This window comes from Pelobates fuscus, chromosome 11 (assembly GCF_036172605.1).
Source record: "Pelobates fuscus isolate aPelFus1 chromosome 11, aPelFus1.pri, whole genome shotgun sequence".
NCBI lineage: Eukaryota > Metazoa > Chordata > Amphibia > Anura > Pelobatidae > Pelobates > Pelobates fuscus.
The window spans coordinates 47963838-48108016 of record NC_086327.1 but is presented as its reverse complement, the minus strand read 5'-3'; positions in this window follow the sequence as shown (position 1 = coordinate 48108016).

The window sequence follows — 144179 nt, the reverse complement described above, 5'->3', positions numbered from 1 at the left end:
AGACAATCCAAAGGGAGACAGAGATTAGATGGAAGAAAGTTACCCTCTTGCTATGCTTTCCATCTTATCTCAGTCTCTTACACTTTTTATATCTTTTCCGTACCTTACTCATAAGTATTGTATATGTGTTTGTATGTGTTTCTAACATCATATAGAAATCTGGCATGTTTTGATAATGCAGGAACAATCCATCTTCCAAGAGTAGTATAATTTTTCTTTTTTTTTTTTGTGAAATCTTTTTTTCCACGAGTAGTATTATTAGTACTACTGTAATTTATATAGCGCCAACATATTCATTAGTACTTTACAATGATAGAATGGGGACAGAAGGTGAGGAAGGCCCTGCCCAAAGAGGAGGAGAAGAAGAAGAGATGCAGAAGCTTCCTCCAGCATGCCATTTGTTTGAAATAAATGGATAAACAACAAATTCAAACATTAGCATGTAAACGCTTACTCTAATGGTGGGTATGGAATAAAAGAGAGGAGTGTCTAATTCATGTGAAATGAGGACAGCAAAACTGGACAAAACTCCAGAACCGTATGTAACACATCCCTTTCCTCAGATCATATGAGAATCATAACCTTTCGATGAAAACCTCCTACTACAGACCTCCTAACCCCAATCTACCTTTATATTTAACCTTTCATAGACTTTAGCTTAGTCTAATCTGCCCCACAATTCTAAAGTCACTCTAATGAAACCATTATAAATGCCACAATTGTTAATAAAGCTTTAATTGTGCTGTATTTTTTATGTAGCCCCATGGAGCAAAAGCACAGCTTAGCGGAAAAGGGCCTTGACAGGGGTTAGGAGGCGGGCTTAGGAGGAAGGAAGATAGGAATGGAGTTATGGGTAAGTGGGCTGTCTATTTAAATAGGCAGCCATTTTATAACAGTCACTTTTAATTCCTACCTGGCTAAGTTTGTGTGCACTCCTGTGCTCATAGATTTGGCCTGGTGGGGTTTTCTCTTTTTTCTCCTTCTGCAGGGCCATGGACGAGGTGGAGAGACTGCTAGCGGGGATCCGGTCGGCGGCCCAGAACCAGGGAGCGGATTGGTTGCGGGCCCAACTTGGACCGGCCCTGGCGTTGGTGGCGGATCCGGAGAGAGGACGTCCTGTGCGGGCCAGGAGGCCACCGAGGAGGCTGAGCCCGGGCGCTGGGCCCGGTGAAGACACCCCTGGGACCAGCGGAGTGGCTGTATCGGGCCGAGGTGGGACCGGCGGCCGCATGGTTGAGGCGCTGCCTCCCGGCGCGCCGCGGGGGCCCGGGAGGATCGTCGCCCCTGACCGGGGCTCCAAGGCAAGCTGCAGCAGGTCCGGCAGCCGCATGGTCGAGGCTCGGCCTCCCTGCGCACTGCCGGAACCTCGGATTGCCACCACGCGGCGGGCGGCCGCCAGGACTGGTGCCGGCGCGGCTCCCTTGTTAGGTGAGGCCGCGCCTGGAGCGGGGACTGCGGCTGAGGTCGGGCGGTCCCCCGGAGTACATGGAGGCGTGGGCTCGCGGCCCAGGAGGGCGCCCCCTCCGACGGGAGCCGTGGATGTCGGTAGCGGAGCGGGCCGTCACACACTGGACCCCTGGACATGCAGGCGAGTACAGGGGGCTCCGGCAGGGGCCCTCTCGGAGGGCACGATAAAGGAGGTGCCCAGCAGGGGAGCCATAGGCGGGGGGAGGGGAGAGGGGGCCTACTGGGGTTGTAGAAAGGGGGGGTGGTGGGAGTAATAAGGCACTAGGGAATTTAAGGGGACAGGTGGCTGGGCAGACCACTCAGGAGCACGTACAGGGGATGAGTGAGGGGTTGCAGGGTAGGGGGGGTCCTCTTTGGGGGTGGGGGATGGGCCAGTAAGTCATAGTCTGTCGGGTTCGCATGGGGTGGGTAGGTCAACTTATAGGGCAGGGGCATCGGGTCGGGGTGGGTCCGTTGGCCACGGGAGGAGTTCATCTTGTAGCAGTGGGCAGTTAGGGGGGCATGGTCTGAGGGGTGATCCGGAGTCTAGCGGGGGTAGTATTTCTCCCGTTAGGGCTAGGGGGTCCGCGGGGGCGGGGGGTAGGCCACGGGTCAGCCGGTCCACTTCAGATAGCTCAAGCGGGGGCAGGGGAGGAGCTCCCAGGCGAGGCAAATGGGGGCAGTCGTCAGGTATGGATCGTAGGAGTCGTAGTCCCCGCGGCGGGGCTGCCCGGGCCCGTAAGGCGCGCGGCAGGAGAACTAGGCAGCGGGAGGCTTTGGTGTCCAGCAGGCGCTCCCTGGGGCGGGACGGGAGGGTGGCGCAAGGACAGTTCACCCTTCCCAGGACTTCTTCTCCTCGTTGCAGGTCTCGGAGTCGCTCCTCCTCAGTGTTGGCTAGGCACCGGGTTGGCTCCCCGGTCGGCGGGACATCGGCGGATGTCGCTCATCCTGGTCCAATGGCGGTGGACACTGCAGCCCCGGGGGATCCCGGTACGAGGGGCTTGGCCGGTGAGTCCTGTGAATCATTACACTCCTGCACGTTAGTTAACACACTACAAACACTTCTCCACTCACTGGGAGCGGGGGGTGGTACGGGTGGGAACGTAGGTCAGGTGTGGGCGCAAGGGGCTGTGGTCGCGGGTTCGGGGGCCGGGGTGGCTGCCGGGACCGGTTCGGGTGCGGACGTGGGGGAGGTGGCTGGATCGTCGGTCGCGGTCGACCTGGTAAGGAGAGCCGGGCGCGGGGCACTGATGGCTAAGGTGGACATTGAAGCCGCATTTCGGCTTCTTCCGGTCCACCCGGTTTGTCATCACCTGTTGGGGTGTTTCTTTGAAGGGGGTTATTACGTGGACCTATGTCTTCCGATGGGGTGTTCCATCTCCTGTGCTTACTTCGAGAAATTCAGTTCCTTTCTCGAATGGGTAGTGCGGATTGAGTCGGGTAACGGTGCATTGGTGCACTACCTGGATGACTTTCTCTGCGTGGGGCCGGCGGACTCCCCGGCGTGCCTGCACATGCTCAGAACGGTCGAATGGGTGGCGGGTCATTTTGGTGTACCGCTGGCAAGGGAGAAGACGGAGGGCCCCGCAGCTTGCCTTAGTTTCCTGGGTCTTGAGATAGATTCGAGGCTCGGGGAATGTCGGCTGCCGGCTGCGAAGTTTGAAGGTTTACGGGGCGTGGTGGCTACGGTGGCGCGGGCTCGCAAGGTGACCCTGCGGCAGCTGCAATCTCTGGTGGGAATGCTCAACTTTGCATGCCGGGTGATCCCGATGGGTCGGGTGTTTAGCCGCAGCCTATCGGCTGCGACGGCCGGGGTGCGCTCCCCACATCATTTCATCCGGGTGTCAATGGCCATGCGGGCCGACCTGGCGGTGTGGGACACCTTCCTGCGGGACTTTAATGGGACAGTGTTTTTTCGGCAGGAGGGTGTATCGGCGTCAGAGCTGGAATTGTTTACCGACGCGTCGGGTAGCGTTGGCTTTCGCACGCGCCATGTGCCGGGGTATTTGAATGAGGTGGCTGACGCTCTGTCTCGTTTTCAGTGGTCCCGATTCCGGATGGCGGCCCCGGAAGCGCTGGAAGTGGGCCAGACGTGCCCAGACGAGATGTGGAATCTAGGAGCGTCTTGCTTGGGGGATTAGTGAAAGCTTCGCTGGCGCCGGCCACTTGGGCCGCCTACGATAAGGTTTGGAAATCCTGGGAACAGTCGCTACGAGGGCTGGATCAGGCGCGGGTGAGAGAGTCGCGATTGGACGCCCTTTTGTGGTTTGCCTTTCGGCTACTAGCGAAGGAAGCGTCTCCCGCGGTGGTGGATAGGGCCATGGCGGCAATGGCGTTCTGGTTCAAACTCCGGGGGGAGGAGGATCTGACCAAGTCCTTCGTAATTAGGCAAGCACTCAAAGGGTACCGGAAGGGCCGGAGATCTCCTGATACCAGGCGCCCGGTGTCGGTGCGGGTGCTTGGGGACCTAATACGGGTCCTGCCGGAGATTTGTTTCGACGGGTTTGAGGTTTCCCTGTTTCGGGCCGCTTTCCTCCTGGCCTTTTTCGGGGCCTTCCAGGTTGGGGAGCTGGTGAGCTCCAACCGAGTGGTTTCCGGGGGGTTGCAGTTTTCGGGCATCCGGGTACTGGAGAACAAGTTGGTGGTGCACCTGGCCAGGTCCAAGACGGACGTCTTGGGAAAAGGCCGGGACGTGACGCTGGGTGCCCTGCCGGGCTCCGCGCTATGCCCGCTAGCCGCAGTGGCGGGGTACTTGGCTAGGAGGCCCGCGGGGGGGGGCTCGTTGTTGGTACACGCGGACGGGTCTTCACTGTCCCGGTTCCAATTTACCAAAGTCTTTCGGTCGGGCCTGGGTAAGCTGGGCCTGCAGGCGGACAGGTTTGGGACACATTCCTTCCGTATCGGGGCGGCCACGGAGGCCACACGCTTGGGGTTTGGCGACGATTTAGTGAAGCGGATTGGGAGGTGGGAGTCGGTGAGGTTCCGATCTTATGTTCGCTTGGGTTTATTGGATTGAGATTTGTGGTCCCGGATGGGGACGGGGTTGTCTGACAGTCTGTTTATTTCTTCCCCAGGCCGGGTCGCATGGATCGTGGGACACTCTTTTGTCGTTGGGGCTGAAAGGAGGGCCGCAGCTCGAGCTCAAGGCCAGCAGCTGGGCTTTCCGAGGGAACACCTGTTAGTGCGATGGTTTGGGTACCGGGGAGGTTGCTGGGGGGATGTCTGCGGGGCCGTGTTCAGGATGGTGGCTGGTGGGCGGAGGCCCGATCTGCTGGTCATACATGCCGGGGGCAACAACTTTTGTCTGACGCCGCAGCGTCGACTGGTAAAATGGATGAAACAGGACCTCAACAAGTTGAGGGACCTGCTTCCGGAGGTGATGCTGGTCTGGTCGGAGATGGTCCCGAGGCGGCGGTGGCGCCACGCTCGGGACCCAGGGGCCATAGATAGGTGCAGGAAGAAAGTGAACAGCTTGATGGCGAGCTTTATTCGGAAGTTGGGGGGGGTAGTAGTGCGGCACAGTGAGTTGGAGGAGGGGCTGCTAGGCTACTACCACCCAGACGGTGTTCATCTCTCGGCTGTGGGCTGGGATCTGCTGAACCTGGGTTGGCAGGAGGGGATGCAGAAAGTACTTTTTCTTCGGGGTGGCGGAGCTCAGACGGCTTAAGGGGTCAAGGTCTGAGCTAGTGGCGGGATGGGGAGCTGAAGGAGAAGAAATAGGCTCCCCAGGAGGAACCGGATGGAATTGGAAAATGGTGGACATTGGTAGTTGGTAGGTTTCGAGTCCTGCATTATTGGTGCATTATTGGGTAAGGTATGTGGGTTGGTTGTCCTGGATTCCGACTGCCCATATGGCGACTATACACCGGTCATGTAGCCCCATGGAGCAAAAGCACAGCTTAGCGGAAAAGGGCCTTGACAGGGGTTAGGAGGCGGGCTTAGGAGGAAGGAAGATAGGAATGGAGTTATGGGTAAGTGGGCTGTCTATTTAAATAGGCAGCCATTTTATAACAGTCACTTTTAATTCCTACCTGGCTAAGTTTGTCCCGCCCACCCTCCCTGTGGTTTGGTTTTAAGGGTATCCCGTTTTGTCACAGCGGCGGGATGGGGAGCTGAAGGAGAAGAAATAGGCTCCCCAGGAAGAACCGGATGGAATTGGAAAATGGTGGACATTGGTGGTTGGTAGGTTTCGAGTCCTGTCGGTGGCTCAGAACCTGGTGGGGTAGGGGTATCCGGGTATACCCCTGCCGTGGTTAATTAATGGTTTGGCACTTTAAATTGGTTCATGTTGGAATAATTTGATATGTTATGTATTTGTATATACGTGTTATTTATATTGGGGTCATTGCCTTTTATATTGACAGAAGGATACGGGTGCAAGGGCAGAGTATGGGGGGCAATGACCCATGTTTACATGTTAAATTATTTGGTTATGTTATATTATGATATTATTATAATGGTTATTAGTTGAAATTGTTAATAAAGCTGTGGACAATTTTTCCCATATATCTCTAGTGTCAGTGCATTATTGGGTAAGGTATGTGGGTTGGTTGTCCTGGATTCCGACTGCCCATATGGCGACTATACACCGGTCATGAATGCAGCATCATTTGGGCTTTGCTATTGATGATTCCCCATTTCAGCAATGACATTTCAAATATGTACAGTAGCCAGCAGCCAATATGAGAAAACAGAAGATGAGTAGTTATGGTATTCTAAAATAAATTTTTTAGAAAATCTAATCTAGTCGCGTTATTGGGCACAAAATAAAAAAAAATTAAAATATACACTTAAGTTATGCTTGCATTTAAAATGTTATCGCAATAACAAATATATTCCTACACACATATCTAAATGCACATATGAACTAGCAAACACCTTACATTTGGCAAGTAATTTTAGACATTCGTTTTTCATATATATATTTTCAGAAATTACATAACCGAAGTCACATATTTGGATGTGTTGAGAATGGTATCCTCCATTCATGTGTAAGGAGAAACACCTGGTTTGCCTGGAGAATGTTAGGTTATACCTTCAGAGGTATACCTAAATAAAAAAGTAGAAGATTTATGACTTAAAATTGATTTAAAGGGCAATACAGGATTTCTCATTTTGCACACTTATAGAGTTTTTTATATATATATATATATATATATATATATATATATATATATATTTGTTTTTTTTTATTTTTTGCACACTTATAGAGCAAGGGATTATGTAAAAAATGTTTATTCTGAAAGAGGAGTTCACATTATTATTATTATAAGATCTGTACCCATAGACCAGAATTCTGCTTCTGATTAGAGCTGCAGGCACACACATTAAAAGTGTTTTGCCTGGGATTTTCTAAGATTATCAAAACTTTTTTAATGCGTTTTCTATATAATGCTTTAAAATATTGGGTCAAATGAGTTAGATAACCTCTCTAACAGATGCTATAATTAAATAAAACTTGTATGAGCCATATAATGAATAGTAAGGGATTTTTTCTAGCATGTTTGTTCTGTATAATAAATAGTGAGTAAAAGCTTTGTGCCTCTAGCTGTCCTCCAGTTGTAATTCTGTATAAAACTCCCATGTGCGAGAAATCAATAGTGAATAAAATCTATCTTGAAAATACATATAACAGAGTATAGCTAGAAGCCAGCTAGAGGCTTCCAGCAAACTGGAGAGTTAAACCATGATTCGACATATTAACCCCTTAAGGACTGGACTTTTTTTGCGATGTTGTACATTTGCGACCAGGCATCTTTTTGACACTTTTGTGGTGTTTGTGTTTAGCTGTAATTTTCCGCTCTCTCATTTACTGTTCCCATACAAATTATATATTGTTTTTTTCAGGACAAAAGGGGCTTTCTTTACATACCATTATTTATATAATCTCATCTAATTTAATTTAAAAAAAATGAAAAAATATGATGAAAAATTTAAAAAAATACACGTTTTTTGAATTTTATGTGAAAAATCTTTTACTCATCTACAAAAGCGAATGAAAAAAACTGCTAAATAGATTCAAAATGTTGTCCTGAGTTCAAAAATACCCAGTGTTTACATGCTTTTTGCATGTTATAGGGCTATAAGTACAAGTAGGATATTGCGGTTTCAAAACATACATTTTTAAAATGTATCAATAGTGACATTGTAACACTGTTATCTGTCATAAATTGCTAAATAACACCCCACATGTACATATTTTTTTAAAAGTAGACAACCCAGGGTATTCAATATGGGGTATGTCCAGACTTTTTTAGTAGCCACTTAGTCGCAAACACTGGCCAAAGTTAGCGTTCATATTTGTTTGTGTGTGAAAAAAGTAAAAAACGAAATTGAACGCTAATTTTGGCCAGTGTTTGTGACTAAGTGGTTACTAAAAACGACTGGACTTACCCCATTTGCAATACCTTGGGTTGTCTTCTTTTGCAAATGGTATGCCATCATGGGGGTAATTCTCATTCCTGGGCTACCATATGCTCTCAAAGGCAACGTAACCAACCTGGCCATTTTCAATGTAAAAATATTTGACCTATATATTTGACCCTGTAACTTTCAAAAACGCTATAAAACCTGTACATGGGGGGTCCTGTTCTACTCAGGAGACTTTGCTGAACACAAATATTAGTGTTTCAAAACTGGAAAATGTATCACAACAATTATATCATCAGTAAAAGTGCTGTTTGTGTGTGAAAAATGCAAAAAAAGTCACTTTCACTGACAATATCATCGCTGTGATATGTTTTACTGTTTTGAATCACTAATATTTGTGTTCAGCGAAGTCTCCCGAGTAAAACAGTACCCCCCATGTACATGTTTTAGGGTGTCGTAGAACGTTACAGGGTAAAATACAGTGATATCAAATTAAATTCTCTGGTCTTTCGGCCTGGGTTGGCAGGCAGGTCCCTTAAATTGCAATCAATAAAATAACTTAATTATGTAAAAATATTACCTAAATACGCACGTAGAATTTAAATATATATGCATATTTATATATTTGAAGTCTACGTGTATATTTATATAATTATTTATGTAATTTTGTATATCGACATATGAATAGTTCGCATTCTTTTTATTTATTTAAATATACATAGATATATATACAATTTCATTCTAAGTGTATTTTGATATAAATATATATATATTAATATCAAAATACAGTTAGAATAAAATTTCGTATAGATATATAATTTTTTTTCAATTTTTTATTATTATTTTTAATTTTTTTAATTTAATTTAAATTATTTATTATTCGTATTTTATAATAATATATATATATACAATATATATAGTTATTATATATATTATATATATACGTGTGCAAATTAATTATAAGTGTATTTTTATATTAATATATGTACATATTAATATAAAAATACACTTAGCATGACATTATATATATGATATATAGACATATATTATATAGGTATAATATATGTCTATATATCATATATATACACATATATAATAATATTTTTTTTTTATTAACTATAACTTTAAATTTTTTTTTTGATTTTACAGTTGCAGGGAGACTGCCTGTCAGCACAGACAGTCCCCCTGCAGGCAGAGTCTAGGACACCTATTGTGACCATGTGGTCGCCCTGTTGGGCGATCACATGGCCCCAGGGGTCCTAAACCGCCATGGGGAGACTGTCTGGGCTGCAGGCAGTCTCCCCACAACGGGAGCACCGCCGATCGCCGCCGGGGGAACGACGGCGATCGGGTAAGTACATTTTAAATTTAGGACGGTTCAGGACCGTCGTCGGTCGGCAATGCAAAAATGCCGATGACGGTCCTGAACCGTCCTGCGTCGTTAAGGGGTTAAGGAAACCTGCTCAGATCTATATTGTGCTGTAATCTTTATGTAAGAGCAATACGGCAATTTATTTCCACAGTGGTTTTGTATAACACTTTACTATAATTAGAAATTTACCACTTTTTCCATTTTATTACCTTTCACTTAGTTTTTTGACAATCTTTATTTTGATTTTACTTGCATTTTCCAGGTGTATAACAATAGGAAGTGTAAAAAGTTTACTTTCAGACACTCACAGGTGGTTTAATTGGTGAACAAGAGTGATGCATAATAACAATAATGGTCACATTTCAAAGTGGTAACAAGTATCATTGCTCAGTTGAAGTAAGTATGTGTCATCTGCATGCGAAACATAGATTATAAATTTGGAACCTGCGACCTTCTACTGCTTACGTATTAACAAGTGTCGGTGACACCTGTTGAGGTATCAGGTCTGGCCCAGTATATGTTAATTACAGCTAAGGTGTGTTTTCATGGGAAGTGAAGCGCTGGTTTATAGGAATGGGTTTGCAAGTTTCGTTATATGGAGGGAGGAGGGGCACAGGGAAAGTTGAGGTAAAAGGGGAAGGGCAGAAAAAGGGAGGAGAGACAAGGATAATAACAAAAAACCTAACTTGCCCCTCTGTATGGTTAGTGTCTAATATGTGCTTGCTTTTTGTGTTACCCCCTGGAGCGTTTGCCCCAGAGATGAAATCGCACCACAGGAACCAAGTCTGTGCACATTTAGCGACATTGACAGTAATTTCTGCTGTCATCATTTCCATGTTATATATTTCCTCTACCCTGTCCACCCACTGTCTGAAGGATGGCACATCCCTCTGCTTCCAGAGAGTTGGGATCAGGGATTTCAAGCCATCATTAAGTGTTTAGTCAGTGATTTTTTGTAGGATTTCAATGGTCTGATCATGTGGTGTAGGAGCATGGGTAAAGGTAGCAAGGGTAGGTCAGGGTCAGCTATTTCTTTGATGTGTACCATTGTCCAAAATGGGGCAATCACTGGACAAATCCATCAGATGTGTAGAGTTGTACATACTTCGGATTTTTTTTTAGAATTGATGTACGTAAAGAATGCTTTGGGGTTGGTTTTGCTCTCTTGTGCTATTATTTTTTTCATTTTGAAGTTTAATGTCTAATCGCCTTTTTGCACGACATGCTGAACATGGAACTAGAAACAAATAGAATAATAGGAATACCATCACCTCTGTTGATCATGGTATAGATAAATAAAGCAAAATATTCTACTATAACTATCTGCTTCTATTGGACTTATGTAATCACCCTTTATTTAAAAGAAAATATTTTAGTAAGACGAGTCTCTGCTTATTTTAAACATTTTTAAGTGAAAAAGTGTTCCGTTGATCGTTTGCACTATTGAGTAGATTCTCTGTTTGTTTTTTAAAATGTATAGTAAAAACATGGAAGATTACATCATAATCCAGTTCATAGAATGCAAAGTCAGTGCAAATTGCAATACATTGTTTAATTTCTCCTCTTCTCTGTATGTTTTCCCCATGCTGACAGTAAGGTGCATGGGACAGAGGTTAAAACTAGACTTATGCGAACAAAGAGAGCTCGATTCAGCACAACCATTTTTCAATAAATTTAAATTTTGTTCATGGCATTAGACAGTCGTCCATGTGACGGTTTGGTTCATCTGAATTTTATTCATGAAAATATATTTGGAGAAACATTCGGACATGCCAAAAAAGCATCACTGTGCTGCAATGCAGTAATGACTACAATATTACTTAGCCTAATAAGGCAATATCAGCCAGTTTTGATATACAAATTCTAAGTTCTAAGCAACTTGTCATAATTACATGATTGTGTCTCTATTAAAAAAAAGATATATAATGGAGAGAACTCGATGATGATGATGGTTGACTGATTGTTTTACTTTTTGCAATTTTGTATTAATGAATTATGAGGAGCAGATGCAGCAAGAGTCATTTTACGTTGCAAAAGTCAATGGGCAGTTGATCACCCACTTACTCCTTCCACCCTGAAAAAAAAATAAGCTTTTGCACATGTCCAGTCTGCAGTGTGAGTGTGGAAAATAAAATCAGTGCTCTATTAGCAGTAGGAGTCAGCATGTCAATGAGTGGGACACTATTTAGAAGTTATATTCCCCAAAACAAACATATTTAATAATTTGTTGTATTTGGTGGGGGTGTGAAAAAGTTAACTTAGATTAACTGCAAAAATAGTTTCGGCAGATATTGCAAATATCTGCTTTCAAGAGCTTTCAAATAGAACAGCCTTGTGGACAAATCATGCATGCATCCAACTGGTCAATGAGCAATGAGCAGTATTACAGCTCAGTGAGAAGTGTATAAGAATCAAGCACCACAGCTGGAGTAAACATTTAGGTTAAAATTAGTGTTAGTATTGGAGGTAGGATTAATGCTATGGATATAGCTTATTGATTAGAATAAAGTTTTTAATTCAGAATAAATATTAAGAATAGAGTTTAGGGTTAGGCACTATGTTTATGTTTATTTTTTGGGGTTAGAGATTAAAGTCACAGTTTGGAATTAGGGTCTAATTTGAGTTCTAAATCATATCTTAATCTCTAATTTAACTAATTACAATAGTCAAGGGAGGGGTAGAGTGAATGGACCATTTAGTAGTCCAGAGATTGATAAAGATTTCTATAAGTTTTAAGTTACTTTATTTTAGAAATATATGATTTAACTGTAGTTACTGTATGTTGCATGTTGCTTAAATGCAGACATTTTTACATTGTGCTGTCAGTTTTAGTAAACTGCACTGCCAGTAATGCCTCTGGGGTCCTCACAAATATCTTTAAGCAAGGTATTTGATCATTTTTATTTATCTGATTTTGTCACATCTACTATATGTGAGAAAAATTGCATTTTTGCTCTTATACTAACATTTCAGACCCTGTGTGAATTATGGCAAAATAAAGGACATTGTATACTGTTAGCTTTTCATTTCCCAAATATTTTTTATAAAGGCTGAATGAATAAGTGAAAAATAAATATGGCGTAAATTTCAATAATTAAAATTTTTTTATATTTGCTGCAAAGCAATCTATACACAAAATACCCTTGTTTCAAATGGTATGCTAAAATTTTTTGCTAATATTTTTTTTAATAAAAAAGTGCTCAATAATGTAGGAGTTGATTCCCCCCTTTACCTCAATCATTATGCTCCATGAGTGAGCTTTGTTTGTCCCTTGATTACATCCACATCTCCATCTCAAACTTAAAGGACTCAGTGAGGACATTATCACGCCTATGGAATGCTTACTTCATCCAAACAGAATTTCTCTAGTCTCCAGTCTATATAAAAATCCAAAAACCTATTTTAGAAAACATATCAACACACTGAGTCAATTCTCTTTACAACAGTGGTTCTTTACAAATACAAGTGTTTTACCATGAATAGTTTTCAAAACCATTTTGTGCTCTAAACTCTCCACTCTACAGATATCCCACACACTTTATATTTTTGAATAGATATTTACTAAACATAACTAGCAATAACTTTTGTCTTTAGTATATATTGCATTTTTTTTTAATTCTTCATTTTTGTTGTGCATGGCTTGACAGATTCATACAAATGTGGCATTGAGGTGAAAGCACATTTTTTAAACATTTTTAAACGTGGTAAGACTATCTAGTGATATATGATATGCGAGTATCAGCGTTAGTAGGTATACGAATAGAAAAATTATATATTTTTTTAAATGTCAGAACAAAAGATATAATAACATGCTAGATAGGTCTCGATCTTGTAGTCTACATGTGTGTACATGCTAGATGCAGTCGCAAGTTGTATAGTAACAGACATAACAGGCATATCAGGCATGGCATTGCATAAGAATAAACGGCCCATTTTTTAAGTTAGTTAAGAGGACGTTATAACTGTGGGTTTGACATAGCATAGGGAACATTGGCATTATTCTAGAGTTTAGTAGCAGATTATATGAGATTAGCAGCACTAAAACCTGCATGCAGTAATGGTTAAAATCAACAAAGTATGCATGCTTCATGTCATGAGAAACCAAATGAAAAACAACATCAGCTCCTGGCTGTTGAGCATGTAGGCTTGTCGGCAGAATGTGTGTAGTGCCAGGGATGTGAAGGGTTAACTCAGCCTATACCCTGCTGGGGCAGCAAGCCTAGTCTCGATTGTCCCGATATCAGGCTTTGTAGACCGCCTGTTGGGAAGGAGTAGGTGAGTCTCTGCGAGGGAGCCATCTTCTTCACCTGATCCCTGGTAGGCGTGAGTGTTGCCGGTAAGAGGTAGCTGGCTTGGGGGCTGTGCCATCGAGGTTGGTGCTCAGATTGCGCCGTCCGTCTATGTCTACACCTCGGCGGTATCGCCCGAGGGACACACATCCGGGGTAGCTCCCTGCATCATTCTCCGGTAGGTTGGCACTGATGGACAGGAGCTTGTCCGCCCTTGTGCAGCTTTGTCCAGAGTTGTGTGCACAAATTTACAGGATCTTGAAAAAGCGGGACCGCCACGTGGGTAAGCTGTCAGCAGGCCTTCAGAGGAGCGGGCCCAGGTCTGGTGGCCATCTTGTTTTGGGCCTTGGGCTCACGTGGGGGCGTGGTATTGCCTCCAAGTGCCGTTATGGGGCGAGGACCGGGATAACCCCCCCGGTCCAAAGGGGGGGGGATCGGGACCGGCACCGCAATGATTCAGCTTTTCCGTTGGGCCCCGTAGGGCAGGATAGTGGAGCGGTGGCCGTCCACTCCACTCACCGCCGGGCAAGTCCCGCTTGGTATGGCAGAGATCTCTCCCTCGAGGGACTAAAACTCCAGGAGTAAGCCTCTCCTCGGCTCTGGTGGCCCTTAAACATTGAGGATCGCAGTTATGGGTCATTTAAGTTGCCAAAAGTCTCGGTTTTCAGGCTTAATAGTATAAGATTTGCAGGAGCTGGTCTTTCCTGCAACCGTTCAGCTCGGCGGCCCGGCCCGGCCCCGCCCCCATTATATATTGCATTTTAACTAATGTGTTCTTATACTCCACTTTAAGATTCAAGTAAGATTCAGGTAAACTGAACCTGGCTCTTTTTTTCTGTTCACTTAACCTTGCTTGTCATTAAACTTGGACATTTGTCTTATGAAAAATTGGGCAATCGTCGATTCATCCGAAAATCGGAATTCTGAATTGATGACTCAGTCACAATGCAAAAGAAATGCCAATGGATGAGTAATCTCATTTGTTTCATGATTCCGTCTTTAGTATTTGCCCACTGGTATCACATGCACCATAAGCAAATAGTAGAAAACTGCCTATGTGGGTCACTATGAACCCCACATTAGTACATGCAAGGTTTTATACTGATCCCATCATAGCAATTATTAAGAAAGACCCATTTATCTCCTCTGCTTTGATTTTTACCTCCTTATTCACTGGTAATGAGTGAGAGGTTAAACATGATATTGGCTTGCCCTCATTTTGTTTGAAATGCTATTATGTAAACAGAAGTTGGTCAAAACGAATGAGAATGAAGATGATTAGGAATAAAACAATACATGAGTAAGGAAAAATAGAAAGGTATCAGATTATGAATGGATTATACATGAGAACATGGAATTTTAAAATAAAAAGATTCAAGTAAAATATTTTCAGTAAGGAGTTGACAGCACTATTATTTAGCATTTGAGATTTACTGTAAAGCCAACCAAACTGGAGAGCATTTTAAAAAAACTATTATTTTTTTAATCTACCAAGCCTTTGGGTCATGGATCAATATGTTTTTTTTTTTTAACGTTGTGCTTTTCATGTAACAAGATATTGATTCAAATGTTTTTTTCACAGTAATAAAAATTGTATAGATGAAATATTTATTTCACTCATCTAAGGTATTAGAAGGGCTATGGATCCCATTTTTATTTTGTTCTGAGCAGTAACCAACAATCATCTCATATACCCATTCCTTAATGTTTGTATTGGTACTGTAGCATTCTAAAGTTTGTATTAGCGTTTGGAGATCGATGTCTTGCATAGTGCACAGCAAATTAAACAAAAAAAAAAATACTAATCTGTAATTCTAGTAATAATAAATTATGTTGACCATTTGTCCAACATTCAAGAAGTAGTGACCAAAATATGGAATTATTTGTAATCAATTTTAAAAAAAAATACATGGGGATCTCTAAAACTTTCCTGAAAAGGAATATTTCTATAGGATAAAGGCATCTTTGCATCTCATAACAGAAACTCTTCTCTGAGGAAAAGGATAAACGGGTAAGTAAAGAAATAGAATAGAAGAAAAGGATATTTAAGGCAGTTATTGCAGGTGGGTCAGTCATCATATATAAAATATAGGGATGGCAATAATGCTTGCAAATTGGTGTTTAGATGGGCTAAACAAGAAAATGAACTCATAGCCAAAGAGAGCAAAATCGACATAGTACACCAATTAAAAAAATAAATAAAAGAAATACCTCAATAATAAGTGGATTAAATCAGATATGGATGTAATAGTAGATGCAAATCTGTAAGAGGCATATTTAAAGACCACTCATATTGATTTTTTTTGTTTTATACAATTTAGTAGATATATAAATTAAAAAACAGGTAGCTGTGTGTAGACTATTTCCACAGATGTGAAAAATAGGCACACAGAGGTAAGGGTGGTGGTACCAGATCCACCAAATGGGCTTGAACCCAATATATTACGTAGAAAAAAATAAATACATAAATAGAATCTCAGAGAGATTCAGAACTGGTTTTAAATATACAACGTCGAGTAAAAATAGTAATAGTAGTGGTGTAGATTGTGACTGTTCGAAAAATAAGCACGGAGCTGAGGTTGTGGGGGTTGCCAGAATTAGTAATTCACATGCAGTTCCCAAAAGTGCAAAAAATTGTAATAAATACTTTATTGATGAATAAGAAAAAAAATCACTGTATATGGAACAAGTGCTGTGAGGCAAGGAGTACATGAATCATTAGAGGGTCCTCTATTTCTTTAGGATAAAGTACAGACCCCAAAGCAATATCTTAGGCCCAAGTAGGATACAAATATGACTGCTATGGGAAATTCACTAAATAGTGGTTAGACTGGTACAAAATTCAAACCAGGAGGTCAGTAAGTATATACAGAAAAAGCTGCCAGCAAATACTGGGACAATAGTAGTGGCTAGGGGGCATCATGATCTTCAATGCTAGCAGGGCAAATGTATAGGCATGGACATAAGAGGTGATAGAGAGCAATTGAGTAGGAGTACTCCAAAGCCTCCGTGGTTAACCAGGTATGCTGGGTATAACATAAAGCCCCCAAATAGAAATTCACTGAGCTAGTAGACCCTGCTGCTCCTAAGTCAACACCTTCAAGGGTGTTCTGTGCTGTCCCTAATTTAGGATAAGCTGCAACCTCCCAAAATACCCCTTCGACCAAAAATCTCTTAAAGAGATTAAAAATAAAATAAAGGTGTTAGACACCTAGTGCCACCATAAGTGAAATAAAAAAATAAGAAACCCAACGCGCATTTCCGTGCGTGCAGTTGCACCTTTGTCAGGGGCTAAGAGTACCTAAATTTCTGGGGTGAATTTAAAGCTCTAAGGACCAATCCGCGTCGTCCTCCGATCACCCAGGTGTCCATTAGCAGGTGTGCGGATAGGCATGATGGTGGTGGTGAACCAGGGTCTATGCCGTGGAGCGATAGCTCCTCCCCTTTCGTGTCGTCATCGGGTCATCTCTAGTAAACCATTCATAGATGTCAGAGAGGGGCGAGATGTGGGCAGATCAGGTCGCCGCGTCATGAGGCTCTAGCTCCTCCCATTTTGGGCCGGGCATAATTCATTGCCGTAATGTCATGTAGAGTAGAAGGAGAAGGAGCAGGGTAAAGGGGCAGGATAAACCTCCATACCGGTACAGGAATAGCTCCTCCCATATCGAGCGTATACCTACACAATGTAAACAATGATAATAAGTTAAGTGCCCATAAAAGCTTAATACTCCATGTATGATATTACACTATACTATATATCGCTTGAGTACAAGGAATATATAATATATTTAGGGGGGCGAGAAAGGAGGGCAGTGGGCTAGATGGTAATTTTAGCACTATAAGGTCAGGAATACATGTTTGTGTTCCTGATCCTATAGTGTTCATTTAAATGGTAAATGACGTTAGCATGCTTACATTTTTCTACCTGATATGACAAAGTTACATTAGTTGATAAATTGCTTTATTTTCATAACTTTTCCACAATCCAATAAGGCACTATTATACCAGCTTGCATGTGTCTGTCATCATAAAGTGAAGCACTATTTTACTATTCCTATTGTACTAAGCAAAATCTTTTAGCATTGTTTAAAGTCTAAATGGTGTATCTCTTCTTTATTTGATAGAAATGTAAAAAAATGTACCACATAAAGAGTAAAGAGTGCTGTGAATATCATTACAAGGTGAGAAATGTATTAAACTGAAGATTGTTTCTTGTAAAAAGTCAGGGTTTGGTTGTCGAGAAATACCCTGCTGCTTTGCAGTACTTCACTAGTTGTACTGCTGAGTAACCTTTTGCTATGCCAGTTTTCAATAAAAAGGCATTTAAGCTGTGCTGCTGGTGGTATTCTAGCCCTTCGTGATGAGCACAGAAGCAGATGAGGTATGCTGGATGTAACATTAATTTTGGAAGTAAAACAGTTTCTTGATTTTGCCTTCATCCTGAAAATGAAATTAATCTGTGTACATACTTACGTTTTTACTAACACCACATTAAAGCCAATTGAAATGTTAATGGAAACATTTAGGTTAAGGCTATAATAATATTATTGTAATTTTAGCCTCAATTTTGCCATTCATTTAATTTTGCTACAATTCAAAGTTTAGTGGTTAAGCCTCACTGTGACAAGATCAGAAGAATGAATTCCACCTCCATTGAATGCATAAAGTTGTATGTAGGTAACCTGCATGCTGATGTGAAGATGGACATTATTATTTTATTCATTCGCTGATATCAAACTTTTAAATAAACTTACCTTTAAAATTGAACTAAATTGTAGTGCCATGTACTTAAAGTTTCTATTGTCACAATGGACAATAAACATACATACGCATAATGTGGCATTAGAAACCAAATTGTTAATTGTACTTATAACTGATTGCAATTATATATGATGTCAGTTTATAACAAGCACATTTTGTCTAGGAAAGCCGTGAAAAGGCAATATAACAAGAGCATTTGCATCTCAAATTCAGTAATTTACTGAGCTATGAAAACAGAAGGGCCTTTGTGACTAAATCCCATAGATGGGAGAATAGAAAAGGGCATTGCTGTATAACTAATGCAAGAGTCCAGGCACATCAGTGTGTTCTCTTATGCATTCTAGCACTGTACAATACTGAAAAGGCAATATGGGAGAGAGGAACCAGATCTATCACTTGCTGAATACTTATTTGACAGCAGATTATTAATCCCCAAGTATTATCATGTCACAGTACAACATGTCTTGATCATCAGCTGAGTCTGGTATCTGTGACCACTCATAAAAAATAAAGACACACTTTTTTGAAGGGATACATAACACATATGTTTTTAAAACAAAGTGGAATTAATGTATTATTTATATTTTACTAGGTTACATTTAACTATTTCAGCCATTTTCCCCAGCCTATATAAACATAATTTGCAGGGTTATTTTCTCAAAAAATTCTCCAAGTCAGCTATGTTATCAGTTCTGTTTTATGGTATAAATATTAAAATTCTGTTTTAATTCCTGACAATTCACATGTGCTGGCATCACAGAGATCAAATAGAGTAGTGTAACGTCTTACATTTATAAAAACAACGTGTTATCACTTTGGGGAAACAATATACTGGTACCCTGATCCCATAGCATGTCACGCCATGTCACAGGAATTCTTGGACAGCAAAGGAGTTGATTTTTTTTTTTGCCAAACATGAGAATTACTGAGGGTAACTAGTACAGCTTTAGAGCTTTAGAGTCTGGAAAAAGCCAAATACAATCATTACTGCTTTCCCAACATGATGGAAACTGCTTGGATGCTGAGAAGAATGTAAAGAAGGTGATTTTAATACTGTTATTAATATTTTATATCAGTGGTTTCCAATCATCAGTGCACATAAGCAGCCAGTTACCAATTCTATTCCAAAGAGAATCCTAGCAAAACCTTGACCATTGTTGTGCAACCAAAAACTGCGTCTGCACTCTTGGATTGCCTGAAATAGAGAAAACTCCTGGCTAGGGTAAAATTAAAGTTATATTTATTAAATACAAAGTAAATTACCTGAAAACCACATTTTCTTAAGGAAAAGCTGGCGCACACCACCAGCATGGTATTTTGGTAGCAGGTACAATTTGTTTTAATCTCATTTCAATTGTGCTACTTGACTTTGTTACTTTATTAACCAAAGTTTTATCTTGCTTGACTGTTTTTGTGCCTTGAGGACTGGGTTTGGAACCAGTGCCTTAAATTGTAATTGAAATAACAGTCACTGAGTCATTTTCCAGTTAAAAAATGGGTCATATATCATTTACTTTAATTTGGGTGCCTGCCAAAAAAAGGTCAAGATCCACTCCACTAAAAATAGTGAATTGTGGTGAATTGGCAAAACAAATTGCAAGTTTAAGTAAAGTGAGAAAAACTATTCAAAACAGCTATTCCTAATCAACTACCATGACATTAACTAATGAGTTAGCTCCACCCACTAAGAGCAGAAAGTTAACATAAATAGGACAGCCTCTTACCAAGCAGATATTGTTTTTTTTCTAGTCTAGAGCAAGCTAAGAATATTTTACACTTTATGCAGTCACTTGTTAGAAATATACAGCCCAGGAAGCTTACCCTCTCTTACTGGTGATTTTTTTTTAAACAAAAAGTATCTCCATGGGTGTTCCAATGGGCTCCAATTAGTTGCATAGATATCTAGATTGAAGGAAAAAAAAAGATTAAAGTCCATCAAGTTCAACCAAGAACCCCATTCTTTTATACTGTTCATCCAAAAGAGGACAAAAAAAAACCAAAAAAAAAAACATTGGAGTTATTTCTAATTTTGCCATAAAAAGGGTAAATCCTTATTGACTCTGTAATAACATTCAGATTTCTCCTTGGATTAACATCCTGTTTATATACATATCTTAAATATTCTGTCTATGCAAAAAAAAGCATCCAATCCTTTAAAATTTATCTTTAGAATCCGATAACACAACCTCTTTAGGCAGAGAATTCCACATCTTTATTGTTCTAACTGTAAAGAACACTTGCCTTTGCGGTAAGCGAAAACACTTTTCTTCCAGTCTCAAAGGGTGACCTCTTGTCTGCTGCATATTCACAATAGATTAGCACATAGCTGTTTACAGTGATCCTGTCCACATTTTATAGTGCTATCATATCCCCTCCAGGTCACCTTTTTTCTAAAGAAAACAAATCCAGTTTTTTAGCATTTCCTCATAACTAATGTTTTCTGTACTAATTTGTAGCTCACCTCTGTACTTTTTCTAGTTTTAGAAATGTTAAATTCTTCCTTAATACTGGTCACACAATGGCACCGCATATTGATTTGTAAAAATGCAAAATTATATTTGGATCATATGAATCAAAACTACTTTTTATACATAAAAGCACCTTACTAGCTTTTGCAACGGCAGACAGTTGCAGATTGTTGCCTAGTGTGTGATCTATAATTGTCTCCAAGTCCTTTTCATTGAATGCTATCCCAAATTTTACTCCAGTTTTTATATAAGTAAAGAACCCACACCTTATTCCAAAATGCATGACTTTGCATTTATCTGTGTTGAATCTCAACTGCCACTTGCCTGCCATGTCCCCAAATGTATCAAATCTCACTGTAGAGAAGTTATATCATGTTCAGACTGTATTTTATTACCTAGTTTTGTGACATCTGCAAACAAAATTACTTTCAATGACTACGTCATGATCATTTATTAAATAGATTAAGGAGAAATGGACCCAGGACAGAACCATGAGGCTCTCCAATTATTACTTTTATCCAATTTGATACTCTCTGCACTCTATCTTTAAGCCAGTGTTCTATTCAAGAGCACAATTTTTTTCTAAACTAACTTATTTAAGTTTTACTTGTAACCTTTTGTGTGTAACTGTATTAAACACCTTATCAAACTCCAAGCAGATCACATGTAATAGATCACCCTGATCCTATTTCTACTAACTTCTTCATAAAATGCAATCAACTTAATTTGGCATGACCTGTGTTTCAGAAAACCATGTTGATTCCTGCTAATGATATTTTTGTTCAAATTAAATTCTTGAATATTATCCCTTAACAGTATTTCAAATAATTTCCCAACCACAGATGTAAAAATCACGGGTCTGTAGTTTCCGAGTTGAGCTTTTGAATCCTTTTTAAAAATAGGCACGACAATTCCTGAAAGAAAAGAATCCTGAAAAATTTAAATTTGATTTAATTTTAATTTCTGAAACACCATATCCTGTGTTAATCAGTCAACTGTTTTGCTATAAGGCTGTAGCGGTACTTACCCTCTCCAGGGGCCGTCCTCTGTTCGCGCCGCGCACGGTCCTGCTGTTGCACGAGCTGCGCGCGGCTCCTCCGACGGCAATACTAGAAAGGCGGGCAGTGACCGCGAGAAGCGGTCATGTGTCCTGCCTGACTCTAAGAGCGCGCCGCGTGTCTCAGGCGTGCTTTTAAAGGGACAGTGGGAGCCGAAATCTGAAACGGTCTCCCATTGTCCCCTGTCATGCCACATTCCCCATACACTCACGTTTAGGTGGCGTGGATATGACAGGGGCCAATCAAATTAAATGTTAAGGTATTTATACTCACCTTTTTCCCTTAGTTCCTTGCCCTATCGTGGTTTCTATTTCAGTTCCCTTTAGCGCTTGTTCTGTTCAGTTGTGTTCCTTCGTACTTGACCTTGGCTTTGTTTCAGACTCTGTTTATCTCTTGATCCCTTTCTGTTCTGTTTGCCAGCTTACTGACTACTGTGTACCAGACCTTGGCTAGTCCTGTTTACGCTGTCTCTTTGTGCCCTTGACCTCGGATCGTTCCTGACTCTGTATTTCTCTCATTTACGTCGAGTCCGGCCATTCTAAGGTCCGGTAGACGTATCTCTGCTCTGTGTTGTCATTGTAGAGCTGAATCCTGCGAGTTGGGGTATATTGCCATTACAAAGGCTTAGGATTTCTGCCTTGTCCTGATCCCCTTTATTAACTCACTCATCTCACTTTCCAATGGACCAACACTTTCACTCTTAACCTTTTTAAACTTAAAATAACTCTTTGGGGTTGGTCTTTCTATCTTTGGCGTTCATTTTCAAGTTTAGCCCATCTAATTGCTCTTTTTCAAGCTCTACTGCCATGCTTATATTTGTTATAGGATGCAATGTTTTGAATGCCCTTTTCTTATATTTTATAATCTGACTGACCCTTGTGCTAAGCCAAATTTTTTTTTGCTTATTTCATATTTTGTTCTTTATGGTATGTATTAAAAAGTGTACTTTTGTAGAATTTGTTTAAAGGCTTTCCATTTATCTTCTGTGCTTTTGCCAGTGAATATTTCCTATCAGTCAATTAGTGGGAAAGATGACCTTTTGGATTTAGCCTTTTTTAACATATTTTTGTACAGCCCGTATAAATATATAATTTTTGAGTTAATATCAAATGATACCATATTATGGTCACTATTTCCTAAGTGTTCCTTACTTTAATGTTTGAAAATAAGTCAACATTATTACTTATGACTAGATCTAGACAAGCATCTCTTCTAGTTGGTTTTTCTGCTAACTGAGGCATGAAATTAATGTTTTTCAGGTTCTAAAACCATTTTCCTTAACTGTACTACTAGGCCTGATCAGTGTCTGGATAATTAAAATCTCACATTATTAACAAATTACCCAGTTGTGGAGCCTTATTAATTTGAGACAGCAGTTGCTCTTGCCTGTCGGTATTAATGTTTGGGGGCTTGTAACATATTCCTACTATTAATGAATACCCCGTGTTTCCTTCAATGCATATTTCTAACTATAAGGTTTCCACATCCTCACCTGCATCATCACATACAATTTATTTAACACATGGCTTCTCATCCAGTTTAACATAAAGACATACCACATCCCCTTCTTGTATTCTTTATAAATGATACGTATTGATTTAAATTATTATGCCAAATTAAGTGTCTCGTCCCACCAGGTCTCAGTAATCCCAATTATGTCATTGTCTCGTGCTCCCCTATTTCCCTACACAAGCTTCTGGCTTTAGCAATCAGACATTTAAATGAAAGATGTATTCATAACACTGGTGCCCCTCTGCCCCCTACAGCCCCTCTACCATCCATGAAAGGGTTAAAAATGTTATTTTACTTACCTCGGTGATGGGTCTAACACAATTGTATACATTGACACAAAACAGCATTGACATCCATAATTTCATTAGAGAACAGAAGTAGATATACTTGCATCATTCAGTCTAAGTAGCCAACAGGTTTTACATCTCATGAAAGTAATAACATGGCATTTATGTGTAAACAGCATTGTACAAACTTTTTGCATATTGAAAGGAGAGAAAGAGTAAATAACGTAAAGTATTCAGGGTAAGGGTGTGGGTGCAAGACAAGAAGTTAGGGGGTGAGGGGTAAGAGTATTTGCCTGCTTGGATTCATCCAGGTTCCACGCAGCTTATTGACCAATTTAACCTTGTATTAGTGTGTGTTGTTTGTCAGGATATTTATATCGGCAGACATTTTGTGCTAAAATAGAAATTAAAAGTGTATATTGCCTGAGTCACTTAGAACAGAGCAGACTCCATTTTGGATCTTTAGGCTAACAAAGACACATAATTGCCTTCTGTAACACTAACCACTGAGCCTGAGCTTGTTTATATGCATTATATATAAACAAGCCAAGTGATAAGCAATGAAGCAGGGGGATGGAAGGCTCTATCTAAATGTTAATGTAATAGAAATAATTCTAAACACAGACATTAGTGACAGAGAAGACTAAATAATTAATTTTACTTTCTAAATTTTACAAGGTCCCATTGTAAGTAAAGGTGACATTTAGTTTAAACTGTCAATTTTAGAAATTACGATCAAAATCGTTGCCACAAATACTGAGGCAAACGCTTTGAACTGACAAGTAAAATTAATTTATGGTAGTCCTTTTAGATAAGCCAAATTACGTCAAAATCGTCATCAGGAAAAGTTAACTCTTTCCTGGATAGGAAGGTTTAGTGAGGTGAAACTGCCCTCTATGGACCAAATACCTAAAATGCAATCTGCAGGTTGACCACACCTTCAGTTTCCTATTGGCCTTATCAACTGATGATGTACAGAGAATCTGGCCCTTTAAACGTTAGGCCAAAGGGAAGAGAGAAGTGAGTTGGAGTTAGAATTTTGAGCTTTCAGATTCGGACATGCAGAGAGATCCATGACAGATATTCACTCTGGGACTAACTCAAACTCTCTTGGAGCATATTTATGGTTTCCACACCTATTCTTTGTTATATAATAGAGTGAGTAACGGTCCAGATTTAGTTTTTTGGTTGGCAGCCAGTCTGGCCATTTTTTCAGACAGTCTGTTTTTCTCAACAAGTTGTATGCAGTCTTTCAATGTAGGGGCTACATTCCTCCAATTTCTGCTTAAGACTGTAAGTGCAACTATGTTTATGTGGTAAAGGAGATAAATGGTGTACCTGGACAGCTTTAAGGGGTAGTTGTGGAGCAGAAGTTTTTCCAGGGTATGCGGGATGCGCATTCCCATTGTATTATGCATCAGGTCTGCTACGTTCTTCCAATAGGTCGTTAGTTTGGGGAATGCGCAACAAATGGGGAGCATGTCCCCACGTCCATCTTGACAGCTCCAACATTTATCAAAGATGCTGGCATTTATGCAATGCAAATACATTGGCACCAAGTACCGTGTGTATTAAATGTTCATAGATAGTTCTATGTGATTGTAGCTGAAGGTGTGCAAACTCCATAACCTTGTCTTCCTGAATTAATTGGTTAACGTAATGCATGCTATGTCTTTCCCAGAGTTGAATGTTAAGATTGGTTATTGCGGACTGGAGGGTGGTGATTGTCATCGAAGGGGAATATAGTTTATGTGAGCAATATCTATCTGTGTGCGTCCCATATCCGCATTGTCAAGGCTGTAGTGGGAAGCGGGTGTAGCCCTTTAGGTAAGAGGTTGTTGGGAAGTCACATCAAGGAGGAAAAATGATGACCTTGTGCCACGGTTGACTCAAGACCCACCCAATGCAGGGGAAGGGTTTTTTTCTGTGTCTGCGCTGTTACTAATGGGCTTATGTTAGCTGCAAGGTAATAGTATTTATTTAGTCTTTGAGGGTGAAATAGGCACTCCTAGTTGTGTGAACAACCGAGTCGTAGAAAGGAGGCTACTGGGTGTTAACAGGTTACTCTCTATGGACAGAAAATCATCCAGGTAATGGATAACGGTGGGGCACCTACAGATGTTAAGCAGCATCCAACACAACGGCAAACATATCAAAAATTCTTGGGCTGCTCTTAGAACGTGAGACGCGTGAAAAAATAGTATGACCCTTGCCACTTAACACCATGTAAATGCCACAGGGACGGATGGATAGGGAGTAGCTTGAATGCATTCACTATGTCCGTTTTGCTAAGCCATGCCCCTACCCCCGCTGAGAGGATGGCAGTGATGGCATTATCTATGGTTGTGTATGTATTGGAGAGAAAATTCTTCTGATGAAATAAGTGAGTTAAGACTTGGGGTAAGTGATGCATGGGGAGCAGAGAGGTAAATAATCAACCTATGCTTATTGGAGGATTTACCCATGACAAGTCCTATGGGGTTAGTTCACCATACCGCGAACGGCAGAGAGTTGACCGGGCCAATTAAAAACCCTTGGTCAATCTCTGTCTGAAGCAGTAGGTTAATCGTATCAGGATCAGCCAGGGCCATCTGCAAGTTCTTACATTCTATGACTCTTGTAGGCATATGAATTATACCCGTGTGAAACCCCAAGGTGAAACCTGTCACCAAAAATTCTACGAGATGTTGAGATGGGTGATCACACAATAATTCTTTCAGTAGGGAGACATTAAGAGACGAAAGGTACTGCTTAGGGTATAATTTATTTGGACACATTATCTTAGAGTGAGCACGGAAACATTGGGAGCAAGTGCCAGTGTTAAAGTTATTACAAACTTGAGATTTTCCCAAGAACACTATATCGCGTCCTAGCTTATTCTTGAGAACCTTGCCTGGTCTCCCATGTTGGTAGGGGGGTAGAAGGTATTCACAGCCGGGGTGTTAGGGCACATATTCACAGTGTGTGAGTTGGAAGAACAAATGGCACAAGCTGGTGTCTTTAGGCCCGCAAAGTGTCAACAAAAAAGCTCCATATCAAGCACACTCCAATCAGCTTGATGATTAAACTGGGATAAAGCTGCTGACGCCTTTGCGGAGAAAGCACGGTGGTAGTCGTAAAAAGACGTGCCACCGTACTTGTGCCACAAATCTACCAGCTTGTGGAGGTAGAGATCCAATTCTTCCCTCCTATTGGGATATTCAGAGCATATCACGCCTCTGTAGATCCCGAAACCTAACACAAATTCAGGTATGGATAGCTTGAGATTCAGCCTGGGGTACCTGGATTTTAACACAACAGACATGTCCTGATATGCATATGTTTTGTTTTCAAGGACATCTTGAGAGCAATGAGAAGGGATATCAGATTGACATCCTTCCTTTACAAGATGTCCTTCTTTATGTTAGCTGGCACCATGTGTGCCGGGTTAATAATATGAGGGTCTTTAGGACCAGTTGGAATATTACCAGGTAGGGGGCCGGGGGAAATTGCAGCGTCAGGATTCCCCAGAGCCGTGAGAGAATTCAATATATGATCATATAATGTAACTAAACCCCCATTGTTTTGTTGCCTAGGTGAGGTGTTTTTAAATAAAACTACTACAATCTCTAAGATTTGAAAACATTGTTTAGTGAATAAGCGAGTGCGCTGGATTCTGTATTTTGTATATTTTGGCCCCAGCAGCACCCTATAATGTATGCATGTTTAGGTGAGTGCAGCCCTCTTGGATTTGTCCAACTTCTACTATTCTGTCATTGCCCACTTTCTACCTCGCCACTTCCCACTCTAGCTCCACTCTTTTCCTACAACTGCTTACTCTGCTCCATCTCCCACTATGCACTATCTTCAATCAATGCACCACATCCCACTACCAATGCTACTGACTTACAAGCCAGTTTTTCCTGTTGCAGCTTAAAAACTCTTACCATCTCCTGTCAATGCCTCACATTCATTTACACTCTCTACTACAGCAATCCCACCTTAAACTATCCTCTTTCTAATGTCACCTCCAGAACTCCTACTATCCACTCTCTGCCAGTGCTTGAATTCTCATTATCCCTTCTGCTGCTAATGTAAATCACACTATTCAATCTCTTCCAATGTCCAACTCCCACTGTAAACTCTTAAAACTATCCCTGCCCATTCCACCCTAACTCTACTCTCACAGCCCATATCTTATCCCTATCTACTTCTATACCCCAGTAAATACCTCTACAACAATTACCCCATCAAGCACTGCCTATTTCTCCCAACAATAGAATATTATTAAAGAGCAAGTAAATAAATCTCTGCAAGCACAGAAAACAATGACACATAACCGAAAATCATGCCTATATTTATTTTCTTACAATGTCACAAAATACAGATATACCCCTGCCTGTACGTAAAGATGTGTACTAATGTGTTTGCAATGATGAGTAACTTTTAGGACTGGATACTTGTGCAGGACTTAAAATGTTGAGCCGTGCTCGGCGTCATTTTTGAAACAGTTAATATTTTCAGATGTGCTGTTCCATTTAATTGAACTGCTCCTGTCATTTTACATTACAGTCAACGGCTAACCAGATGGAGTAATAAGAAAAGTGAATCGGTAAAACGAAAGCAGTCTAGATCATATTCAGTTATCTCAGCAAAAAGGTCATAGTTTGGACTAAAGTCTATGGTGTTAACAGGAAATGTCGTCTTTCGGAATTACTGGTAACCTAAAACTATTTCTGTCTATTTAAAAGCATGTGTATCCTCAGATCTGCCTTATCTACAATATTGAAGATTTCTTTTTTTTATTAAATTGTTTTTTATTTTCTTTTAATCAAATCGAGTCCAGGTCTCTCGAGTCTCTACAATTTTCTTGGTAAAAATGGTAAAAGAAGAACAGAAAGCATCTATGACAAGCTTTTAACTATGACAGGAACCTGTTCATCAACTGTCTCTTTTCTGTACAAATAATCCGATCTTCAGAGCACCAAGTTCAAGAAACTAGCAGCCTAAAATAAAGAGTAGTGACAGACACACTGCCTCGAGCATCAAGAGGATAGGTATAAATCCTCAAGGGATATGCGTATGTAAATTTGAAAGAAAATGCAGAAAGTGAAAATAGACTGGGTGTCAGGTGGGAATATAAGTTTTGAAGAAATAAGTTATAAAAGAACAAGATGACTACAAAAAATATTATCATAAAATCCAGAATACACATTGAATTTAGGGTAATTATGGTGATATAATTAGGTATGTAAAAGATTACAAAATTAATTAAATATCTATAAAAAAATGTATCTAACTGAAATTCTATTATAATATTCTTTGTTAACATGCCTTCCTTTCCCATGCATTATTTACGAAGAAGAATTTACATTTTGCCGGAAAGAATGAATAGAAATACATTAAGTTGTTCCCAAATGTGCCAACATATCCTCAAAAGCTTTCTCGATACATTGATACAGCTATAAAAGGTTGCAAAATAAAACATAAATTGAAGTGAAAATGTAAATGTTTCTCTGCGTCATGGGTGCATTCTCACGTTAATTCATACATGGAATTCTTACTCACTGCACCTAGGAAGATATAAATCATACTTTATCGGAGAGGTCCTCAAGAGGCCAAAAATGATTGCCTGTGTTTTTTTGTGCCGAGGAGATGTGTCAGATATTTTGCACCTAGACAATCATATGGGACGTAATAAGTTTGATTTATTCATGGAAAGATTTCCTTTGTTATGGCTCAAGTGAGCCACTGCTAATTTGATATGTTTCCAAGTGGACACTTCTTATAGAGTGGTAGTTCTCTCTATTTTTGGTCCATTGGATCTTGAAAGTTAGCACAAAAAATAAGTCAAACCAACAAAGGAGGTGACTAAACAGTGAGATCTATTGTTTTGATTAGCATTTTTTACAATCGGATTTTTGTTGCTGGAAGAGTTAGACTTGTTGAGTGCACAGTGTGGTAATAATTTACTATATTTACATGATAATTGACTAATCTGTAACTAGCTTGGCATTGACCCAGTGAATTATAATTCACAGTTTAGTGAATAACCTTGATAATATTAACTCCTAAAGGACCACGGACGTAATAGGTATGTCAGACAAAAAACGGTACGTCCGTGGCATTCCATATTACTTACCCGATCGCCGCCATTCCCCCGCTGGCAATCAGTGTTGCTCCTACTTTGGGGGGACTGCCTGACAGCCCAGACAGTCTCCCCTTGGCAAATTAGGCCCCCACGGCCATGTGATCGCTCTGAAAGTGAGGTCACATGGCCGCACATACCGTCCATGCATCTGCCTGCAGGGGGACTGCCTGAACTGACAGGCAGTCTCCCGTTTCTGAAAAATAAAATACAAATATGTTAATAAATAAAAAAAATAAAAAATATATATTTATATACACATGTATCATATATATATATAATGTCATACTAAGTGTATTTTTCTATTAATATGTAAATATATTTTTATAAAAATATACTTATAATTAAATTATACATGTGTATATATATAATATATATTGTTTGTATATATTATTATAAAATATAAATAAGTAATAAATAAGTAATAAAAATAAATTTTAAAATGTAAAAAATAAATAAAATAAAAATGTAATATTTTTATATAATTAAGTAATTTTATTGATTGCAATTTAAGGGAACTTCCTGGGAACCCAGGTCGAAAGTCCAGAGAATTTAATTTGCTAGCACTGTATTTAACGATGTAACTTTCCATGACACCCTAAAACCTGCACATGAGGGACACTGTATTAATCAGGAGACTTTGCTGAACACAAATATTAGTGTTTCAAAACAATAAAACATATCACAGTGATGATATTGTCAGTGAAAGTGAATTATTTTGCATTTTTCACACACAAACTGCAATTTCACTGATGATATCATTGTTGTGATACGTTTTACTGTTTTGTAACACTAATATTTGTGTAACAGTACACCCCATCTACAGGTTTTATAATGTTTTTGAAAGTTACAGGGTCAAATAAAAAGCTTGATATTCCATTTGTTTTCACTTTGAAATTTGCCAGACTGTTTATGCAACCTTTGAGAGCGTATGGTAGCCCAGGAAGGAGAATTACCCCCACGATGGCATACCATTTGCAAAAGAAGACAACCCAAGGTGTTGCAACTGGAGTATGTTCAGTGTTTTTAGTAGCCACTTAATCACGCACACTGGCCAAAGTTAGCGTTCATAATTGTTTTTTGCATTTTTAACACACAGACAATATAAATGCTAACTTTGGACACTGTTTGTGACTAAGTGGCTACTAAAAATGACTAGACATACCCCATATTGAATACCCTGGGTTGTCTACTTAAAAAAATATGTGCGAGGCGGGGCCTGACCAACATGGCAGCAGGACGCATGTCTGAGGAGCTCCTCCACCAACACGCCAAATGTGGCACTTTACAGCCCAACACTGCTCGACCTGAGCTAATCAAATCGACACCCAAGCTACCCGACTTACCTACAAAGCGTGAAGGAGTCTGAAATCTCGAGGTAACTGACCTGCTGCCTCCGTGTAAAAAGCGGCACGGTGAGTCCCGGTCGGGGGAAGCGGCCGATCCCCTGCTACGGGGCAACCTAGCTGCCGAAAAGCATGAACCTGTGCCCTGTAACCCCCCCCTTGGACCGGCAGGGGTGATCCCGGTCCCCCCCAGGAGGCAGCCCAGCGCCATCAGTTGAGTCCCCGGCTACGAGTACACCCAGCAGTGATCAAACCAAGATGGCGGACGCCACATGGAAGCCAGCTCCTAACACTAACCCCGACGATACACTCACCCGGATGGATAAACTGTTCCTGGACTTCTGGCGGAGGCTTAAAAGCAGGGTGACAATGTCTGCCCCTGCACAGCCAAATTCTCCCCTACACCAGAGCCCATCACAAAAACTCGCAGCACCACAAGGGGATAAAGACCACACACGACGACAGCACAAGCGGCATGCACAGCCCAAGCAACGGACATCCCGCAGACCTCCCACGAGGATGCCGAAACCCACCATGAAGCTTCCACAGAGGGCGGCACTGCCTAAAGACCATCTAGCAGCAACTGAGCTCCTGCACTGCCAACCGGCACCTGCTAGGCACACCCTGAAGCATCTCACCGGGAAGCCTGCACACAGCCTGCCACGTGAGGGCATCGGCTGAGCTGGGCCACATGAAGGGACTTATGGAACTCTTGGCGACCATGCCTGCCTATAAGATATACTGGGATATACTACGTTGGGGGCCTCGTGGGTGAGACTAACTACACTAACACACTTTACTGTCAACGTAGGAGATTAACCCATGTTCAATCTCCTAATATTGCCCAATCCTACTGACAAGTAAAATAACCTGTCCCTTTCTATATATAAAACTGTTGACCTACCAACATACCTAGCTTGAGTATACTACAACAATAAGCACGTGCTATGACCGTTAACCTTAGCTCACATAGCAACTGTTTATTACTAGCAACTATTTATTCATGCATGTTATACCCATCGTATCATTAACTTTAAAAATGTGCAGACCCTCTTAAATGCCTTCAAGTGTTAAACCTTGCCTCACTTGCATATACTATTGGGGCACAACCAAAATAAAGAATTAAAAAAAATATATATATGTGCATGTGAGGTGTGATTCAGAGATGTATGACAGATAACAGTGTTACAATGTTACTATTGATACATTTTAAAAATATATATTTTGAAACAGCAATGTCCTACTTGTACTTATAGCCCTATAACTTGCCAAATAAAGCTAAGAACATGTTAACATTGGGTATTTCTAAACTCAGGACGAAATTTTTAAACTAGCATGGATGTTTTATGGCGGTTGTAAATGCGTAACAGATTTTGGGGGTCAAAGTAAGAAAAAGTGTTTATCATATTTTATACTATTTTATGGTAAATTATGTTATATGATGAAAATAATGGTATCTTTAGAAAGACCATTTAGTGGCGAGAAAAACTGTAGACAATATGTGTGGCTACAGTAAATGAGTAAGAGAAAAATTACAGCTGAACACAAACACTGCAGAAATGTAAAAACAGTCCTGGTCATTAACGGTAAGAAAATTGAAAAACGGTCTGGTCACTAAGGGGTTAAACAAAGTGCAGAGAGGGAGATGTCTGGAGGCTTGCTGGGAATGGAAGTAAAGCAACCCACATCACATGAAATCCTAGGCATTTTACGTGGCCCTAAAAATGAAACATAGAATGTGACGGCAGATAAGAACCATTTGTTCCATCTATTCTTCCCAATTTTCTAAATACTTTCATTAGTCCCTGGCCTTATCTTTTAGTAAGGATAGCCTTATGCCTATCCAATGCATGCTTAAACTCCTTTACTGTGTTAACCTCTACCTTTTCAGCTGGAAAGTTATTCCATGCATCCACTACCTTCTCAGTAAAGTAATACCTGATATTATTGATAAACTTTTGCCTCTCTAATTTAAGACTATGTAGTAGTGGTAGTTTTTTTTTCCTTTTAACCCCTTAAGGACCAAACTTCTGGAATAAAAGGGAATCATGACATGTCACACATGTCATGTGTCCTTAAGGGGTTAAATATACTCTCCTTTAATGTGTTGATTCCTTTTATGTATCTAAAGGTTTCTATGAATAATAACTTCAGTAAACAACTTAAAACTTTATTTTCATTATAAAAAAATAAAAATATAACAAATCTTCCTTCATTGGAAAAATGTTATTTTTATTTGTAATGTTTACTAAATTAAGCAAACTTAAAGTGACACTATAGTCACCAGAACTACTACAGCTTATTGTAATTGATCTGGTGAGTATAGTCAGTCCATGCAAGCTTTTTGCAGTAAACACTGTTTTTTTTAGAGAAAAGTGTTTACATTACAGTCTAAAATGGCTACTAGAGGTGCTTCCTGGGTCATTCAGTGTATCCACCCTCTGCATGGAGACACTGAACTTTCCTCATAGAGATGCATTGATTCTCAAGTGTGGTGTTTGGCTCCACTCCCTGCCCCACATGCTTTGAAATCTGAACGAACCAATCCAATGCTTTTCTATGTGAAAGCATTGTTATTGGCTCAGATTATCAGATCAGGGGCAGAGCCAGCACCAGCAGACTGGAGCAGAGGTAATATTTTACTATATTTAGGGTGGCAAGGGTGGGGGGGGGGGACTTCGGCTAGATTTTGATTTTAACACTATAGGGTTAGGAATACGTGTTTCCTGACCCTATAATGTTCCTTTAAGTAGATCCTTAGTTCAAACTATAACATCCCAAAGCTTCAAGGGAAATCCAGTCACAGATATAAGAATGCCTAGACATTTAAAAATAAGAAAACACCTTATCTCATTTACAACAGAAATCTATTTATATATAGCTGATATAACTGAAGACATTTGTTAATAAATATTACAGAGGAATATGTGTAAATGTGATGTAAAATATAAACAAAATACATTTAAACTTGTTATATATCATATATATAAAGCAGTACATTATTTAGTTATGTTTTCCTATTCAAACCTTTTATATCTTTCTGGGAATATTCTTTTAATTTTTTAACAGAGAGGGATGTACACTCGGTTTCTTGTCTCGGTTTCATGGATAAATATTTATATACTGTGGAAGTACCCTCTGATTCTGCAACTTAAATCCCCCTTTGAATATAGTCACATAGTAATCTAGGTTGAAATAAATTATATGACATTCAACCTTGGAAACCTATGAAAATCCATTTATAATTTCGATGCAAAAGATGGCAAAAAGCCAAATTTGCAGTGATGGTCATATATGCCACAAAAAAGGGAGAATTAGAGAGAAGGGTTGAGAGAAATGCCACTTCTGTGCCTTAAAAATAACCTTACACCATCTAATACATTTTGCCTTTCCCTTTTTTGAACCTAAGGAGATTAGAATTGTACATTGTAAACTATCCCATAATGAATAAAATAGAAGGAGTCTAAAACTGTGCTTCAAAAGACCATTATTATTATGATATTTATATAGCGCCATCAAATTCCGCAGCGCTTTACAATGGGTGGACGAATAGACATGTAGTTGTAACCAGACAAGTTGGACACACAGGAACAGAGGGGATGAGGGCCCTGCTCAATGAGCTTACATGCTAGAGGGAGTGGGGTAAAATGACACAAAAAGGTAAGGATAATATTAGACTAGTGACAGTTGCAGAAGAGACCATGTCTTGCTTGAATATCCAAAATGACTAAAAATACAGTAAGGCCTAATTGTCGAATAAAATACATGCTACCTTTACAAGTACCCCCTTTAATGGTGTTCTTCCCATTTCCTTATATAGAGACCTTAAAATAACCATAGTTAAGGCTGTCCTCGACTCTGGTGCCTTTATCGAATGTTCTGTTGTTTAGAATAAAAAAATAGCATGCATTATAAAAAAGATACTGCTCTCTATATACAGGGAGTGCAGAATTATTAGGCAAATAAGTATTTTGACCACATCATCCTCTTTATGCATGTTGTCTTACTCCAAGCTGTATAGGCTCGAAAGCCTACTACCAATTAAGCATATTAGGTGATGTGCATCTCTGTAATGAGAAGGGGTGTGGTCTAATGACATCAACACCCTATATCAGGTGTGCATAATTATTAGGCAACTTCCTTTCCTTTGGCAAAATGGGTCAAAAGAAGGACTTGACAGGCTCAGAAAAGTAAAAAATAGTGAGATATCTTGCAGAAGGATGCAGCACTCTTAAAATTGCAAAGCTTCTGAAGCGTGATCATCGAACAATCAAGCGTTTCATTCAAAATAGTCAACAGGGTCGCAAGAAGCGTGTGGAAAAACCAAGGCGCAAAATAACTGCCCATGAACTGAGAAAAGTCAAGCGTGCAGCTGCCAAGATGCCACTTGCCACCAGTTTGGCCATATTTCAGAGCTGCAACATCACTGGAGTGCCCAAAAGCACAAGGTGTGCAATACTCAGAGACATGGCCAAGGTAAGAAAGGCTGAAAGACGACCACCACTGAACAAAACACACAAGCTGAAACGTCAAGACTGGGCCAAGAAATATCTCAAGACTGATTTTTCTAAGGTTTTATGGACTGATGAAATGAGAGTGAGTCTTGATGGGCCAGATGGATGGGCCCGTGGCTGGATTGGTAAAGGGCAGAGAGCTCCAGTCCGACTCAGACGCCAGCAAGGTGGAGGTGGAGTACTGGTTTGGGCTGGTATCATCAAAGATGAGCTTGTGGGGCCTTTTCGGGTTGAGGATGGAGTCAAGCTCAACTCCCAGTCCTACTGCCAGTTTCTGGAAGACACCTTCTTCAAGCAGTGGTACAGGAAGAAATCTGCATCCTTCGAGAAAAACATGATTTTCATGCAGGACAATGCTCCATCACACACGTCCAAGTACTCCACAGCGTGGCTGGCAAGAAAGGGTATAAAAGAAGAAAATATAATGACATGGCCTCCTTGTTCACCTGATCTGAACCCCATTGAGAACCTGTGGTCCATCATCAAATGTGAGATTTACAAGGAGGGAAAACAGTACACCTCTCTGAACAGTGTCTGGGAGGCTGTGGTTGCTGCTGCACGCAATGTTGATGGTGAACAGATCAAAACACTGACAGAATCCATGGATGGCAGGCTTTTGAGTGTCCTTGCAAAGAAAGGTGGCTATATTGGTCACTGATTTGTTTTTGTTTTGTTTTTGAATATCAGAAATGTATATTTGTGAATGTTGAGATGTTATAGTGGTTTCACTGGTAAAAATAAATAATTGAAATGGGTATATATTTGTTTTTTGTTAAGTTGCCTAATAATTATGCACAGTAATAGTCACCTGCACACACAGATATCCCCCTAAAATAGCTAAAACTAAAAACAAACTAAAAACTACTTCCAAAAATATTCAGCTTTGATATTAATGAGTTTTTTGGGTTCATTGAGAACATGGTTGTTGTTCAATAATAAAATTAATCCTCAAAAATACAACTTGCCTAATAATTCTGCACTCCCTGTATGTGGTTAATGGATTATGTATTCCACTATGTGTCACAATGTCCTGGGGACATTCAGAATTTCTTGTGTTCGTTACTAAATGTCACTATTTTCTTATAATCTTAGGGTCCTAATGGTAAAACAACACAACTCATATTTCATGGTCTCCTTTAGAAGTGACATTTAACCCCTTAAGACCGCAGGACGTACTATGCCGTCCTTATTTTGGTGGCTCTAAAAGCCGCAGGACGGCATAGTACGTCCTGCGTTCTTATGTACTTACCCGGTCGCCGGCGATCCCACGCCGGCGATCGCGGTATGGGGGACTTACCCGGGAGCCCAGGGAGTCCCCCTGCGTCCTCTTCAGCCGCCCAGGGCCATGTGATCGCGAGGTCCTTGCGAGGACCCCGCGATCACATGGACGGCATAGCCGTCCAAGGCATTGCCAGCAGGGGGAGTGCCTGTAATGACAGGTACTCCCCCTGCTGTCTGAAATACAAATAAAAAATGTTAAAACAGTGTAAAAATAAATTATATATACTTAGATCATATATATATTTATTATATATATGATCTAAGTATATATATACACACATATACACACATACACATAAATATGCATACACTGTCTACGTGTATTTTAATATTAATATATACATAATTATATATATATATTAATATCAAAATACACGTACAATGATATTGATTAAATATATATATAATTTTCATTATATATATATTTATATATAATAAAAAATAAATAAATATATAAATACGTTAAAAAAATAAATAAAAAAATAATAAAAAAATAATGAAAAAAAAATAGATAAAAAATATATAAACATGCGTAATTTCGTTCTAACTGTATTTTAAAATTAATATATATATATTGATATCAAAATACATGTAGAACGAAATAATATATATATCTATATACATAAGTATATACGTATATATCACTATGTATATACCTATATATAAATAAAAATAATTAAAAAAAATTATATACATATATATACACACATATATATATACACACATATATATATAATAATTCTACGCATATATTTATGTAATAATTTTACATAATTAGGTCATTTTATTAATTACAATTTGCAGGACCTGCCTGCCAACCCAGGCCAAAAGTTCAGGGAATTACATTGTCTAGCACTATATTTAACTCTGTAACTTTCCAAGACACCATGAAACCTGTACATGGGGGGTACTGTTTTACTCGGAAGACTTCGCTGAACACAAATATTAGTGTTTCAAAACAGTAAAATATATTACAACGACGATATCGTCAGTGACAGTGACATTTTTTGCATTTTTCACACACAAATGGCACTTACACCGACGATATAATTGTTGTGATACGTTTTACTGTTTTGAAACACTAATATTTGTGTTCAGCGAAGTCTCCTGAGTATAACAGTACCCCTCATGTACAGGTTTTATGGTGTTTTCAAAAGTTACAGAGTCAAATATAAGGTTTGCGTTTCAGTTTTTTCACATTAAAATTCGCCAGGTTGCCTTTGAGACCGTATGGTAGCCCAGGAATGAAAATTATCCCCATGATGGCATACCATTTGCAATAGTAGACAACCCAGGGTATTGCAAATAGGGTATGTTCAGTTTTTTTAGTAGCCACTTAGTCACAAACACTGGCCAAAATTTGCGTTCAAATTAGTTTTTTGCATTTTCAAATATTAACACTAACTTTGGCCAGTGTTTGTGACCAAGTGGCTACTAAAAAAGACTGGACATACTCAATTTGCAATACCTTAGGTTGTCTACTTTTGCAAATGGTATGCCATCATGGGGGTAATTCTTATTTCTGGGCTACCATATGGCCTCAAAGGCAACGTAACCAATCTGGCGAATTTCAATGTAAAAAAACTGAAATATGTAACACGCTATATTTGACCCTGTAACTTCCCAAAACACCATAAAACCTGTACATAGGGGGTACTGTTTTACACGCGAGACATCGTTGAATACAAATATGTGTATTGTATTGCAGTAAAAGCAAACAGTATTATGACATTCACAGTTAGAATGTCACGTAGAACTAAAAAAATGTAAAAAATTCTTATTTTCTCCCATTTTTTAAATATTTTTTTCATATTAAATTATGTTCCATACCTAAATATTTGATGTTAAACGAAAGCCCCGTTTCCCCTGAATAAAATGATATATAATAATGGGGGGTGCATTTAATATGAAAGAGGTGAATTATGGTTGGACAGACATATAGCGCAAATGCCAGGTTTTGTTTACGTTTTTTTGGATCACAACTTGTACATTTGGCTGCGGTCTTAAGGGGTTAATTATCTCTACTGTACCTCCACTTGTTTACAAAATTGTTCTGATTGATACAGATGTGGCAATTCCAGGACATTATTTAGAGTTCATGGATGTATTTAGTAAGAAAGAAGTAGAAGTGCTTTCACCCTCCTATAGGAGCTATGAGTGCCCTATTGACCTACATACTGGGTCACCCATACCTTATGGACATTTTTTCATTGTCTCAGAAAATTAACTGAACATCTTAAAGGAATACCTGTAAGAAAATCTCAGTAAAGGGTTCATGAGGCCCTCCACTTCTTCTGCCAGAGCTATATTTTTTTTGTCCGAGAAACAAAGATAAAACGATATGCTTAATCATTGATTTTCGTTGCTTGAATAAATGAATGATAAAAAAAAAATGAATAAAACAGGAAATACTGGAGAGGCTATTAAATGCATGTATCTATTCTAAGTTGGACCCACGAGGTGCATGGAAGTTTTATTAGAATAAAAGGTGACAAGTGGAAAGCCACCTGTTGAACTAGGTATGGATTGTATAAATACATATCTTTACAATAAATAGGATGCACATGAGAACAGCTACAATGTATATTTGCTTATACATTTTTATTCAAGGAAATAAAATATACAACACACCAAATGAATGGACAAAGCAAACAAGGTAAGGCACTTGATACAAAAGTAATTACCACAATTCCAAAAACCTAACAGGACAGAAAAATGATCACAACAGAACTCACTCATGCTTGAGAAAGCCCCGAGAGGCGGGGCAAAACACATAGCACACTGAACCCGGAAGTAACTGCATGTGTATGGAAATTCTGCGATCAGCTGGAATACACAATGGGGTAGAACTTGGATGGTTTATCCACTGACATCCAGGACTTTATCTTATCTACTCTTACACTACTTTTCATTACTTATATATATATATATGTTTACTTGGAAATAAAGAAAAATCACTTTTACTTCAACCTTTCGGCTGAGAGTGAGTTCATCAAGTATACTACTTTTGAACGTTCTCCAGGGGCTTTTTCTCCCAGTGCCTGATAGTTTGGAGTGGTACTTCACCCACTCCACAATTGTGAGTTCAATACTTCTGAATTATTTCTGTACAGTATTGCACTAGGTTCTTGCTTTTATGTATTCTAGATTAAGCTGAGTACAAGTACATGTGCAAGTATATGTTTGCTTGTTACAATATTTTATTTGACCACTTGGTGTCTTGTACATGTTCTAGCTGCTCACTGGTTTTATTTGTATTTCTACATATACTTGTGTGTGCATATTGGTGTATTTTATACTTACCATATAATCTGTCTAAGTATATATCTCTGGCTGCTATTTTCTATACTGTTAATATAATTTTTGGTTTTACATTTGATTTCTTGGAGGTTATTTATATCAGAACTCCTTGCAGGTTGCTGCATTTCTACAATATTAATTCAAACAATATTTAGTTGATTCCCTATTGCGCCAACTTATTCTATTTGCAATTTTCGATATACCGTATATACTCGAGTATAAGCCGAGTTTTTTAGCACATTTTTTGTGCTAAAAAACCCCAACTCGGCTTATACTCGAGTCAATAGTCTGTATTATGGCAATTTACATTGCCATAATACAGACAGGGGCTGTGGGGGCTGTAAGAGAGTTTACTTACCTCTCCTGCAGCTCCTGTCAGCTCTCTCCTCCTCCGCGCCGTCCGTTCAGCACCTCGGTCAGCTCCCAGTGTAAGTCTCGCGAGAGCCGCGGCTCTCGCGAGACTTACACTGGGAGCTGACAGAGGGAGCTGCACGGACGGCGCGGAGGAGGAGAGAGCTGACAGGAGCTGCAGGAGAGGTAAGTAAACTCTCTTACAGCCCCCACAGCCCCCCACTGAACTGCCAATGCTGGACCACCAGGGAAGGAGAGCCCCCCTCCCTGCCATGTATCAAGCAGGGAGGGGGGACGAAAAAAAAATAATTAGTAGTAATAAAAAAAAGACAAATTAAATAATAATACAAAAAAAATAAAAAAAATAATTAAATAAATAAAAATAATAAATAATAATAATAAAAAAATATTAAAATAATTATAAAAAAAAAATTGCCCATCCCCCACCAAGGCTCTGCAACACACACACACACACACACACACACCACTCATACACACACTGCATTCATACACACACACACTGCACTCATGCGCTCACACACTGCACTCATGCGCTCACACACTGCACTCATACGCTGCATTCATATACACACGCTGCACTCATACACACACGCTGCACTCATACACTCACGCTGCACTCATACACTCACGCTGCACTCATACACTCACGCTGCACTCATACACTCACGCTGCATTCATACACTCACGCTGCATTCATACACTCACGCTGCATTCATACACTCACGCTGCATTCATACACACATGCTGCACTCATACACTCACACTGCATTCATACACTCACACTGCATTCATACACTCACACTGCATTCATACACTCACACTGCATTCATTATACACACACTGCATTCATTATACACACACTGCATTCATTATACACACACTGTAAATAAATATTCAATTAATATATTTTTTTTAGGATCTAATTTTATTTAGAAATTTACCAGTAGCTGCTGCATTTCTCACCCTAGTCTTATACTCGAGTCAATAAGTTTTCCCAGTTTTTTGGGGTAAAATTAGGGGCCTCGGCTTATATTCGGGTCGGCTTATACTCGAGTATATACGGTATATAGTATTGTGTGAATATTATTGTCCAAAAAAGACTACAAAATTATTTTCAAAATTTAAAAATGAAACATAAATGGAATTCCACTTGTGTAACTACAGTATATCACTTGAATAACCACATATGCTGAGGATCGTAGTGCAATCAACCAAGTGCAGTAGTGTTTTTTGTAATACTCGACAACTGACCTATACAAAAAAAACAGTGGACATCCTAAGAAGATAGATTAACTCTATTTACAAATGACATTCAGCGGGGTTACTAAGAAATTACAACAAACATCAGGGAAAAAAAATCAAAAAAAGTCCACTTGTTACTGAAATCCTTAGTAGTGATGTTCCCAATTGAGATGAGAAATATTATTTTTTAGTCATTTATGCCACTATTACTTTTACCCTTAGTATATCAGTTATTCAAGTGACACACTGTATCCAAAGTCGTATTTAAAAAAAAAAAAAAATGATATATGTATGCAGTTGTACCGTCTTACTATTTGAAAGTTTACTTTTGTTGACATATTAAGATTTAAGATTTTATGTGTGTGTGCATGGGCATGTTTATTTTTCTTCTTTTAGAGATTGTAGGAGAGGTCATACAGGAAGACTATTGCAATGGGGATTTCTTTGTAATTCCAATTAGAAAAGAATATGTGGGATAGCACTGTTGGTACCTCTCCAGATTTCATATAAGATACTTATGTAATTAAATATTTTGTTTTATTTTGTTATGTCATACAAATATTTGGTCATATTAAAATGCAAAAATACAAAGGCAAAAAGTGGTGTGGTGTGAATGTAAAACATCAGTTGAAATGTCAGTATAATACAATACTTACACTTAGAAAGTCTTCCTAATGTGGTGTCTCAGAATCCACATGAACATCACAGATATGAAGATGCAATTCTTCCCGTCTCTTTAAATTAATCTTCTTTAAACACTTAGAATTGTATCAAAGACATGAAAAAACATAAAATGTAATAAAACCAGCAACACCAATACAATTAGAATAAAATATTGCACTCACAAATGTGGGACCACTGTAAATGGTCAGTAGGGCATGTAGAAACATCTAAAAGACCTGAATATGCAGAAATATGTCCTAGCAATTAATTTGCTCGTAGGTCCACCCTCTTGTGCTGGGTCTGGATCCCTTCCAATGGGGGAGTAGATAAGATCCAAATATGTTTTTAATAGCTAGACTGGAGAAGAAAAAAAAGACTTCAACTGCTCCTTAGTACCAACCAGTTTCATCTATGGATTTCCTAAAGGCAGAATTTGGATATTACCATGTAATGTGGAGTATGCTGCTCAGATAAACTTGAACTACTTTACTCAAATTTTTTAAAACTTGTTATATTTCTGCCATAAAATCTTTTTACGAGAAACACTAAAAATAGATAAAACCTTAACTTTCCCAAAGGATTGCCCCAACTCCACAACATCTCAAACACTGTAGAAATACATGTGTGGTATTACATCGTTTCAAAAAACAAACAGGTCCTGTGTTATTTTTGGCTATTTTTATTTTATACATTTCTAGCAAACATAATTTCTCAAGTGGCAGAGGTGAAGAGAGACCCTCAAAACAGTATAGTTTATCAGTAAATGTCAAATTTGCCACCTGGTCTAGGTAAACAGATGTGCAAGTTCTAGGATCAAAACAAAACTTAGCCCTTCTTTTTACATGTTTGTATTGTGTCAGCAATACTTCAATGTGAAAATTTAAAAAACATTAACTAAATTGACCTCATAAATCACAGCATCTACAGCATTTTGTAATAAGTAAAGTAAGAGTATGCAAATAAGCTGATTTCAAAAGAAAGTAAGGAAAGGCAATTTCCTGATAAATGTTTTAAAGAAACATAATTTTTACACACTGATTACTTAAATGTGCCAAAGCTAATTTAAGGAGGAACTATCACTAATACACTACGGTTTACTTTAATGCTTTCTTATTTATTAATTGATTATCTGCCCTTTAGCAGATATCTGTAGACATTACATGTACTCAGGGCCGGCCTTAGGGGTGTGCGAGCTGTGCTCACACATGGCCGGCCGGGATAAAAATAAAAATTGTGGCGGGGCGGAGCTTATCGTGTGGCAGGGGCGGAGCTAAAATGCTGTCTAACTGCTGCAGGGGAAGCAGGAAGGAGTCCCTGCTTCCCCCAACAACCAGGAGCTGCACTGCCTGTTTGCCTCCACAAGGAACAGAGGTAACTATGTGATTGTCTGCGTGTGTGTGTCTGTGTGTTTGTTTGTCTGCCTGTGTGTGTGGCTGTCTGTGTGTGTGACTGTCTGCCTGTGACTGTCTGCCTGTGTGTGTGTGTGTGACTGTGTGTGTGCCTTTGTGGCTGTCTGTGTGTGTGTGTGTTTGTGTGTGAGACTCTCTGCCTGTGTGTGTATGTGTGTGTGTGTGTGTGTGCGAGAGACTGTCTGCCTGTGTGTGTGGTTTTCTGCCTGTGTGTGTTACTGTCTGTGTGTGACTGTGTGTGGCTGTCTGCCTATGTGTGTGTGTGTGTGTGTGACTGTCTGCCTGTGTGTGTGTGTGTGTGTGACTGTGTGTTTTGTGTGTGTGGCTGGCTGTCTGCCTGTGTGTGGCTGCCTGCGTGTGTGTGACTGCCTATGTGTGACTGTATGGGCCGAATGGTTCTTATCTGCCATCACATTCTATGTCTGTGTGTGTGTATGTGTATGTGTTTGTGTGTGTCTGTCTGTGTGTGACTGCCTGCCTGTGTGTGTGGCTGTCTGCCTGTGTGTGTTTGTGTGTGTGTGTGTGGCTGTGTGCCTGTGTGTGTGTGTGTGTGACTGCCTATGTGTGACTGTCTGGGCAGACTAGATGGGCCGAATGGTTCTTATCTGCCGTAACATTCTATGTCTGTGTGTGTGGCTGTCTGTGTGTGACTGCCTGCGTGTGTTTGTGTGTGTGTGTGTGTGTGTATGGCTGTCTGCCTGTGTGTGTGTGTGACAGGGTGTGTGGGAAGGGGGAGGAGGGAGGGAGGGGGGACGGGAAGAGGGGGCGCTGTGAAGATTTTTTGCACAGGGCGCACAAAGGCCTAAGGCCGGCCCTGCATGTACTATATAATCTATACATGAACAGCCAGTTTTTCTAGAGGTCTATTTAATCTTTATCTTTGTAAGCTAACAGTTATCTTTGTAAGCTAACAGTTGCAGTTCAATGATGACAAACACTACACAAGCATCCCCTTTCTCTTTGTGACCTATATAGATGTCTGCCTACACTACTGCATTTATGAATGTGTTTTTAATATTTTTAATATTTTAATAAAGGCATTACTTTATTGTATACATTTTTAAATGTGAAATGTTGTTCACCTGTACACCAATTGTTGGGGACCCCTTGCCAAACTACTTACGAGATTTGCACTGTACACCATTTGTGGTTCTAACTTAAATTCAGAAGTGAATGATGCTGAAAATGTAGTTGCTCTGACATTTGTCACACAATTTTCTAGGTTGTTGTTTTTTTCTTGTGCCCAATGCTCATTCACTCAGGAATTTTCTGTTAAAAGAGTTGATTTAACACTGCAGAATCGCTCTTCTCTGTAGAAATATGTGTGACCCGTATAGGCCTTGATTTAATATTGCTGGGTATGTTTTCTACCTTATTTAAAATTTTGGATACACTTTTAGAATGATTTAATTTTATGAAAAATATTGTAATGTTGTGTTTTATTATTAATGTGTGATATATTAATCTTTTGAAATACAAAAAATATTTTGCACCTTCAAAATATTTTCACCTTAACCACTATAATAACTTGTAATATTTCTAGTTCTTAGAGTGTCCCACGGGTTTTTTTATGTATGCAAACCTGATCTAAGTGTTCTAGACATGTTTGTTATTTAATTCATTAATTTATTTATAAAATAATAAAGACATATGAGGATGGTTTATTCCTAAATATAGGAAGAAAAAACCAATACCTCAAGGTAAAATTCAATATAGGGTAATAAACTTTATTGAAAATAGGAAAAGCACATACAAAACATAAAAAGTGTGTCTCAATTAAATGTGATGTGGAAAACATTAGGATAGGCATTTTCCCTATCCTTTTGTAGTTTTGTTTTTATTTATAAAATATTTTACCAGGAAGGATACATTGAGATTTATTTTGTTTTCAAGTATGTCCTGTGTCCACGAAACATACACTATATAATCATAATTACACATTTTCAAATTTTTTTAAGACCTTTTGTATAACCAATTGTGTGTGTCTCGTTGCATGATTGTAATTCCTTTATTTTTTTTATATATGTGTTCATTTTTTTTTGTGTAGTAAATTTTACCTTTTGATTAAAATCGATTTCTTGTTTTGTTTCAGTGTTGAGAAGGTTAATCTCAGTAAGTAGCATGCACTAGTCTTCCAGCTTGCTGTTTTTTCCAGTGACTGCCTGCAGTGAAACACCTGCTTGGTGGCTTTGCCGCTTGCAAGAACATTTCCATCACTGGAGCATTCATGGACCAAAGAGCATGTATGTACGGCCAGTTGCACCTTGTTAGGATGGGCACATGTTAGGGAATTCTATATTGAATGCAAGAAGACAGAATCCTGATCTAACAGCAATAAACGTAATGGTATAGGAAATTAGATCTGACAATTAAAATGAAAGGGATGAGACAGTCTGACAAATCAACTTAGGGATCAAAGTACAATGGCATTAAATATATAGAGTACCACTTCGGATTGTTTTTTTTAAGATGACATCTTAAAGAAGTAGATGAATAAAAGCTGACTGACATACTGTTACTGACATAAAAGAATCTTTTACATTTTTACAGGTTTTTTTAAACTTTTATTTTGTATGGTGACCAGTAATTTTTGATTTGATTATCTTTTTCCAGATATATTTTTGCAATCCAGCCAATCACAGTGTACTGAAGGCTTTTGAAGCTGTTTATATAAAAGTCTTTTATGCTCGGATAGCTCTTTATTTCTAAGACATCCAGTTCATAGGCTGGAGGATCTGGATTTGAATTATTTACTTATTTTCTTTATGTTCTGAGGTAATTTTGTTATTTATGTTTTTGGCCACTTTGGCCGATGCGATTATAAAAAAAAAAAAAAAAAAAAAAAAATACCCTATATCGCAAAGGGATGACAAAAGAAAAAAAACAAGTAACCCCTGTGTGGATTCAGCAGACTGAGCTTTCAAGGCAAGAAATCCTTTATAAAGACGTGCCCACACTTTGAAATCTCAGGCAAAATGGTTTGATTGGTTGGCTGGCAATCCAACCAATCAGGGTGCTCTTATAGGCAAGTGTGGTCTCTTACAAAACGTGTCATTTATGTCAACCCCATTTTGTTATTAATATCCTCCACCCAAATCCCATTGGTAGTGCAAGTGGGGATGTAATATTTTAAACAATATATTTGTCAAACAAGTTAAAAAAAAAGACTACTCACCAGTATGAGAGGTCAGTCTGGGAGAATAAAGGATAATCACCAGGATTGAGAGTGATGTTTAGGTGATAATCCAATTAGTTAGAATTTTATAAGAAAAATCCAGAAGGTTTGTTAAAGTCCGGTTTGGCAACATTAAATCAGTCCATAGGAATATTTAGGAGTAGGGTCAAATCCAGTCCTGTTCGGCAACAATTAATAAGCAAAGTAAGGAGAGTCCGAGAGAAGTGTCAAATTCCAGTCCGGGTAAGTAATACTCAAATATCTGGTCTCTTATCTCTTAAAGGAACAGCGTGACCTTCTTCCACTGTAAGGTTCAGTGTTATCCCAAACACGCCTGCCTAAGTGATCTGAGCCTATTCTGCTAAGGCTCAGAACCATGTGAGTGGGTTCATATCTTTTATTACCACTCCATAATCACCCAAACGTATTACACAATATTGCTGTTTATTTCATCCCCACCTCTAGGTTATTCAAACAGCCCGCGAGTGGGGTGAGTTACCTCACTTTGAGAGCTCCACCTATTGACTGGTGTTGTTTCATTAACCACTCAGTCTAACACCACATTTGATGTATTTGTGCTAAGTTGTGAGAGGATTGCACACTGGTGGTAGCAGCACAATTTTTTCCACTATTATCCATCTTAAGTGCCTGAATACACAAATTTCTTTTTTGTATTTTTCTTTTTTGTATTTAGGAAAACAAACTTGTTTTCCTGGCACTATAGCTTCACCCTCTGTCAAGGCACCCCAGTGGTTACAAACCCCTTCTGTCACTTACCTGGTAAACAGCCACTAGTGGAGGAGTTAACCTTTGCAGGTAATTATTGTAGTTTATAAAAACTGCAATAATTACCACTCTAGGGTTAAGGGTGATAGGAGTTTGCTCTGGGTGCCTACGGTGTCCCTTTAAGCTGTTTAAAACAAGGACACCTTTGTGCTTTCAGGGTAGCACACCACCTTCTTTGGATAGGAATTACCCCTAATGTATTAACTTGGAAGAATGTGTTTCACGTAATGTAATATGTCAAAATAAAATTCACTATATGGAAAGGAAATATGAACACTCGCATGGAAATGAGCCATTTAACCCCTTAAGGACACATGACGTGTGTGGCATGTCATGATTCCCTTTTATTCCAGAAGTTTGGTCCTTAAGGGGTTAAATTGATTCAAACATATGGTTTATCAAGGTAAGAGGAGCAGTTTACTTCTTTGTTACTGAACAGCCGCTCACAGCACTAACCTTAAAACTTTAGTGTGCAGTAGTGTAGCACCAAAGTATAACCAAAACTTGCAAAAACAAAAATATTAGCAAACTACTCAAACACATACAATACAAACTCATACACTTAAAAATTTTTAGTATCACCTTATAGCCGCGCAGAATAAGCATACCTGCCAACATCAAGGCAAAAGTCTTAGACAAACAGTTCACCTGACTGCTCTTTGCTCAAAGGCAAAATTTCTCATTTCTAAGTTTATTTTCTTAAAACGCTGAAAACAAATAATGATGTAAGATTCTTGCAAATAACACTAACTACTCAATAAAAATATGACATGTGTTTGTTCAGATTCTTCTGTACAACAAATCAAAATCTATCTAGGCAAATTATATATTTTTTTTATAATTCTTTATTTTTGTTGTGCATGTTATACATAGCAATGTCATACGCCACAACAGCGTGTCCAAGAATGTACTTAGGTTGAACAGTGACAAGAGGAATTGCACATTTTTGTATATTTATACTAAACATTAGCTTGGCTAAACAGTGAAGTTATTAAAATAAAAATGCAAAGGTAGCTTATTATAACCATTATAACTGAATATGTTCTTGCTAGAGATGCCGTGGTTACCACAAAATAACATACGAACTAATTGGAACAGGCTAGGTCTAGCTGCAACACATGGGTGAGTCACATATAGTTAGAAGTCATTAAAATAGAGATGAAAAGGAAGCTTATCATAACAGGTATAGCTGGATATATCCTCGCTAGCGTTGCTGTGATTACCATAAAATAACATATGAACTGGTTGGTACAGGCTAGGTCTTAGCTGTAACACATGGGTGATTATACGTATAGTTAGAAGTCGTTTAAATAAAGATGAAAAGGTAGCTTATCATAACAGTTATAAAGTTTAACAGAATATATCTTCGCTAAGGTTACTGTGAATACGATGACATTTGAACTGATTTATACAGGCTAGGTCTAGCTGTTATATGTGGGTGAGTCACATATAGTATTAACAGGCTGAGCGTGTGTGCTTGCCGGTTGCGTTGCCATGTGTCAAACAAGAAAAAAAAAAAAGCAAAAGTTACTGGCATATATGTAGCATGGGATAGTCTGGAGTAATGGCTATTAGCTTGGGAGCCCAGATCAACCTATGCCAGTCACCATCACATTTGAGTCTCGCAATGGGAGATATAGTGGCGGGCCAGCAAGTGTGACGGTAGCCATGGACCATGTGGGGGTTTCCCCCAGTACCTTCAGCCCTTTGAAAGTTCTAGTGCTTGGCTCCTTCGGTGCCTTCTTCTTATATCGCTTGTGCTGGCTGTTGCTTAGCTTTAGGTGAGTTGTCTTGGTCTGTTTATTAATTTCCCTTGTGTGGTTGCTGGAGCCGGACTTGAGGTTGTCTCCAATGAGGACTGCAGTTAGTCGGCGTTTGGACTCGCTGTTGCAGCTGTTTCGCCGGATAAGTGGGTTTGTGCCGCTCCTCCGAGTCAGGCGTGTGTGGCATCCCCGTTTTCTCTGTCTCCGCTGGGTCCGTCGGAGCCTGGTCAGGCCTGATCTCTGGGTTGTGGGGGTGGTGTTGCCATGGGGGGGGGAGAGACCGTTTTGGAATCGCTGCTGTTCTGCCCCCGTTTTCCATTTTCTCCTGCAATTTCCTCCACAGATCCGCAAAGTGTTGAGCTATTCGGGCTGGTAGGCTGTCGCATAGCAGCTGTGGGTCAGCGTGGTTCTCTTGCGCCATGTCCTGGCAGGCAGCCGCCATCTTAGGAATGAGGTGTGGCGCTATGCTGTCAGTGTGAGCTCCCTTGGGTCTGGAGCTGGGCAAGATGTCTCCCACCGTGTTGGACCGGGATAACCCCCACCGGTCCGGGGGGGGGGGGGGGTGAGGGAGCAGCTGGGTGCAGCAGTCGTTTATGGGCTTTGAGGGCTGGGAGAGCGGCCGTCTCTCTCCAGCTCAACGTGGTGTAGGCCCCAAGCCTCTGTTCGGGCTGTTCGGCGTCTGGAACGCTCGTGTGGGGTATCCCCCGGTACACCGTTGCTTACTGAGCAGGAGTCTGTCGGTGTGGGTCCAAATCGATTAGGTGGCCCGTGCTTGGGTCCCGAATTGTATTGCCAGGCCTAGGAGCTCTTACATAGAACGTCCATTCTGCTCCCCAGCCAGGCTCCGCCCCCCGGCAAATTATATTTTTAACTTTATTTATCAATATTTTTCAATGTGAAATGGCTCATCATAATACAACAATAATAGTTTTTAAAATCAGACTAAAAAGAACTTTGGTTCAGGACTAGTTGAGTCCAGTACCTTAAATCAGCAGATCATTATAAATAATATTATTATACCAAGTTAGTTTCCTTATGAGAAAATGTTTAGACATTTGCAAATATTAACATTTAAAGAATACGATATATGGAATGATACTGAAATCTGCTTTAACTTGGGGGTGGCAGTCACTACGATAGCTGATTTATGTCTGACAGCCATTGCTCACTGAAAGAATGTGAGCTGTACAAACCAGGCATTTCAAGGCAGCCAACAATGGACTCATGAAGGTAACTGAGCTTCAGTGTAAATTACTGGTGGGCATTGAGCAGAGAGGCAAGTCACAGTCACTGGCTGTAAATACTCCTCAAAGACTTCAACCCAGTGCTCTCAGACCACTTTAGATGGTACCCACAGGTCAAAGTGTTCTATTTATCAAGATGCTTCCTCCCCCTCTTCCACTGTATCAGTAGGATGCAATGGTATATTCTACAGTGTTATTGTAAATCCCTGTGTGTTTCTGAGTGTGTAATTGTGGGTATGTGTGCCTGTTTTGAAAGTGTATTTATGTGTGTGAGGTTATATTTGTGTATATCCAGATCAGATGGTGTCATTATTTGTGTGAGTTTGTGGTTAAAGGTATAAAATATATATGTGTATTTGATGATGTAGATGTGAGTGAGTTTGACCTGTGTATTTTTACCATGTAATTGTGTGTGTTTGAGAGTATAACTGAATAAGTGTTTATGATGCAATTTGTAGGTTTTATTGCTGTGGAGCACTTCTTTCTCACTCACACACAATGCATATTGTGCCAATAAAACAAAAAAAATCAAAGGTGAAAATCAGGCAAAAACAAAAGCGTACAAGGTGCTTTCCAAAATTGGGTTAAAAATTAATAGTGTAAACTCTAGAAAATACTCCAAGATACTCTTTAATACAGTGCTATATATGTGGTATACAATATAAAACATGTAATATACTTAAACAGTAAATGTAGAATGATTCTTAAGTATTCTGAGCATATCTAAAATGCAAAATATAAACACAGTGCAGAAAACTCCTTGTGACAAATCCATCTGTATAGACTTATATTGCTGGTTCGTCTGTTTGCCTTGATTTCGTGGATTTCCTGTCCGTATGCCCCTGTTCGTGTGTTTCCCCTAATACCGATTGAAACTACCGAACAAGCGGCCACCCAGGAGAGGAGTGTGCTGCTTGTTAACTCATTGACCACAATTAGAACATTGCGGTTAACCGCAGACACCTCTCCATTCCATTCGTACGGGTGGTCGTCGTTCATATGCCGACCACGAGGCGGCGGCCATTTTGGGACACGAGGAGAATCAGCGGTCTTCGGTGCAAATCCTATGGAACTAAAAACGGATACTTTATCTGCCGAACACCGCTGGAAGCTGCCGCCCGCCTTCTATTTCGTCGAGGCGTACGAACACCGGTCAGTTCGGGAGTTTCTATCCTTCGTATGGACTTTACCCAGGTAGCCGTCCCATGGAGTCATTTGTATACCGAAGGACTTGTGAAAGACTTTGACTCCATGGCGATTGAACTATGTACATCGGATCTGAGCGCTATTCAGTAGGAATATGCACTCAGATCCAGGCTATCTGGGGATACGTTACACGAACCATATGCAATCGGTATTTCTGAATTTATGTATTTTAATGTATTTTTCTTATTATGTTTTAAAATGGTGTTTGTCTCTATCCTGGGAGATAATTAGGTTTCTTCCTAATTATCTCCGGGATAGAGAAGAAGGATTTATGGGTAAAATGGGAAGGGCTTATATTGAAGCCACTGCGATTGGCTACTGTCTAATATATTGTACAGTCTTCCACAAGGTCCCCTAGTGGAGTGTCCACCTTGTGGAGACCCGCATAAATACCGGGCAGGTAGCCCCCATTAAACACATTCCTGTTTGACCTTCAAGACGGAGCTTGGTCTCATTTGTGGAGGGATTTACTATTGGGACAGCGTTTTCGTTTATTTCTAGCTGTGAAAGGATTTCGGATGGATTGATCGGGTGTTGCCGTGTTCGTATGCTCCGTTCGGGAGTTTGGCGATCGGCTGGACTAAAACTGCATTTCTGGAGAAAGGGGATTATCTATTAAACGGCGGCTTCACTCCCCTGGCGGTGAGTAAACATACCCCTTTATATAATGACACCCATTGGTAATCCACTCACACAAACCAGAGCCTTAAGAGCCTGGCTATTAATTAAAGATGAGATTCCACTTATGACCAATACTTTGGTTTGGCAACCCAGAATATGCAACAAAAAGTACTCCAGAATATGTAAAACAGAAAAGCAGGGATAAATCCAATAACGTAATACATCAAACACTTTATTTCTAAACTCAATGAAAAACTCTTACATTTAGTGATCTCCAACAAGGGAAAGTCACCAACAGCACTCGAGCCATAAAGGGCTCTGAATAGTGCACAGCGTAATTGCTTCTCCCTCATTCTACACCAAGGATAGCAGCTTCCGCATTCCTTTTTCATGCCGCCCAGTGATGCAACTCATCCCATGATGCCTTCGCCTTCAAATCATGTGGGCTTCCTCCAGTGACATGTTGCTGCATCCTTCCCATTAAAGTGCCCTTACACATGCCCTTACATGCTTTTCATTGGTTGCCAAATTATTTAGTCCTCATTGACAGTACACTGATCAATAACAATATTAAAACCACCTTCCTAATATCATGTAGTTCTCCCTCGTCCTGCCAAAACAGCTCTGATGTGCTGAGGCATGAACTCCACAAGACCTCTGTACATGTCCTGTGGTATATGGCACCAATACACTAGCAGCAGATCCTTTAAGTCATGGGTCTTGTTAGGTGGGTCCTCCATATATCAGATTTGTTGTTCCAGCATATTCTACAGTTTATCAATCAGATTAAGTCAAAACAACACCATGAACTCCTTCCTAAACAATTTTGCAGTGTGCAAGGGTGCATTATCCTGCTGAAAGAGGCCACTGGCATCAGGGAACACCATTGCCAAGAAGGAGTTTATGTGGTCTGCAGCAATCTCTAGGTATATGGTACGTGTCTAAGTAATATATACATGAATGCCAGGACCCAAGGTTTCCCAGTAAAACATCTCCCAGAACACAATACTGCCTCCGCCGCCCTGCCTTCTTCCCAAATTAGGATGCACTGTGTCTTCTGACACCTTCCTGACACAGCATTAATTTTTTCAGCAATTTGAGCTACAGTAGATCTTCTGAGTGATTGGCCAGATGGCCTAGCCTTGGCCCCTACATGCATCATTGAGCCTTGGGTGCCCATGACCCTGATGCCAGTTCACCGGTCCTCCTTCTTTACTCCACTTTTGGTAGGCACTAACCACTGCATACCGGGAATGCCGCACAAGATTTGCTGTTTTGAAGATGCTCTGACCCAATCCTCTTGTCACTTAGATCTTTTCACTTGCCATTGCCATTGTTTACTTGCTGCCTAATATATGCCACCCCTTTACAGGTGCAATTGTAGTAATGTAATCAATGTTATGCACTTCACCTGTCCGTGGCTGATCAGTGTATAACAGCTGTCAATCTACTGCGGCTGTACATGAGGTTGCATCAGTAATATAATATGAACTCATCTGCCTTTCAGCTTTTTAAAATGAGCTAATATCGACTAAGCAAGAGGAAAGAAGTTTTCTTAACAGCACATTTGAAATAGAGAACTATTTACTGTTCCTGTACATCAACTCATAATCAGTCTATAAAAGGTGACAACATCAATAAAACACTAAGGAAATGGAAGTTCTCTATGGAAACCGTCAATATTAATGAAGCTAGAGATCCCAAAACTGCATATTAAAAGAATTCAGTAAAATTCATTGGAGGAAAAATAAAAAAGGAAAATTCAATACATAAAATGAATCACCTAAAAAAATAGCAATGTTCAAATTGTGTATTAAGTCCATCTGGAATAGAGTGCCTTGAAATTCCACCTCATCTCTATTTTGCTAAGTGCTTTTGTATGGTTACCTCCTCTCTAGTTACTCACCACCATTTGGATTGCTCCAAATTTCAATAAGCTGCCATCAGTAGATGAGTTGTGAAATGTTCTAAAACAGAATGGTCAATTTCCTAATTGCTAATATTTCTAACAACTCCCCTATTCTTGTTGCAACTATTCTTTTTGTTCTTCCATCGTACTGGAATCCACAAAGGCATTCCAAGTAGTAAATTTAATTTATGCTTGTACATATGATGAAATCCTTTAGTTTAAACACTTATCACTGTATGAGATTATTTTCACACCTTATTTGTAGCATTAAGATACCTAATTATGTAAAAATATTACATAAATATATATGTAGAATTAATATATGTATGTATATATATATATATATATATATATATATACGTATGTACGTGTATATATATGTATATATATATCATTTTTTTAAAATATTTTTATTTATATATAGGTATATACACTGCGTGCAGAATTATTAGGCAAATGAGTATTTTGACCACATCATCCTCTTTATGCATGTTGTCTTACTCCAAGCTGTATAGGCTCGAAAGCCTACTACCAATTAAGCATATTAGGTGATGTGCATCTCTGTAATGAGAAGGGGTGTGGTCTAATGACATCAACACCCTATATCAGGTGTGCATAATTATTAGGCAACTTCCTTTCCTTTGGCAAAATGGGTCAAAAGAAGGACTTGACAGGCTCAGAAAAGTCAAAAATAGTGAGATATCTTGCAGAGGGATGCAGCACTCTTAAAATTGCAAAGCTTCTGAAGCGTGATCATCGAACAATCAAGCGTTTCATTCAAAATAGTCAACAGGGTCGCAAGAAGCGTGTGGAGAAACCAAGGCGCAAAATAACTGCCCATGAACTGAGAAAAGTCAAGCGTGCAGCTGCCAAGATGCCACTTGCCACCAGTTTGGCCATATTTCAGAGCTGCAACATCACTGGAGTGCCCGAAAGCACAAGGTGTGCAATACTCAGAGACATGGCCAAGGTAAGAAAGGCTGAAAGACGACCACCACTGAACAAGACACACAAGCTGAAACGTCAAGACTGGGCCAAGAAATATCTCAAGACTGATTTTTCTAAGGTTTTATGGACTGATGAAATGAGAGTGAGTCTTGATGGGCCAGATGGATGGATTGGTAAAGGGCAGAGAGCTCCAGTCCGACTCAGACGCCAGCAAGGTGGAGGTGGAGTACTGGTTTGGGCTGGTATCATCAAAGATGAGCTTGTGGGGCCTTTTCGGGTTGAGGATGGAGTCAAGCTCAACTCCCAGTTTCTGGAAGACACCTTCTTCAAGCAGTGGTACAGGAAGAAGTTTGCATCCTTCAAGAAAAACATGATTTTCATGCAGGACAATGCTCCATCACACGCGTCCAAGTACTCCACAGCGTGGCTGGCAAGAAAGGGTATAAAAGAAGAAAATCTAATGACATGTCCTCCTTGTTCACCTGATCTGAACCCCATTGAGAACCTGTGGTCCATCATCAAATGTGAGATTTACAAGGAGGGAAAACAGTACACCTCTCTGAACAGTGTCTGGGAGGCTGTGGTTGCTGCTGCACGCAATGTTGATGGTGAACAGATCAAAACACTGACATAATCCATGGATGGCAGGCTTTTGAGTGTCCTTGCAAAGAAAGGTGGCTATATTGGTCACTGATTTGTTTTTGTTATGTTTTTGAATGTCAGAAATGTATATTTGTGAATGTTGAGATGTTATATTGGTTTCACTGGTAAAAATAAATAATTGAAATGGGTATATATTTGTTTTTTGTTAAGTTGCCTAATAATTATGCACAGTAATAGTCACCTGCACACACAGATATCCCCCTAAAATAGCTATAACTAAAAACAAACTAAAAACTACTTCCAAAAATATTCAGCTTTGATATTAATGAGTTTTTTGGGTTCATTGAGAACATGGTTGTTGTTCAATAATAAAATTAATCCTCAAAAATACAACTTGCCTAATAATTCTGCACTCCCTGTATATATATATATATATATATATATATATATATATATATATAGTGATATATACGTATATATTTATGTATATAGATATATATTATTTAGTTTTACGTTTATTTTGATATAAATATATATATATTAATATCACAATACAGTAAGAACGAAATAACACACATCTATATAGTTTTTATTTATTTTTAATTATTTATTTTATTTTATTTTTTTAACGTGTTTAGATTTTTTTTATATTATATTATATATATATATTTAATCAGTATACGTGTAATTTGATATTAATATATATATATATATATATATATATTTATATATATATATATGAAAATTAAAAAAATACAGAAAAATACAGAAAAACAAACTTGACCATAGTGTACCAAAACACTTCAACTCATGTCCCCTATTTTGCTGGAATACCTTCCAAACCTTTGGAATTGATTCGGTCCAACTGGGCTGGAGGGGAGGAGATAAAATGCAGGAGTTGGTCAGAAAGGAAGCTCTATGGATCTTCAACCTTAAAACTTTACATTTAGGACTTAATCAAGAAATTGATTTACAAGGTCTCATCTGAAAGTGTTGTTTTCTTTATGTATTCTCTTTATGTTATTCTTTATAATTATGCATACATTTTCCCTTTAAAAAAATAAATAAAATAATTTTCATATACATGATTATATTTAATATTGGTAGTGATCTGTTTTACATGATTATGAATGTTACAGCTACGATTGTATTCTTTCAATGGATGTTTGTATATATTGTTCAGTGTGATGCATCGGAGTATGATACACATGCACATCGATATATTTCTATATATGCCAGACTATTCCACCAATACTTGGAGTAATATAGCATAGAATCTATATTCATATTCCATATGATTTTTATATGAGTATACTTATTTTTTATTTTTTATTTTTTATTTGGATATACTTTATTCTCTATATTTTTATATGTTTATTATATGGTTTATTATGTGGAAGGTGGAAGGTGAAACTGTCACAACGTCTAAGCGCAGTACATAGAGTATAATTAGCTGTGATAAGCTTGGACAAGAATAAACATATTACTGGGCATTAGAGTAGCCAAACTTAACATATAATAAAGAGCAAACATAGTCAAATGCAAGTCTAGGCCAGGATAACAGAAAGAGAGTGCAAATGAGCACTAGCTGACGTAAGGTACATGGTAAATCAATCAGACAGGTAAACAGGACAGGAAAGGGTTACAGAACAATCTACCTCTCTACTCCTACTCTTACCTTTTGTGTCACTTTATCCCACTCCCTTTAGCATGTAACCTATAGATACATAACAGGCATGGCAGGCCCAGATCAACAACACAACATTAATGTACTGGCAAATAAGAAAGGGTGAGGCTCAACTAAATAGGGAGAAGTTAATCACAAAGTAAGACTAGCTGGGAACAGAAAGAGATCTCAGTATGGGTGCAGAAGCCTGGAATAGCACCACAGACAGGTAGTGACACTGTGAGGTACTGCACCAGACCATAAACTGAATTGTGACAGATGAATTATGATTTCTTTAAGTTAACAATCGGAGTACCTTTCACACTTGTTGGAAATGCCAATACATTCTTTTTGACTAGTAAATCCAATTGATTCATGAATATCCTCTTTTTTAGACACATTCGGAGGCCAGGGGGCCATGCCCCATTTTTATGTAGCTTGGGTAGAATATACAGATTAGGATTTCTAGGATGATCCTCAAATTAGTAATCGTAAAAATGCTTCTTAACAATACCATATTTCAAGGCTGCTGACAATGTGAACAAAATCAAAGACTGAAACACTGCAGTCGGGTCAGAAGTTCTGAGTTCATAAGTTGTGCAGTCAGATAATTGTCTATATGCAAAAAGGAAGCTGCTCTCTTGCATATAGAGACCAGGTGATCTAAAACCAAGGACTGACAAACCCTTACTTAAACTTACAGCTTGACAAAGGCCCCTGTGTGGGCTGAAACATAGCAATTCATGTGCACTTCCAATACATCTGCTTAATGTGATGTCTGGAGTGCCTGGACCATTCCTTTTTTTCCTTGACTGAGTCAGTTAATTGTCTGTGAATTTTGGACCTATAGTAAGAATAGTCCATATTGACAATTCCACCACCCTTACCCACTAAGCAGGTTTTGATGGAGATGACAGAAAACAGATCCAATGATCCTTGTCTTTCACTGCAGGAAATGTTAGTGTGTGGGCTCATTTGACTTTTGCTCAGGGTCAGGCTATCCTGGCAGACAATGGTGGATGAATTTTGGCCTATTTTAAAATAGGTTAAAAATTCACAATTATCTTGCTGCACAACTTATGAACTCATGCATTCTGAACTGACTGCAAAGTTTCAGTCTTTGATTTTGCAAATATTATCATCAGCAAGCTGCATGAAAATAACCCCGGGTTACCTGGTTGTGTCTGCTAAAGGCCTTCTTGAACTAATTGGGACTTGGTTAAATTCACTTTTTGAAAAGTTTGTATTGGCACTTCCATCATGTGTGAAAAATGCTTCAGCTGTCATTGCCAAACTTCAAGAAATCACAATTCCACCCACTGGGGTGATCTTTCAAACAATAGATGTTACTAGTCTTTTCACCATCATACCAGCTAATGAAGGTACTTCTGCTTTGCGATGTACCATTCAGACATTTTCATGGTGTTGATAGGCAATGTGGACTCTTTCAGTAACATGATTAGGTAAAAACTTGCCCTGAACAACTTATACACAGTTTGTTTTTCTTTAAAATACAGCTCCACCTAGATTACGTTTTTGGATCTCTGTATTATCATCAGTGGTGATAAAATTAGGCTTCTCTCTTTACAAATCTGACAGATCGCAATACTAAATTCAGAGACAATGATAATACATAAGGAGCAAAAAGGTTGCATATGAAAAATAAAAGTCAATAAAAAATTACATAATGGGGTCCAAGAAGCTCTTCCAAGTCTGTTCCAAATCGTAAAGCAAAAGAGGATGTTAGAGCAAGGGAAATCCAGGTCAGCAGGAAGACATTAGTTCATAATAGGTAATAAGTAAGAGACATGAACATAATCGAGTATAAGAATTCTGAGGTTAAATTGTCAAATTCCAAATAGAAAGATAGAACTCTAGTCGGGAGGCAAAAGGGGGAAAATAGAGTAGTTGGAACAGTAATAAGTGTGAGACACAAAAATTGTGAAGAGTTCACAGCATATTGGCCGTAAATAGGTAAGCATGCAATAGGATCTATGTCTTCGTTCTAACTCCTAAAACATTGACATCTCATATCATTCGAACATTATGACCATGAGGTACTAACAGGCTCTGGACACGCCTTGAATAAAATAAAATTAAAAAATAAATAAATATATTTTATGTGTGTTTGAGGTTTTTGGCCAGGCTTTTAACTTACCGTATATACTCGAGTATAAGCTGACCCGAATATAAGCCGAGGCCCCTAATTTTACCCCAAAAAACTGGGAAAACTTATTGACTCGAGTATAAGACTAGGGTGGGAAATGCAGCAGCTACTGGTAAATTTCTAAATAAAATTAGATCCTAAAAAAAATATATTAATTGAATATTTATTTACAGTGTGTGTATAATGAATGCAGTGTCTGTATAATGAATGCAGTGTGTGTATAATGAATGCAGTGTGTGTGTATGAATGCAGCGTGTGTGTATGAGTGCAGCGTGTGTGTATGAGTGCAGCGTGTGTGTATGAGTGCAGCGTGTGTGTATGAGTGCAGCGTGTGTGTGTGTATATGAGTGCAGTGTGTGTGTGTGTATATGAGTGCAGTGTGTGTGTGTATATGAGTGCAGTGTGTGTGTGTGTATATGAGTGTAGTGTGTGTGTGTGTGTATATGAGTGCAGTGTGTGTGTGTGTGTGTGTATATGAGTGTAGTGTGTGTGTGTATATGAGTGCAGTGTGTGTGTGTGTATATGAGTGCAGTGTGTGTGTGTATATGAGTGCAGTGTGTGTGTGTGTGTGTATATGAGTGCAGTGTGTGTGTGTGTATATGAGTGCAGTGTGTGTGTGTGTGTGTATATGAGTGCAGTGTGTGTGTGTGTATATGAGTGCAGTGTGTGTATATGTGTGCAGTGTGTGTGTATGTGTGCAGTGTGTGTGTATGTGTATGAGTGCAGTGTGTGTGTATGTGTGCAGTGTGTGTGTGTGTGTGTGTGTGTGTTGCAGTGGTGGGGGGTGGGCAATTTTATTATTTTATTTATTATTATTTTTTATTATTTTAATATATTTTTTTCTTATTATTTTTTATTTAATTATTATTTTTATTTTCGTCCCCCCTCCCTGCTTGATACATGGCAGGGAGGGGGGCTCTCCTTCCCTGGTGGTCCAGCATTGGTAGTTCAGTGGGGGGGGGGGAGGGGGCTGGCAGAGATCTTACTTGCCCGTCCTGCAGCTCCTGTCAGCTCTCTCCTCCTCCGCGCCGTCCGGTCAGCTCTTCTGTCAGCTCACACTGTAAGTCTCGCGAGAGCCACTTACAGTGGGAGCTGACCGAGGTGCTGAACGGACGGCGCAGAGGAGAAGGGAGCTGACAGGAGCTGCAGGACGGGTAAGTAAGATCTCTGCCAGTCCCCTCTCCCTCAGTCTGTATTATGGCAATGCAAATTGCCATAATACAGACTATTGACTCGAGTATAAGCCGAGTTCCGTTTTTTCAGCACAAAAAATGTGCTGAAAAACTCGGCTTATACTCGAGTATATACGGTAAGTCTTATTGACGTGTATGGACTTTTTTTGTGAAAACTTGTATTGGCAGTGTTTTTTTCCCTTCAGGCCAGAATTCCAATAAATTCCAGAATTCCAATAAAGGAACATGCAGAAAGTAAAACATTTTTGACATTGTGTTCCTTGTGAAAAAAAAAAAAGGAAGATGTGCTGTGAAGTAACCCATCTCCACTACTTGATGATACTTTTCACACTATAACTTAATATATAACGTCATGATATTAAATGTATGCTTACTAATGCAAGGAGCCTTAATAACAAAATGGGGGAACTAGAGGCATTAGCATACACTAAGCAATATGATATAATAGGCATAACTGAAACATGGTGGGATGAGACACATGACTGGGCAGTTAACTTAAATGGGTACATGTTATTTAGGAAGGATATGAAAAACAAGAAGGTGGTGGTGTATGTTTGTATGTCAACCATGATTTAAAGCCAAATCTTAAGCAAGTGGAATGTGATGAGGTAAATATCTGCTTGGGGGAAAAGAAGGGAAACCAACTATTGGTTGGGATATGTTATAAACCACCTAATGTTAATATTGACGAGGAACAAAAGCTGTTTGAGCAAATTGAGAAAGCTGCAAATCTGGGTAACACTTTAATTATTGGAGATTTTAATTACCCGGACATAAATTGGGACAGAGGGACTAGTAGCTCAGCAAAGGGAATTAGGTTTTGAAACTTGTTAAATGACACCTTCATGTCACAACTTGTACAAGCACCAACTAGAATGGACGCTTGTCTGGACCTGGTTTTAACAAAAAATGTTGATCTTTTGACCAACATTCAAGTAGGTGAGCACGTGGGAAATAGTGATCACAATATAGTGTCCTTTGAAATAAACTCAAAAAACAAAAGCACACGGGGTATACTGAAACATATAATTTTAAAAAGCCCAATTTCAATAAGTTAAGGGTAGCTTTACAATATATTGACTGGCATAAACTCTTTAGTGAAAAGAACACTGAGGATAACAAATATTAGAAAGGTACTTTTCTCAGTATGTACCCAGGGCCGGCCTTAGGCCATTAGGCGCCCTGTGCGAAAAGTCTTCACGGCGCCCCCCCAACAAGTTGCCTTATATATAAAGTCACACACACAGGCAAAGGCAGACAATCAAAAACAAACAGTTACAAGCAGACAGACCTGCTCAGTTACAGGCAGACAGTCACACACAGTTACAGGCAGACAGTCACAGAGCCAAACACACAGTTACAGGCAGACAGTCACACACACAGTCACAAACAAACAGTCATGCATACTCCTTTACAAGCAGATAGTCATAAACACTCGGTTACAGGCATGCAGACACTCACGCTGATAGGCACACACAATGGCACAGCTACAGCGACACACACAATTGGAGTCACACACAGGCAGACAGCCACACATATACAGTCACACACACAGGCAAACCATCACACACAAGCAGACAGACAGTCACACACACACACACAGACAGTCATGCAGTCAGGCAGACCGTCACAGACACACACAGGCAGACAGTCACACACACACACAGGCAGACAGTCACACACAGGCAGTCAGACAGACAGTCACACAGGCAGGCAGACACACACAGGCAGGCAGTCACACACGCACAGGCAGACAACACAGGCAGTCACACACAGGCAGACAGTCACACACACACACACACACACAGGCAAACAGTCACACACAGGCAGTCGCACACAAGTAGGCAGTCAGACAGTCTCACACACATACACACACAGGCAGTCACACACAAGCAGGCAGTCAGACAGTCACACACACACACACACACACAGTCACACACAGACAGTCACACACACACAGGCAGGAAGACACAAAGACACACAGTCACACAAACAGGCAATCGCACACACACACACACACACACAGACTTACCTTTTTACATTATGGATGAAGGGAGAGTGGAAGCAGTTAGATGTTGGGGAAGCAGGGACTCCTTCCTGCTTCCCTCTTCCTCTGCAGCAGTTACCAGGGACTTCAGGTAGGTATAAGCCTCGCGCCCGTCTCGTGATAAGCCCCGCCGCCTCGATTTTTCTTTTCATTTATTTTTTTGCTCACCTGTCACCCGGCCATGTGCGAACTGTGACGGCCACAGGGCGCACACCCCTAAAGCCGGCCCTGTATGTACCATTGGGTAATAAATATAAAAGAAACAAATTAAAACCAATGTGGCTTAGTAGAGAAGTAAAACAAGAGATTAAAAAAAAGAAAAGGACATTTAAAGCATTTAAATCAGACAAATCAGATGCATCTTATAAAAGATATAAGGAAGCAAATAAAGCGTGCGAAAAGGCAATTCGATTTGCTAAACTTCAAAATGAAAAAATGATAGCTAAAGAGAGCAAAAGTTTTTAAGTACATAAATTCTAAAAAAAACAAAAATGAAAGTATAGGTACACTAAAAACTGAACCGGGGGTGTTAGTTAATGAAGACCAGGAAAAGGCAGGAATTTTAAATAACTTAATAATTTCTCCTCCGTATATATTAAGGAAGAACCCATGGCAATAGATGTGCAAATGATTGCCACTAAAAACTTGCAGAATAATTGAAATTGGTTAACTCAAGACAAGGTGCTGCAGCAACTAAAGAAAGTTAATATAAACAAAGCTCCAGGGCCTGACGGTATCCATCCACGAGTACTTAAGGAACTAAGTGTAGAATTAAGTGAACCTCTGTTTTTAATCTTTCAAGATTCTTTTCTTTCAGGAAGTGTTCCGGAGGATTGGAGGAAGGCAGATGTGGTTCCTATTTTCAAAAAGGGTTCAAAATCCTTGCCTGGAAATGATAGATCTGTGAGCTTAACTTATGTGGCTGGGAAAATATATATATATTTTTTTAATTCTTTATTTTGGTTCACGCTACATGGAGAATGTACATTTTATCTCGATAAAGACAATATCAACATTTAGCAATAACCCTTAGAGTCGCCTATCATCAAAGCGTCATGAACATGCAGCGTGAGTGTTTTGTATGGAAGAAAGGTTGGCATTACATACATGTTGCGAAAATAATATACAAGAAACTATAAAAAGTTAGGTAGTAGGTAAATCCAGAGTAACTTAGTGAGCTAGGTAGGTCTGCCATTGCAATCTTGTGTATAGTCATCTGGTTAGGTGTCACTGGGTCCTCATGTCGTGTTTTGGCATCTTAAGGTTTTGTGCGGTCGTATCATAGTTGGTAGTCAGTGTGGGCATGATGTGCTATTTGCTGGCGGCTTACTGTAAGTCGGTTACTGAGCAGGTATGCCGTGTATGTGTCTGGGGTGGCGAATTAGTCTAGGCTGGGAGAGATTGTCCGGCCGTTCTCCGGAATAATATATATTGTGCTGCGTGGGTTGTGTGTGGGTGTGGTGTTACAGCACTCCTTGTTTGGGCATCGTAGTGACCCGCCGTGGATGATGTGGGATGTGTTGTCAAGGTAAGGGACATCTGCGGCTGGGGTATAGCTGGTCTGAAGTAACCAGGGGAAGTGCATTGGGTAATAGACTGTGGTCCCGTTGCTAGCTATGTGAGTCAGGTTTATTGGGGTTGTCTCTTAGAGGCGTTGGCGTCTAGCTACCTTTGTGTCCCCCCTGCTGGCCAGAGTAAGATATTTGGTGTTTGGGCAGCTAGGGTTTATTTATCCTGTTAGGGTCAGCGTCAGTAGGGTGATGTGTGGAATGTTGCTAGTTTTCTGCAATTAGGTCAGTGGGTGGGTAGTGCCCTCGTCTGGGGTAATAAGTCTGTCTGGGTAGTGGTGTGGTTGTCGGCCTAAGCCTGGTACTGGGCTGTGGGCTCTGTGGGGTATGCTCTTTGGAGGTTGTCACTTTGTTACAGCCATATGTGTCTCTCCCCCCCGTTGTCCAGGGCCGGAAGCATGCTTGCAAAAAAAAAAAAAAAACGGTAAAACGATAAACAGTTGCATTGTAATAAGACTTTTAAGGCCTAGATGGGGTGCCTCTATGGCTAAATAGTCTCGTTTGTAGGCATACATTACTCATAGCAGATAATTAAGCCTGAGATGGGAACTGCGGCTGCACGAGTCCCATTAAATCAGATTATCAGAGTCCATAATTCCCCCACAGTCCATGCAGTAGCTTGTTGGTGTGCAGGGCTACACATGTGTTATCGTGGGCTGTTCGACTCTTGGGTATACCAGTCCATGGAGGGTCTCGGGCTCTGTCTCGGGCCAGCTCTCCCGGTCCCAGGGACCTGTCATTCTCTGCCTTAGTTGTTCTTCGCGCATGCGGTGTCGTGTGAGGTAGCTGCAGCTCGTTGAGGAGTTTCTTTGGATCTTCTCCCGCGGACAGGATCAGCACCGACTCGCCGTGGGGTACTACCAAGGTTCCAGAGGCTCCCCATTTGTATTTGATGCTGTGGTCTCGCAGTATCCTGGTAACCGGTTGGAACCGTCTCCGCTCTGCTAACACTGCAAATGGTAGGTCTTCAAAGATTTTTATTTGGCAGTTTTCCACCATCACTGAGGTCAGGTGTCTGGAGCGGGTTAGGATAGTCGTCTTGACCGCGATGTCCCATGTCACCACAATGGTGACATGGGGCATCCGCAAGGGCAGTGGGGGCCTTCTGAACCCTGAATGCCGATATCAGTGGCGGTGCTCCGTTGTCTCCCCATACCCCCAGAGCCCCGGCCACCTTGGTGGCAAAGTCCATCAGGGCTTCTGGGGTCACAGTCTCTGGCACCCCCCGCAGCCACACGTTTCTCTTGCGGTGCCTGGTCTCTAGTGTTGTGACCGTTCTAGTCAGGCTCTGGATCTGCAGGGACATGGTTTGTATCTGGGCTTGGGTCTCTGTTAGCCGGTTGTCTCGCTCCCCCTCTCGGGTTTCCACTTCTCCGATGCGGTGAGTCAGGGCACCGACCTCTGCCTGCACTCCCGCGAGGTCAGCTTTCCACACTGCTCGGAGGTCCAGTAGCAGCCGTTTAATGTCCCCTTTGGTGGCTGGGGATGTGTCGGCATCAGAGTCTACCCTGTGGTTTTCCGCCCGTGAGGTCACCGATCTTTCGTCCCCTTCGGATTCCTCTGATGTGCTGGAGCCTCGTGGTCTGCTGGGGGCCATCTTGGATTGGGCCTGCGGCTGCGGCCCATCAAAGGACCTGCGGATGTCGGGCTGGTAAAGGTCCTCCGAGTGGGCTAATTTTCGATTTTTGCGTCCCATCTCGTTTATGGAGGTAGTGAGTGTAAGCTGTCTCCTTTTTGGGCCGTTTTCTTGGGTTTTTGGCCTATGTATATTGTCTAGGTAGCAGGAGCTCTGCTTAAACGCGCCTGGTCGGTTGCTCCGCTGGCCACGCCTCCGGCTGGGAAAATATTTGAAAGGTTATTACTAAGAAGATTTCTTCTAAGGCAAAGGAATTTTTTTTTACTGTAAGAACAATAAGGATGTGGAATTCTCTGCCTGAAGAAGTGGTTTTATCAGAGTCCATACAGATGTTCAAACAGCTACTAGATGCATACTTGCAAAAACAGAATATTCAAGGATATAATCTTTCAATGTAGGGTAATAACTGCTTGATCCAAGGATAAATCTGACTGCCATTCTGGGGTCAAGAAGGATTTTTTTTTCCTAGCTTGTTCCAAAATTGGAAGTGCTTCAAACTGTGTTTTTATGTAACTATGTAACTATATTCAAATTTGTATATTTCTTTCTACATCTGTACAGTTCCTCATGCATATTTCTGCAGCATGCAACCAAGAAAACATCCAGTAAATGATTATTTTATAAGTTTGCTGTCTCAAACTCTTGTTTATTAATAAAGGCTAATTATTGATTGTTGGTATTTAGGTAAGACAAACTTGAGTGTCCACAATGACCACCCAGGTGTGATTTGAGATGAATGCAGGGGGAATCTTAGATTTATAGGGTTGGCAGACTGGCCACCTATCTATATTTATTATGAATATTAGCTATAGGGACAAAGGATTGGGCATCCTCTGGCCCTTGTTATAAACACTATATTTACACCTGAGTATTATACCAAAGTGGACTTTTATGATATCGCACTTTAAATACATAGACATTAATAAGTAGTTGGTTCCCCCTTTGCAGCTATAACAGCTTCTACTCTTCTGTGAAGGCTTTCCATGAGATTTTGCAGTGTTTCTGTGGGAATATTAGCTGATTGATCCAATAGAGCATTTGTGATGTCAGGCACTGATGTTGGGTAAGAAGGCTCGCACCATTCCAGTTCATCCCAATGAACAATGGGGTTGAGGTCAAGGATCTCTGTGGGCCAGTCAAAATTCTTCTACAACAAACTCATCCAACCATGTGTTTTGTGCACTGAAACATAGTCATGCTGGAATAGAAAAGAGCCTTCCCCAAACTGTTCCTACAAAGTTGAAAGAATAGTATTGTCCAAAATGTCTTGGTCTGCTGAAGCATTAAGATTTCCCTTCATTGGAAGTAAGTGGCCTAGCCCAACCCATGGCAAAACAGCCACATGCCATTATCTCTACAACACCAAACTTTATGGTTGGCACAATGCAGTCAGCAGGTAACGTTCTCCTTACATCTGCCAAACTTAGGCTTGCCCATCAGATTGCCACACAAAGAAGCATGTTTATTCACTCCACAGAATACATTTCCACTGCTGCAGAGTCCAGTGGTGATGTGCTTTACACCACTCAATCCAATGCTTGGCATTGTACTTGATAATGTAAGGGCTTGCTTGCAGCTGCTCGACCATGGTAACCTATTCCATAAAGCTCCACACCACACAGTTTGCATGCTGATATTAATGCCAGTGGTCTTGATGAATTTTAAAGGGATAGCATCCATGGATGTGAACAACCATGTATATTTTAACACTGTAATTTCATTTTTATTCCCACATAAGAGATTACTGAATCTCATTGCTCCCTACTGAAGTTCCTCTGATCACATGCTGAGGTATCACTGATTTTTTTGTTTGTGTGTTTTAAGTATGATGTATTTTTACCTGAAAACAGCAACAAAGTGTTGCTGGTTGCAACTATACTTAATCATGTATACCATTTTTTTCCAGAGATATTGCAGATTCTACTCTTTTGCAGGAAAAATATTTTGAATGACTAAGCTGAGTTACATTTAGAAGTCAGGTTGTGAGCTGTCAAAGTAACGTTCCCGGATCTATTAAGTGACTTCTGAGTATAACTAATTTTAGCAACTACAGTGGTTTCACTGTCAACTAGTAGGTTGAGTTGTTTGCGTTGATAGAAATATATAAATATAAAAGTAGGTAATAATGCAGAGTAATCTAATGTAACATCTGCTAAGGTCATAAAGGTCCAAAGTAACCGTTCTAACATTTTTTCTCTTCTTCATAAAAACCAGGTGGAAAATATAATCATTTTTCACATATCTCACTTTTTTTAGGAGCCTGAAAACCTCTACATATAATAAAAAATAGAACAGAATAAAAAAGAGAATTCCAATATTTATGACAGTGCTTTGAATACAGATTCAGAGTTATGAAACTGTTCAAATTACTTTGAGGATAAATTAAGTCAAAGTTTGCAGATACAAACCAAGAGGTACAATATGAATGATTAAATAGATAGCACATTAAAAAAAACAAAAATGCAGTCTTGAACTTTTAAAGGTTAACTCATGATATAGGTAGCAATACAAATTATAATTAAAATTAAAATGTTTATTTTTCAAAGTCAAAAAAGATTACGGTCCAGTTTTCATGATGTTTCATGGTTGATTGCCAGGTTTGGAAGAAATCTTAAAGTGGAAAATTGCCCAATGTGCTGTAATAGTCATGCTAAGCATGTACTAATCTGCCCATTTCACAGCTGCGGGCATTTGTCTATTCACTGGTGTTTTGTTGATCCTGTCTTTGTAGGCATGAAATCACTATGTCAGAAGAAGGTAAGAGAATAGAGGAGGTCAAACTTGTTAAATTGTTAAAAATTCTCTGACTAGGTGAGTATATGAAGAAAATCTGGAATCATCTTTTTTGCAAAGTCTATTTACTATACTGAAGACAGTGACATTGCTTTATGACGTGCACATTAAGGGTTCTTCATTGCATATTATCATGCCTATATAGTTTTTCATGGCTGTATTTTTACACATTATTTCTACATGCTATCACAAAATATTTTTAAAGGTTATTATACCAGAACTTGCTAAAAGAACAGCCGTCTATATATATATATATATAATCCCAAAGAATGAGAGCACTCACTGGCTTTAGAAAAAAGTGTTATCAATATTAAGCAAGCAAATCAAAGTTTCGACCGTCAAGCGGTCTTCATCAAGATGCCAAAACAATGCAAAAACAAACAATATATAGCATATCTTAGGTTAAACTTACCCAATCACCAAATGAACCCCAATGATCCGACATGCCCCTGTGACAAGCGCCGAGAATCGCGTCCTTGCGTACGTGCGTGATGACGTGATGTCATGTGATCGCAACACTATCTGTTGCCTAGTAACAGCAAAACACTGTGAAATGTTTAAACAAAAAAATGTGGCATGACTAACACATGCCTAAAAGACACTCAAGATTTTTTAAACAAAATAAAAAATTGCAAGATATTGGATTCTCAGTATATTTTTGTCCACAGCAGATGTCAAAAATCTCTATACCGTTATTCCACACACGATGGGTATAGAAGCAATGTGCGCTTTACTGACACAATCAGAAATTTACGAAGGACCTCCGATTGAATTCTTACTCGAAGGTTTACCTTTAACGCTGTCCAACAATTATTTTCGTTTTGATTGTTTTTTTTATATTCAGGAGACCGGTACAGCAATGGGATCAGCAATAGCGCCAACATATGCCAACAGTTTTATGTTTGCATATGAAAACACGCATATACTATCTAAATATAAGGAGAAATTTATACAATATCATAGATTTGTGGATGACATTTTCCCTTTTGTGGAAAGGCACGACAGCAGAGCTGGAAACTATGATTGATGAACTAAATAATCTTGATTCATCTATCAAATTAAGTCTCACATATGACACTGAGAAGATTCAGTTTTTGGATGTCGAAGTGTACCGGAAGGATTAAAGTATAGCACATCGGTTGTACAGACCGTGGAAAAACAGACAAGCCTGTGGCGAAACACTTTCTTGAATTTCAACATCGCTTACCAACCCTCAAATTTATTGTGATTGATCATATTCCACCATTGGTCAGAGGCGGTGACAGATCAAAGACTTTATTACAAAGAGAGACTTTTTGGATCCACTATTTAGATACAGTACAATCGAAGGGATTGAACAAATACAACTCTTTCAGTTGTTTTTTGAATACTCGTTAGGATAATGTTGCACCTAATACCCGTTTTAAAAACAGTAATCAAGTTCTGTTTCCAATATCTTTATAATATGTTCTGTAACAAATTAGTTTTTTTATTGAGACAGATTAGAATAATTTGTTTTTCGATATAAGGTTTGGCATGATAATGGTTGTGGTCAGTAGTAGCAATTTTAGACCCATAATGGAGGTCGGCTTTTTTCACCCCCTTTCTTTAGATAATTTCTTTTCACTTTAGCTGTATTCTTTATGGTTTGCACATTTTTTTTTTTTTTTACAGTGTTTCACATATCTTTTGTCATTTCCTACAAAAGATATGACCTGATATTCACATTCATACTTTGCACTCATTTTACATTTACAACATTATCTGATTCATAGTATATACATTTTTTACAGTCACATTTAGTACATTATCACTTATTTTGTCACATAGGTCACGATATACAGTTTTCATACATTATATAGCCACCTCTTTCTATCTTAGTTTCATTGATTATATTACATACTCAGATTTAGACAATAATACCAACTTTGATGTTTTTTAACAGATCTCCTCCATGCATGATTTTAATCACTTTCCGATTCACATTTCACAGTGTTTTGCCGTTACTAGGCAACAGATAGAGTTGTGATCACATGACATCACGTCACCGTGTTTTGCCGTTACTAGGCAACAGATAGAGTTGCGATCACATGACATCATGTCATCACGCAAGTACGCAAGGACGCGATTCTCGGCGCTTGTCACAGGGGCATGTCGGATCATTGGGGTTCACTTGGTGATAGGGTAAGTTTAACCTAAGATATGCTATATATTGTTTGTTTTTGCATTGTTTTGGCATCTTGATAAAGACTGCTTGACGGTCGAAACGTTGATTTGTTTGCTTAATATTTAATACACTGTTTTCTAAAGCCAGTGAGTGCTCTCATTCTTTAGGATTCTATATATGCACCGAGAAGCACCTTGGTCAGATTTTTTTGCGATTGCTTTTTTGGGAAGAGTGCCAGAGATTGTTGAATTATATATATATATAAATATATATATATATAAATAAATAAAACGGGGTTGAGGGGGGACCTGAACATGCATAAATGGGGTGCTGTTGGGGGCCAGTGTATTGTAGTATATATATATATATATATATATATATATATATATATCCTTCTATCAAGATTTAATGAGTGCCACCCTCCAGTTGTGCAGGTCGCTATACCCAGTAACGCAACAACTATGTGCTGCCAACATGAGCTATAGATGGGGAGCACCGGGATCGCTACTAGCTACCCACAACGTCACCTAAATTGATGAAGCCCCATCCTTCCTGACAACACTGGGACTAATAGCTGCTGACACACAAGCCTCAGAGAGAACCTGGAATCCTGCCAACATCACTCCCTTCGTCCCAAGAACCGACATGACCAACTGCCCAACAACCTGACTGCAGCAGGACAAAGTGATGACCCTATTGGCTCTGCACTGTGATTACTGTTAACCTGCTTATTTAGATGCCAAAGATAAGATTCTGTTTTTTTTTTGTTTTAGATTTGCTTAGAATTTCAGTTCGAGTTTTAGGCCTATTAATAGGGCCTTCTAACTGCATTTACCTGGTAAACCTGTGTCTCTCTTAAGGGCAACTGGACTTGCCCTCTATACCTGCTACCAAGCACTCTAAAAAATACAGCTAACTGACGAGATAATAATCCCCTTGGTTAGGGTTATTAAACTAAAATAAAAACAATAAATATCATTGCATGTCACATTTGTGACAGGACCAAATGCATAGGGTTGGTACCCACACACATAGTTGTCATGCCTTTTAAACACAGTCCGCACCACTCTCATGCAGCAGCCCCTGTAAAAGTTTAAATTAACCATTGTTTTCTGGGAGCTTGGTTCTGAGTTCCCAACAATACTTACCTACAGTCATAACGTCTTAGCGCAGAATCTAGACTCGGAACCATAATGCTACGCCAGGCATTCCTGTTATATCCCCATGAGCATTGTCATGTTTTGTTTAACACATACCACACTCATTTACTCTCTGACATGCCCCATCATATTCTGTTATCACAAAAATGTGCTGTTTAATCATCTTTAATACTCAGTCATACAACTGTAAACCTGTTCATAACCTATCTCTGCTGTTGTGGCAGACTAGGCACTCCTGTGTCTCTTCCACACAACAAAAGTAAAGAAGTTAAAAAAAAATCATTAATATTCTTCATGAAAATTATTTTATGTTTGCAGGCACAATTTATGTCAAAAAGCTGGAAATGCTATGGGTTCAAATATCACTTATTTTTATGCAAATCTCTTATGGTTTAAACGTGGATTCATATATGACAGGTAGTTGTTCCCCAGATATACCTTAATATGGTGGTATTTTATAGATATTCTTAGCTTTTTGAAAGGACTGTACAAACCAATATTTCAATAAAGCAAGACTTAAATAAATACTCATCTACCTAGCGTTTAGTTCCCGATGAGATAAACTAGTGAAGTATTTTTGGATACTACTCTATTCAATCAATATGGACTATATACAGATACATATATAAAACCCATGGATTACAGCAACATTTTATATTATAACAGTTTGCAATAATATCATTACTTCTCAATTTCTTTTGGTTACGGAGCCCTTGTATGTGTCTGTGAAACATAGTAAAGGGTAACGATATTAGAAAAAACAAGTAACAACTACACCAAAATCTTCAAACCAAGAAATAACACAAAACCCCTAATCATTTACAATGTCTGGGTATAGAAAAGGAAGCAATAACATGATCCTTTTGCAACCATTCTAACACTAGCAATCACTCAAACCAATAAGCCCCTAGTAAACTACTGTGACCTTGAGCTTAGAGAGGCACAATAGTAGTGTGTGCCAATTCAGAACACTCTCTCTGTTCAGAACACTCGGTTTGTTCCGCCAACTCCTATTCTGCCATAGATGGCACTTTAAGGCCAAGATTTTCCTTGGATTGCAAACACAGCAAATGAAGACTCTAATACCTCTTATAACAATGCTGAGCTTTACCATTAAACAGTTTTTATTAGACATGTGCACATAGAAAAAAAAAGTGTTTTGCCTAAGCCATTTTACCTTCGATGGCTAAAATTAAAACATTTCTCAAAATTAAATCATTTTTAAGACACATGGATTTTGGCCATACAGCATTTTGGCTCGTCCAAATTTCAGCAAGAAAAATAAAGATTTGGAAAATGAAACATACAATATAAAACTGCACAAAAATGGGCCAATCAGTATACTGCAAAACGTATACGTAAGATAAATATTATGTATATATTTTTCAGTAAACTGATAGAAGCATTTTTTCGACATTTAGTTTATAGATCAAGTGAGAAAAAAGAACCAATACATGGAAACTTCTACTTTTTTTCTCTATTTTTTTAATTTACTGCTACTCTATTGGTCACTTCTCACCTTATTCTAAATAAAACCAATATTTAGTGAGGGTCTCCTAGCCATCAGTCATCTTTTTTTTCCTGTCAATCATCTTTTTATTTGACACTACAAGCGGAATACTGAATTGAGAATCAAAATGACCATGCTAGTTCATTGTGCATTTTGTTTTGTTTGTGATTCATCTACATTTCAGCTCAAAAAAATTCCTGATTGGGCAAAATTCTGATTTATTGCAGTTCAGAACTAAACACATCTCTGAATCTGTTTTTTTATGAGCACTGCATGGTCTTCTGGAAGTTGCTATAGAAAGCTAACAAATGAACTGCAACTCATGGAAACCTTAAAAGAACCTCATAGCATTGGGAATACAAACAAGAAATCCCTAATGCCCCCTCTGCCGTGTGAAGGTTGGAAGTGTACGTTTACTTACATTTTAGCTCTTCTTGTGCCGGTCTCCAAGAGGAAGTTCTGTGTTCTTAGCTGAGATCTTTGAGATCGATGATCTCAAACAATCCAATGCTTTCCATTGTAAACCATTGGGAAGCTAGTATGCATATGTGGTAAAATACTGTGGTGCGCCAATCAGTTGGTCTCTATGAGACCATCTGATTGAAATAGCCAAGTTTTACGTAACTATTTCTGAGAACACTAGAGACATTTAAATCCTCAAAGTTGAACTTAAAGAAATATTTCCATAACCTTCATTTTAGAATTCAAACAACCAACTAACCTAAAGCAAAAACCTGTCTGCCGAAAACTGACACAGGAACTGGGAAACACATAAAATGTCACACTTAAACTCTCAAAAAGTGTCACCAATTATGCAACAGTAGCACAGCCAGGGCAACAACAGAACATACAATCATGCATAGTTTATATTCATGCACATCTGCAAATGTGGTATACATGAGGCAATGCACAGCATGCTACAGATGACAATACAGTAAAGTTAATCCTCCGGAAGAGCCCACATAGACATTTTATCAGTAAAATAAAATAAAAATAAATAAATAAAAAAACACACAAATATTGCACCCAAAACTTCATTCAAAACCTAAAAATAAAACTTCAAAATGCTCAAGAATGAAAATCATTTAAAAATAAAACATATTTAGATATTATAGAGAAAGGACTTAATATAGATTCTGGATTTGTATTATATTACCTAAATATTATACACTTATATTCAACCTATATAATTATTGTGTATGTATACAGGTATGCGTACGTCTTTGTGCCTTTAAAACTCCCACCTCTTTTTGAACTTACTATAGGTGTTTAATTATGTGACATCCTCACTTTGTGTGTAAAGGCTGAATGGTGAGATTTAAGGCAGATAATCTTACCTGAAGTTTTCCTTGTGGTCAGAGATCTATTGACAAGACCACAATACCAGAGGATCCTCCAAAAACCAACTCATGTAGTGTTTAAGAAGATTTCCCACACCCTGTACTAACTAACGCAGTGGGAGAGAAGCCATGGTGTGAGCTCCCTCTATACGCAACCTGGATTTTGCCCTACGCAAAGTTGCCCGGACTAATGATATCTTTGATTGTGTTCAAATTTCAGTGAAAGTTCAGCACAGTCTGCTTGAGTATTTCAAGATTTGATGACAAGGTAAAAGGGCTGCTTTCATGCTAACTGAATAAATACTAACCTTTACATTAACCTCCTACACTACTCCAAACCTAATAAACTAACTACAGAATAAAAATAGACATATAATGGCTAAGCATTAGTGTATCAGTGGCAATAATGAAGTCTCAGGGTTCTGGAATAAGAAACGCTCAGTGATATTGCTTTCCCAAAATACATGGTTCTCCTTTAGGTGGTCTGTCTGGCAGTCTGTCTGTCTATAATATACATAAATACACGAGAGCACAAAATGAACGTTAGGGTGTGTTACTTGCCTGCTAATGGAGTAGGATGCTGATCCCGACAGCTCCACTCCTCCAGCCTTACAAGCCCCTAAATTATTATTATTTTATTATTTATATAGCGCCATCAGATTCCATAGCGCTGTACAATGTGTGGACTAACATACATGTAATTGTAACCAGACAACTGGACGTACAGGAACAGAGGTGTGGAGGGCCCTGCTCCATGAGCTTACATTCTAGAGGGAGTGGGATACAGTGACACAGAGGGTAAAAGTAGGGGTATGAGGTAGGTTGTTATAAAAGTATTAATTGAGGGCTTAGTAGGTAATTTTTTGACAGTTGCAGGAGAGGAGACATGGACGGTGGGGGAGGAAAACCTGCTAACAGTTTAAATGATATGCTTTCTTGAAGTAAGTTTTCAATGATTTTTTTGAATGAGTGGAGACTGGGTGAAATTCTTACGAAGAAGGGAAGGGAGTTCCACAGAAGAGGTGCAGCCCTGGAAGAGTCTTGGAGGCGAGCGTTAGAGGTGGAACCCATATGCCCCATGACTCCTGGCAGCACAGCATCCCCAAGGAGAGCCATGGGTCCGATGGATGAGTTCCTGGCGACACCTGATGGCCTCCGCATCACGTGGCCTACAAACAAAATGCTGCTGAGCTCCCCCGGCAGGGAAAGACTGGCGGACTCATTGGCAGGGACCCAACGTGACGAAGCACTCACCCAAATCTCGGGGGAACTGGCCTCCATATCTGCCATTATGCTGACTAGGAGTGACAAGGCGGCCCTGGTAACTGAACTCCGCACGGTCATCAAGGAGGAGATCCTGGAGGTCCGCAGGGACTTGTCTGCACTGGAGCAACAGGTGACAGACATGGAGGCAGAAGGGAAGCTGACAGCCCAGCACCTCCAAGCTGCGGACGTGGCAAACTCCAGACTGGGCTCAGTTTTTCTGGAACTGTGCCGGCAGTAGAGGACCTAGACAACTGGGGACGACTCATTAACATCCACGTCAGAGGGCTCCCCGAAAGTGAAGATGAATCTCTGCCTGACATTCTGGCCCACTTATTTACCCACATTCTGAGTGAAGATGCACATGTAGAATTCAATATCTAAAGAGCACACAGAGCTCTCAGACCACCCAGACAGGATGGCTTACCAAGAGACGTGATCTGTTGCCTATTATCCTTCCAAGTAAAAGAAGCCATAATGCGAGCTGCCAGACCACAATCCTCCCTACCATACATGGACACACAGGTATCTCTATACCAGAATCTGTCAGTCCTAACACTAGGCGCCCGCTGTCAGGATCCAAACACTAATTTCAGAACTTTATGCCTTTCATTCAATGTTGCACCTGCAGTATCTATGTTTTGCCACTAGTGGTGTCCCTAACCACTATATTAGAACTTTCCTTTACTCATCCTCACCTGCCTGGACTGATTACTTATACTACAAAAGGCTACACCCTGCTCAATACCTAACCTTTAGATTGAAGTTGATGGTCAATCTGAACAGACTTCTGTCCCTGACTCCTGTGAAGTTACCAGTTACTAGTCGAATACTAACCTGATCTACTCAACCAAGCTTCTTTATTCCAAGGTGAACTACACAACCAACCTTCTTTGCTACCAAGATTCTTTATATCAACCTGAACTACTCTACAAATCAACCTTTATTACGAACCTGCTTCATATCAACCAGAAGTATGCAATGAACCTGCTTTATAAAACCTGTTTCATCTCAACCTGAACCTGCTTTATGATGCCAACCTGCTTTATTCAAACCTGAACTACGCACCCAACCTGTTTTGATACCAACCTGCAAATTACCTACCTGAACTACGATACTAACTTGTATTGCAAAGAGTAATTTTCCTGCTTTATCAGTGCTCCTACCAACAGGGGGCTGATTCACTAAACTTCTGTTTTATTTGCAATTCTGATACCTTTCCGTTCTGATTTGCTTGTTTTTCTTTATCCCTTTACGTTATACTATAAGTATTTACTACCTTTTCTAATTATATCTTGGTAACAACCTGTCTGGGGCATATTGCCTAAACCTATACTAAACCTAATATTTCACCTTCTACCTACTTACCTATAATTCCACTTATAGATTCTCCTTTAAAATTGACTCATTCCACTTTGCAACAACCTGTCTGGGGCATATTGCCTAAACCTATATTTCTATTATTTCACCTTCTACCTACTTACCTATAATTCTGCTTATAGGTTCTCCTTCAACCTTACCTATAATTCCGCTTATAGATTCTCCTTCAACCTTCCCTATAATTTTGCTTATAGGTTCTCCTTTAAACTTAACTATAATTTCGCTTAGTAACAACCTGTCTGGGGCATATTGCCTAAACCTCTGCTTCTATTATTTCACCTTCTACCTACTTACCTATAATTCTGTTTATAGGTTCTCCTTCAACTTATATATAAATCCAATTATAGGTTCTCCTTCAACCTTACTGTAACGGACCACCTGGCACCCCGACTGGGCACCTCCGTCAACAGATGCTTCCTAGCGGACGCCAAGGTCTATAAACACCACACCGGACACCATCAGCACTGCATACTCTGCAACCGCCGTAGCTTAACTGGAATCTCGCCATCTTCCTCCCACCCTGGACCAACCACTGACATCCAGGACCGTGTGGGAAAGATCTCTCCTCCAGGAGAGCGTAACCGGAACAGCTCTTACAAGAGCTGGTGATTATCCAAAGGTGTATAACGAGTATAGCAATCCCTGGTAGTGATATAGCAGCTCCCTACAATTAGAGATAGAACTCAGTATGGAGGGTGAAGAGGTCTGAAGGTTCATTAGTACAGGTTAGATTTATATACAATTCCTCAGGCCAGGGGAACACCCCCTGGACTTGATGGGGCACCAGATTACAAAAATGTACAGACCATTAAAACAATGTAGCAATAAACGACACTCCCACATACAGTAAACAATCCCTCCCCTCTGCCTGTGATATAATTAAGGTAGTTAATGCATTAACTTAATTATCCTCAGGCAGAAAAAACACACATTTTTATAAAGTACCATTAGTACCCCACAACACAACATATCCCCATGTTACATCCCCTGATAGCTCTGATCTGGGTGAACAACATATCAAAAAATCACCCAGATCAGATCAGGGGTTCAGAATTTTATGGAAGTCATATTTTTTCCCAGGTGAATCATGGCGAAAATAGTTCCAGGGCATTCGCGGCTAAGTCCCCCTGAAGTCTATTTGCGGTTTTAGTCCATGCGAACAAGATGGCTGTCACCAAGTGTTCGAATGTCGAATGGCGGCCACTTCAACTGTTCGGGAGTTTGAAGAACCAATTTTTAAAGTGCCAATGGGCACAATTAGGGTCTCTCAGCCAAAATAAATTAAAGGGGCCATAGTCACAGGGTAAAAGGCTGGCAAGTAGTACCCTCCAAAACCCAGTGGCGAAATGGCTTTCGGCACATTTACCTATAATTCCGCTTATAGGTTTTCCTGTTACCAATTGCCTAACTCTTATTTCTGTTCCTTCTTTACTTACCTCCCTTTTTGGCTTGCTAAGTAAACCAATTGTGTGTAAGTATGTCTAAAGTCTCCAATAAACTATTAAATGTTAACCCTGGCATAATTCTCTTACCTGACCTGCTCAAGACCATGACACCCGAAGAGCATTGAGACCGTTCACCTGAGTGCTCCAGGAGAGGAGACTACAACATAAGTGAGGACACACCGGACTAAATTAGTCAAGTTTTGTAACACTTAGTAACACTTGTTTAGTATGCTGAAGCCCTGCATACACCAATGCATGGGGCACGAGTTGATTCTAGCAGAATTCCCTGTTTTACAGTTAGCGACCATTAGGTTCAATGCTGCTACATATGCTGGATAAATCCAGCTGGGAGATATTACTCTGCTAAGTGGGTTGAGAGGTGGAGGAGTCTGGTAATGTATATTTGTGTACGTTCAATTTAGGGGCTTCCCACAACTAACCCCAAGTAAACTCGAGCTGTGGCCCGGAGGTTGTGCTTGTCTCTTCGAGGACCGCACACCGCATTTTGCTCCCGCACCCCTGAAACTCTAACAATACCAAAGGCCTCAACATATGAAATAGACACATGTGCAATTACTTTGATCACTCTGGTGCCATAGGGTCTCAATCACATTATTACAGGAGATGAGCTTTCAAGAGCATGGGGCCCCGACACTGGTAGGAGATACCCTCTGGGCTACTTTTTAATCACCCCACAGCTACACGCTGGGTTGTCATCTTATTCGAACGCACAGTTCCATTTTAGTGTAGGGCGGTAGAATCAGACACCTTTCGTAAAAGGAACTATAGCAGACCACATGTATACTTTTGCCTCAATATACTGCCCTAATGTGCAGCAACACACCTTTCTGTCTAAAACAAGGTCACTATTGGAAAAATTCAGAGAAGGTCTATTATTCCTGGCCAGAGACCTTAATATGCCCCTGGAACCCAGGCAGGACACCTCTAGAGGTCATAGCATCTTATCCCCCCCCCCACTCAATTAGAAGGGTTAAAGGGACACTATAGTCACCAGAACAACTACAGCTTAATGTAGTTGTCCTGATGAGTATAATCATTTTATGAAGGCAGTGTTTACATTGCCCCTAGAGACACCTCCAGGTGGTCACTCTTCAGATGGCCACTGGAGGTGCTTTCTGGCTTAGTGCTGCACAGTAGGCAGCTCTGCATTTCAGCTTCCCCACTTCTCCATGAGGACGCTGATTTTTCCTCATAGAGATCCAGATTCAATGCATCTCTAGGAGTAGGTACTGGTAGGGCAAAAAGGCATTTGGCCCCACCCCTTGCCATTTTGAACAAATCCAATGCTTTCCCCATCATCAATGCTGGCGGTCCCGCACGGTGCTGGAAATAAGGCGAGTTATGGTCATACACAAAGAGGCTACTCTAGCTACCGTCTAATCCCACTGCTGAATACAGATCTCAAACTGTTCTCTAAAGCCATGGCACTGAGACTATGCCGGGTCCTACCCACCCGGACCAGGTTTGCTTTATCCCTGAACGCAAAGCGCGAGAACACCATCAGGGCCCTCAATGTCATCCACGCAGTCAGGGTTCAAGGTTGGAAGCTCCACGGATGCTGAAAAGGCGTTCGACCGCATAGACTAGACATACTTGTTCACAACACTACAACATATGGGTTTTGGCCCTCATATGTGTTCCTGGATGTCATCCCTCTACATGACCCTCTCAGTGCGCATAAGGGTCAATGGGGATTTGTCTTTGCCGTTTCCCTCTGTCCCCTGTCCTGTTTGCCCTCACTCTGAAGCCACTTCTGGAGGCGGTCAGATGGGTCGGGGGGCTCAGTGGGCCACAACTCGGGGTGAAAACACTGTGTTGCGGCATATGCAGACGATATGCTGTTCTTCCTAGAAAACCTGACGGTCTCACTTCCTAACCTCTTATGTATTTTTCAATCTTACGGGACAATGTGCAATCTCAAGCTGAACATGGACAAATCTGAAGCACTGAACGTCACACTACCTAGGGACCAGGAAATGCACCTGCGGACAGAGTTCCACTTTTCATGGCGGGATGCAGAACTAAAATATCTGAGCATCTACTTACCCAGAGATTTAACGAGACTATATCAATTACATTTCCTCCAAATTCTTGCAACTCTACAAACAGATATGAAGAAATGGACAGGCCTGTAAGGACCCGTATCCCCAGAAGAATACCGGTGATATACACCATGCTGATGCAGGGGAGGAGAGATTGTCATCCACATACACAACACACTGGGAATGGGGCACGAGGATAATGCTCACAGACCAGGAGTGGGACAAGATTTACACACACACAAATGCTCCATTTGCTCTAAATACCAGGAAATTAGCTACAAGCTATTATCTCGCTGGCATAGTACACCAGAAGTCCTACATCGTATAAACACAGCTATACCTGACACTTGCTTTCACCTCAATGCCACATTTGTATGAATCTGTCAAGCCATGCACAACAAAAATGAAGAATTAAAAAAAAAATGCAATATATACTAAAGACAAAAGTTATTGCTAGTTATGTTTAGTAAATATCTATTCAAAAATATAAAGTGTGTGGGATATCTGTAGAGTGGAGAGTTTAGAGCACAAAATGGTTTTGAAAACTATTCATGGTAAAACACTTGTATTTGTAAAGAACCACTGTTGTAAAGAGAATTGACTCAGTGTGTTGATATGTTTTCTAAAATAGGTTTTTGGATTTTTATATAGACTGGAGACTAGAGAAATTCTGTTTGGATGAAGTAAGCATTCCATAGGCGTGATAATGTCCTCACTGAGTCCTTTAAGTTTGAGATGGAGATGTGGATGTAATCAAGGGACAAACAAAGCTCACTCATGGAGCATAATGATTGAGGTAAAGGGGGGAATCAACTCCTACATTATTGAGCACTTTTTTATTAAAAAAAATATTAGCAAAAAATATTAGCATACCATTTGAAACAAGGGTATTTTGTGTATAGATTGCTTTGCAGCAAATATAAAAAAAATGTTAATTATTGAAATTTACGCCATATTTATTTTTCACTTATTCATTCAGCCTTTATAAAAAATATTTGGGAAATGAAAAGCTAACAGTATACAATGTCCTTTATTTTGCCATAATTCACACAGGGTCTGAAATGTTAGTATAAGAGCAAAAATGCAATTTTTCTCACATATAGTAGATGTGACAAAATCAGATAAATAAAAATGATCAAATACCTTGCTTAAAGATATTTTTGAGGACCCCAGAGGCATTACTGGCAGTGCAGTTTACTAAAACTGACAGCACAATGTAAAAATGTCTGCATTTAAAGGACCACTCTAGGCACCCAGACCACTTCAGCTTAATGAAGTGGTCTGGGTGCCAGGTCCTTCTAGGGTTAACCCATTTTTTCATAAACATAGCAGTTTCAGAGAAACTGCTATGTTTATGAATGGGTTAAGCCTTCCCCCTATGTCCTCTAGTGGCTGTCTCATTGACAGCCGCTAGAGGCGCTTGCGTGCTTCTCACTGTGATTTTCACAGTGAGAGCACGCCAGCGTCCATAGGAAAGCATTGTCAATGCTTTCCCATGTGACCGGCTGAATGCGCGCGCAGCTCTTGCCGCGCGTGCGCATTCAGCCCACGGGGAGGAGAAGAGGAGGATCGGAGGAGGAGAGCAGGAGGAGATCTCTCCGCCCAGCGCTGGAAAAAGGTAGGTTTTTACCCCTTTCCCCTTTCCAGAGCCGGGCGGGAGGGGGTCCCTGAGGGTGGGGGCACCCTCAGGGCACTCTAGTGCCAGGAAAACGAGTATGCTTTCCTGGCACTAGAGTGGTCCTTTAAGCAACATGCAACATACAGTAACTACAGTTAAATCATATATTTCTAAAATAAAGTAACTTAAAACTTATAGAAATCTTTATCAATCTCTGGACTACTAAATGGTCCATTCACTCTACCCCTCCCTTGACTATTGTAATTAGTTAAATTAGAGATTAAGATATGATTTAGAACTCAAATTAGACCCTAATTCCAAACTGTGACTTTAATCTGTAACCCCCAAAAATAAACATAAACATAGTGCCTAACCCTAAACTCTATTCTTAATATTTATTCTGAATTAAAAACCTTATTCTAATCAATAAGCTATATCCATAGCATTAATCCTACCTCCAATACTAACACTAATTTTAACCTAAATGTTTACTCCAGTTGCCTAAGGCACTTCAGTTTGCTTAAGTGTCACAGGCTGAAAGTGTTTGTTTCTCCATGTTTATTTTATAGAAGTGATTATTTCAAGAGACATCAACACTTTTACATACCTCCCAACTATGAAAAGTATAAAATCAAGATGAGTTAGATGGCCATCAATGGTTGTTGCCATTGACTTAATGCACTGTTGACACCAATAACATAAGTGTTGCAAGTGATGGACAGGTGGCCTGTCCCTTTTACAGTTGCCCAATGCTCATTGACAGGCTGTCTGGCCAGACCTTAGTCTTCAGGCTATCTGGCCAGACCCCAGCCTTCAGACTTGTGTTGCTCTGACCGGGGACATTTTCCTGGTAACCTCAGATGAGGGGACACTATGGAACTGAAGTGGGTCGGCAGGAGAGGACACTGGAATTGGCATTATCCAGCCAAAAGCAAGACTATCGGTAGGCCTGATTTTCTGCCATCTTGTTTTAAACTATAGTTTTAATTAGAAGTGATGAAAAATGGGCATGATCATTGATACTAACACTAAAATGAATGATTATGCACATGCAGACTGTGGTGCTTGATTCTTATACACTTCTCACTGTGGTTAACTCATTGCAGTTAATCTAAGTTAACTTTTTCACACCCCCACCAAATACAACAAATTATTAAATATGTTTGTTTTGGGGAATATAACTTCTAAATAGTGTCCCACTCATTGACATGCTGACTCCTACTGCTAATAGAGCACTGATTTTATTTTCCACACTCACACTGCAGACTGGACATGTGCAAAAGCTTATTTTTTTTTCAGGGTGGAAGGAGTAAGTGGGTGATCAACTGCCCATTGACTTTTGCAACGTAAAATGACTCTTGCTGCATCTGCTCCTCATAATTCATTAATACAAAATTGCAAAAAGTAAAACAATCAGTCAACCATCATCATCATCGAGTTCTCTCCATTATATATCTTTTTTTTAATAGAGACACAATCATGTAATTATGACAAGTTGCTTAGAACTTAGAATTTGTATATCAAAACTGGCTGATATTGCCTTATTAGGCTAAGTAATATTGTAGTCATTACTGCATTGCAGCACAGTGATGCTTTTTTGGCATGTCCGAATGTTTCTCCAAATATATTTTCATGAATAAAATTCAGATGAGCCAAACCGTCACATGGACGACTGTCTAATGCCATGAACAAAATTAAAATTTATTGAAAAATGGTTGTGCTGAATCGAGCTCTCTTTGTTCGCATAAGTCTAGTTTTAACCTCTGTCCCATGCACCTTACTGTCAGCATGGGGAAAACATACAGAGAAGAGGAGAAATTAAACAATGTATTGCAATTTGCACTGACTTTGCATTCTATGAACTGGATTATGATGTAATCTTCCATGTTTTTACTATACATTTTAAAAAACAAACAGAGAATCTACTCAATAGTGCAAACGATCAACGGAACACTTTTTCACTTAAAAATGTTTAAAATAAGCAGAGACTCGTCTTACTAAAATATTTTCTTTCAAATAAAGGGTGATTACATAAGTCCAATAGAAGCAGATAGTTATAGTAGAATATTTTGCTTTATTTATCTATACCATGATCAACAGAGGTGATGGTATTCCTGTTATTCTATTTGTTTCTAGTTCCATGTTCAGCATGTCGTGCAAAAAGGCGATTAGACATTAAACTTCAAAATGAAAAAAATAATAGCACAAGAGAGCAAAACCAACCCCAAAGCATTCTTTACGTACATCAATTCTAAAAAAAAAATAGACGTGTAGGTACACCAAAAACTGTAATGGGGGTGTTAGTTAATGAAGACCAGGAAAAGACAGGAATTTTAAATAACTATTTCTTCTCCGTATATATTAAGGAACCACCCATGGCAATAGATGTGCAAATGATTGCTGTTAAAAACTTGCAGAATAATTGTAATTGGTTAACTCAAGACAAGGTGCTGCAGCAACTAAAGAAAGGAACTAAGTGTGTAAATAAGTGAACCTCTGTTTTTAATCTTTCAAGATTCTTTTCGGGAAGTGTTCCTGGAGGTTTGGAGGAAGGCAGATGTGGTTCCTATATTCAAAAGGGTTCAAATCCTTGCCTGGAAATTATAGACCTGTGAGCTTAACTTCTGTTGCTGGGAAAATATGTGAAAGGTTATTAAGGGATAATATTCAAGAATTCCTTGAGAAGAACATGGTTATCAGCAAAAATAAGCATGGTTTTATGAAGCACAGGTCATGTCAAACTAACTTTTTTTTTTTTTTTGTAAATCTGTTTATTAAGGCATAGTAAATAATACAGAGTTGGCTCGCAGGCCAGATAAACGAGCAAAATTTTCAAGGCATTAGCAAGACATGTATACAAAGTTTTAATATCTAGTAAATTGTGATATAAACAGGAGCAATACGATTAACCTATATCGGATCAGGAGATCCGAGCTTCCTCTTGTGGGTCAGTAGCAGGTCCCCAGCTGTCAGGTTCAGATATGTAAATGAGCAGTACCTCAGAACATTCCCAAGGTATTTACATGGGTGCACCAGTGACTATTCTAGGTGTGACGTTGCTTTAGGTTGGGCAGAGATAGTTGGCATGATCTATCCCATGAGAGCAGAGTTAGGAAAATTGGGTCAACCGTTAGCAACGTAGAGGTTTAGAATTCTGGGTCTGTGAAGACGATATAGAGTACTGCCTCATCACTTCACATGCATAACCCCTTTACCTAGTGTATCCCCAGACAAGGCCAATATTCAGGCTCTAAGACTCTGCGGTAGTGGGAGATCATCCCTCCAGACAGTGTGCCACAGCGGAGCTCGAGATATATCCACCGGCTAGTACACCCAACAAACCACTAAACCATTTAAAAAAGGGGGTCAATTGATCGCCCATGTCAAAGGTCACGAGTTCTCAATGCGTAAGTACGTATGGGCACCATCCCGGGGCATTGAGGGGGTGGACTAGAGCGGTGGTCGCCCAAATTTAGTAAGTGTCCAGCGTGACCTAGGTCTCCAGGGTCTCCGAGGGCATCCCCGGAGATCATGGTTTACCATCCGCCATCAAGTCTGAACACCGAAAAATCGTCAGTCGGTAGTCAGGTCAGTCATGTACCGTGAGATGTCGATTATCCGTCCTGTGTATGGTCTAGCCAGTCCCGGGCCCAGATCCCCTGTGGCCCAGAGATCAGAGAGAAGAGAGTAGGAAAAGAGGTTAGAGAGGGGGGGGCATTGGAGGTTGCGCTGCGCGCCCCCGGTAGTCCCCGTACTGTCGGCAGCTGGCGATATAGAAGAACCACGGTGCCCACATTTCAGTGTGTCTGGCTACCCGGCCCATGATGGTAGCATGGGCTTCTTCTGCCCCCTGAATATCTTCCACTCTTTTAATCCACTCACTTCTGGTCGGTACTATGTCCGTCTTCCAGTGTGCCGGAATGTTAGCTTTTGCGGCGTTAAGCAGGTGTCGTAGTATTGATTTCTTGTACACTGGTATGGGTAGGGCAGAGATGTGTAATAAAGCCAGTTCTGCACCCCACGTTGGTAGATCTCTTAGGATGAGCCGAACCGCCTCTCTAATCATATCCCAGTAGGGAATGATAAGCCTGCACTCCCACCAGATATGTATCACTGTACCGAGCTCCTCCTGACATCTCCAGCACGTCGGAGGAGTAGAAGGGAAGATGCGGTGGAGCAGCACCGGTGTCCTATACCATAGGGAGATCAGCTTATAATTTAGCTCCTGATAATAAGAGCTCATAGAGCTCTTATGTTGCCAAAGTAGCGCGGATTCCCATTGTTGGGTGGTGAGATCCTTCCCTAGTTGTCCTTCCCATTGCCGTTTGAATGCCATCCGTGTGGAGGCGCCTCCGGTGAGCAGGTGTAAATATAGAGATGAAATTGCGTGGTCTAGGGTGGTACCTTGATCACAAAGCTGCTCAAACCACGTAAGTTCCCTGTGGAGTCGTGCATTGTGTGGTATGGAGGCCAGAAAATGTTTCAGTTGTAGGTGGCGGAAGTGTGAAAGAAAGGTAGGAGGTCTATCCCCTAGGAGCGATGAGAGATCCCGCAATCGTCCACCACTAAGAACCGTGTATATGGGTACAAATGTACGTTCACTCTCGATAGGCCATGCCTCAGTCGGGAGCCCCCCTCCAACTTCTTCATTGTGAGTAATCGGTAGCAGTGGGCTAGGCGTCGGCGACACCTGTTCTTGTTCCCTCAGGGATTGCCATCCAAGCAGGGTCTGCGAGACCAACCCCTCGCTAGGCGTCAGGGTGGGCCGTCTCCTGGGGGATCCCCATACCCTCGCCTCCAGCGTCGGGCCTATGAGACCTCTATCGAGGGCTACCCATTGTTTAGGTGTCGACGTTGAGTGCCAGTCCAGAACGCGCTGTAGGATAGCAGCTTGATAATACCTTTTGAAATCGGGGAGCGCTAGGCCGCCTTGTGTCCTCGGCCGGCATAAGAGGTCATGGCGAAGCCGAGGGCGGCCCCCATGCCAAATATATTTGAGCACTCCTGATTTTAGGGCCGCAAAGAAGCTCACCGGAATGGCCAGGGGTATAGTCTGTAGGAGGTAGAGAACCCTCGGAAGGATGTTCATCTTAAGCACTGCCACTCTACCGTGCCACGTAACGTGTGGATAGGACCATTTGGAAAGGTCCGTTAGGATATTTTTAAGGAGAGGTGAAAAATTGCAGTCGTAAACTTCTTCCGGATTCGTGGTCACCCATACCCCTAAGTATTTCATTTTACTAGATAGCCAATTGAACGCAAACTGTGGTTCCAGAGATCGGTATTCCTCCGGGGGGAGCGTGATGTTTAGCGCCTCACATTTGGAGATGTTAAGTTTAAATCCGGACAATTGTCCGAATTTATCAAGTTCCGAAAGGAGGCAAGGTAGTGTAATCCTGGGATTGCGGACAAAAAAGAGAAGGTCATCAGCATAGGCCGCTACTTTGTGGTGAGTGCCATGCCATTCATAACCCTGGATGTCTGGATTCCGTCTGATCGCTCGGAGAAGTGGCTCTAGGTGGAGTGCGAATAACAGAGGTGAGAGCGGGCATCCCTGTCTGGTACCGTTTCGGATAGCGAAGTCGGCAGTCGTGGCCCCATTGACCCGTACCGTTGCTCGAGGATCAGCGTACAAGGCAGAGATCCACGCGAGGAACCTCTCTCCACACCCCTGCCATTGTAGCATTTCAAGCAGGTATGACCAGTTGACCCGGTCAAATGCCTTCTCCGCATCCGTGGAAAGAAGCATCAGCCGGGTCCCCTGTCTCCGAGCATGGTGTTGAACGGCAAATAGTCTTAGGGTGCTGTCCCTGGCTTCCCTACCCGGGATGAATCCCGTCTGATCAGCATGAACCAGTCCGGGTAGAAGGTGCTTGAGGCGATTCGCCAGCACCTTTGTGAATAGCTTGGAATCCACATTAATCAGGGATATCGGGCGGTAACTGCCGCAATGTAGCGGGTCCTTCCCGGGCTTCAGGAGTACAGTGATGGTAGCGGCAACTGACTCCCGGCCCAGAGGACCCCTGTCTCCTATCGCGTTGATGGCGTTGGTGAGCCGAGGTACAAGCAATCCCGAAAACTTTTTATAATATCCTACAGAGAAGCCATCCGGGCCTGGGGCCTTCCCAGTCTTGGACGATTTCAAGGCCATGGCTATTTCATCCACACTAATTGGGGTATTTAGGAGCCCCGTGGAGTCTCGGTCCAGCTTATCCACGTCCACGTCTGACAGATAGGTGCGGATTTTCTCGCGGTGTCTCATGGCTTCGCTCTCCCCGATCGGTGCTTGTAGATTATAAAGTTTCTCATAGTAGAGTCGGAATTCTTCTGCTATCAGCTCCGGGAAGGGAGACACTTCCCCTGAGGTCAGTTTTAGCTGGCGAATTTGTCTGGGCGGCATGGGGCCTTTTAATAGCCGGGCAAGGTATTTACCACCTTTATTGGCGTGGGCATAATAGAAGCCTTTGGTTCGCTGCACCGCCCTGAGGTGTCGTTTCAGGAGGAGTGCTTTAAGCCGTCTCCGATGCTCCATCAGTTCTCCATAGACAGCGTTTAACTGAGAACGTTTATGACTGCGCTCAAGTGTGGAGATAGTGCGATGTAGTTCGGTCATTTCTGCCATGAGCGTTTTTCGTTTTTGCGAGGCGATGCGAATAAAGATGCCGCGGATCACGCTTTTATGCGCTTCCCACAGAGAAATCGGGGATATGTCCGGGGTATCATTTTCCCTGAAGTATTGCTCCAACTCCCGGTGCAGCTGATCTTGGACATCCCGATCCAGTAGTAAGGCTTCATTAAGTCTCCAGGTCCAACCAGTCGGCTTGTAGAGAGGGGAGGCCAGTTCCATCTCAACTGATCCGTGGTCCGACCAGGTGGCCGGAAGAATGTTGGCTCCCATCAGGCGAGAGAGTCCTTCTTGGGTGACAAAAAGGTAATCTATCCGCGAATATCGGTTGTGAAGTGCAGAAAAATAGGTGTAATCTTTCACCGTAGGATTCAGCACCCGCCAGCTGTCCACCAATCTCAGAGAGTCCAGCGATTGTCGGATGGACCTGATGTGACGTTGTGGGATACAACTATGACCTGTGGAGGAGTCCAGCATAGGATCCAGCGGGGTATTAAAGTCGCCACCAACAATCAGGGTCCCATCCGAGAAGTCCTCCAATTGTTGAAGTGCATTGCGGAGAAACGGTGCCTGTCTCTTATTAGGAACATATATAGAGGCTATCGTGTAGATCTTATCAGCAATGACCCCTTTAAGGAAGAGGTATCTCCCCAGTGAGTCCTGTGCTCTATCTAGTTCTTCGAATCCCAAGTGAGCTGACAGTAGGATAGCCACACCAGTTTTGTGAGCGGAAGGGTGGTTGCAGAAGTAGTTAGTAGGGAAGTGTCGATCGCGTAACTTGGGGTGAGACTCTCCCCTAAAATGAGTTTCCTGTAGCAGTGCGATCGCAACTTGTTTTCTTTTCAATTCCCTTAATAGGTGCGATCTACGTTCAGGAATGTTGAGTCCTCTGCAGTTCTGCGAGATAACCTTTAGGGGTGCTTTGCGGTAAGCCATGATGCGTAGTGTCACTACGAACAAGGGCTGCCTTGGTGCCGTGTAGAACCCTCAGGGAGCGCGACAGTCAGTCCAAAGCTAGGTGAAGAAAAGGGGAAGGGGGGATAGCGAGTGGTGGGGAGGGGGGGGGGGGGAAGATGAGAGAGAAGTTAGAGATAAGAGTAGTGGGTGTAAGGTGGGTCAGCCACAGGAGACCGGGGACCAGGGCCAGGTGTCTGTTAAGAAGTTAAAAGGAGGTATGTATCCTTATCGTCGATACCCTCACAGAATTTGGGGGTAACCCAAATCTACGCCCCCCGCCCGAATGGAGGGGGGTATTCCCGTGCAGTGACCGACACTAGAGGTGCTTCGTTCCGGTACCAGCCCAGGAAACCCAAGCACTCTCTATGTGGCCACGACTACAGCACGAGTGTAAGAAAGTGGAGGTACAGCTCGAGCTCCGCCTGGAAACTATCTCTCCGAAAGACAATCGGCAACCGCTCCCAACCGTTCCCCCGGGCTACTGTAAAAGGGCTATGGAAATTCCCCGGAGAGTGACAGCGGGGTCAAGGCTTATGGATGGTAATAGCAAAACAAAAGGGAAAGTAAATACAGAGGAGTCGTACCAGTACGTAACTACCAGAGACAACTGGCATACCCCGGGCATTACCCCACAGCAGGGCACTCTATCGGAATCCCATACCCGCCCCTCCCTTAGAATCTCGTACGGACAGCATCCTATCTCATGGCGTAACAGCGGGTGATGTGTACTTATCCCGCCCCCCAGTACCGGAAGGCCCGTGGAACCCCTAAGCCCCATCTCCCCTAAAGGGTTACATTTATCAATACCTATATCTCCACATAAATTCAAACAGATAGGTGAACACTAATAACGGCACAAACATTTTCTACCATCGAATCCTGCAGTCGTACTTGCATCATAGTTAGGAGGCACACTCCTCTTGGGATGGGCAAGCACGGGCGAGGGAGGGGAAGGGGAGAGGAGAGGAGGCGGCACGATGGGGGGGGGGGAGGGGGGGGGGGGGGGGGGGGGGGGAAGGGTGGACCTCATGTAGAGCAGTACCTATATCAATAGTGAGCTCGTTGAGATTGTCTACATAAAAGCATATGTTCTCTATCTAAAAATGCACAGATGATTGCCATCCTCGAGGACCCCACCTTTGAATGAAATATGTGAACACAGCGAACTGGGCGGCGGGTTGCAACTAAAAGGGTTAGATTGGTCGTAACCCTGCATATAATCGCTTGTCAAAAAGTGATTGCATAGTACAGTGGGGAGGTTTACACGGCGCAACGTGCCGCACGTGCAAGCAACCAAGCAAGGCCCTCGGAGGGTGGCAATGAAACACACAATACTATACAGTATACCGGGCATCAACATCCGTAAACAGCAATAACAATGTGTAGCTGTATCTCCCCAAAACCCCCCCCCCCCCCAATCCCGAACCCCCCACCCAAAGCCCCAGCAGAGGGTCCAATGCTCAATCAAATGTCCCAGAACATGGAGAGTTCCGTTGCCAGAGGACAACCCAACTGAAGCGTAGACATCCGCCCCCCCCCCCAACCCCCCCGCCCAAACCCCAAAAACTTGCATATGCAGCCTGTTCTTAGCTGAGACATCGAGGAAATTATAGTAGTACATAAAGCAGGTATGGTGAACTTAAGCGTAGGAGTCCCCAAGGAAACCCGACTGGGCCCAATATCCCCCTCCCAAGAGCCAAAAACAGCCCCACAGTACCTTAGAGTATGCAGTGTAGTACGTGCGTCTCACACAGTGGTCGGGGTGAGTCAGCCATCTGAAGCGGAGTTCCGTGGCCCAGATCCTGCGGAGGTGCAGCATCAATCATGAGAGATGGGGTGGTTATTCCTCTGGTGAGGTCGGATCCCGATATCTTCCCGTACGGGGGGCAGAGGGAGCTCTGGATTGTCGTTGCCTGGGTTCCCTCTGAGCTCTCGGCGGTGGACCCAGCGGGCCTAGAATCCAATTAGTAATAGGCTGCGACGGGAGACCCAACTCTCCCATGAAACGTGGGACTTCCTCCGGCCATCGCATAGTGATCCAGCGATTCTGATGTCTCGCCATCAAGGCAAATGGAAAACCCCATTTGTAGACCACATTATGATCCCGTAGCGCAGTCGTGACAGGGCGGAGAGCCCGTCTGGCTTCCAGAGTGATGGGGGACAAATCATTAAAGAGTGTTACTTGGGCTCCTCTGAAGGGCCAAGATTGCCGCTCCCGGGCTTTCGTCATGATGGCATTCTTCACCGGGAATGAGCTGAGGCAGCAAACAAGATCTCTTGGACCGTCATCCGCATTCCTGGGCCGTAGTGCCCTATGTGCCCTCTCAAAGTGGATCTGTGGAGGCGGGGATGATTGCATAATAAGTTGGAAGAGCTCCAAGAGGGTGTCCGCCGCCACCTCGGGGCCCTCAGTTTCTGGGACCCCGCGTACACGTATGTTGCATCGTCTACCCCTATTATCCACATCCTCCAGATGACGGCGCATAGCCAGGATCAGTTCACCCTGTCTCGAAACTGCGGTGTCCGTGGACGCCATGCGGGTGGACAGGGCCGCGCCTGCTTCTTCAAGCGTAGTGATGCGGCCTGTATGCGCTGTGATCTCGGCGCGAAGTCCTGCCACTTCATTCCTCATAGCTTCCTGAATATTCGCCTCCATGACCTGTAGATCAGTTTTAGTGGCCATGGCAGCAGTCAGGTCCCTGAGGGTGTTTTCAATTCGTTCCAGAGCGGTGAGCGCTGGGCCCTGCTCCGGCGCAGGCGCCATCTTGGGAGTAGCCGGGTCGCCGCTCGCGCTGGGCTGTTGCTGCAGGTAATTGTCCAGGGGACCCTGCTGGGGATTCCCCGGGGTCTGGGGATGCTCCGGGCGTTTAGTGCGCCCCATTAAGTATGCTTAGCCGCTCTTAATAGCTGTAATCGGGGGACGGTGGAGCGGAGCTCTGTCTTCAAGCGGCCATCTTGGACGGAGCCGGAACCACGCCCCCATGTCAAACTAACTTGATTGCGTTCTATGAAGAAGTAAGTAGAAGTATAGATCAGGGTGTTGCAGTGGATGTGATCTATTTGGATTTTGCCAAGGCATTTGATACAGTTCCACACAATAGATCAAACTCAAGGAAATTGGTCTAGATGAAAATGTGTTCTTGGGTAGAACATTGGCTTAGAAATAGAGTACAAAGAGTTGTCATTGATGGTACATTTTCAACCTGGACAGAGGTGGCAAGTGGTGTCCCTCAGGGGTCTGTTCTGGGACCCTTTCTATTTAACATGTTTATAAATGATCTTAAAAAAAGCATTGAAAGTCATGTTTTAGTGTTTGCAGATGATACAAAACTCTGTAAAATAATACAATGGGAGCAAAATATTACTTTGCTGCAGAGGGATTTAGATAGACTGGGGGACTGGGCACTCAAATGGCAGATGAAATTTAATGTTGAAAAATGCAAAGTTATGCACTTCGGCATAAAGAATACACAAGCAACGTGTTCCCTTAATGGAAGCGAATTAGGGATAACAACACACGAAAAGGACTTGGGAATTGTTATAGACAACAAACTATGCAACAATGTACAATGTCAACAAACAGTGGCTAAGGCCAGTAAGGTATTGTCATGCATGAAAAAGGGCATTCATTCTCGGGATGAGAATATCATTTTGCCTCTTCAAAATCACTGGTAAGACCACATATTTAATATGCTGTGCAATTTTGGGCACCTGTTCTAAAGAAGGATATACAAAATGAATAAAAGGAATGGAACATATCAGCTATGAAGAAAGGTTAACAAATGTAAACCTATTTAGTTTAGAAAAACATCGCCTGAGAGGGGATATGATATCATTATACAAATATATTCAGGGCCAATACAAACCATTGTGTGGAAATCTATTCACAAACCGGACTTTACATAGGACACAAGGTCATGCGTTTATACTGGAAGAAAGAAGATTTCGTCTAAGGCAAAGGAAAGGTTTTTTTTACTCTAAGAACAATAAGGATGTGGAATTCTCTGCCTGAAGAAGTGGTTTTAGAGTCCATACAGATGTTCAAACAGCAACTAGATGCATACTTACAAAAACAGAATATTTAAGGATATAATTTTTCAATGTAGGGTAATAACTGCTTGATCCAAGGATAAATTTGACTGCCATTCTGGGGTCAAGAAGGAATTTTTTCCTAGCTTGTTGCAAAATTGGAAGTGCTTCAAACTGTTTTTTTTTGCCTTCTTTTGGATCAACAGCAAAAAACAAATGTGAGGAAGGCTGAACCAGCTATGTAGCTATGCCGATCCATGTCTATTTACATGTCTTGCACACCTTAAGAGAGGTCATAGCTCAAGTCAACTACAAACTTGTGAAGATGATCATACATACTGATGTACTATAGACCTTGGGTATGTATATTTAATAATAATGCAGTCAATTTTAGAGAGAATGGACAATGGTAAGAAGAGATTCCCAATTTTCTCATTTTTTTATTTTTTATTTCTTATTATATTATAGATATATGTAATAACAATCAACTTAGCTTGTTGACAATCTACCAAAACAGCCAAACTGTTGCATAAATATATCTGCAAGTTTACTAAACACTTGAAATGCACATATTACACAATAGCTTCTGTCAAAATACAATGACAGATGTCATTTCATAATATTACTTATTATAACTCCTTTGTACAGTCTGCTATAGTGGTTGCAAAAAAAAAAAAAAAAACTGTGACTGGAGCATAGACTAACTGAAATGCATTTTAATACAACATATTTTCCATGTCATTTTAAAATGTTAATTCGATGCTTCAAAATGTTTAAACGATGTGTAAAGAGATTTAATTATTTTTAAAGGAAATGTTACTTAGTGTTATGTCACGGCTTATTTACTTTAATTTTCTTTTCATTACAACTTTTTACTTAATGACGCTTAATGCCAAACATGACAGTGCATAAGGCAATCCCTGCTTGGTTATTGGTATTAACCCTTTCAAGATGAGATTTTTTTGCACTGTTGCAACAACAGTAATTATTGCATTCTAGATGTATTCCACTATATTTTCGCTCTTTTTTTTTTTAGTGTATTCACATATAGTATATGTTGATTTTTAACAGATGATGTCCTACATCATAAATGCTAAGGCCATCATTAAGTATTAAAACATGTACAAAACTGGTAAAACTTAAAGAAAAAAACTTTTCTTCTTCTAACAGAATGGAATAATTTCGGATTCAAACTAATTTAGTTAAAATGCGTGTCCTTCATTTGTTTACTCTTTTTATTTTCCAAGAAGGATATTTCCTTTACCTTGGTAGATATTTCCTTTATCAGTTAACCTGTCTATCCATGTCAAAAGCCAACAGGAAATGTTCAGATAGTAAAGTTGGACGAATATTATATGTATACTACCAAGTGTATTATATTGTCATCAAATGTTTACCATCAGAGTTACAAACAATATTTTTTCACAAAGTTTTTTGCAGCCATAAATACATTTCTAAAAAAAAAAGTATTTATTAAGAGAAAAATCTCAGTAATTTGCATTGATTAATGTATATGAATAACTAAGCCAATCTATAAACATATGAAATGTTAGCATAGGGTTTAAGAGAGACAACCGTGTCCAATATGAATGTTGTTGTTGTTTTTTTTTAGCTTAAAGCGGCTTTATTAAAAAAATACACACACTTTAACAGAAAACTAAATTTCACCTTGCTATAAAAATTGTTGTCAAAATGCTATGAGAAACTGCCATGTCAGTGACAGACTCTGACAGAGGGCGGTTTATTGGCTGTCCATCAACTGTGAATGTAAACTGCATTTAAACCAGAGATTATAATTTGCTCCTTCACGATTCACAACTCTGTCGGTTGACAAGTATGGGTATTGTCAACTAACCCAAGATGGGTGCCAACAATACTTTGAATCAAAATAAGTGGTAAATACTAGTGAATCAGGTGATAAATAAGCTTTACACATAAATATTAGAATGTTTAACAATCTCTAAAGAAATGAAGAAATAATGAAAAGATATAAACATCTGAAGGAAAGCATAAAGCTATTAACCAACTCAAAATCAATTCCTCCTAGCACTAGTGTCAGTGCTACCAATACCTGGTATTCACCTGGGGTGCTGACATGTTGGGGGCGCACATGAGGTTTAGTGGTGGGCTGCCTTGCTGCTGTCTGGGACTGGTGTGTTGGGTAAGCGTCTCCTCAACCCCCCCTCCTCCACCTCCTTCCCCACCGTGTGCACCCATTCATCTGCTGGGCTACTCTTAATGCTGATGATTTTCTGCTCAGGAAGCAGAGTTTACTATAACCCAGGGTCTGAGCACAATGCACTGCTTCCTACATGCAGGGGAAGTTGGGACGTGACCTGGTATCCCAGCTGCCCTCTACCTGTGAACAAAGGAATTCCTCCAATGGGAACAGCAAGCGGTCTGTGCTCACAGTGCAGGGCTCTCCTGCTCTCCCATTACTAACAAAGGACCCTCTCTACATGCTGGTCCCCTTTTCATCCAGTTACAGCACTTAGGTATGTCATATATGTTGTGTGTTTGTGTGCGTTAAATTGTTGTGCTTCTGTGTATAAATAAAGTGTAACTATGTGTAAACTGGTGTGAGCTTATGTTTGAGTGACATTTTGTATATTGTCAATGAGAGTATGTGTGTGTGTATGACAATGTAAATAGATCATTATATATTAAATTATATTTATAATATAATTATATATAATACCGGACATTTTTTACATGTCGACAAGTTCACTGTAATGTAAATTAAGCCCCATTATAAATTATTTCCCACCAATTGCATTGAATACATACCTTATCACAGCGATAATTTATACATTCAATGTAAAGTAGGCAATATGTGTTTATAGATGTACAGGTGATACTCGAAAAAATTAGAATATCGTGCAAAAGTTAATTTATTTCAGTAATGCAACGTAAAAGGGGAAACTAATATATGAGATAGACGCATTACATGCAAAGCAAGATAGTTCAAGACGTGATATGTCCGAAGTGCGATGATTATGGCTTACAGCTCATGAAAACCTCAGTAAATTAGAATATTACATGCAATCAATAAAACATGGAGTGTACATAGAACAATATCGCACCTCTGAAAAGTATAAGCATGCATATGGACTCAGTACTTGGTTTGGGCCCCTTTTGCAGCAATTACTGCCTCAATGCGGCGTGGCATGGAAGCTATCAGCCTGTGGCACTGCTGAGGTGTTATGGAAGACCAGGATGCTTCAATAGCGGCTTTCAGTTCTTTTGCATTGTTCGGTCTCATGTCTCATCTTTCTCTTGGCAATGCCCCATAGATTCTTTATGGGGTTTAGGTCAGACGAGTTTGCTGGCCAATCAGGGTTTGGTACTTTTGGCAGTGTGGGTAGGTGCCAAGTCCTGCTGAAAAATGAAGTCCGCAACCCATAAAGCTTGTCTGTGGAAGGAAACATGAAGTGCTCCAAAGACTTAATGAAGCACAGTGGACCAACACCAGCAGATGACATGGCTCCCAAAATCAACACAGACTGTGGAAATTTCACACTGGACTTCAAGCATCTTGCAGTGTGTGTCTCTCCATTCTTCCTCCAGACTATGGGTCCTTGTTTTCCAAATCAGATGCAAAAGTTGCTCTCATCAGAAAAGAGGACTTTGGACCACTGAGCAACAGACCAGGTCTGTTTTTCTTTAGCACAGGTAAGACGCTTCTGACTTTGTTTGTTGTTCAGAAGCGGCTTGACAAGAGGAATACGACATCTGAAGCCCATGTCCCGGATCCGTCTGTGTGTGGTGTCTCTTGATGCACTGACTCCAGCCTCAGTCTACTCATTGTGAAAGTCCCCAACACTTTTGAATGGCCTTTTCCTGACAATCCTCTCCAGGATGCAGTCATCCCTGCTGCTTGTGCACCTTTGTCTTTCACACATTTCCCTTTCACATAACTTTCTATTAATGTGCTTTGATACAGCACTTTGGGAACATCCAACTTCCTTCGCAATTACCTTTTGAGACTAGGTCAGCAGTCTTCCCCATGATTGTGATTCCTAATGAACCAGACTGAGAGACCATTTAAAGGCTTAGAAACCCTTTGCAGGTGTTATGGCTTACTTAGCTGATTAGAGTGGGACACTGTGAGCCTAGAATATTGCACCTTTTCACAATATTCTAATTTACTGAGATTGTGGATTTGAGGTTTTCATGAGCTGTAAGCCATAATCATCACACGTATGACAAATCACGGCTTGAACTATCTTGCTTTGCATGTAATGCGTTTATCTCATATATTAGTTTCCCCTTTTACGTTGCATTACTGAAATAAATTAACTTTTGCATGATATTATAATTTTTCGAGTATCACCTGTATGTATTAGGCAGTATGGGTATATGGATATACGAGATCTGTCTGGAAAAAGCCCTTCTTTATATATGGAACGGTTTGCGCTACATCAATGTAATCTGACAGCTAAGAAGAGTGGACTGGAATGCGTGAACAGTGATGACTTCACTGTACTAGTGTTATGCTTAATTTGAAGCAAAACAAAAACTGGAACATAACTGCAGATTCAACTCTTTAATTTGTCACTTATAGATGTATTTATTTTTCTAATAAGAACAGAAGGAGTGTTTACTTTGAATACATTGAATATAATTTGGAATGATTATGGCAAGTATGAAATGTTTCTATAAGATTTCTTGATACGACAAACTTTCACTTTAAATATTTTAGATACAATTTCACTTTAAATAGCTTGAGTAGTTGAGCAACAATCTCAACAACTTTAAATAAATGAACAGTAACTTTAAACAGCTTGGGAAGTTGAGCAGGAATTTGGAAAAATTTGAATCATGAAAAGTCACTTTAAACTCCTTAAGCAGTTGAGCATTATTTTTAAATATTTTGAATAAATGAACAGTAACCTTGAGCTCCATAATAGAATATGCAATCCCTTTAGAAGGTTTGTTAAAGCGGAGAGTCACTTAAGTGATATTAAAGAAGTGAAATGTAACTTTAAATGAGTTGTGGACTAAATGCAGATTCTTTAAGCAAAGATGCCGTCACTTTAAACAAGAACTGAGTGTATCCTGGCAGCCTAAGGACTATACATTACAAGATAGAATACTCCAAATATAAGTCTTTATAATCAACAAATAACTGTAGCTGAAAGGAATCTCCAGAAGCTGATATCATGGTATATTCACTTAATTACGAATTTAAAGAAGGTAATCTGCTTTATCTATACAACGCTTAGTGAATATGTCCCTAAACACAGAGTTATAAACTTTCCTATTTCAGGACGTTGGTCTTATTTCCTGTTTTCTACTTCTGTATTTCTAACTGCGTACTAACATATCTATTTGTAAGTTCATATTCACTTCTCTATTTCTAACTGCAAGATTTCCTGTTGGTAATATGCAAGGCATATGATTAGCTAGGTGCTTGCTATTGATTGTTGGTTAATTAGCTATTATTTGCAAATATGTATAGGCCTATCCTGGTGTTTAACATTCCTAGTGGGTGGTGCTTTTAGGTGTATTATAAGGTTGTGGTCCTTAGCTTGGTTAATATAGCTTGGTTTCTACATCTAAGTGCTGCTATAAAGTGTGTAATTAGAGATATTCTGGAGAGAAACTGGGGGTAATCTGAGGAATACAGGAGATAAATAAATAAATAAATACATATTTGTTTGATTTTAATTATTCACCTCATTAAAATGTCAGACTTAGTACAGTGTAATAGTTGTTATGCATTTGTTTAAAGTTCCACTTTTTGGAGATTTGGATGCTGTCTAATCTGTAGACGGTTCTCTATATTACGGCAGGAGATTGCATTTTTGAAGTCTGAGATTTTTAAATTATCTGGTAAACAAACTCATGCTGGAACTGCTGCAAAGCCACTGCCGCAGAGATGTACTAGGAATGGCAGATGGATTACTGTAGGATCTGGTAGACTTTACTTACAAGTAAAGGTTAAAGGAACTTAACATGTATAGCTTGGAGGAAAGACGGGGGCAGGGGGATATGATAGAAACATTTAAATACATAAAGGGAATCAACACAGTAAAGGAGACTATATTTAAAAGAAGAAAAACTACCACAACAAGAGGACATAGTCTTAAATTAGAGGGGCAAAGGTTTAAAAATAAAATCAGGAAGTATTACTTTACTGAGAGGGTAGTGGATGCATGGAATAGCCTTCCAGCTGATGTGGTAGAGGTTAACACAGTAAAGATGTTTAAGCATGCATGGGATAGGCATAAGGCTATCCTAACTATAAGATACGACTAGGGACTAATGAAAGTATTTAAAAAATTGGGCAGACTAGATGGGCCAAATGGTTCTTATCTGCTGTCACATTCTATGTCTCTATGTTTGTATAGGTTAAGATATGTTAAGATAAGATAGGCAAAATATGTTGTTATTATTGGATAAAGACCACCCATGTTTCCTCTTGAATATAATCTGTTGTACCACCTATTAAATATCAGAAGTCACCTTAAACCTTACACTGTGCTGTCTCGTTCATTGGCAATCCTCAAGAGCTGGTTGGGGATGAGGAGAAGAAATACAGAGAATTCCAAATTGATGAATGAGTAAAATTGCTGACCCAGGAAAACTTTACTTCCTAACAGCGATTCAATATTGCTACAGCTTCGTCTAAATAGGAGGACGTCTGACGTCATGTGTGGAGGTGGGTCAAACGACAAAAACCAGAACAATAGTAAGGGGAATCGCTGATTGGCACAAATGCTTCAAAGTTGGTCGAGAATCTGTTGAAAGATTTGGTGCTTTGTGACTCCTGGCTTTTTCCAAAACTAAAATCGCCTTTGAAAGGGAAGAGATTTCAGACTGTCAATTAGATTCAGGTAGATAGATTCAGGTACACCTTCTCTAGACTGTGAGCACATTTGAGCAGGGCCCTTATCTACCTATTTTTCCTGTGTCACTGTGTAATTGTCTAATTTATTGTAAATTGTCCCCCTTTCATAATATTGTAAAGAGCTGCAGAATTAGTTGGCTATATATATACCAATAATATTAGTAATAATAATAGGACAATGTCATTGTCATTGGATAATTGACTAGGTCAGCAGGAGTCCTTGCACCAACACTGCCTGGCCTATAAACGACAAAAGCCACAACTGCAGGTATCTAGATGATTTTTTAATGGTTTTAATGATTTGGCATAAACATCAACTGAAATTTCAACTAATGTCACAACAAATATATGTAACAAAAATAAGTGGAAATGGTACAATATAAAACGTTAAAGTAGAACTGTATATAATGCCCTGGAAACATATTTTTGTTTTAAGCATAAATGTATTGGTATTGGTATAGTAGTTGAGCTTTGAGTTGATGTTAACATTTGGGTATTAAGGGTACTATCTCAAGATGGCCACCACAGGCCCTGAAAATCAGTCAATCAGCCTAAACTCATGAGAATGTAAATACACGAACTAAAAAATAAATAGATACATAATTCAGTGAAACTAAGGAAATAAATAGCATTGTGTAGCAAGTGCACTTATTTGTGAGGGAGTAGACAGAGGGAGTGTGTTCAACGGATATGACCTACATAAAACATGGTGAATATTGTAGCCCTACTTATATAGACTTTGCTGCTCTCTGATTGGTTACCATAACATTCTGCTCATCAAGTTAGTGTGTGAAATGTCTGTTCAAGTTTGTTTACATGATTTTTTCTTTACTGCTATGGGAGTAAGTAAATACAGATTGTGCATAATATGGACCTCCTGTCTGGAATAAAACACATTTTATAACTGTATATGTTTAAAATTGAGGTCAGGTAGATAATATAATCAATCAACTTTGTATATCCCATTTTACATACAGCCTTTCCAGTGATAGTGTATAATGATTGCCTATAGAAAACCCAACATTCTAAGTCTGCCTGCTAAGGCTTGATGTTGTTTACTAGTACATTATAATATACTGTCTTCCCAAATTTATATGGTCCCTACAGCAATATTTGTAACTTTCCTGTAGCTTTCAAAACATGAGATTATTACAAGAGAGTACCTTAGAGTATATTAGGGAATAATCGTATGTTATACTCTGCAATATTAGTTTTTGCATCTTATTAATCATAACACATTTATGTTAAAAAAGACAGCCTGATAAATACTCAGAGTGAGAACCACAGCTTGCTAGTGTCAAAAATGCATGTTTAATAAACTATAGATGCTCATAGATGCAAAGGATTTATATAACTGACCTTTCGGTATTTGTGTGTATCGGTTTGTGCTAGATCAATTCATTTCAAATCAAATGCAGATCTGTCGAAATTATCTGCAGGACCTATATCAATCCTTTCAATTCCAGGAAGACTACAAGCACAATAGAAAAAAAAAAATCATTAACAGTCCCCGAGCTCTGTATGTGTAATTAATGTAGTTAGACCAATATCGAATGAATATGAATCTTGATTATGCAATGTTGTATTTACCATGTAAAATCTGACACAAGGAGCCAGAAGATATTTTGCACAGCTAAGCTTTCAAGAAATAAGTGGAATTCGTTGAGTAGTCTTACTTAACCTCTGGGTAATGTTTGTTATTTTGTATTCTTCCCTAAGGTCCTCCTTTTCAAAATTGCATGCCATGACCCTTTAGATATGTTTGTTTTAATGAGAAATAATTAAAATGAAAGACACTTACTATAGCACACATTGACGTTGCCTCAGTGGATTTTGTGATACATGAATATTTTTGAAATTCATGTTTGCTTTAGTGTGAAGCAAGTGAGATAATATAATTATGTTTTTTTTTTTAAATAACAAAATGTTCTTGACATACGCCAGCTTATACATGTGGGTGTATTTATTTTTCATATACTTTAAAGTAAAATAGTCAAACTTGCCCGTTTAAGATAAATTTACCTTTTATTTTCACTACAAATATACCCCCCCTAGAAAACAAAAATATAAAACCTAAAATCATTTTCATTTTGTATTTATAATCCTTTACGAACTCTATGTTAGCAGTCAGTACATACTCATGTGATGAAAATACATATGCTAAATAATTCTCCAAGCGTTTTAAATATGTTGTGGGTTGTGGTTTGGGGTTCAGAAATGAAATAGTGGTATGCCACAAATGCTGTCTAAAAAGCTGAAAACTGATTTGTGATAGAAGGGTATACTACTGTGAGCTCAGTACTATATTCTGACTTGAGCCTGTAAGATTAATAATATACAAATATGCGTATTGTTACCTGCTGGGCAAATCCACTGATATGAGGCAAGAACAAGCTCCTTAGACACCATGCATTTTATTTTATACAATTGTAATCAAAATTATTCAACCACTATTGAGAATCAGGTTTATTGTCAAATTTAACAGACCTTGAAATAGCTCAATACGATGCATAGCCAGACACCAGTTTCTGGCAACGTTCCTGAGGAATCTTAGCCTCCAGTTCAGTAATATTCTTGGGTTTGCATGCTGCAATCTCTTTCCTTAAATCCCACCAGAGACCAACCAAACCTATGAGCTTAAGTAAGGTGACTGTGATGGCCCTGTAGAATTTACCAGGACTTCTTCTGCAACCAAGCCTTGGTGGAATTTGAGGTATGCTTGGGAGCATTATCTGTTGGAAGGTACAATGATGCCCAAGCTCGAGCTTCCTCACAGACGGCGTGGCGTTTTCTCCTAGGATTTCCTGATACTTCCCTGCAAATACATATTTGTTAAACATAGGAATAAATAAACATAATATTAAAAATCCGACAACATGCCAGTTCCCTTTAAGGTCTGGGAAACAGCCAAACATACACTTAACAATCATAGTAATGCCCATAGATTCCCTTCCCTTTAAATTCACTTACATTCAAATCACCTTATAAAAGTAGAACGGTCACATTTGAGATTTTTATGCCACTGAATGCCAATGAACAGCTATTCTTCTTTTTTAATCTTGTTCATTCCTATGTTAACCCTTCACATACAGAGCCAGGGATACCAGGCATGGCAGGTAAATCAGATTAACTGCTGAAAGGATGTGAGGCAATGCATGTGCTTATACAACATTTATGTGTAGATGTATGACCATGCCTGAAGGTTTGATGGGACTGCAAAGTAGCTCACTGTGTGAAAGTGCAGCGTATTTTTTTTCACCTGCTTTATTGACCGCAACTTGTTTTGTTACTTCAATAAATGCTATAGTTGGGGTACAAGGAACTGTCACCTACATAAAAGTAATAACTCTGCTTTAAAAATTGTCTAATCAACTTTCTGAATTTATAATGATCACATATCTACAACATTTCATAAGACTTTTGCCAGTTACATGGTTCTAAAAGATGCAAGATAAAATTGACCACCGTGCCTACTAAGCCCTTGACCAGCATTTCACATAAATATGCATAAATGTACATGCCTATAAGCAATGAAAGAAGTCTGCCTCCTCCCAGCTCCATTTTAGAAATCTCGATTAATCTCTAATTTTTTTTTTTTTGGAAAGAAGTTAAGATGATGTGGCTCAAGACTTAAGAAACAATTAAATCTTAATATTGAACTAACTATACTAAACGTTCAAGTAGAGATTGTAGCCGTATTAGTCCAGTGGTGCAGATATAAAAAAACTGATAAAATTAGTATCTTGTAGGGGGGCGTGGTTTGAGCGCTGAACGAGATGGCCGCCTAGAGAAGGAGCTCCGCACCCGAGACTCCCAATACCGCCCTGTAACCCGCTGAAAATCTCGACTCACCACGATAAAATCCCGATCCTGACTCAGCCCGAGGAGGTGCACCCCCGTACCCGCGGATGTCCAGCCGCAAAACCGGCAAGCACAGCCGCAGAGAGGCAGTATCGGTAGCAGAAATGCTCACCACGCCGAGGCCCGCTGCACGTGGCGCACACAGAGACCAGGCTGCATCTCAGAGAGGAGACGAGAGTCCACCCGCGTGGTCGGATGCCCCCCCCAGAAGCCTCCAACGCTGCCATCCTCCAATCCCTGGCAGAGGTAAAGGGGTATTTAGCAGCAGAGATCGCACGAACGGCGGCAGAAGTTAAGGCCGAAATCGACGCCATTGGGGCCCGCACCACGGCTATAGAGCAACGCATGGCTCGCATAGTTACAGCACACAACGGCTCCACAGCAGCCTCCAACGCCATGAAACAGCGAATCACGGACATGGAACTCGAGATAGAAGATATCTCTAACAGAGCGCGCAGAAATAACTTGCGCGTCCGCGGCCTACCTGAGTCTGTACCAGATGCTGAACTGGAGACTACCCTTATACACTGCCTCCGCCAAGGTCTGCCTTACATACCAGATCATCACTGGCTAATTGACAGAGTCCACAGAGCCCTCCGGGCCAAGGGCCCCAACAACAGCCCGCCCAGAGATGTGATTATAAAGTGGCACTATTTCCAAACCAAAGAAGCCATACTGAAACGCAACAGAACGCAAATATATAAATGGAACGAAGTAGAGCTGCAGCTATACCAGGACGTAGCGCCGGCAACGTTACAGCGAAGGCGAGAATGGAAACCGATCACAGACCTCCTCAGAGCAAAGGGAATCCGGTTCGCATGGGGATATCCATTTAAGATAATAGCATTTCATGGCGCGAAGCCTGCCGTCCTCCTACCCTCTATGGACGTTCATGCCTTCCTGAAGAGCGTCGACATCACGGCTCCTGCGGACCTCCACATCCCCACAAGCAACACGGAGGGACTAACCCTGCTACCAGAAGCGTGGGGAGCTGGCGGCTCACGCCACCCCAGTGCGGGGGACTCCAGATAAGAAGGACATAAAACACGCAAGCTTCAGCTGATAACCATAAGTTTTACATTGTCATACTGCATATTGTTATTGCACCTAAGATAGCTCATTATGTTTGGGACATAGGATAGTAAGGGAGTAATTTGCACTATGTTACTACGGGCGGAGGGGGGGGATGGGGGGGAGGCGAGTTGTGCCTCAGGGGCCCTGGCTACTCATACAAGCACCAGCCCACCTACTGTGCGGACAGGGGGTGATGTGGGAACCCCTATCACCCAAACACGTGGCAATAAGCCACCAGCATAGGGGGACGCCCGCAGGCCTGCTGGCCAAACTAGCGCAGGGAGCGGCCTGGATGCCCGCCCTGCAGGGGGCAGCCTGGTCACCTCTGCCTTAAAAAAATAATGAATAAATAAATAACCATATAATTGTAAAAATGTATATTGATATATTTAAAAAAACAAAACAAAAAAAAAACACCAACTACAAGCATGCATAACACCAACCACCTACGAACTCTATACTAAAAACCTAGAAGGATAACGAAAGGCCCTATGCCTACCCCAGTCCTACCCTGCCCACCAACTACAGCATGTGAACCCTACTATCTAAGGTTGTATTTGTTCTAAATGGGAGCCTCGTTAGGGTGCTAGGCGGCTGAGCCTCCACCCCGCCTGAGGCGAATCCCTCAGCGCGGTGGATGCACACCCCCATAGCTCCTGGCGACTGGTAAGACCCGGAATTGTTATATTATTATTTTGTTACAGTATCGTATTTATACACTGTTATACGGACCCACCACTTGGGGGGTTGTATTTTAGAACTGTGAACGGTAAACGCGCAGATCAATACTAAATTGTATATTGCTTTCTCTAAGGTAGCAGACCACCTATCGTCTACTACCCCTTCTCCTCATCTTCTCTTTTCTTCCTACCACTCTCTTGCTTTCCTCTCTCTCCCCCCCCCCCTACCTTCTCCTCTTCGGAGGAGCTACAACACCTGAAAGGACACAGATAACACGGACGCAGACGGACGAGCCTCGGACCTACAGTAAGCAACAAGGCACAGAGTGAGTACACCTTTACGACGCACACTGACAAAAAATGGACCTCAAACTGACCTCACTGAACGTTAACGGACTTAACGCCCCTAACAAACGCAGGTTACTTCTCAGGGAGCTACGCAGACAACAAGCAGACATTGCATTCATACAGGAATCCCACATACTGCGCTCAGCTAAAACGCAGCTAACAAACCATATTTTCACGAAAGCATACACCTCCAGAGCTCCTTATAAAAAAAACGGAGTGGAGATCCTCATACATAAAAGGTGCCCCATTCAAATCACGGGCACACACACTGACACTGAAGGCCGGTACGTGGTACTCACAGGCACGCTGCACGCTAATACGTATCACCTAATAAATGTATACGCCCCAAACACCCCCACCCCGCAGTTCTGGACGAACCTAACCAACCTGATTAGGGACCTCCCCAGGGGGATACTCATCCTGGGAGGCGACCTCAATGCCACACCCTGTCCCGCTTCTGACCGTAGTGGAGGCACACGCCTCCCCCGTTCGCATAACAGGGGAGCGCAAGATAAACTCCTACACCAGTTTATCCAGAGCACAGGCCTGCTGGATCCATGGAGACTCCAGCACCCTGGAGAACGGGATTACACGTTCTTTTCCGCGGCACATACCACTTACTCACGTATAGACCTGTTCCTTACAAACAAACTCGGTATGCATTGGCTTAAGACCACCGAGATTAACCCCATATCATGGTCTGATCATGCAGACATTGCTCTTACTCTAAAAACCCCAAGCAACCACACCCCCTGGAAGTGGAGACTGAACGCCTCCCTCCTCAGGGATCCACACATCAAAGAGGACCTTCTCAAAGAAATAGACCTCTACTTCCAAACCAACGACACCCCTGATATATCCCCAACCACCCTCTGGGCGGCCCATAAAACAGTAATCCGGGGTCTCCTTATAAAGATAGCGACACGACAAAAACAAAAAAAACACAAGAGGTTAGTAGACCTGCAAAATCAACTACGCAAGCTAGAAGCACAACACAAGCAAACAGCCACCCCGGCCACGACTAGCGCATTGACAAACACAAGAAGATCCCTCAGAGAACTCATGACAGATGACGTTGCTAAAGACCTCCTCAGGACTAAAAGACTTTTCTATGAAAAGTCTAACAAAATGGACACCCTCCTTGCGAGAGCCCTTAGACCCAGAGCTGCCAACACCTTAATAACAGCTATAAGAAACAAACATGGACAGGTCCTCACAACCCCTAAAGAGATAAATGAGGAATTCACAAACTATTTCGAGTCCGTGTATAACCACTCCCCCACACTAGCAGGAGATAATGCAACATACGCAGCAACGGTGTCCTCCTTCCTGGATGAAACCCAGCTCCCACAGATAGGGGCCGACCTAGTGGCACCCCTGGGAGAGCCCATAGACGCAGAAGAGGTAGAAAGAGCAATCGCAGGGCTCAAGGGGAACAAAGCCCCGGGCCCCGATGGCTTTGACGGCACCTACTACAGGGCCTTCAAAGACGAATTAACACCCTACTTAACCAAAATGTACACACAGTGGACTGGGGGGGCTGCCCCCAACCCAGACATGGCGACCCCGAATATAACACTCCTCCCCAAGCCAGGGAGGGATGCCACACAAGTCACCAACTATCGTCCCATCTCTCTCATAAACTATGACGTGAAAGTCTATGCCAAGGTACTTGCAAATAGATTAAACCCCCTCCTTACCACATGCATACACGCTGATCAGGTGGGCTTCGTCCCCACCAGACAGCTCTATGAAAACACGAGGAGGGCCACTGACCTCATGCGGTGGGCCGGGAGGACTCGAACGCCTTCTCTGATCCTCTCTCTGGATGCGGAGAAGGCGTTCGACAGAATCCAGTGGCACTACATGTTCGCGGTCTTGCGTAAGCTACAACTACCAGACCTTTTTATAACGGCTGTGATGGCCCTGTACTCCAACACCAGAGCGCAAACCCTTATCCAAGGCGCTGCAGCACGCCCATTTACTTTGACGAACGGAACACGCCAGGGTTGTCCCCTCTCGCCCCTTCTATTTATAATAGCCTTTGAACCACTACTACAACGCATCAGAGCCCACCCCCACATAACGGGCATGACTATAGCGCAGACAGACTTCGTGGTCTCTGCTTACGCAGATTATATATTGCTCACCCTCACCGACCCAACACGCTCAGTACCTAACCTTATCACCCTACTGGAAGAGTACCGACTGGTCTCTGGCTATAAGATCAATCTGGACAAGTCGGTGGGCATGCCACTGGGTTTGACAGAGACGGAAGTGACTTGGCTGCAACGAGCCACGAACCTACACATAAGCCCCCGACCAATCAAGTACCTAGGTGTACAACTAACCGCCGACCCCAAAGACCTCTACGCGGAAAACCATCAGAGACTCATGACCACCCTAATAAAAGACCTTGATAAATGGCACGAAAAACCCATCTCTTGGATAGGGAGACTCCATAGCGTTAAGATGAACCTTCTCCCTCGCCTCCTGTTCCTTTTCCAAGCACTACCAGTCAAAGTAACTAAGGGAGATCTCAAAACACTACAAACATCCATAGACAACTTTATCTGGGCGCACAAGAGGCACAGGATAGCCAGACAGACATTGTATACTCCGAAGAGCAAGGGGGGACTGGGGCTCCCGAACCTCTACCTCTACTACCTTTCAGCACAGCTTGCACAAATCATCGAATGGCATTCACCACCAGACGCCCATAGATGGGTCGACTTAGAGACCCTGCTCATGAGCTCCGACCTCCCGCAGTTCTGGATCTGGGTGCCACGACCCGACAGACCAGAACTTCGAACGAGGTGCCCGGCCATCCTGAACTCAATCAGGATCTGGGACTTAACAGCACATAAATATGCCCTAACACACCAAGTGTCGCCATTAACCCCATACCTCCGTAATAAAGCATTCCCGCCAGGACTAGTGGCGAGGGATTTCCGTAACATTGAAAATACGGACATACAGCGTTATCACCAACTATATAAGGGGAATCACATCAAAACATTTGACGACCTCAAAGCATTGGCCCCACTAACCACGAAAGACTTCTTTCGTTATATGCAACTGCGTGACTTTGCGGGACAACCGCAGATACGCACAGCAGCTCAGGCCAAATTCACCTTCTACGAAACATTGTGCACAACCGGGGGACCACGTACCGGCCTCATCACCCTCCTCTACACACAGTTAAGCGCACCAACAAAAAACACACAGACACCCACATATGTGGCACAATGGGAGGCAGATCTACAACAACCCCTTGAGTGCGGGGAATGGCAGGATGTGTGGGAGGCGGCAGCAAAGGCATCCATTTGCGTCCTACACCAGGAACAATGCTACAAAACCCTGATGAGGTGGTACACCACCCCAGTCAAACTCTGCAGAATGGGTAAAACAACCACAGACATATGTTGGAGGGGATGCGGGGACAAGGGGACATGTACAACCAAAAAAAGTTAAAGCGCACACACACACCAGACAGGAGTGATTACCTGAAATATAGCAAATAGGTATCTCCTCCTTAGTACACAATGATTAGGTTGACTAATGGAAAATCCCTATACAAAAAATATAAACACAAAGAGGGACATAGTGCAACCTGTATAATGTATAAACTACAAAGGGAAATTTTGAGATGGAATCACTCACACTTTTATGAGCCGTTTAGAAGTAGGCTCGGGACTTATACAGCTTCCATGTCACTTAAATGGGACATGCACATTTCCTTTAATCCTCAGGCCGGTTCCCCTTAGGTCTCAATGAACATCAAGTTTGGAGTCAGGAGTCAGGAGCCAGGAGCCAGGAGCCAGGAGTCTCAGGATAAGTAATTTATTTTAACAAATAGTTAAAAGATAAGTAATAAAAAGCAATATTGCACACACAACGCGTTTCAACCAACTGTTTGTGGTCTTCCTCAGGTGCTCTTCTAAATTACAATGAATATATCACCACTTATATAGGGGAAAGTATTACATACTTGATTGTTGAATTAACAACACTTGTATAGCTAATTACCCTTATATGGTCCGGACCGGATGTAGTCTGCCACCTCCAATATGGCTCCACATCCGGTTCGGAAGGGCACATTGATAAATCCAACATTACACACATAACAACAAAAACGAAGTATACATGAAAACATAGCCTCCCCCCATCGTAGTCAGCATCCATGATATAGTGAAATCATGTGTGACTACAAAGCGAGGGGTATATAAAGTCTTCTCAATGTTCCGTTGCGTCACTTCCGGTGACGTATCCGAAAATGGAGTCCGTCCGTCGCGTCACTTCCGGTGACGTATCTAACCATAGCAGCCGTCCGTATCACTTCCGGTTCCGTGATCAGCTGGCGGAAAAGCTTTATTCACTCCTCCAGGAGTACAAACATGTCCATTATCGAATTGAGGGCAAGGTGGCCATCTTGGAAGTGGGCAACCAGTCCTCTTATGAATATACTCATTCGTAAGGCACATATTGCATACAAATATAAAAAACACAAAACGAAAAAATATATATATTAATTACATCATCCAAGATAAAAAACAAATAAAACTATAGATGTAACTCAGTATGTAGCTCGCTAGTATAGATAGTAAGTAAGCTACATGGTTATAAGGTGCATGAACCTAAAAATACTTCCACATGTGGTGGACTTGCCCAAAAGCGAGCGCCTTCTGGAGCGAGATAGCCAAGCTACAAACAGAAGTACTACACAAACACATACAACCGGACCCCGGTGCATTCTTAATCGCAAAACCACTAGATGCTCTGACACACAGGGAACAAAAACTATTCAATAAAATAAACTTAGCTGCCAGACGAGCCATGGCACAGACGTGGTTGCACGCCGACTTGCCCCCAATGGACAGAGTTACTAGCAACATAAAAGAAGCACATATCATGGACAAACTCAGAGACACGTACCCCTCCTTTCTCAAAACGTGGGAACCCTGGGAAGACTATGCCGACCATTAGACGACATAACACCGACTCGCACACACATGCAAGAACATTGCGCGCATTTACAGACAGATAGCTCAGGCTCCAACTGCAAAGTGTAAGTCCGTCCCGCTCCTCCCCCCTAAGCTTCTCCCCACCCCCCACCTCTCTTTCTTTCTCTCTCCTTGTCTTTCACTACCTCATACTGCATCTCACCTCTACTAAAATAAAGGAAAACTCATGCCTAAACCTCAGCACTCTCGATCGTGGCATTAGTACTTAAAGTACAAACTGCGGATAGGGAACGACACTAATACGAACGTTGAGATACAATGGCCAGGTACTGGCAAAAGCACCACCAACAGCAACCAGAAGAACCGAAGGTGTATGTCGTGTGGGGTGCCCCTGGTGGGTGTCGGGGTGGGAACGAGTGGCCGGCTGTGCGTGGCCGTCTTGGCGGCTGTGCAGGGCCATCTTTGGTGTCTCTGTGTGGCCGCCTGGATGTCCGCGCATGGGGGCTGTGGCTCTGGTACACAAAAGTAATGATACCTGTATATAACCACTGTGAAGGCTTTCTGTAACCACCATATTGAATGTAAATAGACAGCTTACAATGAACATGTGTCCATCTTGGCATCCCTGTGTGGCCGCCCCTCTGTATATATGTAACCGATATGTAAAATGTGCATGGCTAACTCGGCATCTTTCCTAGACCTTCTCAGAGACTAAGCAAAATCGATTGAATATGTTTCCCTATGTATATGTTAACATGAGCAATGTGCTCACTTTTGTACCCAGTTTGTGCATGACCTGACAAATAATGAATTTAAAAAAAAAAATTAGTATCTTGTAATACCTTTTTTATTCGACTAACATAATTTTGTAAAGAACTTTCCTTTCTCAAGTCTAAAGCATTTCTGAGCAAAGACGACACAAAAAATTCAAAGTTGAGTTGTGATACAGGGGTTAAAGAGTGTAGATAAGACACAGGTTTGATATAAAATAGACACCAGAGGGTCGTAAATACCTTGTGTGAAGATCACGGAATGATCTTCACACAAGATATGTATCCCCAAAAACTGTATTCAAGACCCTGGCAGTAGATTCATAATATGGTTGCATGGAAGCATCTATAAAAAAATTAATAAAAATACATCTCAAATCTAGCTTCCTGTTAATAACAGTTTAGACCCAACCTGAAAAAGACAATCCATATAAGCTTTCAGTACACACAATGATGTGCACCCATATTTGATGTTGTTACTTATTTCACGTTAAATGCTATAACTATTAAACCTATGCGACTCATAGAACTAGTTGATCTTAGGGGGCAGGGAAGGTTGGGGCAGGTGACAAAAGTGTCTTTGCAATCAAAATGTTATCATGTGTTTTAATGTATTTCTGTGTTTTATTTTTGTAAAGCATTGACATTTTGTATTTACCCTGGCAGTTTCTGAAATCAGTCATGAAAGTTTTATCTGATACAATTTGTTAGAAAGGATTCCCTATACAGTTGTAATCCACATTTTCAACCTCCATTGAAAATCAGGTTGTCAAAATTTACAGGCTTTCAGCTGTTTGCAATGAACAAATCAAACAAAAGCAATTTAACAGCTCAAGGCAACAAATGCTTCAAGTAGTTTCCCCAAATTCAACTAAAAATGCAACTTACAAAAATTATTCAACCCTCTGATTAGAAATCCTCACAACCAGGCCCGGACTGGGCAAATGCTGGTGGGCTGCGATTACCATGGGCCGAGGCAAGCAGGCGAGATCTTTGGATCTCCTCTGTCGGCCAATGCAGGGCCGGCACTATCCGAGCCTCGGCCCTGCTGTGTACCTTCATGGGCTGGTGGGGAGATAAAAGACCTCCTGCACCTGCCCACTGGTACTTCACTAGGCAGCCGACGAGGGAGAGAAAGAGGAGAGAGAGGACCAGTGGGCTCTAGCCTGCAGCTTCGCCAAGTTCCTCTCACGAGGTCGGAGCATTGTCACAGTTACCATGGCAATGCTTCAGATCTCCCAAGAGATCTTTTCCGAGATGGTACCACATCCCACTCCTGCAATTTTAGAAATATGTTAGGGAAGATTTAGAAATTTTAACTAAAAATTACTTTTGGATTGAAGGAAAAATCCCTCTGTTTATCGATACTGCTCTTCACATAGTTACAAATTCAGAGCTTTGTTTACATTGTTCTTCCATATTTTACTAATCCATACTGTGTACTCTTATAGAAATTTGAATCAAGATACTAAGAGTAACTAATATACTAAAACATTTTAGTTATTCAATGAGTAACCAGAGGCTAGAGTTTACTCGCCACTACGACCACCAGGGCTTGCAGCAAGGTCCCCCTCAGAGGCAAAAAGTAAGAAGGCAGGGGAGATAAAAAAAAAAAGTATTTAAAACAAAACATATTTACATGAATCTGCCTCCCCCAACAAATACAATACCTCCAAACATATTCACACACTGCACCCCTCTCATACACACACAGCACACCCCTTTTTACACACACACGTCACGCCTCTCGCACAAACACAGCAGCCCCCAACACACTGCATCCCTCACACACACATACACTACTTCCAAACATATATATATATATGTACACCCCTCACATTTTTGTAAATATTTTATTATATCTTTTAATGTGACAACACTGAAGAAATGACGCTGCAACAATGTAAAGTAGTAAGTGTACAACCTGTATAACAGTGTAAATTAGCTGTCCCCTCAAAATAGCTCAACACACAGCCATTAATGTCTAAACTGTTGGCAACAACAGTGAGTACATCGCTAACTGGAAATGTCCAAGCTAGGCCCAATTAGCCATTTTCCCTCCTCGGTGTCATGTGCCTCGTTAGTGTTACAAGGTCTCGGGTGTGCATGGGGAGCAGGTGTGTTGGTGTTATCGCTCTCACACTCTCTCATACTGGTCACTGGAAGTTTAACATGACACATCATGGCAAATAACTCTCAGAGGAACTGAAAAAAATAATTGTTGCTCTACATAAAAATGGCCTAGGTTATAAGAAGATTGCCAAGACCCTGAAACTGAGCTGCAGCATGGTGGGCAGGACCATACAGCAGATTCACAGGAGAGGTTCCACTCAGAATAAGCCTCACCATGGTCGACCAAAGAAGTTGAGTGCACATGCTCAGCGTCGTATCCAGAGATTGTCTTTGGGAAAAAGAGGTACGAGTGCTAGCAGCATTGCTGAAGAGGATGAAGGGGTGGGGGGCCAGCCTGTCAGTGCTCAGACCATACGCCGCACACTGCATCAACGTGGTCTGCATGGCTGTCGTTCCAGAATTAAACCTCTTTTAAAGATGATGCACAAGAAAGCCCGCAAACAGTTTGCTGAAGACAAGCAGACTAAGGACATGGGTTACTGGAACCATGTCCTGTGGTCCGATGAGACCAAGATAAACTTATTTGATTCAGATGTTGTCAAGTGTGTGTGGCGGCAACCTGGTGAGGAGTACAAAGACAAGTGTGTACTGTAACATACTGAAGCAGAGCATGATCCCCTCCCTTCGGAGACTGGGCTGCAGGGCAGTATTCCAACATGATAATGACCTCAAACACACCTCCAAGATGACCACTGCCTTGCTAAAAAAATCTAAAGGTGATGGACTGGCCAAGCATGTCTCCAGACCTAAGCCCTATTGAGCATCAAACCGAAGGTGGGGGAGTGCAAGGTTTGTAACATCCACTAGCGCTGTGATGTTACATAGTTACATAGTTAGATAGCTGAAAAGAGACTTGCGTCCATCAAGTTCAGCCTTCCTCACATTTGTTTTTTGCTGTTGATCCAAAAGGCAAAAAAAAAAAAAACCCAGTTTGAAGCACAATTTTGCAACAAGCTAGGACAAAAAATTCCTTCTTGACCCCAGAATGGCAGTCAGATTTATCCTTGAATCAAGCAGTTATTACCCTACATTGAAAGATTATATCCTTTAATATTCTGTCTTTGCAAGTATGCATCTAGTAGCTGTTTGAACATCTGTATGGACTCTGATAAAACCACTTCTTCAGGCAGAGAATTCCACATCCTGATTGTTCTTACAGTAAAAAACCTTTCCTTTGCCTTAGACGAAATCTTCTTTCTTCCAGTCTACTAAACGCATGGCCTCGTGTCCTATGTAAAGTCCGGTTTGTGAATAGATTTCCACACAATGGTTTGTATTGGCCCCGAATATATTTGTATAATGTTATCATATCCCCTCTCAGGCGACGTTTTTCTAAACTAAATAGGTTTAAATTTGTTAACCTTTCTTCATAGCTGATATGTTCCATTCCTTTTATTAATTTTGTAGCCCGCCTCTGCACTTTTTCTAGTGCCATGATATCCTTCTTTAGAACAGGTGCCCAAAATTGCACAGCATATTCAATATGTGGTCTTACCAGTGATTTATAGAGAGGCAAAATTATATTCTCGTCCCGAGAATGAATGCCCTTTTTCATGCATGACAATACCTTACTGGCCTTGGCCACTGCTGATTGACATTGCACATTGTTGCATAGTTTGTTGTCTATAACAATTCCCAAGTCCTTTTCGTGTGTTGTTATCCCTAATTCACTTCCATTAAGGGTATACGTTGCTTGTGTATTCTTTACGCCGAAGTGCATAACTTTGCATTTTTCAACATTAAATTTCATCTGCCATTTGAGTGCCCAGTCCTCCAGTCTATCTAAATCCGTCTGCAGCAAAGTAATATCTTGCTCACATTGTATTATTTTACAAAGTTTTGTGTCATCTGCAAACACTGAAACATGACTTTCAATGCTGTCTTCAAGATCATTTATAAAAATGTTAAATAGAAGGGGTCCCAGAACAGACCCCTGAGGGACACCACTTGCCACCTCTGTCCAGCTTGAAAATTTACCATTAACGACAACTCTTTGTATTCTGTTTTTAAGCCAATGTTCTACCCAAGAACAAGCATTTTCATCTAGACCGATTTCCTTGAGTTTGATCTATTGTGTGGAACTGTATCAAATGCCTTGGCAAAATCCAAATAGATCACATCCACTGCAACACCCTGATCTATACTTCTACTTACTTCTTCGTAGAACGCAATCAAGTTAGTTTGACATGACCTGTGCTTCATAAAACCGTGCTGATTTTTGCTGATAACCATATTCTTCTCAAGGAATTCTTGAATATTATCCCTTAATAACCTTTCAAATATTTTACCAGCCACAGAAGTTAAGCTCACAGGTCTATAATTTCCAGGCAAGGATTTTGAACCCTTTTTGAATATAGGAACCACATCTGCCTTCCTCCAATCCTCCGGAACACTTCCTGAAAGAAAAGAATCTTGAAAGATTAAAAACAGAGGTTCACTTATTTCTACACTTAGTTCCTTAAGTACACGTGGATGGATACCGTCAGGCCCTGGAGCTTTGTTTATATTAACTTTCTTTAGTTGCTGCAGCACATTGTCTTGAGTTAACCAATTACAATTATTCTGCAAGTTTTTAGTAGCAATCATTTGCACATCTATTGCCATGGGTTCTTCTTTAATATATACGGAGGAGAAATAGTTATTTAGAATTCCTGCCTTTTCTTGGTCTTCATTAACTAACACCCCCGTTTCAGTTTTAAGTGTACCTATACTTTCATTTTTGGGTTTTTTGGAATTTATGTACTTAAAAATGCTTTGGGGTTGGTTTTGCTCTCTTTAGCTATCATTTTTTCATTTTGAAGTTTAGCAAGTTTAATTGCCTTTTTGCACGCATTATTTGCTTTCTTATATCTTTTATAAGATGCATCTGATTTGTCTGATTTAAATGCTTTAAATGCCCTTTTCTTATTTTTAATCTCTTGTTTTACTTCTCTACTAAGCCACAATGGTTTTAATTTGTTTCTTTTATATTTATTTCCCAATGGTACATACTGAGAAATGTACCTTTCTAATATTTGTTGGAAGATGATCCATTTATTCTCAGTGTTCTTTTCACTAAAGAGTTTATGCCAGTCAATATATTGTAAAGCTTCCCTTATCTTATTGAAATTGGCCTTTTTAAAATTATATGTTTTAGTATACCCCATGTGCTTTTGTTTTTTTGAGTTTATTTCAAAGGACACTATATTGTGATCACTATTTCCCAAGTGCTCACCTACTTGAATGTTGGTCAAAAGATCAACGTTGTTTGTTAAAACCAGGTCCAGACAAGCGTCCATTCTAGTTGGTGCTTGTACAAGTTGTGACATGAAGTTGTCATTTAACAAGTTTAAAAACCTAATTCCCTTTGCTGAGCTACTAGTCCCTATGTCCCAATTTATGTCTGGGTAATTAAAATCTCCAATAATTAAAGTGTTACCAAGATTTGCAGCTTTCTCAATTTGCTCAAACAGCTGTTGTTCCTCGTCAATATTAACATTAGGTGGTTTATAACATATCCCAACCAATAGTTGGTTTCCCTTCTTTTCCCCCAAGCAGATATTTACCCATAAAGCTTCCACATTTTCCTCATCGCATTCAATTTTCTTAAGATTTGGCTTTAAATCATGGTTGACATACAAACATACCCCACCATCCTTCTTGTTTTTCCTATCCTTCCTAAATAATGTGTACCCATTTAAGTTAACTGCCCAGTCATGTGTCTCATCCCACCATGTTTCAGTTATGCCTATTATATCATATTGTTTAGTGTATGCTAATGCCTCTAGTTCCCCCATTTTGTTATTTAGGCTCCTTGCATTAGTAAGCATACATTTAATATCATGTGTCTTTTTTATTTTGTGAATTACCAACATTACATAGCTTCTCTGTTCTGAGCTTGCCCCTCCCCCCGTCTCCACCCTCCTTATACTCTTCTAAAGCCCATCTCCTTTCTGTCCTATCTCCATTTTGTAGATTGCTATGACCCTCCCCCCCTACTACTAGTTTAAAATCTCCTCCAACCTTCTAGCCATCCTATCCCCCAGCACTGCAGACCCCCTTCCGTTTAGGTGCAATCCATCACTACTATATAGGTTGTACCCAATCGCAAAGTCGGCCCAGTGCTCTAAAAACCCAAAACCCTCCTTCCTGCACCAAGACTTCAGCCACGCATTAACCTCTCTAATCTCCTGCTGCCTTTCCACTGTAGCACGTGGCACAGGTAATATCTCAGAGAATACCACCTTGGAGGTCCTTTTCTTGAGTTTGCTACCTAATTCCCTGAAATCATTCTTTAGGACCTTCCATCTTCCTCTTACTTTGTCATTGGTACCAACATGGACCATGACCGCTGGGTCATCCCCAGCCCCTCCCAATAATCCATCCACTCTGTCAGCAACATGCCGGACCCGAGCACCCGGGAGACAGCAAACTGTCCGGTTGAGCCGATCAGAGTGGCAGATTGCCCTATCTGCTCTCCTAATGATAGAGTCCCCTACCACCACAACCTGTCTTGCCTTCCTTACATTTTGATCCCCACCCGTACTAGAGGGGCTGTCACCTCGGCTGTTAGAAGTAACAGCTTCCTCTAATACAGCTACTCCTGAGCTGATGCTCCCAACATCTTCCCTCAAACGGGCAAATCTGCTAGGTTGCACCAAATCAGGACTAGCTAGCCCTTTCCTCTTCCCTCCCCCCTGCTTCCTCGCCCCACTGTCACCCAGCTACATGCCTGTTCCCCATCTGTCATATCTCCTCCCTCTCCACTACCTGTCCCCACTAAACTCTGCTCAGTCAGCAGCAGACTCCTCTCAAGATTGTCGATCTCCCTCAAAGTTGCGATTTGCTTCTCAAGATCAATCTGAGCTTCCAGAGAAGCCACTCGCACACAACCATCACAGAGGTATGGACCATGGACGGGTACATCCAGGCATCCATACATGCAACAAGATGTGCATTGAGTTAAACTACCAATCTTGCTAACACTCATTTCCCCAGATACAGATAAAAAAATAAATAAATAAAAAAAATATATATATTATTATATATATATATATATATATATATATATATATATATATATATATATATAAAATAAAAAATTAAAAATTACCTTGATAGTTTAAACCCCTAGTTAGTTTGAACTCCTGGTTTTCTAACTCATACTTGAAAGAGTCTACTTCCAAATAATGTGAGCAAGCTCAGTGAGTTAGGGGTGTGCCTTTATAGGGATACAAATCCCACACAGGTGCAATTAATGAACACTCCCCCCAATCAATCAAGCAGCAGCAGCACAAAAGAGGGGGAAAAACCAGAACACCAGAAAAAAAAAAAAAAAAAACATTTTTTTTTTAAACTTTACAGACTGAACCGATTAAACAAAAATAAAGTACAAACCACTCTCCACAGTATACAAACCACTCCAAGCAACTCCTGGCAACTCCTGCCATCATGGAGCAGTGTAAGAGGACTCCATTGGCAACCTGTGAAGCTCTGGTGAACTCCATGCACATGAGGGTTAAGGCAATGCTGGAAAATAATGGTGGCCACACAAAATATTGACACTTTGGGCCCAATTTGGGCTGTTGCCAGCAAATTGACACTGTTATATAGGCTGTACACTTACTACTTTACATTGTAGCAGATTGTTATTTATTTAGTGTTGTCACATGAAAAAGATATAATAACATATTTACAAAAATGTGAGGGGTGTACTCACTTTTGTGAGATACTGTTTTTATATATATATATATATATATATATATATATATATATATATATATATAAACAGTATTTCCAAACACACACACACACACACACACACATATATATATATATATATATGTGTGTGTGTGTGTTTGGAAGTATTGTGTGTGTAAGGAATGAAGTGTGTAGGGGGCTGCTGTGTGTGTGAGAGGCATATATATGTATATATATATATATATATATATATATATATATATATATACACACATACACACACACATACACTGGACCCCTACACACATTACGTTTCAGACACACACTAGATCCCTTACCCAACCCTGCATCATCTATACACACACACACACACACACACTCTAGATCCTTTTATACATTCTCAATCATCTACACTAGATCTCCTATACACACTCTAGGTCCTTCAAACACGCACTAGATCCCCTACACATACACTGCACCACCTACACACATTCTACATTTCTGAAATACACACTCTGAATCCCCTAGATTTCTTGCAAGCAAACACATACTACACAACACTACAGCCCATATGCACATACTTACTACATCCCCTAAACACACACTATGCCCCCTAAACACACTCTCTCACTCTCTACAGCCTCTAGTCACCCATATTACACCACACATACAACACAATTGAAACCATCCTATTAACACAGTACCACACCACAATCAGCCACAACCAGCTCACTCTACACACATGCAATCCCACAAGCAGGCTCCAAACACAGGTCCAATATGCTTTCCTGGCCCATTTGTCCTCTAGTATCTCACTTATGGAGACACCACAGACAATTTACAAGCAAACACAGCCCAATCATATTATTGAATATGCTTGTGCTGCGCAGAGCAGCTACAGGGTATTTTTCTCATGCTAGAGCATTGAACCAATATGCTCACTTTGAGAGGGGGCGTACTAGTCATGGGTGATGAGAAAACACAGCCTTTCTGGCCCTGCCCCGTTCTCAGTAGGTTGCTGTGATCAACAAATGCCCGGGACAAATTTATTTCCTAGTCTGACCCTGCTCACAACTGCACACATTTGCAAAACAGGTGTTGTCTGAAGCACACCTGATGCAACTAATCAAGGGCTTCATTAGTTGGACTAGGTTTGTTGAGCTGCAACACTTGAAATACCTGAACTGCGGTTTGATGAGTGTCACGTGTGAACGACAGCCCTATAGAAGGGCATGGGCTGCTTTTCAGGGTCAGGAAGTGATTTCATCAGGGTACTGGCTTGTGTTGGGTTAAAGGTGACATACATTATAGGGGCCTTGTCTCCCGGATACTTGCGACCAAAAGGGTTGTTTAGTGAACGACGGGGTGGTTGGGGCGATACCTCCCTGGATTCAGGTGGGATCTGGTAACCATGAGAACTAACCGTGTCAGACTCGTCTGCGCGGGTTACCCGGACTCCCGGAGGGTGTACTACCTGTGGTGTCAGGGGCGGAGGTAGGAGAGGTACTCCACCAGCCGGGGCTGCTGGTGAATCATGAGTTGGAGGCAGCAGATCATTCGGAAGGACTAGCATGATAGGTGCCGTATTACTTGGGGATGCCATATTGGAGGCATGGAAGGAAGTGGCGTTTGGGTTAAGTGAGGAAGTGGCGGCTATGTTGGATGTGGGCACGGTGTGGGTAGGTGTGATCGGGGTCGGCTGCGTGACTACAGGAGGTACAGGGGAAATGGCTGAATAGGGCGGGAGTGCAGGTTATGGATAGGGGAGAGGCCAAGGCATTTGAGCAGAGTAGGTGTAGGGCGGTGGCGATGGGTAGGGATGAGGATAGGCGGAAGGATATAGAGGGTACGGATATGACGACGGGGAAGGGGAAGGATGGGATGAGGGTGGAGCAGGAGTAGTCAAGGGTGGAGCAGGAGGAGTCGAGGGTGGAGCAGGAAGGACTGGCGGAGTAGGTGGAGGAGAAGGTCGAGTAGGAGGAGTTGGAGATGCAGGAGGGGGAAATGAGGGAGCAGTGGGAGGGGAGACGGATAGAGGGGATGGGTCAATGGGAGAGGAAGAGGAAGTTGGACGAGCAAGTGGGCATGCAGGTGATGCAGCAGAGGAGGATAGGCGAAGAGAAAGCATATTGGAGGGGTGAAATGGGCTGGAGGGAGATGGGCAGGGTAAAGGATGGGATGAGGATGATGGGAGCTGGGGGACTGATGGGGGGGAAAATATGGACCCATCAGCATTCAGGACTGGGCAAACGGGGGCAGTGACAGGGAAGGGACCAGGGGTGGGAGCCATGGTCAGCTGCATTTCAGTCATTGCTGACGTGATGCTAGGAGTGCCGCCTCATGTGCGCCATAACTGGGCGCCGGCTGGGAGAGTTTCCCAGCAACAAAGTTTTTATAATACACAAACATTCTTAAACCTTTATGATCAACCTCTTCCTCAATCCATCCTTCTTGCTGAATAGCTTTCGCTACTTGATACCAGGCTTCCGCTGTACGGACTAAATCATGGTCCGACAGCTTCCCTTTCTTCTCTGTCAGTAATTTACGCCAGCTCTCTGGCTGCAATCTACCGCACGGAGGTACGGCAATTCCACACACTTTAGCAATTTTATCAACTTTCTTAACCATCTCTTCTCCTTCTCTATCTTCTACCAAATCACATGCTAACCAACCCTTATTGGGTTTATCTAACTTCTGTCCCATCCTCCCTATACAAGGCGTCCCAGATATAGAGAAAGAAAAAGGAACAGAATGTCTACAGTGCTCGACTGCTACGTAAGAGTGGGTTCCTACGTACGTCTTCCCAAAACGTAGACTAGTCACTGATTCCGCCTACCCAAGGTAGCCGCGGATTGGAGCGTGGCAAGAAGTGTGTGACCAATCACTTCTCTCAACAGAAAAAGAGAAATAGGAGGGGAAAGTGCAAATAGTACAGAGAGTAAGATAAAAGTAAACACAGGAATCTGTGTGACAGACAATTAAGACAACATTTCAGTGTAAATACAGTGCATGCATCACAGTTCAAATAAGTTCAACAATAATCCCTTTCCTTTACTCATGTGGCCGAAGCCACCTCCCTCAACTTCGTAGTGTCCCCGCTCGGGGAATGACTGCAGATTAGCCGCACTACCTGACGGCGACGGAACACAGCAAACACCGGCCCGAGTTCCGTCCACCTCCCTCGTTACAGTGGTTCGGACCCGTAACCACCTCTTCCCTCACTCCCGTAGTGTCCCTGTTGCGGACCCACCCGCAAGTCACACAACCACGTGGTGATGGAGACAGCAATGCCTGCCCGAATCCACACGCCACAAAAGAAAAGACTTGGAATGTTACCAGCCTCAGCGCTCGAGGCTGGAATGTACCACCTCTCTGCAATCCAAGCAGAGAAACGAAGTGTCCAATGAGGCTAGCTAAGCTGTCAGAGCGACACTATGGGGAACCCCCAGGAAGCAGTGAGTCTACACCGACCTCCACAGATCCCCCCCCCTCTTTTTCCTTACTGCCGTAGCTACTCGGCACCTAAAAGAGGTAAACAGGTAATAGAGGACCCCCAGGAAAACCTCCACAGGTCCACCCCCCTCTTTCCTTACAGCCACAGCCACGTGGCTCCTAAAAGGGGTAAACAGGCAAACACTCTACCCGGGCACTAAGCTAAGGACAAACCAAATCAGACACACCCAGGTAACAGATAGTCAACAGGTGCAGGTAAAGTAAGTATTAACAAGTAAGATGTAGGGTCTCTGGGCAAGCTATTACCTGACTTTGATGTCCTCTCGGCAGCCAATCTCAGATGCTGGGGCAGGTCAATCACAGGGGCTGGAACATACCGGCCAGGTGCTGCAGCAAGCTCTACCGTGTATTCAGAGGTGATCAATCTCCTTCCTTCCCCCAGGATTCATCCACCCTGCATCTTCTTGGCTGGCTGCCCTAGCAGGGCATAACCCAGAGCCGCACGGTTGGGCGCCAAAATGTTAAGGATTCTTTTCAGCAAACCAATAAGTTTGAATGACTATCTGTTCCTGTCCAAATTAGAAATAATAAAGTTGCGTGCACGCAGAAGTAAATTCACACTGAGACACGAGGTTCAGGTTAAATGAAAGAACTTCAGGAAATTTAATGGCATCTGATAAAAAGTGGGTGCGCAGACCCTTATAAAGGCATAATTACATCACTAAAGAAATTCAAGATAACAACAAGTAAACATTATTAATTGGTCTAGGTGTTAAGTGGTTAGTTAAATGCCCTCCCTACTGGGTGTACCATCTTAGGTCACTACTGTCGTCATGAACTTCTCCTCCAGATTCCAGCACCATCTTGTTAGCACGAGGAGTTCACTCGATGGGAGGGGGGCTTTAGCAGCCATTTTGAGTAGTTGGCACGTTAGTCTCAAGGTTAGTTTTTCAAGGCTTTTAGTAACTTCACATTTTATTAAGACTAGCTGCTACAATGTTTCACTCAGCAGGAACCTAACATTTCCTGCTGACACACAACTTCTATGAACAAAGCATTCTTGTAAGACTCTGAGGCCTGAGAAAGAAATATAAGAGTATAGATTTAAAGGGCCTAATAATTCTACAACAGTTGTATCCTGCTGTCTATCTCTAGACCTGGACATTTGCACACCTGTTCCTGGTTTCCTGATAGTGGCAATTACTAGCCTATATAAACCCTGCCTTCTTGGTAGCTCATTGTCAGATCGTTCTTCCTGTTGCACTGCTATTCATATGAATCCTGGTTTTGTTCCTGACTACTGATATTGACCTTCACTACTCTCTTTGGATTTGCCCTTCCCTGTACTGCGTTCCTGGAAGCACTGGTTATCAGCCCCAGTGCACTGTTTCACAGCCTTGGGGATTTCTGCATTGAGTCCCCTTGGCTTGTGTCATATTGCACAGGGTGCATAAACTCTGCGTGTCGGACTCCCACTCCAGGTAAGATCCCTGACAAAGAGGCAGCATGGGGAGTTGTGTGGAGTGTTGTGCATGTGGTTTCTGACTGTGGTTGTGTGTGGTGGCTTACAGGTACAGACAACAACTCTCCATCAATGTTGTAATGGGGTATAGGGTCGAGCAGAGATAATTTATGAACTCTCTGTTGACTTAAGGATGGCCCAAACAAACAGCCTACGTTGCTTAAGTGGTAATCCAACTGTTTGTGGGATATATAAAAAAAAAAAGTAAGTGTTGAAATCCACACCTTTTATCCTACAGCTAGGAGCCTCCATCTTAGTTCCCTGCCCAGAATAGAGAAAGCATTCAGAGAAGAGGAAGCCATGCTTCTAATTATACTCTTTATTTGCAATGTTTGCCATGCCTGTGCCTTGCCTTAACTGGATTATGATGTAATTTGCAAATCTTATAATATAGGGTCAATGCCACCAACTAACTGGCTTCTTTTTAACATTCATTATTTTATACAACAGGAAGGTTTCTATAATTGTTTAACTGTGTCAGAGCTTTACAAAGGCTAAGATCATGGAAATAGACATGTACAATATAACACTGGCATGAAGGGTTCAACATAAGTTATCCGAGTGTTAATAAAAACGAGAACTGATAGGAGGTTAGAATAATACTGTAATTTAATTCTGATGATTGTCATCCTTTATAATGAGCACTTTGGACAACTCTGGATATTAAAGGTTTCCAAAATGACAGATGCTGCCGTAATGGTGATGAAACACATTTTGTAAATGTCTTGTGGTCGCTAGATTCTGTGCCTTAATATTATAAATGTTAGGATGTGGTTAAGCAGAAGACAGAATGACAATAATGATCTTAACAGTCTTTCCAGCTGTCAGAAGATAATTGGCAAAAGGCTGTCTCTTACTTGGTTCTGAATCTTCTACTGAACAGTGCTTACTATGTGTAGCATAAAAGCCAATATTTTAGCTTGTTGAATATAGAGATTACAGTGAGAGTGTGTGCCAAAGTTTGCCAATGAAAAGGGACTATGATTGTTACTGAAATACAATTTTGACAATATTTTACATTATTAAACAAAATAATTGTCAATGTTCCAGTAGCAAGATATAGTGACATTATAAAAGGGATTAGCCAACCTATTAATGTGCAAAGCAAACCCCAGAGTGCAATTCAGCCTTACATAACTGCTAAATCTACTTCAAAGAATAAGAGATAAAAGCCTTGTAAATTTTATTACACAGTAAATTTTTATGATAAATTCCATTTGTCATCTAGAAAAATAGTAAGTAATGTCTGTAATACTTATATATTAGCTTAGATAGATGGAAGCATTATATGAACAAATGATTTACCCAAATCACAATTATTTCTATAAACTTCTATATTTAATAAGCTTTAGAGTTGGATTAGTGTATACCTGGAAACAAAATCTCAATTTCCAAACTATCCCCTAACAAACTGACCATTTTGGGACCATTTTCAGCAGACATTACCAGAACATTAAAATTAAGAGTCTTGCAGAAACCACCACTGTCTTGACGTACAGTGATTTTTGTTTTCCACCAACCTCCAAACTCTAATTTACATATTTCAAACCTCAACTGTCTTAGCTCTGCAACCTCCATCTACAATTTTACCCTATCCTCTGAATAGATATCATGACACCTTCTTCTTCTAAACATTATAAGCCACCCCAGTCCTAACCTTGTCACAATAAGCTGACCCAATACTTCCAAAAATGCTCCAGAACTGCTAATTGCTGCTGGAGAAAGTCCCATTCTGCTTTCACTTCTATATTAAACCCATGCTATGCTTGTACAATTTGCCTTTTTCCTCTACAAAGAGCATTACTTCAATACCTTCATAACCTCACTCTCCTGAGAATGCAAATGCTTCTCGCAACTAGTTTCAATGAAGATTTCCATGATCAGGAAAAAGATCTCTAATCTCTTTAGTACCCCTACCAATACTTCCCCCAACCCCTCTCCCTTCTCTGTTCTATCATCGCTCACACTCACTATGCCAGAAGAAGTCTATTTTCGGTTCTCCTGCCCCACCACCTGTTCTCTCAATCCTATTCCCTCACCTCATTTGCACTTTGTCTCTTTCTTTTGCTCTGCCCCTCACTAAAATATTCACTCATTCCCTATCATCTGGCATATGTGTTTCACCTTTTTAGTAAATCCTAATACTAAAAAATGTCCAACCCTAACTCCCCATCTAACTATGGTCCTATCTCTCTACTATTGTTTGCCTCTAAGATCCGAGAGAGTTGTGTACACAAGATTGACAAACTTCATGAATCCAACTCTCTGCTTGACCCTTTTTAGTTTGGATTCCGTACTCATCCCTCTGTCACCAATGATTTAATTGCTGCTAAATCTAATGTTCTATAATTCTCCTTAACATTTTTGCTGCTTTTGACACTGTCAATCATAAACAACTTCATCTCATCCCAAGTAATCTTGTTCTACGATACTCTGCTCTTCACCGGTTCTCATCTTTCCTCTCCCAGCATTACTCTCTTACAGTGTTTCCTTTCATTGCTCTTTCACTTCTTTCTTTGGAACCCCTCTGTTGGTGTTCCTCAATGTTCTGACCTTGGTGCCCTACTGTTCTCAATTCATACTGCTTCCCTTGGAAAACTCCTCAGCTCATTTGGCTTCCAATATCACTTTTATGCATATGACACAAATCTATCTGTCCTCTCACGGTAATTCTTGATTTGTTTGTCTGACTGCCTCTCTGCCTCTCTGCTATTTTTAACTGGATGGCTGCTTACTTCCTTAAAATTAAATTGCCCAAAAAAGAACTTATCTTTTCTCCCTTAAGTGTTACTATACCCATGTCTGTTTGCCATCAGTTCTACCTCACAGGCTCGCTGCGTAGCTGTTTTCCTTGACCCAACCCCTCCTTAACCACTAATGTCCAGTCAACTGACAAATCCTGCCATGATCTTAAAACCATAGCTTGTATTGTCCCCTAACACCAGATGCAGCTAAGGTGCTAGCCCATGCCACTATTCACTCACCTTGACTACTGCATTCTCTGCTTTTCATTGGTCTTATGCATTCCCAGCATATTACAGTCTATAATGAAAGTGGTGGCAAGGCTCATCTTCCTGTCTGCCCACACCTCACATTCCTTCCCTCCCCCCCCCCCCCCCCCCCCTCCCTGTCTGTCGGTACACATGCTTCCCATAAGATGTAATGCTCAGTTTAAAATGCTGGTACTTACTTACAAATCTCTATATGATATTGCTCCTACCTATTAACATACAAGTATGGTGAGGCCCCTATGTTCTGCTAAAGACCTGCAACTACCCTCTGTTCATACTTATGCCTCTGATGCTTAACGTCGAGATTTCTCTAGAACTGCACCGTTCCTTTTGAACTCCCTCCCTGCTACATTAAACTTTCACCGAGCCTCCATTCCCTCAAAAAGCCATGAAAACTGACTTAGGAAAGCATATCAATTAAACGGTAATTGGTGTTTCTTCCCCACACCTTGGTAACCCAGCTTTCACCTCTCCTACAATTGTCAATCAAAAAGCCTCCATTGTAAACTATTCTATCAACCTTCTTTCCTGTACATGAAATATATGCTACCCTTAAATGCTGTGTCACTTTACCCCACTCCTTCTAGAATGTAAACTTGTTTGAGCAGGGCCCTCAACACCCTCTGTTTCTGTTCGTCTGATTAGTCTTGTTGTGAATACTTGTCTGTTAGTCCACTTATTGAATAGATCTGCAGAATTTTAGTGCTTTATGAAAAAAAATATATAATAGTAATAATAACCAGTCCTTAGGGATGCAAGGGCTTAATGCAGATACCTATAGATAGGTGAATAGCCAGACTGTGTCAAGTCTCTTATACCAGGAGCAACAATTCACGATGAAAGCACTCTTGAACAATAGAAATGATGACAGGGCACTGCAGAGTGTGGAGGGAGATTATATAGTGAAAAGCGTATAGGCTAGTATCTTTCCTGCTCTGTGGAGTAAACAGATATCCAGATGACATAAAGGACGCTGTCTCAATGGAATAATACACAATAGCAGCTTCTTAAGAAAGGATGGGATGACTGTGTTGGTCATCAGAATTAACACAGAAATTATGCACTGTTAGGCAATATGGTGAATGGAGATATGCAAGAGTCACAGGTAAAGTTACAATGAAAAAATCACAAGGGGAGAGAAATCTGTCCTTAAATTGAAACACAATATTCGAATATTAGTATCAAAAAGACATTCCTAAGTAAATATTAGTGTCAAAACTAACATTCCTGAGGTGAACCGTCACTAGCGGAAAAGTATAGTGTGCTGTAAAAATAAAAAGTAAAATACAATGCTTTAATATATCGAAAAAACGTACCTAACGTAAACTGTCACCGATTCTTAGGTACAGTATATGCTGGCTGACTATTGACTAGCAGTCAGAATAGCTGACACAAGAAAATAGAGACGTATACATAGGGGGTAAGAGGGGAGAGGAGGGAAAAAACAACATAGAACGTAAACAAAAGTTGTTTAGTTATTTATCAGTTTTAAATGAATAAGTATATTTATATCCTAAGGTACCCGGGGTGAGAGAATACGTCAAAAAAATCCCCAGTGTCCAAATAGTGGAGCTAATATTCTCCAATATTCGAAAAAGGATTAATAGAAATTGACCTAGTAAATCTTAGAGGAATAGGTTTGTATATTCGCAAACTAATAAAGTAGATTATTTATTATGTCCAGTGAGCTCAATGAGACAGTATAGATATTAGGTATAGCAAATAGATGTAATTGCCAGTCTAAGTGAGCTCAGAGATACTGAGATCAATAGCAGAGTAATTCCTGTAGAGTGGTCAGTATTAAAGTGTTAACTGACTGAATCCTAGATCTAATGCTGAACCGAGAGATTGGTGCAACCAGTTGTCTATACAGGTAATAGTCCACGTGATTAACTGATGGTAGCCTACTGCATTACCGTTATTGTCAATGAACAGGTTTCAGAAGTAATGAGACAAGTAGCGGAATCAATACTAGGTCTGTATACAAAGTATCCACTGTCTTGCTCCAGAATGTTATACCATGATAAGACAATAGCGGAATAAATATGCCAAGCAGTACAAGGCTAGTGAGACAAATCACGGAATAAATACTAAGAATGGTCTGAATAGAAAGTAACCGCTAACTTGCTCCAGGGTATTATACCTTAATGAAACGCATGGCGGAATAGATACTGAGAATGGTAAGTATACAAAGTATCCGCTGGCTTGCTACTAGATATTATGCCAGGCAGTACAAGTATTAGCATTGGAAATGCTGTTTGACTACTACTACGTTGTCTGAAGGGGCGGACCAAATCTTTTCATCAGCTTCTCTTCTTAAACAATTCTAAAGATTAAAAGAAGGGAACGTGCCTTCATGGGCACCAGTAATAGTAAAGAGAGAATATTAGAGATTTGCCAGTGCAAAGAGTAGGCAGTGGCAAAAGTAGCTAGTATAAAGTAGTTAGTTTCAAACCCTCGGTCGGTCTGTTAATCAGCGCTACTCGTCAATGAACTGCATACCAGGGTACCTTGATCGGTAAGTTTAAGCAAGTGTGATTGCTGTAAATCCGAGGGAGCAGTCATGTGGTAAGTGTTCTGACGGGAACTTCAGACATCACTCTGCATTCGGGCCGGGAGGACAGTAGGTCTCCCCCACCCGCCGCCCAAGGGTGGGGGCCGTTGAGGGGGAGGACAGTAGGTCCCCCCCTCATTATCTTTATGGCCCCCACCCGCCGCCCAGGGGTAGGGGATGGGGGGGAAGGAGAGTAGGTATCCCCCCTTCATTCACTATTGTGGCCAGAAATAGTCCCTGTGGGTTTTAAAATTTGCCTGCCTATTGAAGTCTATGGCGGTTCGCCCGGTTCGCGAACATTTGCGGAAGTTCGTGTTCGCGGTTCACGAACCGAAAATTTTATCTTTGCGACATCACTAATTAGAAATGCTTAGTCACATCTAACCAAGGAACATACCCTCAAAAATCCTCATAATCTTTTCATTTTCCTTTTATTTTGAAAACATCTGCCATTACATTCAACAACGGTGCCATTTAATATTAAGACTTAAGTTTGAGTCGTAGATAAACTATAAGAAAAAATATATAAATTAAATGATATTTCATAGATACCATTTACATAATCATATGTAAAGGTAGCGTATAGTGCAGTGTGATACCTTTGCAGTGATAAAATTATAAACATATAAGAGTATTAAACGTTTACTTGGTATTCAGAAATATTATATTATATAAAGCAAAATATGGTATACCTCAGAAGTGGATGGTGAGCGATATTGAACTAACCACTGTATTGTTAGCATTGTTTTGATTCTGTGCCACTCATAAAAATCTGTTGAAACTGAACACTTTATAAACCCTTTGTTTTTATCAATAGATTGATGAATTGTCAGATTGCACCAGAAACTGTCTCTGTGTCTAATTCCTCCCAACCAGTTGAAACAACAAGAGTTTGTCCATAAAAGAGAAGGTTGGCCAACCATAGACGATACCGCGGTCAGCTAAAGAACCAATAACAGGCACCACCATTATAAATAGTGAAACCATTTTAGAACAGTTTGAGTTCTAACCTGGTGCTCTCTGGATGCCAAAACCACAACAGCACACTATAGTAACTATGGTCCTTGGAGTGTTCCTGCACCTCCAGATGTTAAGGACTATATCTATTTGCCATCTTTGCCAGCATTATGGCTGTAAGAGAATTATGGAAGATGTAGTCAGCAACATCTGGAGTGTCGAAAGTTGCCTTCCTCTGGTCTAGAGTGTCCCTTTAACCCCTTAAGTACCAAACTTCTGGAATAAAAGGGAATCATGACATTCACACACGTCATGTGTCCTTAAGGGGTTAATATGATGATGCAAACTGATTATTATTTTCTCTCTCTTAGTACTTTGTATCACATTTCTCTCTCCTCTCTAAGATTTAAGTTTTCATATTTTCTGCAATTAACACCTCCCTTTTTTCTATTCTGACACCTCACATTTTTCCATAATGTATATTGTTTCCTTATGTAATATTATTTCCTGTACTCATGTCATTAATCTCTGTATCACCCCACTGCAGACCTAAATGTTACCTTGACATGCTTTTACTAGACTTGTCATGTGTAAATGTGTGGATGACAAGGTCACGTCCATGTAGATATATACTAAATGTATATATTGTGCAGGAAAATCACCACAAATGCATTTTTAAAATGTTTACCAACATTGGTATGCCAGATGGGAGAAGTGAGACATTGTTTTAATTAAGTATGATTGTGTGCACAACTATCTTCCATGAGAATGTGAATGGAATTAAACATTCTGAATTTACAGCTCAGTCAACTGGGGATCATGTTCATGGTCTTTTACCTATATACATTTGTAAAATATACACTGCTGAAACATTAATTTCAGAATAAAATTGACATTATGAATGTGTTATTTTGGTTCTATGCAGATGGGCTTTACAGTGTAAACCACAGCACACTATAGTAACTATGGTCCTTTGAGTGTACCTGCACCTCCAGATGTTGAGAACTATATCTCCCATGATGTTTTGCCAGCATTATGGCAGTAAGAGCATTAAGGGGGATGTAGTTTAAAACATGCTGAAAGATGCCTAACTCTGACCTAGAGTGTCCCTTTAATAGGATGATGTAACTGATCATAACTTTAACTATTTTCTACTCACCATTTAATTTTACAAATTTTTTTTCCATTTGCAGCTGGTTATGTCATGGTTTCTTCAGTGTTTTATTACACTACAATTGATGATGATATGATAATTTTTACATAATGCATACTTAATGGATTTTCAATCATAACAATTAATTTGCTCAATAAACTGAAAAGTTTATTTTAAAGTTATCTTACAATGGTAAAAGATGTACAGTAACTACCATTAAGCAGCAGTGTCAGAGCCCTGAAGGAAAGAAGGAGCTGGTTAATATGAATTACTGGGTAAAGAATAGTTACTTATACGATGAGACATGGACCAAATGTACAGCCAAACACTCAGCAGACAGTCACTTTTTATTCCATTATAAATAATCTATAGCTATTGTTTCTATCTTTTATATGTTTACTATACATTCTTGATTCTTTGTAGAAAATAATTTTTTTTTCTGATTATTTTGTTATGACATATTTAATACAAACTAGACATCAACATCTGTTATAATGAGAGCAGAGTCAATCCTGGGTGGATGCACAGCACCCAGGCGCTCTTAGATAGAGGTGCATTGGCGGGGTATGCACCACTATGATCCGCCCCCTCATGTCAGTGCTCACTTCTCTCATTAAGCACCACCACCTTGTGATTGGCACTGGGCAGCAGAGCTGGAAGGCAAGCTAACCTTTTTAACTTAAAAAAAAAGCAAACCGTAGAAGGTAAGAAGGGCGCTAAACTTAAAAAATAAAAACCGGTGCAGCTTTTAATCACCTCAGTGTATAGTCACTTTGTACACTATATATAGAAACCAAGATAGAAGAGAAAAGGTGATAGCGCACAGGCTCAGTAATATTTCTTACCTTTTGTTATATGTAAGTATGTAGGTCCTATTGGCAGTAATTATTCTTAACTGTGGACCCTGTATACAATAGATATAAAATACAGCATAGTGTGTACTGTTGTTACAAATATATAGTGTAGTAAAAAGTGAAAGGCACACTCACAATTTCCAGAGCCAAATAAGTTAGGCTCTGGACTGTAGAGGCATTTCATCCACCAATGGGATGAAACTAAACTAAAACTTTTCTCTTACATATGTTATCTAATAGTGGCATTCCTGACATTCCACACATGCGCACTGGTCCAAGATAGTTGCACAGTAATTTTAAACCATGTGAGTAGTGATGTTGCGAACATAAAATTTTTGGTTTGCGGACGGTGAACGCGAACTTCCGCAAATATTCACGAACCGGGCGAACCGCCATAGACTTCAATAGGCAGGCGAATTTTAAAACCCACAGGGACTCTTTCTGGCCACAATAGTGATGGAAAAGTTGTTTCAAGGGGACTAACACCTGGACTGTGGCATGCCGGAGGGGGATCCATGGCAAAATTCCCATGGAAAATTACATAGTTGATGCAGAGTCTGGTTTTAATCCATAAAGGGCATAAATCACCTAACATTCCTAAATTGTTTGGAATAACGTGCTTTAAAACATCAGGTATGATGTTGTATCGATCAGGTAGTGTAAGGGTTACGCCCGCTTCACAGTGACAGACCAAACTCCCCATTTAACGCACCGCAAACAACCGCAAACAGTCCATTTGCACAACCGCAAACTCCCCATTTGCACAAGGTTGGATACCAAGCTAGCCATGTCCCGTTCCTTGTCCTCACTGATGTCATTGAAGGTCTCTTCTTCCACCTAGCCACATACAACACCAAGGGTCCCCAAAAGGTGACAACTTTTCTTATAAGTTTCTACTTGATGAAGCCTATTGTGGCGAAACTTGTATAGAATTTTTTTTATATATAATCTAAGTGTTATTAAAGGAATATTTGGTTATTATACATTTGGTTGCCACATTCCTCTTTCCACTATAGAATTATATTAGTATTTGTTATTTTATTATTTGAAAGTTTATTTTATTCAGACCTAACTACTACTGCCTTTTTGTTCGTATTGAAGTACCAAGAATCCTAAGGTGGGGATTATACCACCCATACGCCATCCACCGAGCAGTACGTCTGCTCCATATACCGTGAGTATATTTTATTTTGTTTCAACATTTTATCAACTATACAGTGAGCACTATATATTTTATCCTTTTATCCCGAGTTGGACTACTCCACCAAATTATTCCACTAAAGAACAAAAGAGGAGCACCATATATCCTTAAGTGGGGTTTTTTCCACTTCGTGCCATTCATACCAGAGCTGGATTTAAGCTCTGAATATTGTGAGTAGTTCTTCTATTATCTACACAATATTATTTATTGTTCATACTACACCATTGAAGTTTTCGTTTTCTCCTGTTTTTTCCACATATCCACTTTTAAGTTGCGGACATACATCTGGGACTTTACATACCGTTTTATGTACTACTAGGACTACCACCTGCATATTTGGACTATTTATATTCGGACTATTAGGTACAACTGCTATTACTCTCTAGTATTTTTCAACATTTTTTATTTTATTTTATTTTTCCACTTGTTTTAGGCGCACCCTTATTCCTTCTCCTCCATTGCATATGCCTGCCACAACGTCAATGTACCCCATCTTTGGCAGGTCCTACTGTAACAGCCGAATGTCTGCTAAATAAGCTACTTACTTGGGGAAACGCTTCCATCTCGAGTTCTCTGCAGTACAAGGCTAAATAGGATCCTGAGATGATATAACAAGGGGTTGGCTGCACTCACCTGAACATGCTTAAATGGGGTGCTGCTGGAAGTCAATAAGTAAAAATAAAAATCCAGCGCACTCCCTTATGTACTAAACAGCTACTTTGGTGCTGACCGATTTTGTTAGTTTTATAAAAAACACCTCATCTAGGCAAAAAATTATTGAGGTTTAGTTACATTATGAAGTGTAGGAAGGGCATAATCTACATGTGGTTGAGAAAGAAAACGGCAAGGTGGGGATAATTCTTTCCTTAGCTGTTCAATCTTGTTGGTAAAATAGCATGCAATGCTATCGTCTGTAAGGTTAGTTTGAGGGGTGGCTACAGCAGGGCGAAGAAAAGAGTTAAAGGTGTCAAAGAGACACCTGGGATTGCGGGAGCATGAACTAATGAGAGGAAAAGTATGACTGTTTGGCGAGGGCAAGGGCTATGCAGTATGAACACAATATGAATCTATAATGGAGAAAGTCTGACTGGGTGCGAGATTTCCTTCAGGAGCGTTCAGCACAACGGGAGCAACTTTGCAGGTAGCATGTTGATTTAGTATGCCACGGTTGGGTGCATGTCCTCCTCGAGGTGTATGTTTGGCACGGGGCTGCAGCATTCAAGGCCAAGGTGAGGGTAGTGTTATATGTGGATATGGCCAGTGAGGGACAGGAGAGGGAAGGGATGGATAGCAGTTGTGAATCAATATCAGCTGACAGCTGCTGGAGGTCAATAGAATTAAGGTTCCTCCTGAGTAGAGAGGGGAGTTAGGCTGAGGTTGTTGGATGAAGGAGTACTCAAGAGCAAACAACAAGAGGTGGTGATCAGAAAGAGGAAATGGAGTGTTGCAGATATTAGATACTGTACATGCATTAGAGAAAATGAGGTTGAGGGTATTGCCAGCTACATGGGTGGAAGAATTAGCCCACTGCGATAGCCGATGGAGGAAGTAATTGAAAGTAGTTTAGAGGCTGCTGAGGTCAAATGTGGGTTAATGGGAATATTGAAGTCCCAGAGAATTAGGGATGGAATATTAGAAGAGAGAAAGTACTGTAGCCAGCAGCAAAGTGGTCAAGGAAGAGGAGAGGGGAACCAGGGGGACGATAAATAACAGCAATGTTAGCAGAGAAGGGTTTGAAAAGGCGAATTGAATGAATTTCAAATGATGGGAAAGAGAGGGAAGGGGGGGTTGGCAGAGTTTTAAAGGAGCAGTGGGGTGAAAGCAGAAATCCTACACCGCCACCTTTACTCTCAGCTTGTCTCGGGTTGTGTGCAAAGTAAAGACCACCAAAGGATAATGAGGTAGGGGTAACAGTATCAGTGGGAGAGAGTCATGTTTCTGTTAGTGCAAGTAGGTTTAGGGAGTGTGAGATAAATAGGTAATGGATGGAAATTGATTTAACAGTGCTGCACACAGAGCATGCATTCCAGAGGGCAGCTTTAAAGGAGGAATTATAGTGATAGTTACATGGAATGGATATGAGATTGTTGTCGTTTATGGTGTTAGCACCAGGTGGCTTAGTAGAGGAGGGATCAGGGTTTGGAGAGACATCACCAGCTTCCAGGAGCAGTAGGATAGAAAGGAAGAGAAGGTGGGAATAAGTTATCCTGAGTTGTTTAGTGAGGGCATTCTTTGAGGTTATCACACTACTTTATTTTTTTTATCATGCCTGTAGGCAGGTACAAGACAAAGGGAACAGTGCTAATATAAACCAATACTATAAATATTGAAAATAGAAGGCAGCAAACCTTGGGATAGGACTCGCTCTAAGCCCTATAAACAAAGTTAATACACAAAACAAGACAAAAGAAGGTTGCGCCAAAGCTGGCTGTAGTCCAGCTAATATGAACAAAGTCCAAAGTAATATTCAAACCAAGTCCAAAGTAATATATAACAAACTCTTTAGTGGAGCCTGATGGGGCATCGACGGTCTATGTAGAGGGATATTCTGTGTGGATCAAATGGAGACAGCTTTTCCAGGATCCGTATGTAAAGAAAGAAGAAGATAATGGTGCAAATACGTCTAGTAAAAAGGTTGGATAGCAGGAAAAAGAGATCTATGGTGGTCCTACTCATGTGTAGTCAAGCTAAGCTAGCTCTAGTGTGGATAGTGTACAGCGGTTCAATCCACGCTTATGGGATACGTAGAGAAGTGTTGGTCTTTTTATCCGTATGTGGAAAGAAAAGACAGATGATAGGGCAGTACGTCTGGTAAAGGTGGTATAATGACAACAGAGTCTAATATAGTACTACTCACGTGCAGTAGATACATTTTACGGAATCAGAAATACTATAAAAAGTAAGAATTGTGGGAGAAGAAACAGATTAAGAACAAAAGAGCAAAGAATACAGATAACAATAAAGGAAAGTGGAGAACTCAAAATCGGAAAAAGTTAGGTGAATCATATATTGATAGCAGTCAAAGTTTAAAAAAAGATGGTTAGGTGGGAAACCTCAAGTGTAACTGTAAAAGGTAAATTAAATTTTATTGGCTTATTTATTTTTTATTATTTACTACGAAATAAAATTATAAATGTATATCTGTTTTTTTATAAATAGTTAATCCACTTTCCTATTTGTGTAACTATATGCTTTTCCCATTTCATGAATATCTTTTGATTTTCCTACCATATTTTTGTTTTATCCTGGAAGTTAATTATCTGCATCCACCATCCTTTTTGTGTTAGAAAGTACTTACTACTTAATAGACAGGCTTTTAGGAGAACTGATTCTAAAATCTAAAATGTTGCAAAAAAATAATAATAAAGGCAGAGAAGCACAACTCGGATGTGCCAGTTTCCAATTTAGATGGGAAATACTACTCATCTGAGCACTATTTACCATATGAATAGATAGCTCAATCTGTATAAAATATTAAATGTGTCTTTTAACATGCATTTTGTGGCACTCATGTATTTCGAAGTGAGCTATAGACTTAGCCGTTAATAGCTGTACTATTTCTAAATTAGCCTTGCTGAAACCTCTAAACACAGTCCAATCATTAGAGGAGTGTTTATGGAAGCAAATTTAACCTGTCAATAGACCACATTGTGTCTAACGTGTGTACATTATTTCAGCGGGTTTATTTGATAGGAAAGTGCCACATCATTCTTTTCAGTTCCTTATAATTGATTATCTCACTGATTTAGTCTTGCTGCAAAATGTTTCTTACTTGTGTCAGTCTTCAGTTTGAATTTACTGATTGTAAATCATAATTAAATTAATAATACAAACAATTTTTTTTTTATTGTGTAATATTTTTATGCATTTTTCTTATTGTATGGATACATTTCTAAAATTATTTTTTCAAAATATTAAAATATCAAAACATATTGTACATAAAAATGTTTAAATCAATATTTTTCAAATCAATATAGAAATATTTTAGTAATTTTTTTGTATTTTTTGAAAAACGTATCTAACATTAATTTGAGGCCAATGTCAGAAGAGAAAATGACACACAATAAATATGTTTAAGTCTCACAAAATGGAATAAACAAATTGACAAGGTACTCTGTGTTATCAGGTGCTTAAAACGGAATTTAATAAGTGCTCTTAATATAGCAGCTCTCACACGGAAATAGCAGCTACCCGAGTATCCTTTACACCCCTAAGGAATTCTGGGGAGTAAGTGACTATTGTTTAGCGCTACACACCTTCACTATCACATAGTGTTTTCTTTTGTATTGGATCACAAGATGTAATAGTTTACATAAATAATGTAACTAAATACCCATTATTTCTGCCTAGGTGAGGTGCTTTTAAATAAAACTATTACATTCTTGAGCTTTGCAATTGCTGTTGAGTGAATGATTGAGTGTGCTGGATCTTGTATGTTGTATAAATTGGCCCCAGCAGCACCCTTATAAGTTAGAAACATAGAAACATAGAAACATAGAATGTGACGGCAGATAAGAACCATTCGGCCCATCTAGTCTGCCCAGTGTTCTAAATACTTTCATTAGTCCCTGGCCTTATCTTATAGTTAGGATAGCCTTATGCCTATCCCACGCATGCTTAAACTCCTTTACTGTGTTAACCTCTACCACTTCAGCTGGAAGGCTATTCCATGCATCCACTACCCTCTCAGTAAAGTAATACTTCCTGATATTATTTTTAAACCTTTGTCCCTCTAATTTAAGACTATGTCCTCTTGTTGTGGTAGTTTTTCTTCTTTTAAATATAGTCTCCTCCTTTACTGTGTTGGTTACTTACTTGAATAAACAAACAGTTACTTACTTGAATAAACAATATACAATACTTGAATATACTGCACTAAGAAACTGTGCAGATCCCTTAGACTCCCAGGCCTCTGGTAGAGAACCTGAGAATACATACATATATATATGAGTACACATTAAAAAAAAAAAAAAAAAAAAAAAGGATTTTTGCACCCCTTCTGGGTTGTAGATTTATTCCTCATTCTTGGGTGCTGCGCAGTATCTGTGCAGCTGTTCCTATAACTGTACTCTTCTGGACAGCTATCTCAGATGTCCCACCTGGAATTTGTTGAAGGCACTCCCCCAAATTGGGAGTCACAGCCCTGTGTGCTCCTATCACAGCTGGGACTACTACTGCCTTTACTTTCCACATCCTCTCTAGCTCTTCTTTCAGTCTTTGGTATTTGTCCATCTTCTTATGTTCCTTCTTCCTGATATAATTACTGAGTATTGCTAAATCCACCATGATTGCAGTCTACTGTTTCTTGTCTACCACCACCATTCTCCGGTTGGTTAGCCACTACTTGCTTGCCTGTCTGGATCTGAAAGTCCCACAGGATCTTAGCCCTTTTGAGTATTGCTCATGTATTGACTCATATACCCATCGATCTTGAGGGCTGTGTTACCTGACTAGACCTTCCATGTTGGGGAGGCAGGTGCATGGTTGGTAGTTAAATAGTGTTGTTCCCTTGTGAGGGTCATTTATGAAACATTATTGTTCTGTCTTGTGTTAGCTAGTCAGGGTGGGAGCCTGTTGCTAGTAGCTTATTCACTTGTGCTACTAGGCATTCATGCAGCTTTGTTATTTTCCTTATCCAGTAGGTGTGGATCATGTAAGGTCCTGGGGCTGACCAACTCTTCATGTGGGCTACTCTTTGCTGGATATCTCTAACTGTGATGGTGACTGGTTCCTGTTCTGGCAGCAGGCAGTGGTCTGCTTTCAGGTCTAGTGATGCTTATTTCTGCCCGATCTTCTTCGAGTGATCTTTAGTCTCTGCTGTGGGTGGGTCTTGGGTGGATATCTGGTGGTTATCTTGCAGCTGTGCATACACCTTGGATGGTTCTTTGGTAAACAGGAAATTGATTCTCTTAGCCTTTGCTTCTCTGGTGAAGCCTTTGCTTCTCAGTCTGGGGATTTTTCCAGTGCCTATGGTATAGGCATATTCTTGTACTTCTTCAGTAGCCAGGATCTATCCTTGATCTTTCCTCCGGAGACAAGACTGTGAAAATTCCACTGCAGCGGTCCTAAGTGTCTTATACACTGTTTTTGTACAGTTTGTCTTGTGTAAGGAAGTAATTAACCCTTACAAGTTTTAAGATGGGTAGCTCTGAAAGCACTCAAGGGGGGTTTACGGCTTTGACTATTGTCAAGCATCACAAAGGACAATGAGCAATTAAGAAAGCTGGCATGCCCTCACAGGGCACTCTAGACCCACATATATGGAGTGAATTTATGGCAAATTACAGAGGTTGGTCAGAAGATAATGACATAGTAGAAGTTGCCCAAAAATGGCATGATATTGCTGTTGAATTAACTAAATGTGGTTGTAGAGAAACCACCAGAAAAGGTGTACCATATTATCAATGTTTTGGACCTCTAGGGTCCCAGAATGGGCAAGAAGGAGGGTAGTCCACCAGACTTAAGGGAACCCCTAGTTGCCCCCATAGACACCCCAGTGGGGCCATTAGCTCCATAATTTACTACTCCCATGATACCCAAAGTTGAAAGCGTATACCATGAGAAGAGACAGCCAAGCTCAGGTATCCAATACTGGGAAGAATATAAGCCCTGGACACCTAGTGGAAAAACTGGCAATAATACAGAAGCTGCCGGATGTTGAAAAGGCCCCCTTAGCTCTAGTCCAGTCTCTATCTGCCATTCAAGCTACTTACCAGTGTACTTGGATGGATTTAAAACAGATTGTTGCCCTAAAAGCTGGCCCCATTTGGGCTAGAATAATTGCTAAATATACCGATGCCCCTGCTAATCTACTAGGCAGTGATATACTGTCTGCTCTTAGTGCAAATATCCAGTATAGCCCCACTGGAAAAGTGACATTGTCTGTGCCTTTGGAGGACAAACAAATTATATATCTTTCAAAAGTTCTGGCAACTCTCACTATGTCCAGCCATGTGCCAGAACCTACCATTGACTTGTCCTCAATCCCTGATTCCTTATGGGCTACAGGGAAGACAGATACAGGCAGACTCTCTGTGCCCGCAGTCAAAGTGAATCTCCTGCCCGGAGTCAAACCTCCCTATCAAAAACTATACCCACTAAGCCCAGCACAGCCCTAAGATGCTATTTTCCAATCTGTGCAAGAGTTTTTGCAGGCAGGGGTAATTGTCAAGACCACCTCCCCTTGTAACACACCATTGTACCCAATTAAGAAAAAGCAAGAGAAAGGGAAACCTGTGGTCTACCGTATGGTACATGATTTGAGGGCAATTAATGCTGTAACTGAACTCATTGCCCCTAATGTTCCCAACCCACACACCTTGTTGGAACAAACACCACCTTCCTCTAAGGTATTTACTGTTATTGACTTGGCAAATGCATTTTTCAGTGTCCCCCTGGATCCCGACAGTCAGTATTTATTTACATTTACACATTAACACAAGCAGTACACTTGGACAGTATTGCCACAGGGCGCACAAAACTCACCCACTATAGAATGTGACGGCAGATAAGAACCAATCGGCCCATCTAGTCTGCCCAGTTTTCTAAATACTTTCATTAGTCCCTGGCCTTATCTTATAGTTAGGATAGCCTTATGCCTATCCCACGCATGCTTAAACTCTTTTACTGTGTTAACCTCTACCACTTCAGCTGGAAGGCTATTCCATGCATCCACTACCCTCTCAGTAAAGTAATACTTCCTGATATTATTTTTAAACCTTTGTCCCTCTAATTTAAGACTATGTCCTCTTGTTGTGGTAGTTTTTCTTCGTTTAAATATAGTCTCCTCCTTTACTGTGTTGATTCCCTTTATGTACTATGTACAGCATTCAGATTCTTGAAGAGTGGCAAAGGTCAAATAATGTAATTTTATTGCAGTATATTGATGACCTAATCCTATGTTGCGATAATATGGAGACTTGTATTGTAAACACTCTTTCCTTGCTGAAATTCTTGGCAGAGGCAGACTGCAGTTCAAAATATTACACCCCCCGCAGCCTAGCCCAGCTATGATTCATACTGCCAACCTTGGCTTCTACAGCAATCTACATGCAGCCCCTGTATGATTGCCTCGCCAACAAAAACAAACCCTTTAAATTAACCCATGCAGCAGAAAATGCTACATCTGTCCTTACACAGGACCATGATGGTAAACAAAGACCAATAGCGTACTACTCCACCAGTTTGGACCCTGTTGCCAGGGGTGCCCCCTCATGTGTTAGGTCAGTGGGGCTGTTACTGCCCTCCTGGACAAAGCCACTGATATTGTCTTATATAACCCAGTGACAATATGCCTTGTTTATGCCACCTAATGTTATTCTGAAAAGGTGTATGGTGTTAAATCCATCTACATTACTTCCCCTGGATTTAAAAGAGGGGAGTGGGGATAGTGGGAATGGTACTTGTACATCTGATCTTTTTGTAAATTCACTTTC